The following is a 144179-nucleotide window of genomic DNA, read 5'->3' as shown; positions in this document are numbered from 1 at the left end:
AGGTATTCATTTAAAGATTAGACTTGGACATAAAAGTTGTAGTCTGGTAACCTTCTATAATCACAGATTTGAATATGCCTAAGAAAAATTGAAACAACGGAAAAATATTGGAAACATCTCCCTTTGGATTATATATCCATCCCACTTAAATTAACTACGAGACTCTGGATTATTTTCTGATCGTATCCTTGTTTGAAATTGATATGAAACTTATTTTAAAATACGGGCAGTACTTTTCTGGCTGAGTTAGATTTTCATCAAGACAAGACGAACTTACAAAGAACGTATCCAGTATTTGATCATCATTGCACCTCTTTTCTGTACGTTTCTTATTACCCGGCCCTGTCCACACTTTTTGGTTAAGGATGTTGATCAGAGGTTTATTGGTAAACCTTATAAACCGATCTTGACAGTCTTTAGGAACGACCGTTGCTTTCATGTTGCACAAATAACAATATAGGTTTCCAAACACCCATCCTCTATCCTCGTGGTAGTAGTAGGCTGATTCTAAAAGAAAAAAGTGTTTTATTTCAACCATTGCACCCAAATGCACGTAAATGTTCATTACAAGTGTACGGAAGCCTGTATGGGGCACCCTGATGATGGGATGATGTCGTCTCTTTCGAGATGCACATCACAACAAACCGTCGAAATTATGACAAAAAACTCTATACACCACGACATGTTGTCTTACAATATGTCAACATATCGAGTTATTAAATCCCGACAAAATAACATGTTATATATGTCGACATCAAGTAACATGCATGCCGACATACTTTATGTCGACATACAGTATACAACGCAACAGGTTGTCAAAAAGCATGACAACAAACCTATGTAGATATGTCAACTTGTCGTGCTATTAATGCAATTTTACAACATAATTATGCCGACAAAATAATATATTGTATATGTCGACTTTTAGTAACATTCCTGCCAACATACATCAAGTTCACATATACAACATATCATTTTGTCGGTATAATAACGTTGTAGAGTTGCTTAAATAACACGACAAGTTGACATATCTACAGAGGTTGCTTGTCATGCTTTTTGACAACTTGTTTCGTTGTATACCGTATGTCGGCATGAAGTATGTCGGCAGGCATGTTACTTCAAGTTGACATACATAAAATGTTATTTTGTCGGGATTTAAAAACTCGACACGTTGACATATCTTAAGACAACATGATGTGGTGTATAGAGGTTTTTCGGCACATTTATGACGACTTGTTGTGTTGTGCAACTCAACATAGACGACATCATCCCATCATCAGGGTGCCCCATACAGGCTTCCGTACAAGTGTGTGCCTTGCAGCTTCAGTTGACTTTACGTGCACTTTCAAATTTTCAAATAAGGATACCCAACCTGTTAACATCAACAACGTTTAATGTCTTTAATTGTAGGTACATACATTTTGCTTTATCGGAAACCCACCCAAAGCTGTTACAGACAAATTTTATGTATGAAAATATGTTGTTTTCTTACAATATCATTTACATTTCTTCGTGTATTTAAAAAACATTTTACTTTATTATTACATTTTGGGTATGCAGTCTAAAATGTTTAAAACCATACATTTTGAGGAAGAACGGAAGTGAGTGGATGGAATGTAGTTGTAGTTCCTAACTTACGGTTTTGTTCAGCGCGCAAACATGAGATATAAATGGCGACTACGTGCCGTCAAAAGCGATTAATCGCTGATTTTGATTTATAATGCCATCATATTCTTTACTTAAGGTATCATTTCGTGCAATGCGACTGTTGTTTACCTTCTGTGAACGAAGTACTGCCTTAAACCCTCGAGGTCTTAAAATCCGTGAAATACCAATAAAATGACCTCAAATAGAACATAAACTTTCGTGACTTACCAGGTGGATGGAGGCATAAGTTCTCAAGTTGATTGTCATACACTTCCCACATTCCTGTCTTGTTACATTCATTGATAACCTTAGATCCATCAAAGCATAGTACAGTCCACAAGACCACGTTATTCGGCTTTATGAACTCAATCGTGCAATGCGTGAGTAAATATTCTGCCGCAGAAGCCGCAGTCAAATTCTGTATTGTTGATAGTACTAAGCATTTCCTTGTACCTTTGGGAAGCGTAATAGTCCAAGGTACTGTATTTTCGTCACCATGGCAAAGTCCACAAAATTTGTTCTTATAAACTACGGTGCCATCTTCAGAAGAAACGAATATGATATCTTCCATCGATTCTGGTTTACGTCTTTCGCATTTGTCCTTGATGGCTAAATCTTTGAATTCACCAGGACAGCGAGTTCGCGTATAAAACGACTGGATGGCATTTCCTGGCGGGGGACGTTCTGGCATATATGCTGCAGGTATGCATTGTTGACTCATGACAACCTCAGTGTCATCTAGTCCTGTTTTGTCTCCACAACATGTTCCCTTTTCTTTGCAAATATCAGCACACTCACAGGGGCGGCAACAAGAGGAATTCTTCCGTTCAACTAACGTCCTGTTTCCCGTGCATGTTTGCTCAAATCCACAAAAATACGAGTCCAGTCTAACGGCATTAATAGACTGAGGATCAAGCATAAGTACAAACGCAATAAAGAACGTGTACATCTTTGCTAGTCACATCTTAAGAAAAGAAAAATGATATTCCAGGAGTCTATGAATTTATTCAATGTATATATGAAAGGCGTGTCTCATTAATACTTCTTGATTGGCAGAACGAGAACTCTATCGGAAATTATGATTTAGCGATAACCTGTCGTTATACACGGAATACAGCAGCTAACATGCCACTTTCTTTTTGCCAATATCTAAAACATTTCTGAAAGTATATGAAATGTCTCCTAATTTCTTTTTTTTAATGTTTTAGTATTTACTTAACTTAAGCATATGACCATAATATACATTTGAACTGAATCATTGTGTTGTAAGATTGAGTCTAAAATTGGGTTCGATATTTTGGAATTACAATCAAAACTGATCTTTTTGTGAAACTGTATGCAGCTATTGTTTTTCAAATTCCATATAATCTGTTGGTTCCTTACACTGACTATTTCAGAGGTCACACCGCTCGTTTGGTAATGCTTGTGTACAATTATATGAGACATGTGTAGTTTAAGGTAAGGGTGCGTTGTGATGCAACGTTAGAACGTTGGCTATTCCATCAAACGGTTTCGCCGTTTCAGAGACATAACTTCAAGATTATCACAAATGGATCCTGGTAAATGTTTCCTAATAGACACATTTCCTTATAACTTTCTTGAATACGGAAACTACACGCAAGCTCAGATATCAGCAATTAAACTGATAGATTGCATTGCAAAATTTGAGATACTAACATTTAAGGGAGTCGACTCACATTAAAAACATTGTAAGCAAAACTTGTATCTAAAATTAAAAACAAAATCGGTTGAGTTGTAGTCCAAGTAAATAATATGTTTATTCTTTGCCGTCGTCTTGTTTTTGACCCTTTTTATTTGTGAACCTGGCGGTGTTTATCAGTATGTATATTTATTCGGAAAGCTATGCTTCATCGTGATATCTGCTCTTTATAATAGTATATTTCTTCCGTTGTGTACAATTCAATTTCAATTCAATATTTTATTTTGCATAAAGAAATGAATAGCCATTGCCAATACAGTGACGTACAACACTATGTTTACAAAAGAGAAAAGTATGAAATAGAATTTTTAATGTATAGACACAATTGCATGAGCTAAGTATGTAGTTATTGCAATTTTACAACATATAGGGTATGCCTGTAAATAAAAATTGTATATTTTAGGGAAGTATTATACTCGAAGAATGCTTCATTTTCAGTCATATTATACATACACTCATTTATAGCATAGATGTGCAAGACATGTCTCTTATGACGTCAACACCAAGTTCTGTCCTCATCATTTATTTCCAGAACAAATTTCACAAAACTTCTAGATTCGTCGCAGACACAAGATACCGACTGTGATGGTACAAAACTTGAGCAAGAAATGATCGGTAAGATCAACTATTTATTTAAGAAAAGCGCCATGCCTTAGTTTATGTTTACAATAATACAACCTTACTCTATACTTACATTTTATTTTTTATTTTCTGATTAGGTGTGCTTATTGCATATTATTCGCCAGTCCTGTTTTAAGGGGAACAAACAAAACTTGTCAAACTCAGTCCATAGATAATAAATAGAAACGAAATGAATCATTTAAAGATGGTCAATCTGATTTTGAGTACATAATAATTTTATATAATAATTTAATGTCTAAACATTTTTACTTATTTATGTCCGCTAAGAACTTAATGATTGTTAGATTTTTACTGGAGGCACTTTTCAAATTTGAGTTTTCTATCCTTGTTGCCAAACCAAAGGCGTATAAATTTTATAAGGAATAATGCAAACATAAGAACTTTTAAATTTGTATAATATTCGTCAACACTTTGCATTAACAATTTTGTTTTCAGGTGAAATTCATTAAAAATGTAAGTTTGAAAAATTATTACTTCTTACCTGTTCATATAAATGAAGTCTGAAGCTACATGCAGTTTTTAAACATTCCTTTTAGTTCAGATTTTTATGTAAATTGATATTAAAATAATTTGAGCCGTGTCATGAGAAAACCAACATAGAGGGTTTGCGACCAGCATAGATCCGTGCAGTCTGGTCAGGATCCATGCTGTTCGCTAATGGTTTCTCTAATTACAATAGGCTTTAAAAGCGAACAGCATGGATCCTGACCAGACTGCGCGGATCAATTGTAAAAAGAGCAATATCATAAGCGAACTACAGCATATATATTGACAACAATTCAATATCTTTATCAGTAAGGTTTTAAAAATCAATTGACTCGCTTATATCATTGATAAATAAAATAAACAAAAGAGGAGAAAGCGGTTCTACTTTATTAAAACACCAAGTGACACATCAAAAACGTCAGAAATACTCATATTTCTGCAGTTTCGTACACAAGATTTTACATTCATATATATTACCTTCAAATAATAAATGGTATTGCCCAAATTGAATGATCGACCAGTCCATTTTAGAAATTTAGCAGGCTAAAGGTTGAAGTAAAATCAATTTATATCCATTTGGAACTGGTTTTGTTCGCATTCTCATTCGCACATTATTTTTTTTAAGTTTATATGACAGTGATTTGAATAGAACTAAAAAATAAAAAAGGAAAAAGTCCTAGCACCTAAAATCGAGGTCACCGTTTAATAAATTAAAGAATAAATACTTAAAACGAAAAAAATTATCATATCAATTTAATTTGCGGTCTAAAACGTGTAAATATTTTCTTCTTAAAAATTCAATCCACTTGTTTAAGATAATATCTACGTATGCAATGACTTCTGATAGAAGAAAAGGTATCACAAATGCTTGAAGAGCTTGCTCTGATGGTTTACACAACTTTACATACTTACATATCAAATGAATCTATCGAAAGTACGTGCCTGTATAAAAGACAGATTTATGCGCATCTTTTTTCATATTTTTTGAGAGTTTAAGATATGGGGTAACAACTTACGTGCTTTTTACTTGAACCATGTAGCAAAGTTCTTTACTTAGAAATACATATACATGATAATACATACAAAGTGATTTCAGATAAGCTATTTCGATTGATAATTGTGTTTTATTTTTAACAGAAAAAAACACAAAACAACAACAAAAACATAATGACTTAAAATGAGTGCCTGTGAGAGAAAATCACTCAGTTCTTGATATCCTCAAACTGGAGCAAAAGAAGGTGGTAGATATCAATAACTTGCCAGCAATACAAGGAGTAGTCCTGTACAAATGATGCAAATAGAGCCTGATATTTCTGTGAGCCATGAATTTACATTTAACACCATGTACTTAAGGATGTACGAGCGTTTTTTTTCAGGATATCCGCCATTTTGAAAAATGTTTGTCCGAATATTGCTTTCTAACAAAAGTTTTGCCAAAAAATTAATGATAGATAATTAAAATATGGCTAATAATGTACCATTTAAGCAATTAATTGTACTTTTTGCGAAAAAAATTTTTTTCACCCTTATTTTTGGCTGGTATTTGCCTAAAATTGACGTAAGATTAACAATGTGGTAGGGGTAGGTAATGTCAAATATCTATTAAAGTAGATTAGGTTTGGTTTTGAAATTTTCCTGACTGATACATATAATAATGAGCTATAATTGAAATAAAAGTTTTCAAGATAGCACATTATATTATCTAGAAAACATATATTAAAACAAAAAGAACAAAAAATATCAAAATTCACCAATTTTTAACAGTTTTTTCTTAATAAATCTCTTAGATGCACGGTGACCCAAACTATTTTTCTTTCCATTTTGAAGCATTTTTGTGGGTCATTAAAGCTGCAAAATATTTTGAAAATCTTAACATCAGAAATTCTTTTTTAGATCTAAATACGTTTTTTCCATTTGACAATAAAGTGGGTGGGGTAATTATGTCAATATGTGAAAATGAAAGAGAATTGTTAGTGACATTCATGCTTATATAATACTGGCATCACCTTGTATTCATATTAACCTGTAACACATGAAATCCCTATAACATTAAGTGGGATATTATATGTTTCATAAAGTATCACCATTTTTCTAATTTTACAAAATTTCAGAAATGCTTAAGCAGTGGGTGAAGAAAATGCCCTATAAAATGAAAACGAGTTCGGTGACCTATATTTTTTCTTCTCTTGTTTGTCTTGGAAACAAATGTTTTTCAAGCTCACAGAGTATGAAACAATTCTTTACGTTAGAAATCATAGCCTTGAGATGTCTGGTGGTTGCGGGTTTTGCTAGAATTATTTTCATTTAAAATGCAAATCTATAAATATACATGTATAAGAAACAAATACTAATGTGCCTCATATCTAAGATAAACTCTGCCTGACCTAACATGAACAGCTTGAAGTCAGAGATGTAACCGTGGGCTGGAATACCTAATCATTGACAGATCTTATATAATCTAAATGGCCAGTGTGAATGGATAGAGGATGAATAAGAACTACTTGATCATTGATAATTCATCCGCATTGTTCATGAATGGGACTACTTTGTGTAGCACATGAACATCCTTCCTTTGGATGTGATTTGGAATCAAATAAAGATACTACATGATTGTCAGAAATACACTTAACTTTGGCAGCGGGATAATTCCCGCAACCAAAAAATGCCCCTACATCCTTAAAGGGAATTCCGATAGTTTTTTTATGCGCATCTTTCTGAGCAGCCGACACTTTCTATGGAAAATTTAAGCGAAGTCAACATTTGTTGAAACATGTGACAGACAATGTTAAATATGAGGATTCTTGAATAAACTTTTTTAAAAATATTTTTTTTGCAGTAATCAAATGTTGATACTGGTTTATGTTGTATTGACATGAATCATGCCTGACATGTGTCTTGCCATTTTCGTGACTGTATTTTGACAGCGCATTTTAGTACAAAGACAGCGTTGTTTATATAATGTTAGACAATTATCTTTGTATTAATAAAAGAAAATCCCCTTTCAGATTATTTAGTATTCAATTATAGAAAGAATTAAGAATTTCTAAACTTTTTTTAACTTCCAGCAGATATACATGTAATCAATTTGGTCAGGTTCGCGCCATTTTTCGTCCGACCAGGTGCTGCATTCAAGCGGTCTTAACATAAAATTTAGCCCGGTGACCCATACCTTTTTTGCCATTTTTATTTTCACATTACAATTGTTTATTTACAATGAAAACAGGAAAAAATTTCTAGAAACAGTTTTTTTCAAAATTTAAAAACATGCTCTTTACTATGAGTATTTTCCATTGAAAAAAAGTTCACAAAAGTGAATATGAACCTAGGTTTTTAGCTCGACTATTCATAGAATAGTAGAGCTATTGGACTCGCCCATGCGTCGGCGTCGGCGTCGGCGTCCGCGTCGGCGTCCGCGTCCCGATTTGGTTAAGTTTTTGTATGTAAGCTGGTATCTCAGCAACCACTTGTGGGAATGGATTGAAACTTCACACACTTATTCACTGTGATAAACTGACTTACATTGCACAGGTTCCATAACTCTGTTTTGCTTTTTTACAAAATTATGCCCCTTTTTTGACTTAGAAATTTTTGGTTAAGGTTTTGTATGTAAGCTGGTATCTCAGTAACCACTTGTGGGAATGGATTGAAACTTCACACACTTATTTACTGTGATAAACTGACTTACATTGCACAGGTTCCATAACTCTATTTTGCTTTTTTACAAAATTATGCCCCTTTTTCGACTTAGAATTTTTTTGGTTAAGGTTTTGTATGTAAGCTGGTTTCTCAGTACTCACTAACGGGAATGGATTGAAACTTCACACACTTGTTCACTGTCATGATCTGACATGCACAAAGCAGGTCCCATAACTTTATTTTGCTTTTTTACAAAATTATGCCCCTTTTTCAACATAGAAATTTTTGGTTAAGTTTTTGTATGTAAGCTGGTATCTCAGTATCCACTAATGGGAAAGGATTGAAACTTCACACACTAGTTCACTGTCATGATATGACATGCAGTGCAAAGGGTCAATAACTCAACTTTGCATTTTACAGAATTATGCCCCTTTTTCAACTTAGGAGTTTTTGGGTTAAATTCTTATATGTAAGCTGGTATCTCAGTACCCACTAATGGGAATGGATTGAAACTTCATACACTTGTCCACTGTCATGAGCTTATAAGCACTATGCAGGTTCCATAACCCTATTTTACTTTTTTACTAAATTATGCCCCTTTTTCGACTTTCTTATTCATTCAAGCGACAAGGCTGTTAAATAGTCGAGCTTTGCTGTCCTCCGACAGCTCTTGTTTTTCTATTTGTACGCATAATTGTAATGATATTGTATTACAAATATGACTATGATATGAAATATGTATATAATAAAATCTGTAAAAAGAATAAACCTTATTGTGCTGTCTTTATGCATACTTTGGTTGGTATTTATAAAAAAAGCAAAAAATCATGAAAATGTTGAAATATCGCTATCAGTTTCAGCAACAGAGGGTGTTTTCAAAACCATTTTTCACAAAAACAAGCCTGGTGACCCATTGTTTTTATTTGTTCATTGTTTTTAGTACAAATTTTCCTAACATATATGTGAATTTGAAAAAAAATCTATCAAAGAAAAAAAACTTTAGGAATTCTCCTTAAATCAGACTGCTTAGTGGTGATAAGAATGATTAAATTCATTAACCCTTACCCTGCTGAATTTCTATAATGAACTTGTCCGCCTTCCAATTTGGACAGTATGATTAACTGTTAAAAGGGGTGCTTACAAAAAAGATACTGACTGAATGGCGAACAGTGAAGATCATGATCGGACTGCTCATGATCTACACTGGCCGCAAAGGCAGAATCAATCGTGTCCAGCGTGGTAAGGGTTAATGCTAGTAAATATCTACACTGTATATTTAATTCATATCCGATTACCAGATGTGTGTCAATTGTGTCAGATGTGTGGCAGTTTATTACAATTACATTTTAATTACCCCAGGTCTGACAATTACGCGTGTATATTTAAACAGACCTGTGTATTTCTGCTCTTGATATTGGCAGTCATTTAACTAAAATGATACGTATAAATACTGACGATGTAAGATATTTGTCCAGTATCAGATGGTTGAAGTCCATCAATGCCTATGCGGAAAGATATATTTCATGTTTGTTTGTTGTTGTCTTCCGAAAGCGGCGATCATTTTTATTACGAGACTTTGTGAAACTAAATTACTAATTGAGGTCAAACGTGAAAAAGTTTAAATCAGTAACAGATGACTTCAGATGCAGTAATAGATGTTTGGACATCTACATTCTTTTATAAATACTACTTTTTTCAGGTCGACGGTCATGATTATAATAGAACGACATAGACTTTTTTCACATTTGCTTTCTTATTCTGGTCTTTTAAACGTTATCTTTCTTCGCTATTCGAATTGTGATGTGAAACACAAAAGACACCAGAAAGACATTTTTCTTTTTTAAGAATGTAAATTTTGCCCTGACTGATAGTCATGAAAACGTGTCGTCGTTTGTTATGAAAGAATTCATATAACAATATTCTTGTAGAGGTATGCCCAGTTAAAATGTTTTCATGGAGACCGCAAAGAGGAATGCACTCATCGTCATTAACACGGAGACACTTTTTCCCACTCCTTTCGCACGTTGCTCGAAGATGTAGCGGTCACAGCAGACGAAAACTGATCCATTCTTGCCCTCGTTGTTGGAGCCAAACAGCAATCCTTTAGCATCAGGATGGTTTTCCAGTACGGTGTCGTGCTCCTCTTGGGTCAGTTTTACTTTAGGACAATTTGCTTAACGTTTAGGAGGTATGGTCCGACAGGCAGTGACTGAACCGACCTTTAAGAACCGTTCATACTGATCATCTCTAAACGATTTATATGTTTTGTTTTCCCAATGTACATCGAAACGAAATACTTTCTTGTTCACAATAGTTTGGATACGTGATGCTGACCTCTCCATCGATGTTAGCTTGGACCAAATGTGCTCTATCTTGCATCGCTTTGTCTCCCCAAAGGCAAAGTTGACATAAACGCCTGATAGATGGACCTCATTGAATGTATCTTTTTTCAGATACATAAAGACAAAGCACAGCTCACATCCGCCGAATCCAAGCTGCCTTTGAATATTAAGATACCGGGAACCAAATTCAGTCTTAACGTGTTCTGATACATTTATTCTGTCGAGCGGTAGAAGTCGAACAACCAGTTGATAATAAAGACCTAGGTCAATGAAAGGAACACATCGACCATGGCTGGGTAAGGAGAACATTGGACAGTGGAGTTTCCGACAAACATCCTGAAAGCATATAGATGGACGTTTATATGACAACACTTCGTCGCCGAAGAAACACATTACTTCAAAAAAGGAAACTTGTCAGAGGATATCGTGCATCTGTTTCCTCTAAAACGTCACCATAGAAACAAAATGTATTTGCTTCATGTTTATCATATTGTTAATAATATATGTGGAGCATATCTGGCATTCATTTCTAGAATGGACAAGGTCATTGAACACGGAATATTGATAAATTTCTATTATATCTTTAATTATGCAGAAAGAGACTCAGAGGGAATAATGGATTTAGATATTGAAAACATCTCTATTTGGAATATATATATTCCAAATAGAGATGTTGTCAATATCTAAATCCATATATATATATATATATATATATATATATATATATATATATATATATCTCATAATAATGTACCACGAAACCTTAACTTTTTCTTACTGTATTCTTGTTTCTACTTTTCTGGTTTATTTTAAATGTCCACTAAGACAAGAGAAACTTACAAAGAATGTATCCAGTATTTGGTCATCATCGCATCTCTTTTCTGTACGTGTCCGATCACCCGGCTGTGTCCACACGTTCTGGTTTATAAGGTTCATCACAGGTTTATTAGTAAACCTTCCAAAAAACCAATCTGGACAGTATTGTGGGGCTACGGTTGCTTCCATGTTGCACAAATAACAATATAGGTTGGCAAACACCCGTCTTCTGTTCAGGTTCAAGTAGAACACTGATTCTAAAGGGAGAAATTTTAATTTAGTTTTATTGCAACTAGACATTGCACACGCATGCGCAAAAATGTTTAATCACAAACATAAAACACTTTTTATGTGCGGTTTCAGTTGACTTTACGTGTTCTAACATGTATTATGATTATCAAATACGGATAGTGTGCCTACTTTTCCCTTTATCTCTCACCAAAGCAAAGTTAATGGGCATGGAGTTAGGCAAGGTGTTTAATAGGTGACGTCATATAAAATAAGTCATTAAGTTGTAGTGGTATGTATATAAGAGGGTTTTTAATAAATACGTAGATTAATTCTACAAATTTGTTCGCGTTATTTGCAATTTAATATAATCAGTACCTTTATAACATAAAATATTCAGACATTTTGGTAGGAGTTATAACCAGTATCATGTCCGCTAGAAACTGTTATTATCAAAATACAGTAATAACACACAGTACAAAAGTAGAGGCTATTTAATAACTATAGCAACGCGCTAGCGGCCCCGTCGACGTTTTGATATCTTTCATGTGTAAACATCAATAATTTCAAATAAAATTACATAAATTTCTGCAAAAGAAAACCACATCAAAATCATGTATACTTTTCTTTTAGATTTATAATATCTGATATTTTAAATAAATTTAAAGACAATCGATCATTAGAGTTTAAAAAACACTTTAAGTCAAACGTGGTCTTACAAAAAATGGCGCCATACTACATTCAGAAATATGAGCAAAATATTGAATAGAAGAAGAAGTTGGAAAACACCGAAAGAAAGTTTTGAATTACTGTTGTACACAAGAGTTTTAAAAATAGATCAATTATCAATTAACATTAATATTAATAACTCGATAAGACATAAGATAGTTTACAACTGAAATGAATGACAAAAGAAATCTCATTTTCTAAATGCTTGAGTTAAATGCATTTTTCTTCTTTAACAGGGAGCGATATCTTGTTAAAAATGAATTCTTATTCGACATATGATACACTGAGTTTTAATCCTATAAGTTGTTAAAAGCATTTTCAATAGATTAAAAAAATTAAGAAATGAATTTGTTTTTCAGTGTTTATGCGAAATGAACGACAGAATAGGATAGGCAAATCCATGAATCGCGCATGTTTAATTTGCCAGTTCTATTCTGGCGTTCATTTCGCATGAACTCCGAAAACAAAATTCATTTCTTATATTTACATTATATTTCCTTTCTATTTGTAAACAAGATGCTATTATAAATTGAACACATTTTGTTTTATTTAACATTAAAATCAGCTTCCCGGCCGTTCTGTCTATCAGACGGAACAATTTTTACGTCATCTAAGGAACGTTCTCCCAGGCTATAGACGGACGTCGTCAAAACAGCGGCTCGTTATCACTAAGCAGCGTTGACGTCATCTTAGTCTTTCCTTTTGATGTTCATACAAAATGAACGCCATAATTTTCAATGAAAAGGAACTGGCCGAATGTAAATTTAATTTAATTAATTGCGAAAAATTTTGAGAACAATGTTGAAGTTATGAAGACGTGGCTGACGTGGGCCGCACACCACGTCTCCGTGGTCTCCGTGGCACCCCTTACTTGAACAAATGAACACAGCACGAACATAATGTATAGAAACAATTTCAGATTCGGTACATACATAGCAGTGACACTATGATTCAAAACTATACAAACTTAAGACGTCTTATTGTTTAGTTTTGAAGTCATACGTCATCAGTCTACATATTTTTGAACGACCCACGCAATATCATTTTTAACAATATAATATAGATGTTTTCTTTATGTGTTTTTAAAATCATTACACTTGCGTTTATTGCATGAAAATTAAAATGTTTAAAATCATTCATTGTGACGGCAGGCTTGACAGAAAGGAAGAAAGTAAGATTGTGCGATTCGGACAAAAACGTAAGGATAAATAAACTAGGGGACTGCTGTTTTTTCTAACATACAATTCAAAAATATAGTGATACTCGAAATGGCTGTTATTGTGATGATACGCAGTAACGTTGTCCGTGACAGTAGATAAAAAGCATTGTGTCTGAAGTCATTTGTCTTCCAGCTCTGAATTATGGGGCATTTGACAGTTACTTGCGGAGAAACAGGCTAGTTCTGGTTCAGAATTTAGGATCACTGGTTAGATTAAATGCCCGCCGTTTTATAACTGAAATACTACATTGAAAATTGGAACTAAACCAAAAAACAAATAAACCAACGAAGTCAGTTGGTGAAATCAAATAGAAAGTGACCTCAAATAGAGCATAAACTTTAGTTACTTACCAGGTGGATGGAGGCATAAATTCTCAAGTCGGCTGTCATAAACTTCCCACATTCCTGTCTGGTTGCACTTTCCAATAACCATAGCTTCATCAAAGCACATAACAGTTCGTAAATCCAAGTTACTCGGCCTTACGAAATTTATCTTGCAATACGTGAGTACATGTTCTACCGCAGAGGCCGCCGTAATATTCTGCATTGTTGCTAGATCATAGCATTTCTGGGTTATACTTTCTGGAAACGTAATAGTCCAAGGTACTGTATTTTCGTCACCATGACAAAGTCCACAAAATTTGTTCTTAAAAACTACAGTGCCGTCTTCAGAAGAAACGAATATGATATCGTCCAATGATTCTGGTTTACCGCTTTCGCATTTGTCTTTGATGGCTAAATCTTTGAACACGCCAGGACAGCCAGTTCGAGTATAATAGGACTGGATTGCACTTCCTGGGGAGAGACGTTCTGGCATGTATGCTGCAGGTATGCATTGTTGACTCATCACAACCTCAGTATCATCTAGTCCTGTTTTGTCACTACAACAAGTACCTTTCTCTTTGCAAACATCAGCACATTCACAAGGGCGGCAACAAGAGGACATCTTCTGTTCAACGTCTGTTGTGTTTCCCGTGCATGTTTGTTCAAATCCACAAAAACGCGAGTCCATTCTCACAGCTGTTATGGACCGCGGACTAAGAATAAGAAGGGATGTAATAAAGAACTTATACATGTTTACTAGTCGCATCTTAGACGACTAATATTCCAGGAGAGCATCGTCTTACAATATAAACTGAATCAATGACATATGAAAGGCGTGTCCAAATATATCTTTATAATAACATTATGAAGAATGCAAACTGTTTCGATCATGCTTGTAATTTAGCACCATACTGTTGTTATAATCAAAATGTTTCCAATGTGACGAGACACCCAGTATTTTTTAATAATCACTGATTTGTTTGGTACATTTTTCATTTATCTCAAACTGCTTTCCCCTAAGACTTGCGCGTCATAAAACTCAAAATGTTGTCGCGCACACCAAGTTATTTTAACAGTTACAGATTGCTATTTTTCATTATTCTTGGACCTATTCACCAAGTGTCTCCACATGCGCGTTTATTTTACATTTACATTTTAACGCCTGTTCCAAAAATCATTTATTAAGACAAAAGGCAAGTTAGCAGGATTGGTATGATCATATGAACCTTATTAATTAATACTATTTAGTTTTGGTCGATTGTGAAGCATGTTCTACAATTTATATCAACCACTTTCGGGGAGCTACTGGTACTTTTTATTACTTTCTTTGTCTTTGGTAAGACAGCCAGGGATATAACCAATGATCTCCCGCACTAAAAGCGAACGCTCTTCTACTAGGCCTTGATGAACCTCATTCTCAGTCCTTAATGTGAGAATTTTCAATTTCATAAAAATGTTACTAGTACTTTTCGAGGAAATAATATAATTATTTATAATATTTTATTAATATATATTATCGTTCGCTCTGGTGAAACGAGTCGCAAAATATAATGAATAATATATAATAGAGAGTAATTAATTCATACGACTTCTGTATCAATCATAACATTTATTGAGCATTTAATTTGGGATCTAACAAGGTGCTCTATTACCTCCTTATCAGTTGATTTCTTTTGTTAAAGTGAGACTAACGATTACGGTTTATCAAACGTGCAGAACTACCCTAAATATAAAGTTGGATTGTCCATGGTTTATTTCTTGGGGTGCTTCATTCTTATAAATATATTTTTCTCGGGTTTATCATAATTATTTGTTTATTAGTTGGGTATTACACCGCTTTTCGACATTAATTCAGTTATGTTACAGCTGTCATTACGCTAAACAGTGTTCATGCTTTGTGTACTGCTTTGTTCAACGGAAGAAACAGACAGCTTCTTTACATGACTTACAGGTAGATTACAAATGACTAAGACGCAATGTCAAATTGTTAAAAAGAACATCACGTGTAATAGTCTTACTTATGCAGTTTGATAGACGAAAAAGTTAACTCTGTACTTTTTATTTGAGAAAAAACTATTTGGCAGTTATGACTGTTCTGAGTTCACTTGAAAATACAAGAATATTTTTTCGAATATATAAGTTTTGAATAAAAACTGCCATACTGATTTACAGGAGAAATATAACAAATACATGCTATGTATAAAGAGATAATGAAAAATTAGTTTGAAAAAGAAGTTGGATATTTTCGAAATAGGCATGGACAGTAGGAGTACAATATAATATTAGGACAAGATATATATTTCAAAGCACATTCACATCTGTAGAAAGTCTTTGATCATTGACTGAACAATTTGGTACATTTCTATAAAGAACAATAATTTGTGAAATGCAAAATTATCAAAAGAACGGAGGATAAGCAATTACTACCTAAACAATAAGACAAAGACATATAACAATTCAATGGTTGATTACCTTTGGTCATAATTAATTAAGTAAAATTTCATGAGTTATTTTATATCATAAATTTTATTAAGATGGAACGTGCAAGATTATAGGCTATTTTGGTAAGTAATTGATTGCAATACTTTTACATGTAATCAGATTTACAATGATTATAGATTACTTCTGATAACATGACAGGCTAATCTTGGTATTACTAAGTAATTGATTGCAATACATTTACATGTAATCAGATTTACAATTGTTACAGATTACTTCGGATTAAATGATAAATGTAATCGACCACACCTATTTGATATTACTTTAAGCAAAAAATAATAATTCTGTATATAAATCATTGAAAATGCCATCATATATCTTACTAACTTCACTTGAAGGTCAGTACGTACAAACCAATCATGAATACGCATGAAGGCTAATAAAATATATTATTATAGTTTTATTTAAGAAATGATATATCCCAGATAGTAATTTGTCGTAACATAAAAACATATTTTTTTGGAGTTCAGATGCAAAGGAATTATATCACGAGGGTGCATCTAAACGATACACATTGATTTTAACTAAAGAGCAAATCACGATTTGAGATATATTTTTTTGACTCCAACACGTTATCAAGGAGTATGTTGTGTATCCTTGACGACATCCACCAAATATTTGCCTGTGTTAAGTGGGTCTTTTCCAGCGCACCGCTACGACGTTTGACTCTATGACGTAATAACTGTGACGTTCAAACGGTGAATTATTGCAAAGCAATACACAACTTTCAGTCTTCTTTATTTAACAGGGAAAAAAAAGGATTGTATTAGAATGCAGCTTTAAAACATAATTATGATTACTACAAAATTACATTATAGAAAATATCTTCTGTTTTACTCATAAATGGTAAAATGCTAATGTTTATGGATAGAATTTGATATTAGCATGCGCACGCACCTTCGCACAATCACCATTAATTTTCTATACAATGAAAAAAGAGACATTGTTCTCTAAAATTTTTAACGAACATTTCCAATTTGAAAGTGCATGATAATAAAACTTTAACTTGAAGTATTTAAAAAAGTAATATCTATTAAAGAATCAACTTTTTTTCAAATTTTATACTTTCGAGTCAGGTAATAAATCGTGAATGCTACTCAAAAGGAATTACAAAACGGAACACACGACTTCGTACTGAATGAGATAACTTCATAGCAAAGGCCTATAATGACACTGAATCGTTTTACTTAGACCTTCCTTCTTATTTGTTTTCCAATATGTTAATAAATATTTTTTATCAACATAACGATTTTGTCGCTTCCGGTTTCGTTTAAAATAAAAACTATTATGTGAACGTTGTTCATTACTTGGAAGAATAAAGCCAAGACAGAGTTAAAACTTTCTGTATATGTGATGTCTTATACAAATGAGCAAATCATTCAATCTCGGAGTATGAATGAACAAGTGGTTTGAGTCAGGTGAAAGTGTTGTCGACAGAGTAACATATACATATTATGTTTAAAAGCTAAATTTTGCCAATATAATGATTGCGCTATTCACATTGTCTGAATTCAATGTGACTGTAAATTAATATCATTTTAACATCACACGTGAATCTGTCTGCATACCACCTATCAACTTAAAGACATAACGGACAGTTTTCCGGGTACCTATGGCTTTTAATATATATTTCCGTTTTAAACTTGACTCTCAGTCAGTACACAAAGTTTAAAGAAAGTCTGTCCGTAGGAAACTTTTTGCCTATATATAGAAAAACTGTCCGATATGCCTTTACGTCCATGAACAGGCTCAATCAAACCGAGCCTGCAACATTTTCGTTTTTGTTGTGTTGAGCGACCTGTGGAGTTTCCACTTTTTCTATTTAGTAAAATTAATTTGTATCCACTTGTAACTGATTTGTTTTACGCACTCTCATTCTCTCTTCATTCATTTAGTTTATATAGAAGTGCTTTGAACAGGTCTAAATATGAATAAAAGTCCAAACGACTAAAAACAAAGGCAGCGATGAACGTATAAAAAGAATAAAATACTTAAAAATCGGACAAACGAGACACGTAAGTGTGAATCTAAATAACTGTACTGCATGATGTTTAGGGTGGCCAAACTGGGGATATATCAAAGTAGAATCGTTCGTAAAAAAATGTGAAGAATCATTACAAGCATAGTGGCAATTTTATACAACTTTTTTTAATTCAATTTGCATTTGCGGTAAAAACATGCAAATATTTCATTCTTAAAGATTCAATCCACATGTTTAAGATATCTCTACATATGACACAACATTCAGTTAGAAAAATGGGTATCGCAAAAGCAGGAAGAAATTTTACTCATGAATGACCTTTAAAACTATAAAAAGTTAATATAAATTAAATAAATTCCAAAAGCACATGTTTATATAAAAGTCAGATTCGTGCGCATCTAATCTTTTTTTCTCAAACTTATTAAATTTATTTATTTTATTGGGTTTAACGTCGCACCGACACAATTATAGGTCATATGGCGACTTTTCAGCTTTGATGGTAGAGGAAGACCCCAGGTGCCCCTTCGGTCATTATTTCATCAGTAGTATTAGAAATGGGGTAGCGGGCCCGATTTTGACCCAAATTAATTTTAACCCTTGACCTAAACCGACCAATGCTGACCAATTTCAACAAATTTAAAACAAATTTTAACAAATTATTGTTAAAACCTATAGTAAAATATGATTAAACACTTCTGTCAAATTTTTGCCAAAATTCTGCCAAGTGGCAGCAATGTGGCAGTCGCTGCCAACTTGACAAACTTTTGGCAGAACGTTGGCAAACACAAATTCAACCAATCAAAAGCCTGCCATTTTTCTGCCAAGTGGCATCAATGTGACAATGTCTGCCAACTTGACAGAACTTTGGCAAAACTTTTGGCAGATTATTTTTATTGATAAAATGTAACTTATTTGATCTTATTTTCAATTAGTAAGTATATTATCAGGGTACACATAGTAATTAAAACTTTAATTAAAACTTTAATTAAGCTTTTAATTAACCCTTTAATCCAAAAGTCTGCTTCTACCAGAGGATATAGGTTCATCCGATATGTAGAATCTAATGTAACTACCTATCAAAAGCATAAATGTTAATTCTGTAGATGCTGAATCGTCATACGGGTGAATATCAAACATTGTTCCTTGTTTTAGATAAATTTTAATTTTTTCCTTATACATAAATATTAACTTATCAGTGTCCAAGTCCTCAGCTGCCTCAGCTGTTATATTTACATTATCAAATATATCAAATAAAACATTATCCTGAGGCCTATCATTCCGCCACCTAAATATAAAATGTGATATTGGGCTTTTAGTTGGTTTATACGGTTCACCCGGAGAGCTCGCACCCTTTAATAAAATCTTAATATCTATTATATAAGTAACGGTTTTTTCCGACTATAAACACACCACCAAAAGCATATCTAGTACATCTATTTTATATTGTTGGTTTATGCTTATAAAATCTTTATAATCTAAGATAATTCCAGGTCTTATTTCAAATATATTTAAATAGTTCAGATCGGCCATATTTTTTATATGTTGAATGTATCCAGGCACCACGACGGTCCAAAATACTTTTTCATTTGTATGTATCAAAAGTATGATTATAATAGTATTCAAAGAGAAACGCTTCATGTCTCACTTCCTCTACCCTTTTTTCTATTTTCCTGTCTTTCTTTTTAATTTAGAGATTATTTCAGCTAAATCATCAACTCGTTTGTTGTAGCAACTTCAGAAGCAGATAAATTGTCAACAACACCTTTTGTTCTAGCTAATTGTGTTTTTTGTTTTAAGAAAACATTTTTTACTTTTGTAATTTCTTCAGCATTAGTGGTAATTTCTTCAACATTAGCGGTTATTGCTTTAGTATTAGCAGTAATTACTTGGGTATTAGCAGTGATTGATTCTCCTTGTTTATCTGATATTTTAACTACAGAGTCCAATCATTTATTATTTTTTTAATTTGATCATTAATTATCTTAATTGCTTCTTCTTGTTTAGCTGATATTCAACTACAGAGTCCAAATCATTTATTATTTTTTAAATTTGATCATTAAATTCATTAATATCTTCTTGTAATTTTTTTGTAATATTACTTAATTCTGCATACTTTAAATTGTGACGGTTGTCAACAATACTAATCCAATTTCGAATGTTTTTTTAAAGTAATCTATTTTAGAATTAATTTCTTTTTTAAGGTTATCTATGCTGTATCATGATCATCACCTCTTTGTGAAGCTGCCTTTTCCAATTCAGATTTATATTCTGCAATTTATTTGAAAATGTATCGAGTAAATCTTGATTCCCTTTTGCCATTTCAGTATTTAGTTTATTTATTTCTGTTCTGATTTCTAACTGATACATATTTTGTAACTTTTTCTCAGCTTCAATAATCTTGTCTTTTAGTTCTTCATGTTTAATCATACTATCTTTTAATTCTTGAATTTGGGTGAATAAAATGTTTAAATTAACTCGAAATACTTCTTTTATGTTGTCATCTGTCAAATCAGATTTCTCTTCAAGTTCTTTAATAGAATCAACCATAGCTTTCATTTCTTCTTCAATTTTACCTTGTATTGATTAATTAATAATGAATTCTTTTAAAATCTTTTGTTAATTCTTTCAATATTCTTTACTTCTTCTTCTAGTGTTTGTTTTATACTTTTGATGTCTTCAAGTTTATAGTCATCTATTACACTTTGAATTTTTTTATACACAAACCGTCTTGGAACTGCATCGTTGGGTTTATCTGGATTTCCTAGATTGATTATTTCATTACCTCCCATATCTAATGCTCTATTCATTGTGTTATCAAGTTCCTTATTTCTGTGAAGATATGATTCCGTTTTCCTTTTAAGCTTTTTGAATTGCTTTTTAGTAGCATAATCACTTAAATCAATATCAATTTAACTTTACTTATACTGTCAGGTTGATTAATTTGTTTTACATCATTAAAAACTCCCATTATATAATTATTATATATTACCAGTAAATTTTTTTCTTAAAAACTTTCTTGGTTTGTCAATATATAAGAAATCATATTTTTGATTTGTTGCATTAGCAAAAGTATCACGATCTATATTTTGTTCATCGCAAATCTATTATTTTCCATTTTACCTGGACTTTCAAATAAAATATAATGTGAACAGTTAATTCGATATCTTTGGTGTTTTATAGTAAGACTGACTTAAATAAATAACACAACAGTTTTTGTGACGTCCTTGAATAAAGTATTTTGTTATTTCATTTTGAACTTTTTTATCTTCACATACAAAATCATCAAATATTACTACTTTTTGTTTTTCTGATTCAAGATTCTCACAAGGTTCAATTGGTCGGGATCAGCTGAATATTCAAGTATTCATTTGGATCTAATTTAATCTTTTTTGCAATTTGGTTTAAGTTGTTAATTAAATCTTGATATTTAGATTGTTCTAGGTTTTTAGCATATAAGTATAATTTATCATAATTATAAGAGGTTTCGAAGTATATGCATTAATGTATTTGTTTTTCCAGATCCAAGATCCACATATTAACATTCTAAAACATGAATCTGGCATAAAAGGATAAAATTGGTTTAAAGTTATTGGATTTATCATTTTTTGTATCATAATTTGGAATTTCCATTTATATAATATTACATTATTTTACAATATCTTACATTATCTTACATTATTTTACATTATTTTACATTATCTTACATTATTATATAAATGCAATCAAAACTTAATGAAATGATAATAAGAAAAAAATTAGTTGGGCAAAAGATGAGAAATCTTAGAGAAGAAATAATGAGAGAAAAAATAAGAAAAGCTACAAATCGGGATATGTATACTGAAATTTATAAGCCAATTACTGAAAAAATAGAAAGTCAAAAAGAACAATTATCAAGTCAGTAAAAGCATTACCTGGAATAAAACACAATTAGCGTTATTAGGTGATGAAATGAAGACATACAAACATACCAGGGTGTACCACAGCTATTCCAAGAACCACTATTACAACCATTACCACAAACCATTTCCGAGAACCAACACGATTATTACCGCCGGAAGATACTATGGTTGGAAGAACTATTCCGAGAACCAACACGATTACAACCATTAAAGAAGGTGAGTATGATACAACTGAAGAATCAGAAGAATTTCCTGAAATTGTTTGGACAAGGCCGAAAGCAAAGGAAATACCTATAGTAGATTTAGATGCTGATTTGGATAGTAATGTTTTAAAAGAATATAAATATTACAAACCGTCTAAAATATTTGACTTTTTTACTGCAGATGAATCTGATCCAGATAAAATAGATAAAGACAGTATTGAAGATACAATAGATAGTGTTAATACGAATATCAAAAAATTAAATGGTTCAATAACTAGCAAATCAAGATCAAAAGATCCATATAAACGAGAAATAGCAAAAGAATTAAAACATGATCGAGATGAACTCATAAAGTACAAAAAACGGTTGATATATACTTTTAAGTTAACTCCTACATTTAGACAAGATGGACAAGGAATAAGATATCATAACCCATATAAAGTTTTACCAAATGGACAATATGGTAATTTAATTATTAACTTAAATAAACTTTATGGTCAAAACAAATTAATTGCTAAGGATAAAATAACTGGAAAGGAAGTAATTAACACTAAAGTAGATGATGATTTAATTGATTTAATTAATAAAAGATATAACAATAAGAAAAAGCATTCAATTCATTCAATAAAAATATTCAAAGAATTAACAGAAAAGTCAGGATTACCTATCAATAAAAGATCTATGAAATTTAAAAAAGTAATTAGGGGACAAGGTTATGACGTTTGTCCGTGTAATCCAAAAGAATTGGTTAATGACTTGGAGTTAATTTGTGGTTCAATTAATGCTGGAAATAATAATGAAGAACTAAAAAATGAAGGTATTAGAATAATTGATGAACTATTAAAAATGAATTCTCTTTTACAAACAACATGAAATGTTATATAAAAAATTATTTTTCTTGAATTTAGATTTTAATTAAAAAGATATGTTTGATAATTATATAAATGGAACAAAAAATAGTATTAAGTTCTGAAACAGTTAAAGATAATAAAAATACTCCGAGTGATTTTACAATCAGATTTAGTCGTTCTTTAATTTTAGATAAAATAAAACTTATGTTGTTGGTTGGATAGTATTAACACTATGACCTACTCTTGGCCTAATATTAGTGATGAATATGACAATAAAAGAATTCGTTATCATAATGGTAAAGAATGGAAAGATATCATATTTACAAATGGTTCTTACAGTTACACAGATATTAATATTATATTAGGGAAACATTAATAAATAATGGCGATTATGAATTTGATAAAATCAGAAATTGCTCCAATAAGTTTGGAATTTGATTTAAGTAGTTTTAAGATTTTGATTCAATTACAGATAATTTTAAGTTGGATTTGGAAATATCAAATTTTCATACATTGCTTGGATTTGAGAAAAAAAAATTAGACAAAAATGAATGGGGAACTACAACACCAAATATAACTAACTCTGTGGATACAATTTACATTCATTGTGATCTTGTTGATAATTCACTTGTTGATGGTAATTTCAGTGATATTATTTATGCTTTAAGTACTGCAGATTTAACAAGAGCTTATCCATTTACAAAAGAACCACAAAGAGTTGGATATTCTGAAATTAATAAATATATTATAAATTCAATTAGAATATATATTACAGATGTATTTGGTAGAATAATTAATTTTAATGAGGTTGAAACAAGTTTTACACTAATTTTAAAAGAAATTTGAAATTATAAAATTTAGTTTTATATAATGTACAAGAAAGTTTATGACAAAAATAAAGGAATATTTATTTATGTTGATGCTCACACAGGAGAAGAAATCATACACGGAACAGGTATCTTTGACACTTTAACGAAATTGCTTTCAAGTTCAGCCGCATCTTCAATTAGCACAGCTGGAAAAAAAGCTTTGGAAACAGCAGGAAAAGCAGCACTTGAAAGTGGAACAAAAAAGGTTGGAACAGAAGTTGGAAATTTAGCTGCAGCTAAAATTGTTGAAAAACTTAAAAAGAAACCTGCTCCAGCAGTTGGTAATTTAATTGCTAAGGAATTACAAGAAAAGAATAATAGTAAAAATAGTAAGGAGGAGGAGGATATTCATATGAGAATAAATAGAATATTGTCAGGATCTGGGACTTTAGCTCGTGCTGGAACTTCAGCTCAACAAAAACGTATTAACAGATTAATTTATAAACAATAAAAACTAAAATAAAAAATAAAATAATATATAATATATACATGTTTAGAACAAAAGAATATTGCGAAAGATACGAACTAACTCCTATTCAATTAGATACAGCCTTAATATCTGTCTTGGGAAATAATGTTAAACAACAAAAAAACGGATATCACTTTACAATTAATGATAGAAGTTCATATTTTGATTGGTTTAATGGTTATTTTGAAGTAAGTTTTAAAGTAAATAAACTTGCTAATGGTAATAATTATGGTGCTGGTGGAGATGATAATCAAATTGCTTTAATTAATAATGCGGCTTCATTAATTGATCAGTTAGTGGTTAAACAAAATGGAAAAAATGTTTATGATTGTAATAATTTATACAAAGTAATAAATGTAAAGAGTTTGGTTGAACTATCTGAAGATTATGCAAAATCAACTGGAACAAATGAATATATTTATTTAGATACTACTGCTGTTGCTGAAAGTAGGAATGACCAAGCTGGATATAATAGTGGTTTCGCTATTAGAAAGAAATTAATCCAAGGTGGTGCTGAGGTAAACACTAAAATTCCATTAAATAATTATTCATTTTTCAGGGTTTAAGAACTAATATTTTACCTCCAAGTCAAATTCAAATAACACTACAGCTGACAGATGATGATGAATTAATTTTTAGAGCTAATGCTGTTGATGCTGGTAGAGTAATTGTAACAAAATTAATTCTATGGGTTCCACGTTTAATTTTCAATGAATTTGGGTTTGATCTAATTACTACTGAAAGATTTAAAAAAGCAAGATGGTCATACCTTAGGGAAATGGTGACACAATCAACTGATACACAACAAACTAATATAACCTTTAGAATAACGGCTGGTGTAATAAAACCACAACATGTATTTGTTTATTTACAACGACCTGATAAAAGTAATTCACAAGAACATAATCCACATTTATTAGATACATTTAAAATTAATGCAGCAAATGAAAATTGCATTTTGAGCTCTTGTCGTCTTGAAGTTGGTAATGGTGTTTTTTTTATCCAGAAACAGAATATACAAGTATATCAAGAATATATGATGATGTAATTAATTATTATTATAAACAAAATAATAAGACTACTGGAAGTCTTTTAAATAGATCAAATTTTTATGAATATTTTGGATTTATTCATTTTAACTTGGAATATAAAAAGGAAGTAACTACAGATGACCCTAAGCATATTACATTAACAGCTAAATTAAATATTCCACCAGCAGCCAATATTCGTGTTTATGCAATTGTACTGTATGAAGAAACAGTTGAAATAAATACTATTGGAAATGAACTTGTTATTGTTTAAATAAAATAAATATAAATTAAAATAAATATAAAGTATATAATGTCATCAAATTATATTGAATATAAAGTTAACCTTACAGATGGACAAAAGAAAAATTTAGCACAAGCTTATAATAATAAAATTCCACATACTTTTAGATTAAAACATGAACAATTACATGGAAACTTCCCTTTGCTTTTAACAAAAACACAAATTAATCAAATTAAAAAAGCTGTTGCAAATAATAAGGGATTAGAAATTACAATTTCAAGAAACAAATGTCCAGTCAAGGTCAAATGGTGGATTTTTAGAGCTTTGCTGGTTTGTTAGGAAAAACAATTCTTCCAATGGCAGCAAAAATAGCTCCAAAAATATTAGCCCCTCTAGGCATTGGTGCTTTATCTGGGCTAGCCAGTACTGGTGTTAGTAAAATACTTGGAAATGGTATGATTTCAGTAGCTAATGATAAGAGAAATATGATATCACCATATCTTACACCTAATCAAAGAAAGCAACTAGTAGGATCTGGAGTGATTAAATTAAACACAAAAACAAAAACAAGACGGTGGCTTTTTAGGTATGTTGGCTGCTAGTCTAGGAATACCTTTGATTACATCTTTGTTAAGTGGGAAAGGACTACAGATTGATTCTCAACGAGACCTTACAGACGAATTCCTATAGTAAAAAAAAATAAAATTTATAAACAAACCTATTTCTAACTTTGAAATTGAACAATGGTAAAACAATTAAAAATTAAAAACTTTAGGGTGTATAGTAGAAATAATTTATTAAAATTAAAAGAAAAGGTTGAATGTGGAATTATAAATTTGGACGACTCTGTTGGACCTGGAACACATTGGGTTTGTTTATGTAATAACATGTATTTCGACCCATTTGGACTTCCTCCACCAAAAGAAGTAATTCAGTATATACCAAATGTAAAAATACAACAATGTTCAATATCAAGACAAAACAAGTATGCTTTGTGGATATTATTGTTTATTTTTCATTAAAATGTTACAAGATAAAGTACCGTTGTATGATTTATTGTATAAAATACTAAAAATTAATAATCAAAGAGTAAATGAACAAACTATTATAAATTATTTTAATAAAAAAGGACATTTATTTAACTGGAATAATTAATATAATGGGAATATTCAATAATATAAATGAAAAAGTAAATAAAATAGAAAGGCAATTAATAAGAAAACCTCCATTGTTTCTAACAAGTTATACCCAAGATACCGATGGTGGATTATTTCAATGGAAAACTGTAAATGCTAGTCCTGGTTTAGTTCAGGGGGGTAATATTGTGGCAATTAAACAAAATTGCATCTTAATTATTCTTGTTGATGCAATTAAATTAGATAAAGGAGAAGCTAAATTACAAATAAAAAATAAAGAAAGTGTAATTCTTCAAAGTTATCATGTAAAAAATAATAGAAAAAATGAATCTATTTCTATTAATTATGCAAATGAATTTAAAATGGATGATGCTTTTTATATTAATTCTTTAAACGTTATGAATATTCAGTTAACAATTTATGGTTCTATAATTTAAGTTTTAATTTAAGAGCTAATTTAAGAATTAATTTAAGAATAAGCTAATGTATCAATACCATTATCAAGAATATATCTTTTATCATCATAACATGATAAAGATGTTTTATTTATAACATAACTGGAAAGATTATGCTTATCAGAACGAATAACTTTAAAAGTGTGATTACTTTGTGTTGAATTAAACAAAGTATCTTTGTAATTTTTATGAACTATTGTTTTCTTAACAACAAGTTTTTTAATTCCTTTACATTTTTTAATGTTAACTTCGTTTTCTAATAAATAAGAATACATTTTACTTCTTAATCCAACAAATTCAACAATTACTACACCAGCAGCTTCATCTTTAAATTTTCCAATTACTTTTTTATTATTATCGAAATAAAATTTTGAGTTGTTATCGTAATCACTATTATCAAATAAATCTTTGTCCTTATAAAAGTCTTTATATGCATCTTTGGTTTTTATTTCATAACAAAATGAATCAGTGTCAGTAAACAATAATTTACAATTACTCTCGTACTTTTCCTTAATATAATTATAATGAAAATCATACATTAAATATTTTGATAAATCTAGAATGCACATTCCAACATAACAAGGGTCTGTTTTAATAACAAACTTTCTTTTATTCTATGAATACCAAAAAGGTAGAGTTAAACATCGTTGAACTAACAATGAAGGTTTGGCTATGTATTTTAATAAAATATTTTCATCATGAGTTAATTTAATATTAACCCTCTTACGTAAATTCTCCATCGTCTTACCGAATACAGAGCTGTTCATTAACTTAAAAAAGTCCTTTTCAAATGAATTTTTTGCTTTAGATCTTTTTAGAGTATTAAAATCAATATACTTTTTTAACCAAGGACTTTCGTCAAAAGTTAATATTTTATGTATTTTTGTTACTTTTAACCCTAATTGTGTATATAGTTCAAGATTTTTATAATGAACTACATAATTTTGTTTTTTCATTAAAATTGGAAACTAATTTTTTATACATTACTTTTTCTATTTCAAATTCTGTTTTAATAGTTTTACTATAAATCAGAAAGCCATTGATCTGGTATTTTAATTTTTTCAGGAGCTAAAGGATAATCATTATGGGTTTTATGTAATTCTTTTGGATATCAAGATCAATTCAACTATAAAGTTAGTTTTACCTTTTGCAATTATTTCTTAAATTGTTTTTCGGATATAAATTTAAGTTTCCAGAGGGTAAAGGTTGACACATAGCCCAACCGTAAAGGTTATTGCGTCGAGGTACATAATGTATTTGCTTTCTTCTTTTGAATTATAATCCTCATATATTTATTGTTTGCTTTACTGTATCTGTTTGAAATATAACTTATTCCTCCTCTCAGTCCCTTTTCAATAAAAAGATACATATCAATATCAGTTATTAAATCTAACTTAATTCCAGTCATTTTTAACATTGCATCCCAAGCTAACCCAGGACTACTAAAATAATGACAAGGATCTAATTTTGTAGTACTCCAACATAGTTTTCTAAAATTTTCGAATAATCAGCTAAAGTAATACGTCAGTTTTTAATATAGATTATGATATTCTCCCATTGTTTTAATTTTAAATTTATTCCAAACATTTTAGCATGTTCATATTCGTTGTCAGATATATGTGTTTCATTTAAAATTGAATAAAACTCTTCTTTAGAAGGTAATTCTGTTTTCTTTGAATTTTTTAAATGAATCCATGTAATCATATGGATATAAACACCTTTTGTCTTTAATAAATTAATGCTTTCACAATCAAATTCTTGAGATAATATTTAAATTCTGGAATATTTTTTACTAGGTTATCCAATGATTGAGACATAAATTGGAATGAATCAATAAAGACTAAGTCAGAAATCATAAATGCCATATATCTTTCCATATTGTTAGGAATAACATTAATTTCTTTTTTGAATTTCCCTATTTGTTGCATAATAAAATGACCGTCATAACCTCTTAAATTATGAAAAATAACAGGAATTTTATGTGTTAGTTTAAGATTAATATTACATTCTGAGTGAGCACTTCCTCTGAATTTGCCTGTTATATGACAGTGATCACGTACTGGCACTTCACCTTCTATATATTCTTTTTCACAGATATGACAAAACTTTTGTTTTTTAAATTCGGTTGAATCATTTTTAGACATTCTTAGTTCTTTGTTGAATGTTCTTTAAATGTTTCTTTACAATATTCCTCTTCCTCAAGCATTTTTCAATAAACTTATAAACTGCATTAGGACCTCTATAAATCTGGGTTGGTTTAGTATAACTGTTATCATAACAACAAACAACTTTATAGCCGTAACCACAATCTATATGATTTTGATATGGTTCAGTAAATGAAGATTCAGTTGATGGTAAAGCAGTTAAAACTTTTTTAGTTATTGATTCAAAATCAGCATAAATTACAAAAGGTACTGCTAAACCTTTATGATAATTTTTAAATTGTACTTTACTTCCCTCTTTTGGCATTTTTACGCCTTGGATACCATTAATAGCTAAACAATTTGGTATGTGTTCATTTAATATTCTTTCATTTGTAAAATGTTGTAAACAGCTTTTACAGAAATATTTTTTTTCTTTATGTTTGGTTTTGTTAAACATTAATCTATTAAAGTCTTTTATCCAAACATAATGTTGGACTACAGTGGCTTTAGCCCTCTTACAGTCATCATCAGTTATTTTATCATTTATTTTATCATTTATTTTATCATTTATTTTATCATTAGTAATTAGCAACATGTCACAGTGTTCTTCGTATTGATACTTTGATATGTACAATGGATAAATACTATTTTCTTCATAACCAAATATATTAAATGATATTTCATTTAAAACTTCTATTTTAGGTATTTGATTTAATGTAACAGGAAATTTAATTCCAGTATAATCAAGATCGTTTATATGTTTTTTATATTTTGAAATATTTTGAGGATTTTTTTCAACAGGAAATTTGTAAGCTAAATGACACCATCTAAAACATTCGTTATCATCACTCTTTATATTTTAATCCTTTCAGAATTTTGTAATGGTTTTGGTAATTCTAAATACTTGAAGCAGCCAATGGACTATACTTATATCTATTTATATAATGAGCATCAACTGACTCTATTCTCCAGCCACTTCCTTCAGAAATCCAATTACCAATTCTATTTATTATTCATCAAAAGCTTGATGTAAAGTTTTTTTTATTTCATTTGTGTTAATAATTTCTAAAGCCTTTGATTGAAAATAAGCTGATTTATATATTGTATCAGTTTTATTCCATTTTGCAAAAGTTTTTTTTAAAACAACGTTTATTTTTTATACCTTTTAAAGTTTTAAGTTCAGATTTAAGTATTTCATAAGAGTCGTTTATAGTTAAATATATTGATTCTTTGGATCTTGTCTATATGTAATTTTAATTTCAAATTTCTTATAATATTGTTTTGTAGATCTCTCGATTTCCATCTATATATTTATATTTAGAAAAAAAAATCTTCAAGCAAAAAAGGATTAAAAAAATAATTAAAACCAATAATAAATAAATAAAGTATTTAAATTATCTTTAAGAAGAAATAAAATATTTAAATTTATATCTTTTTCCATTAACTTTTGATATTCCACATTTTACTCGGTTTGTCCCTTCACAACACATTTTTATTAATCCAGCATTAATACCAAATTCTTTAGATGCTTTGTAAGTGCTTCTATATATTTTTTCTTCATTAGTATCACAATCGGTTACAATAACATTTTTAGGATTGTTTCGATAATTATTTGGTCTGGGACAATCACATAATCTTTCATCATTTTCTTCTTCATTTAATAGACAACCACAGTCCCATTCAAATAAAGTTCTTTTACGAAGATAAGGATCTATAACATTTTGTAATTTATCAATGACATGATTTTTATATTCATCGCTAACTATTTGATCAAGTTTTGATTTAATAACATTTCTTCTTTTAAGAACTTTCTTATATGAATTTTTGTCTGGATTCATTATTTCTCCTAAAGTGCTAGATAATTTTGGTATAATCATTCTATCTACCTTTCTATTAACCATCTATATAATATACTTATAGAAAAAAATCTTTAAAAACGCATCTAATGAAATTATATTGATTTGAGAAATTTGTTTATATTATCTATATCTTTTGAATAAGATTTTAAAGTCATTTTTTCTAAATTGTTATCAACTGTTAAAATTTTAATACCTTCTTGAAACATTCTGTTTAAACCATTTTCGTGTAATTTGTGTAGTTTTTCTAAATAATCTAAACCAACTTTGTTTTCTTCCGTTCTGTTTCTTTTTTGAAGTCTTTTAAAACATATTTCTGGGTCGGTTTTAACATAAACAAATCCATCAATTGGGTTTTTTCCATATGGTTTTATAATATGATCAGTTAAGAAAAGATTGTATACTGCCCACTCGGGGTCATTTATAACACCATTGTCGTGATGTTGTTTTGTAGAAACGTTTACTGTTAGTTAAATAACAACGTTCAAGGACAGAAACACCATCAAACTGTTTAGCAGAAGATAACATTTTTATATGACTGTTTTTAAAATTGTTAGCTGAAAAGGAAATAAATATTTGGAAGGTTCTTGAGCAGCAAGTTCAAAAAGGTTATATGAATTATAATTTGCGAAGCTGGAACCTTCGGTTGCATGTGGATCCATAACATTTTGCCATTCGTGAATTGGTTTTGGAATTATATTAAAATTAGGATTATATTCTTTAATAATATCTAAAAACGTACTTTTTCCTGATGCAATATTACCTTCAACTGATATAATTTTTCTCATTTATATAAAATACTTATAGAAAAAATCTTTAATTAAAGTTAAAGTTAATACAACTCTTCTTCTTTTTTACTTTTATATCCGTTAAGTTTAAATTCCTTCATGTGCATTTCAAGAGGTGTTGAATAATTTTTTTCTTTCTGCATTTCTAATAGTATTGTAAAAATATCCTGAATAACTTTATTTGGATCTTTTTTATTTACTTTTCCGATCCGTGCTTTTGTTATAAGTTGTTTTATTTTGTGGTGATGTGATTTTAAAAAAAATTTCTTGTCGTCAAGTTTTAGTCTGTTAGTAAATATGGTAATTACTGATGGAACAGCGCCAGCAACTGCTACAAATATAGGAATAGTCGGAACAAGTGCTAATGCAGCTGAGCAACCAAAAACACCTGCTGTAATATATAACCCGGTACTTACTCTCCCACAAAATTTATAACTTTTTCTGTAAGCAGCAGCTAGTTTAGTTAAGTGAATAATTAATTGATCTATTGTTTCTATTCCATTATTATTAGAAATTAGATTTTTATTGCTCATTTATATAATTAAACTTTTTATTTCTAAATTAAATTTGTTCAAGATCGCTAAATGGTACCCAACTATTAAATTTTTCACTATAACCTTTCCATTTTACTAAAGCTTGTTTTTTCTTATAGTCTCGTCTAATAATTTTTTCTATTCTAAAAACTTCTTGTGTAGTAGGTAAAAGTTCTTGTTCATAAAATGAACCTTGAATTATTTCATTATTTAAATCTTTAATAGAGTATGTTCTGGGATTTGTATTATTAATTTTATAAATTATAAATATTTCCTCTGTCCAGTTTGGTGTATATCCTTTTTCAAAATGTCTTTTAAGTTTGCTTAAACGAACTCGATCACCAATTTTAAATTTTGCTTTGCTCTTTGATATCTTTAAATCACCATATAAATTAAAGTAAACAGTACCTTTATTTAAGTTTTTACTAGCTTCGGTTGGTGTCATTTTATACTAGATGTTTTGTTTGTTATATTATCAACCATATCCTGTAAATTATTTAAATAAGTATAATATTATTTGCTGTAAAATATTTCCACATTATTCTTTTTAACTTCTATTAAATCTTTCTATTAATACAGCCTTTCCTTCATTAAATGTATGATACATATTAATTTTATTTTTATTCAAAAATGATTCAAACTTTTTATTATAAAATTCTTTTCCTTCATCTACCCATAAATTTACTGGTAATCGTCCTTCAGAAATTATTTTTTCAAATGCTTCAGTAACAAATTCTCCGGTTTTATTCTTTAATGGAATAACCCAAGCATATTTACTAAATATATCAATAACAGTTAACAAGTACTTTACTCCTTTATTATATTTTGAAAAAGCTTGCATGTCAACTAAATCAGCTGACCAAGTATCATCAATATCATTAACTATCACTCTCCGTTTCCTAAATTTCCTTTTAATTGGTTTGTGTAATTCTTCTGCTAATTCATCACTCCAATTTATTTCGGGGGTATACTCTACCCCCTTTTCCCGTTTTTTGATTTTTGTTCCTGTCCCAGCCCAAGTGTGTATTTCGTTTTAATTATAGGTTTCACAACTAAATGTTTTGCAATCTTTTCTCCAAATGTTTTTGATTTAGTTTTATTTAAATTGGAAAGCATTTGTTTATCACATGTACCCTTTTTTACATCATGTCATAGCAAAATCATGGTCCATACATATGCATCCAGTTCATTGACAGGGGTCCATTATCTAGGGGATTTCCTGGCCACATAATTATATCTGGAGTGTTAAACCTTTCTTAGGTAATAAAGGTAACATTGCTTTGTGACATATCTAAATTACCCCCTGTACTTTTAACAACCTTTGATTTCATTTTTCCACAAGATGAACAAGTAGCCCTTATCATTTTCTCCCGTTTTTGTTGTACACATAATGAGGATTTATATTATCAGTAAATCTTCTTCTTTCAAACAATATATTTTATTTTGTAAACTCATCTATATCAAATGTATTTAAAATTATTTAAAGACTAATAATGTAGTTATTAATTCAAAATAAGATCAAATAAGTTACATTTTATCAATAAAAATAATCTGCCAAAAGTTTTGCCAAAGTTCTGTCAAGTTGGCAGACATTGTCACATTGCTGCCACTTGGCAGAAAAATGGCAGGCTTTTGATTGGTTGAATTTGTGTTTGCCAACGTTCTGCCAAAAGTTTGTCAAGTTGGCAGCGACTGCCACATTGCTGCCACTTGGCAGAATTTTGGCAAAAATTTGACAGAAGTGTTTAATCATATTTTACTATAGGTTTTAACAATAATTTGTTAAAATTTGTTTTAAATTTGTTGAAATTGGTCAGCATTGGTCGGTTTAGGTCAAGGGTTAAAATTAATTTGGGTCAAAATCGGGCCCGCTACCCCATTTCTAATACTACTTTCATCATGAGCGGGCACCTGGGTAGAACCACCGACCTTCCGTAAGCCAGCTGGAATGGCTTCCTCACATGAAGAATTCTACGCCCCGAGTGAAGCTCGAACCCACATCGATGAGGGGCAAGTGATTTGAAGTCTACGACCTTAACCTCCCGGCCACGGAGGCCCCCTCAAACTTATTAACCACAGCGCAAACATATCAAAAAACGAACTTTTTCCTTAGCTACGAAAATACAACGACGTATCACTTAGAGCATGATACAGATTTGCAATTAATATGAGCTATATACGCATGTATATTAAAATAGACATGTACATTTCTGCCCTTTATCTTGGCAAGACTTCTACTAAAATAATACATACTGACGATGTACATATGTACAATATTTAGTCAGAATCAGATTACTGAAGCACATGGATGCCTATTTGAAAAGATATACTTCATGTTAAACGGAAACTGTATTCCAAACTCATTATTGTCATGACACTTGTTAATAAAAAACCGTTTACTGATAACTTAATAAGTTAATACCAGGCCTGTTCAAAAATAACGTAATCTTTTTTCTCTAGTTTTTATATGCTTTAATGAAGCAAAACAAGAAATACACCATCATGATTCGTAAACTGAAACTTAAGTACAAGTTTGACGTGATTATGATCATACAGTTGGGGGTTACATCACCTCAAAAACAGTCACTTACACGAACCCGGTGCACGTTAATCCTACTTCAAAAAGGCTGTGACTAAATACACCTGTGATATATTACAGACTCCGGTATATACCGTATTAACTAAATTTGAAAGAAAATATCTTAAATGTATATAGTTTGTAACCATGGTGATACTAACCCTAACCTCTAGTCAGTATATTATGCATTTGATACACTAAATGCGTGCGGACATGCAAAAAATGAGTAATTTTGCCGTGCGTTCCAATGGATAATAATTCCGCGCCTGCGCAGAACGGCTGCACCAACTCTGCAATGAGAAACATTCCTTCGAAAACGTTTACGACGTCGTGATTTGTTCTATTAAATTTTATAAACAATACGTAAGTCATAATAAGTTGTTAGGTTATAATACTGAAACAGTATGAACATTTATGCCTAGCAGCTCAAACAGGGTGCGCACTGTGAGTCGTTGATCTTTATGCATGGCGTCATAGAGCGGCGTTAGGGTCGAATCATCACGGATTCTTTGTATTTTCTCCCGACCTTCGTTGTCTTTCAGCAATTCTGGATCATTTGTGGATCTTTTGTTTCACTTAAAGATCAAGACACAGATGACAGAACATTATTGTGACTCTGATTTATTAGTTAATAAATTTCAGCTGGTGTTTGCAAACATCTCCACATTACTTAACAACTGTCTAATTAGCTGTGCAAGCCGGTGACGATATTACATACTTTATAAACAGCAATACTCACTTAGTTTAAACGTTCTTACGTCTGAATGACACCAAAGTTTCGGTGCATCCCGCCTTGACGTGTTGCTATACTTTTTTGCATAGAAACTACTTTTTTACTTGATTCGCCCATGTATTAACGGAAGAAAAACAAGACAATTCACGTGTTGTTAATACATGTCTTTTATTTTTGAAATGCTTTGCCAGGGATGTATATATATATTTCTGCGCAGATTGACATCCGGTATCTGCGTCTTGATTCTTCCATAATATTCTCTTCATGTAGCATAAAATATGCAATCTAATCCATAGTATGTTTTGTTGTACATATCAGTTACCAAAACCAAACGCATTACCCCCAAAAATGTACGTACGCGCTCCACCCTTGTTTACACCCTCTTTTAGAAGCCGGAGCCGATTCATTTTTTGTTGATAACCGCGAAAGTATAAGAACTGCATGTAACTTGTGCAACTGTTTGTTTTTAGGAATCATTTTAATGTTTTTTGTAAGTATCAGTAGGATTGTTTTTATCTAATTTCGCGAAGAATTCGGATAAAACATTTGAAGGGTTGTCACTACGCTTGTACTCATCCGTACTTTAAAAAGTTATTACTTTTGAAATTGTGTTCCTGTTTACCATATTTTTAAGTGATATGTAAAAATATGGGTAATTTTAAAATTGTAATAATGACGGGATTAAAAAAATGGTTAAAACCTTCATTACATGCTTTTGGAATTGTTGTTGATTTCTGGGTCCTGGTTATGGATATTTAAAACATGTTTACCGTATCCAAGAACAACAGAATGGTAATAAAAAAGTACCGGAATCGTAGTCATCACATATGAAAACAATGCATTTAGTCGTCGTGAAATGTTTTTATGCAAGAATAGCGACAATACACGTTTGGTTTGTGTATTAACGTCTGCAGAAGCCCTTGGGATATGTTTGTGACCTCGACCTTCGGTCTCGGTCACAAACAATCCAGCGGACTTCTGCAGATGTTAATACACAAAAAACGTGTATTATCCCTACATTGATGTATTTTCAGGTAAACAAATGGACTATCAGTGCGAAGATTAGCAATCGAATTCAAATCCTGACAGATGAAAAAGCGACTGCGTCGGTTAAGCGTAGCTATGGTAATTAAAATGTTTATTCTACGCGCTTCGCCTATCAGCAAAAATGTTACACAAATATATTAACAAAATTACACAAAGATTTCGAATTACAATTGTTCCACACTGCACTATATACAAAAGGCGACTTTGAACAGCAAAAGTCTAAATGATTTGAACAGCCCTCGTAAACAAGTGATTTCAAATACAATAATGGATGTTTTGACTTCTACATCTCAATTATAAATACTAACTTATTTCAGGTTGACATAATATAATGTAGCAAGGTTGTTTCACAAGACTAGTGCTTTCTTATTTGGCCGTTGACAATGTATTCAGCAAATATGGTATTCAGCAAATATGGCCGTGCAAACAAATAATAAAGCCAATATCAATAACTTAATTAATGGCCATTTTGTAAATTAATATTTTACTATTTTTTTGTCGTCCTTCGTAATCAACTTATGACGTGAACCGCAAAAGATATCAGAGAGATATTGTTTTGATAATTCCAGAATGAAAACTGTGACCTTATTAAACTTATAAATATGTTTGGTGTCTGTCAAAGAACAGTTCATATAACAATGTTATTGAAGTAGTATACTTCGTCAAAATGTTGTCGTTGAGGCTGCAAAGAGGCTTGCACTCATTATCATTAACGCAGAGACATGCTTCCCTGTGTCTGTTGCACTCTGCTCCAAGATGTACCTGTCACAGCAGACGAACACTGATCCATTTTTGCCCTCCTTGTTGGAGCCAAACAGCAATCCTTTAGCATTAGGATGGTTTTCAAGCACGGCATCGTGCTCCTCTTGGGTCAGTCTTACTTTAGGACAATATGCTAAACGTTTTGGTGGTATGGCCCGACAAGCACTGACTGAACCGACTCTAAAGAACCTTTCATACTGATCTTCTATAAACGAAAAATATGTTTTGTTTTCCCAATGTACATCGAAACGAATTACTTTCTTGTTCACAATAGTCTGGATACGTAATACTGACCTCTCGATCGATGTTAATTTGGACCAAATTTGCTCTAACTTACATCGCTTTGTCTCCCCAAAGGCAAAGATGACATATACGCCAGATAGATGAACCTCATTCATAGTGTCCTTTTTCAGATACATGAAGACAAAGCACGTCTTACATCCTCCGAATCCAAACTGCCTTTGAATATCAAGATACTCGGACCCGAGTTCATTCTTTGCAGAGTCTGTAACATCTATGCTGTCGAGGGGAAGAAGCCGAACAACTAGTTGATAAAAAATACCTAGATCAATGAACGGAACACATCGGCCATTGCTGGATAAGGAGAACATTGGACAGTAGAGTTTCCGACATACATCCTGAAAGTATATGTAAGATGGACATTTATATGTAAACACAATAGTCACCGGACAAATACAGTAATATTTCAGCAGTGCATCAGCATCTTTGATAGAAAAAATGTGTCAAAGAAATATTCTAAAAATCGTGGATTATTTCTTAGAAATTTAGGAATTTTATTTAATGTATTTATTTGTGATGTAACAACTATGATCGCTTTACATGAATAGTAAACGCAAATGTGAGCAATTATGCTGAGATTCTTCAATGTCTTCGTATGGGTACATTCGATTCCCTTAAGTATGATATCTCCTGGATTTTATAGAAACTTTTTATTGATATTTTTTGTCTAGTAATTAACCAAACTTTGCAAAAATTGGAATTCATCTTCTTTGTATTAAGATTTTAATTAGAAAAGTTTATCAAAGGAAAAGGAACTTCATATTTTTATCCTAAAGCGTAAATTTGATTCTATATGCTAGAGCCAAGGTCTAAGAATCCATAAATTTTGAAATACTTAACTTTTGAAGATCTTATGATAGGACTGTACAACTAAGCAGCTGAGATACTGAGCTATAATGTTCAGTCATATGCATGTAGCTCAAACATTGCTGTATTGTGCGCACAATAACCAAGAACTAAGTTATATACTTATAGTATTTCAGATACCATAGGGCGGTAATAGTTTGGAATAAAGATATTTTTCCCTTTGTTGGTGTGCTTGGGTATTCACCATTTGTAAAAAAAATAACTTGCAATAATTTCAAAGCGTCTTGCTGTTGAAACACATGACATCTAGGGTGGTAGCATTTTTCTTATCTACTGATCTAACCGAGGTGGCATCTTATCGATGTTAACAAAAGTATACAAATAGTGAAGTTTGAATATTTTGGAGATTTTACGGTTTAAACGTATGTAAAATAACTGGATTTTGACACATAGATATAAAATGTATTAGTTTTTGTATATCAAAATGTTGACTTTCTTTGGGATCATGTTCAGATTGGACAGTGCCATTGAACACAGTAGTAAGATAACATTCTGTTTGAACTGCTATGCACAGGAAAAGAAAATAATGGATTAAGATATTGGAATTATTTCTAGTTTTAATTTCTATTTATCTGAGTTTAATGCACCACGAGACCTTGAACTATTGTATTCTTGTTCGGAATAAGCATAAAACGTATATTAAACTTTCTGGATTTAAATTTTCCTTAAGACAATGCGAACTTACAAAGAATGTGTCCAGTATTTGGCCATCATTGCATCTCTTTTCTGTACGTTTCTGATCACCCGGCCCTGTCCATACATCGTAGTTGATAATGCTCAGTAAAGATTTATTAGTAAACTTTAAAGACCAGTCTGGACAGTATTTCTGGACGACGGTTGCTTTCATGTTGCACAAATAACAATATAGATTGGCAAACACCTGTCTTTTGTACTTGTGCAAGTAGAACAATGAACCTAAAGAGAGAAAATATACATTGTATTTAAGTTTTATTGTAGCCAGACATTGCACACGCATGCGCATAAATGTTTAAATACAAGTATAAAACCCTTTTTATATGTGCCTCGCAGTTTTGCTTTACTACACGTGTAATTCAAATAATCAAATAAGGATAGCGTGCCCACTTTCCCCTTTATCAGCAAGCAACCTAAAGGTAACCTAGTTTCCTCCGACCGATTTTACATGGAACCGGATGTCGAATAGATGACGTCAAATGAACCACGTCATTATGATATAAAGAAGTCGCATACATGTACATGTATAAAATTACATGTTTCTGACAATATTATTCAGTTTTATTCATAATTTAGTATGTTGTTTTAAAACCATCATATTTTGTAATGTCATTTGCTGAATGCAGATTAAAATGTTTAGATATTCTTTTTTTGTGATTGAAGTTTGACGGGAAGGACTTTTAGGAATGTGCGATTGAAACATAGACTAGGAAACTGCTATTTTTCCTAAACAAATGCACCAGAAATACTGACAGATTTTACTAATATTCGATATGTTGGCCGTTATTATAATACTAGTACGCACAAATTTTGTACCTCTTCATACCATGCAGGAGCCTCCGTGGCCGAGTGGATAAGGTCGCCGACTTCAAATCACTTGCTCCTCATCGATGTGGGTTCGAGCCTCACTTGGGGCGTTGCATTCTTCATGTGAGGAAGCCACCCAGCTGGTTTACGGAAGGTCGGTGGTTCTACCCAGGTGCCCGCTCGTGATGAAATAATGCACAGAAGGGCACCTGGGGTCTTCCTCCACCATCAAAGCTGAAAAGTCGCCATAGCACATATAATTGTGTCGATGCGACGTTAAACCCAACAAAATAAATAAAATAAATCTTCATACCCTGCACTGTAGCAAACTATGAATTACATTTCATGACAAAATAAGCTGCATGATGTTTTTTTTTACTTCTGTACATTACATTACAGATACAATTGATTATTTAATTCAAAAATTAGCATGAAATATGTATATTTTTTAAGTTTCATTTCCGAAAAAAAGAACACTTTAATATAATACTTAAAATGTATTAGCCTTTTTATTAGAGATAAACCGGCTTTTTCGGGTTTTACTTGCAGACATATTTTCGATTAACTTGAATTGTACAATATTCAACTTCGTACTTCATCCAAAGGAGAACTGGTAAGTAATTGATCGGAGCTGCGCAAAAAGATGCGCAGTAATAACTCTCGTAAATATCCTTAAGCTAACATTTCTGAGCTAAAAAGTTTAGCTACAAAGAGCATGTTGGAGAAAAATATTCAATCTCTATAATGATTTGTAAGTGTTAATTGGTTTGTTTGACCTATTTGCTCTTAACTTTTTCCCTGCTAAATATCTAAAATGGACTGGTCTAGCATTCAATTTAAGCAGCATCACTTATTATTTAAAGGGGTGTTCACTGAATATTTACTGACCGAATAGCGAACAGTGCAGATCATGCACTGGTCGGAAAGGCAAAATCGCTAGCCGCCAGCAGGCTAAGGGTTAATATTGATTTCATTCCTAGTGATACAAGTGCAAAGTTACTTTAAAAAAATGTCGTTACTTACTAGATGTATGATGGCATAGATTCTCAAGTCGAGTGTCATAAACTTCCCACATTCCTGTCTTGTTACACTCGCCGATAACCTGGGATTCTTTAAAGCACAAAACAGTTCGTATGTCTACGTTATTCGGCCTTTCAAAATTCATCGTGCAATAGTCGAGTAAATATTCTTCCGCAGAGGTTGCCGTTACATTCTGCATTATTGTTAGTTCTTGGCATTTATCTGTTATATCTTTGGGAAGCGAAATAGCCCAAGGTTTTGTATTTTCGTCACCGTAGCAAAGTCCACAGAATTTGTTTTTATAAACCACGGTGCCATCTTCAGAAGAAACGACCATGATATCCTCCAACGATTCTGGTTTAGCCCTTTCGCATTTGTCCTTGATGGATAAATCTCTGAACTCACGAGGACAGCGATTTCGAGCATAATAGTACAGGACTTCAAATCCTGGCGGATCACGTTCTGGCATGTATGCTGCAGGTATGCATTGCTGACTTGTAACAACCTCAGTATCATCTAGTCCTGTTTTGTCACTACAACAAGTATCTTTTTCTCTGCAAACATCAGCACATTCACAAGGGCGGCAGCAAGAGGACATCTTCTGTTTAACGTATGTTGTGTTGCTCGTGCATTTTTGTTCAAATCCGCAAAAACGCGAATCCAATCTCACGGCTGTTATGGACCGTAAATTAAGCATAAGGAGGGATGTAATTAAGAACTTATACATGCTTATTAGCCACATCTTAAAAGGCAAATGTTCCAGGAATGCAGCGTTTGACTTTATAGATTTAACCACGTGAAAGGCGTGTCTCAATAACATCATCATAATATTAAGAATGCAACCTACTTCATGGTTAGAATTTAGCACCGACCGCACCTATAGCTGTGATAAGCCTAACATTTGAATCTCATTCTTGACTAACCATCCGATATGTGAGAATTTAGGGTTTCATAAATCAATTACCTTTTCGTGGAAATGATATTTAATATACGATTTCTTCGCCGTGGCCTTGTGAGTCACATGATATAATCAGCGAAATTTAACAGATGATAATTAATTAATACGATAACAGTGACGGCATTAACACAGTGGTGTAATTATCACGAATGCTATTTGACACATTGTTTTCTGTCATATCATCATTGAGAGAGGTGTCTATTTAGCATTCTTACTTACCAAATCGGAAATAGATACACCTGAATCTTATTTCATGATACAGCATTTTTGTTGCTTCAAGGTCTACGGAAAAACTTAATTAACTACTTAGTTATGTCTGTTATTTTAAAATGGTGCTATTGCTTATAACATTGATTTTTTTCCAAAACAATGTATTTATAGCTAAATTATACTGTAGTTAGAAGTATTTGTCTGCAGTACTTACTAAGTATTTCAGTTACGCAATAATTATATTTCTATTCAAGCACAATAGAACCAAGTTAAGTATTTGCTTAAGTATATTTTTTATTTCTATACTTCGTTTTCTGTAAACTCAGAATTGTTGTGTTTTGATCTATGAAATAGTCATACGGTTTTTGACAAAGATGAAAAAGTCAACATTGAGACGCATAAAGGGCAAAACAAGCCTTTGAAATAACAGACTTAGCTAAGTAATAACTTAAGTTATTTTCGTGAAATTGGGGCAAGAGTTTTAACAAGAAAACTCACTATGGTATTCTCTCCCTTGATTATAGATTGTATTATTCACTCTGATTAGATCGTCTCCCGTACGTAAGCTAATAATGCCGTATCATTTATGGCTAAATTACATTACTGAACAACATATTGAAATAAAGCTCGCATTTTATAATGTAGAATGCATCATAGCCTTCTGCATTTTGGTTTGTTGGAAAGTATTGTCTTCATTAATCACTTTGCTATATAGACTCATACTGAAATATTACTTTTTGAAAACATAAAACATTTAAGTAAAACTTAAAAACATAACGTAAGCTTATGATGCAACGGAATTCGTGTTTTCATGTAACAGAAAATGAAAACATTAAGATAAATTTGTTTCGTTTTGTTTTGAATTGTTTTAAATTCCGCCATTAAACGATGGCCGATTATTTTTTTATATGTACAGTAATTTGTCTCGAGAAAAACTAGACTTATATAAAGATACATGCATTTCTATTTTGTTTTGAATGCTCATATTCATATATAAATATTTTTTTGGCACTTCACATACCTAGAGGTTGGCTGTTAAAAAAAAGAGCATTTTGAAAAACTTAATACAACGTGCATATTAGCTAAATACGCACGGACACCTGACCGATTACAAATTTTAACTGGTCTTGAATCCTTCTACTGTCAGATACCTGTAAACTTCAAAGTTTTTCTTAAAAGTATTTGGTAATACACAGAGAAAGGAAGAAAACGTTTTCATTAATGTATCAAGTTTCTTGGTCGGTATATATATGTATCATATACCTTTAGAAAATGTCTTTAGTTTTTGAAAATAGTTCTGATTCATCCTGTCTACTTATTTGATAGTGTCAAAGTTTGGGAAAAAGCACGACTTTGTCGCAGAACTCGTCTAAACAGGTCTAAAATGTCATTGATATATATGTTTGTGATAATATTAAGTTAGATCCTTAAATAAAAGTCTCCTGTGTACACTAAAGCTTCCTTAGCTATAAAAATGAACATGATACTTGTTTTCCATAAACAAAACCGTGACAAAAATGCGGGTACTTAGGTCAAATTAATCATACAGTACACACTCGTGGAAAACCTGCTATTTTAATTTTTTGTTCAAATACTTGGTTTTCCTGGCTAGAATGTACTTTATCTTGCTCGTCCGTTAATTTTCCATGCTTTGCACAGCTCTGGAATTCGTGCATCTTTTATTTGATTAAATGTACCCACTCGCCTTCGCCTGTCACCGCCTTTCACTGTTCGCCGAAATTGCAAATAAGATAACACATTTTTTGTCAGAATTTGATCCTTATTTACTTTTTTCTCCTGTCATTCATTTTTTTCAATTGTTAAAAAATAATTAATTTCTATTTGGAAGTAATGTTGATTCAAATTGTTCTTGAAGCTCGTGTAATAGTTGCGCTTCCTTAACCTTTAGTATGCTGGTGTCAAGTGATTCTGCCTACTTTTTTCAAGCAGTACAATTCAATTTTAGCTTGCCAATCGCAAATAATATTCGAAAGGACGACAAATTTGGAAACAATTTCAAACTTAATGTGATAATGTTAACCAAAGTCACATGATTTCAAGTTTTTTTAAATACAGTACAACCTCTCCAGAGCGGCCCTCTTCCAAGTAAAAACCTCTCTTTAACAACATTATTAAAATTTCCAAAAGCTGAAATATACTATCAAATTTACCTCTCCAGAACAACAACCTCTACATAACAGTCACTATTTTCCGAAGAGTGTTGTTCTACAGAGGTTGCACTTGTATAATTGATCTCCTAATATATTTTGAAATGTTTTGGTATTAACAGGATCCCAAAATACGTTTAGTATACAATCCAAGTAAACTATAGTTTTCTATTACTTTGGGTCGATGTTTTCTTACAATTACGGTCCATCCGTGCAGTCTGATCATGGTCTGCACTGTTCGCTATTCAGTCAGTAAAATTTCATTGAACACCCCTTCAAATAATAAATGGTATTGCCCAAATTGAGTGATAAACCAATCCATTTTAGAAATTTAGGAGAGACTGAGCATTAAGCAGCTAAACCTTGTCCATTTGACGATTTTATTATTCTTATTGTATGATTTCAAACTGTCTGTAAAATAAATTAATGCTGTTTCGTCATAGTGTTACAGGTTTAGCTGCAGGTAATCCAGTATGTCAAAATTAACAAATATGCATATTAGGACAACTTAAAGTAAAATCATTACGTATCCAGTTGGAACCAACTTGTATGCATGTATTATTTTTTATTTAGTCTGTTATTATAACAATGCAATGAATAAATTTAAACATTAAAAAAAATCTAAGTACCACAAAATCGAGAAATATAATTATAAGGTTGTCAACCTCTACCTAAATCTAAAGAAATGTAGTTTCTAGGACCAATCTGCGGATGTGCAAAACTATTTTGAATTGTAGATAAACGTTTGTAAAAATTCTCTACAGAATCAATACAAGCGTGTGATCATTTCATAAAACCTTTCAAATTTGAATTTAATTTTCAGTCAAAAACATATAGATATTTTAATTAAAAACTCAATCAACTTGTTCAAGAAAATCAGTATGGAAATTCTGTACAAAGGACTTAAATTTAGTTAGATGAAAATGTATCGTAAAAACTGGAAGCAATCGTTCCGATGCTTTGTAAAACTATAAAAATGATAATAATAATGACAACCTTTTTTGTTTTTTGTTCGGTTAAACGTTACGTCACACCGACAAAGTTATAGGTCATATGGCGACTTTCCAGCTTTTGCTAGCAGAAGAAGACTGGTGCCCTTTTATATGTGCATTTTTTGCATCACGGGTGGGCACCTGGGTAAAACCACCGACCTTCCGTAAGCCAGCTTGATAGCTTCCTTACATAAGGAATTCAAAGCCCGGAGCAAGACTCGAACCCACATCGGTGAGGGGCAAATGGTTTAAAGTCAGCGACCTAAACAATCCGGCCATGGAGACCCTGCCTATTTAAACTATATTCTAGCATAAAACTGCTGTTATTGTCACTTCTCGGGCGTGTTTTAACAGGAGAGAAAACGTGTGTTAACAGAGAGATTCTCGCGCTCACGTGCTGTTATAGCACCCTTTTATATATGCTCGTTCCGTGGCTGAGCGTAAACGTATTACGGCCCCAAAACGGATAATTCAAAAGGAAATGACGTCAACCTGAAAACAACAACGTAGACTCTACCGCGCATTTCATGAAAATTTAATGACGTTGAGGGACAATACACTCATTCACTTGGTTTTACGCATTTTATGCTAGAATAGCGTTAGAGCATGTTCTTTTCGTGTTATAACATCTTCAGAATCCCTCGGGCTGGTAATTATACATGCTTTGCATGAAGAAAATGAGAAATAACAAGTATCTGGTTACAAATTGACAGTGACATATATAAGGCCAAGACAATGTGCTTAATGGCTATATATATATATAGTATTAAAGACCCACCAAGACCTAGTAACCTATTTTTTCTCCCACAAGAACTTCGTGAAAATCATTCTAATAATACTGAATTAATATGTTTTCACAATTTCATCTACAAACTTATTCAGTCGATCGCGTTTCAGTATAGGATTAAAACATTGATAAATAACTATCTTACCCTGTAGAAACAAAGATTGATCATAACTCAGCTTAATATATCAAATACTGTTCTTAATGCTACATTCATCCAATACAGTGTTTAGGCATTAAACACATTGTCTTAGCCTTATATATGTCACAGTATATTTGTTAGTAGATACTTCTATTTCTCACTTTTTTCATGCAAAACGTATATAATTACCATCATGGAAATACAAAAGAATACAGTTATTTTGTGGTGCGTCTTTAAATTAATATAGTAGTATGCACAGTACTTGATGTATTAAGGTGAGTTTAGACGACACTTTGTTTCTATAGTGTAAGATAGTTGTTATTCTAGGTTTATAAAACTATACTGAAAAGAGAATGACTGAATAAGATTGCAGATGAAGTTGTGAAAACACATTAATTCAGGGAGGGCCTGGATTGTCCACCTGTCATCTTGTAAAATAACTGTATTATACCAGTATTAACAGAAAGATTTGCACGAAGTTCATGTAGGAGGAAAACGTAGGTCACTATGTCGTGGTGGGTCTTTAAAGAACAAATGTTATTTAAAATCTGCGTACCAAAACCTTAAAATCTCTTCTGTCAGATAGGTACATGAAGTATTGGTTTACATGGCGTAATGGGGGTGATGCAAATTTCGGTATCTCACATGAATATACTCGATCAAACCAAGTCTGTTATTGGTGTTGCTTGGTTGCGTTCTATTCTTCCAAAAAATCTTTAAAAAACATTCTATTATATTGAAAGAGGAACAATATTGTAATTTTGTCAACATGAAAGTAATAATTCTAATAACAGAAGTACACAAAAGGGAACATAACAACAAATCATATAAAGTGTGTGAACTCTGCAAGACGAGTACGCTTGGTGATAAGACAAAAAGGGGAAAATGAAGAAGGAAAACAAAAATATGTTGTGACAGAATAGCTTAACGGATTATACACAACTTAATGAGCTAAAAGAGAATAATTCGAAAACACAGACACCAATTACAATTTGATGAGAAATAATCCAAAGAAAATGTGTAGAAAATAATGAAAACGTCCTCTTGAAATTATTCCGTAGGCGTATAACATTTTAGCATTGTTTTGATACGTTAAAACATGGTTCTGCTTTATATCATGTTTTGAATTAAAATAACAATATAGATAAGACTTTAAAAATTGAAAATACTGTATGTGAACAACTTTTAAATCAAAACGGGTACAACACTTAAAATGTTTTGATTGAAGAAACGTCTCAATCACAGTTTATTTCCAAGGTTTACTGTGAACAACCCTCCCATCTTCAGCTACGAACGTGCTTGATCTACTAGTACTCTTCGGTAAAATTTTGTCCTTTCCAAAATTACTTTGTGCCAGGTCAAGCATAATCGTTTGCTTATCAAGCGAGGCCGGATCAAATCGTTGATTCAATGGACCAAGCTCGCCATTTCCATTACTGAGAGATGATGTCGGCCTTGATGCAATGTTGATATTTGTAGGATCGACAAGTTTAGCTTGCTTTGATCTAAAAACATGAGACATTATAAACTATAAACAACAAATTCAACATGAGACATTATAAACTGTAAACAACAAATTCAACATGAAACATTATAATCTATAAACAACAAATTCAACATGAGACATTATAATCTATAAACAACAAATTCAACATGAAACATTATAAACTGTAAACAACAAATTAATAAAATAACTGTTCGTTTTATGGAGGACCTTAAGAATACACATGTTTTAACATCAAGCAATATTTAATTCAAGCCTCCAGTCAGTTGGTAATATACCTGTGATAAAGTATCTATTAGAAAACCAATGAAACCATTACCATTTTCCTCGTTTACCTTGCATCGCAGGGATATCAAAAGTTTTAATAATAGAATTTAAAATTGACAATAAAATTGTAGACAGATTAATGAAATGCTTGTAAATGTATGTATTTTGTTTACAGTAAAGTATATTTTAAGTACCGAATGATGTCTTAAATTGGGCAATGAATATGAAAGGCACGTACTTGTATCTTCTGTATACAAACATGACAGTAACTATGACAACGAGAGCACAAACACAACCAACGATGATACCAGTCACTGTAACAAAATTAAATCATTATTATCCAAATACCGAATAATTAGGAATAATTTAATATAATTATGGTCCTTTCAGGTGTGTCATATGATAACCTGCAAAAGTAAATTATAAAATTGATAGAAATGGTAGCCGATGTTAATATCATATTTTGCTGGTTCAGATATTATCTTTTTGCGTAGCTGAAAAATCACAACTGGTTCGTTATGTAAAGAATAAATAATTAAACAAAAATATATATGATTAAACCTCATTGGTCTTTTAGACCAGGCATTAAGCAACAATGCAATATCATAATTCAATACGGTCAATAGTCAGCATTAGCTATTATATAAAATTAGGAGATATTTACGTTAATATCTATAATTTATTAGAGGATAAGTTGTTTATTCTGTGCTAAACATATACTAATAGCGCATACATACATATGAAAGCAAACGATATTTAATAAAGAATTAAATACGTTCCCAATCATCAATTTTTAGATATGTGTTGTTACATCCCACTGTTGACAGTTGTTCTTATATTTGCTAAACATTGAAACGTTATCTTACCTTTAAGACCTTCTTCAATACTCACTAAAACATCCACTGAAAACAACACATCACAAAAATAAAGATGTCATAAAACAAAAGAAACGTTACGCAATACATTACTGACTGACAGATAACAATAAGCAAAAACATAATTGCATGAAAAATCAAGAGCGTCATAAATGTGGTCCGTTGCATTGAAACGATCAGGAAATCAAGGCTACTTTGATTTGAATGATTGCGACAAGTCAACAAAATGTCTTGAATTAGACAGGATTTTTGGACAAAATAGCTAGATATAGATCAGATATATTTATTTCAGAAACGGGAAAAACGATATAAACAATATAGAATAAAACAATTAAAAATACTGAATCCAATAGTATGTACAAGAAAGCCCTAGCATGCTCCCAATACCACGAATACCACAATAAATAGCAATATAGGAATCTTGTGAATTTTGAAACAACTACAACAACAACAACAAAAAACAGTCAGACAAAACACATGAAACAGCTAATCAGACTACGTATTAACAAGTACGATAAAACCTGAACAACCAACAAAATGACAATAAACAAGTGTGTGAAGTGCCAGTCTATTTCCACAAGTGGTAACTGAGATTTTTGAGCCGGCTAAACGCTGAAAGCGTTTGACGGGTCCTTGCTATCGCCCGAGTTCTCATTCTCATTAAATGGCCTCACAACAAGCGAATTGATGTAGTTCCATTAGATTGTCTCTAATTTCAAAGAGTTCATTGATCGGATGAAGTTCAGTTATGTCAATTCCATTTGCTATGACCAATATACGATGTAATCTGTCAAATGTATTAAGTGTAATTGTGCAATACTCGAAAAAAGCCACGTATTTTCTTCCGCGGTAACTCATTAAGCATAAACACGCATAACGATTCTGCGGGATTTGGAAATATATTCGCGCATATGATTATGGTGACTAATTTTATGCCCTTTTGTCACAAAATAGCAATTATGATGTTCACAAATTCAAATAAAAGCTGCATATTAACTTATTAGCCAAATTATCCATTTGTTACCCTGTCCGTTTCAAAAAATAATCTTTAAAATCATTGCGCAAACAACAAATTTATTGCGCTGTAACATCCAGCGAAAGACAAAATATAGTTCCAGAACATACTGCTAGTATTTTATTGAGTCGGGTACCTCTGAAAGCATTGGAATGTCTCTTATGAAAGAGTTTACCACATCGATGAAATTAAATTATAACAGCTTCATTTTAAATGGCCCGAATAAGATATGTGCAGTACGTTAATTCTTCCGCTAGACTCCGCGGATGATTCCTAATTACATTTTGGGCACTTGTCGGCGAACACACGTGACCTGTTTATAACAACGCTTCTACGACTTTGCGAATATACGGACTTCGGTTCACCGAAAAAATACTACAAAGATTGGCCAGATCAAAATGATGCAAAATCGCGAGTCGCGAAAATGAAAACGTCTACATACAACTTCGTTTTAAATCGTAACCCTTCTGGAATTTTGACTGGTTCGGATTATTTGATTACGATTCAGTTCGCAAAAACAATGAAACCGTCACCCATTCTGCGTTTCATGATGACACATGGGTTGAATTTTGCAGTCAGTAAGCGGATAAGTATCGGGAGAAGAAGCTCTTACTGGTTTGTTTAATTACTACTGATTTTATTTCTTTTTTTCTTCGAGAAATAAACAAATCGGCGAAACATTAAATTGTATTTTCTTGTAGTTTTTGAAATCGAAAGTAGATCGTCTATGTTAGACTGCTTTGACGAAACGAAACAATTTTTTTTATGAAATGATTTAAATAAGAGGTAATTTCACCGTAAACTTCAATGTCAGATACTGCCAATTGCTGCTAAACTGTCTTCGTATCATAACAATTTGTAAAACATATTTATTGAAACTGGAGATTTTGGCGGTATAAAGAAAAGTGTAATCGTATCCGGATATAATATTTTGGGTAAATATCGAGCTGTGTTATGAAATTTTAACATTCAAGTAACAGACATGATAGATATTATTGTAACAGAAATGATTCTAGAATTTATTTTACACATACATAGAATCTATATCAGACTTATATTCTAGTCCTGAGGCATGACCTGAAAGTAAAAATATGAAGTGACAGTCATTCATACTTTGGATATTGTAATACTAAAAAGAATCTAGGTAATATTTAGAAATAGAAACATAAAATTTTCAGTTAGAATTCGCACCAAAGGCTGTATCAAGGGTCTACATTTTCAAAATTTTCTTGTGGTGATACCCCTACCCTACTTGCAGGAAGGGGTATCCTCCCACACCCTTCCCCCATATTGCCACTTTAAAGTTTGATACTTTTGCCCTTTTACGACCTGCCACAATGCCCATTTTAAAATCTGACTGCAGTTTAAAGCGGGAAGGAACACCCCTCCCCACACCCACCCTGCTACCGACCACGTAAAAATGGCTCAAACATTTTTCAGCCCAGACTGGGCCTGTCTGTCTACATGAATCAAAATGGATAATTGAAAGTGCATGGACTTGGGGACTACTGACATGGTTTTGAAGGGGTTAACAGGTCTGAAATAGAACAAATGATGGTTTTAACTAAAAAAGAGCTGCATTTATTAATATCGGTTATCTTTTCCGAAATAAGTAGCTAGTCTGAGTAACCTCCCTTAGTTTCGAATGCGCAATTTTCCTGTCAGTGTAAACATTCATGACACTATATATAGACACTCAGCAACATTTACATATCTTTAAACGCAAAGTAAGTATACTTTAGCGTGTGACACGGTTATCTCCAGACCCGTTATCTGTAAAATATCTGAACAGTTCTTTCGTCCATCCGTTACAAATAGTATGTGGCAGTCTGCGCTATAAAATGTCAGTATATAAATTGTCATATTCAAATTTTATCATGTGCGAATATATACCAGCCGATAATTGCCTGTTTTGGTAATGCCGGACGCAAATGTTTACTGGAAAAATATTTATAATCATGGGCAGTATCTTAGTGTCAGCTGTCAAATTGTAGTTTATAATTTCAACATTTTTATTTTTGCGAACCACTCTTCAATTTTAGAGAAATATATTGGGTTTAAATACTTGTCAATCAAAGTTTTACTAGGCATCGATTGAATGTCCATTTCATCTATTGTAACAAAATCTCTGTTCAGTTGGGGAAAAAACAAACTAAAAACAAACTGAAACTGGTAGTAGACAATACTACCAGTACATCAAGCATTAGCCGACTCTCAGGCCCTTCAGGCCTTTGATTTTTTGTTGGATTTAACGTCGCACCGACACATGATAGGTCATATGGCGACTTTCCAGCTTTAATGGTGGAGGAAGACCCCAGGTGCCCCTACGTGCATTATTTCATCACGAGCGGGTTACTGAGATAACAGCTTACATGCTTAACCAACAGACGCCAAAAAAGGCCAAGTAAATTAGCTCTACCTATTCTTTGGAAAGTCATAAACGCTTTTAACAATATTTCTATCTGGGCTAAAACATGATACACATACTGCTTAGCTGGATTATTTCGGTAACACTTAACATATCAAATACGACCGGGCTTAAACAGTGTATTTATAACCCTAAAATGTTTAACTTATGGTTAACTAACTTACTCTGGGGAACCTTCATACGATCAAATCCTTTTTCTTACCAATGGCGTAAATAGAACACGATACAAACCAACGGTTTTCTAAGGGAAATGCTAACAGGTTTAGTGACAGCCTGACTGACAAAAGGAACAACATGTGGGCAACGAGAGTCATAGCCGGTAAGAGTAATGTTTAATACACCATCTGCTAGTTGGTAAATGAGCATAGCTATAAAACAAATGTTTAATGCACCGTCTACTGGTTGGCAAACGGGCACAACTATAACACTAATGTTTAATTCACTATATTTATTACTTTGAAAAGAAGCATATTTGTAAAGCAAATGTTTAATAAAGTATCTATCCGTGGTAAAGGAGCATAGTTATAAAACAAATATTTATTAGCCTATCTACTACTTGGTAAAGGGGCATAGCTATAAAACAATAACCATATTGTGATTTGTAAAGGAGCACAGCTATGAAACAGATGTTTGATACATCGCCTACTACTTGGTAAAGGAACACAGCTATAAATCAAAACGAATTTCGGTATTTCGAACGTTTCGATTTGAATGGAGTTTGTTAAAACTGAAAGCAAGTGAAAATATATATTGAATAGAGAATTGAAAAGTAAAAATATAAACAAAGGATGCATTATCAAATATTGAACACAATTTTAAGACAGCGTCCTCTCCCACTCTCCCAATCTGGGGATTTGTTCTTGGCTCGTATAGCAATAATTCATCTGTAACAGATATATCGCTAAAGGTTGCTTTTTGAATATAGAATTATTAAAGTATTTTACTGTAACTGTATCATTATATGATTGTCTGATTTTCTTTAGTATTAATCAGAAATATGTCCCAAAATTGTTTCTGAAAACAACTTACTGTCTATGTCACAAACTTCATCCGCTTTAACATAAAATAACTTACAAAGTTTAAAAATGATTGCGACTGATACGCGTTATTACCTTCTACTTACCGGTGCATTCACTAATACTTGTGGACCGTATTCCAACTGTACTTTTTCCTTTCGGACAGTCAGTACAGCTGGACTGACCCTCTGCTTCTTGAAAAGTGCCAACAGAACAAGGTTTACAATAGTCTGTATAAAGGTATGTTCCTTTTCCACATGGCACTAAAATAGTAAAGATTGAAAGATGAAATATTTCTACACTCTGAAACAATCGTATTCCTGCAAAGATCAACATAAAAAAATTATATCAGATTCCAGTATTATAAGTCTTGTTTACCTCTAATATTTATAGAACATGAAGCGTGAAGACACGTGAAGTGTTTATGCGACTGTTTGTATTAGGCTAAATCTAATTAATCTCCTTTAAGAGGACTGTGGAAATACAATTGACCGTAAAGAATTTATGTGTATTTTTTAAATGTGATTATGAATTAGTATCCTTAATGAATCAAACAAAATCATAGAGAAACAAAGTGAAATATTGACAACTAACCGCAATAAAATTTGACTTTCGTTTGTCCAGGTCCACACACGACTTCTCCATGTAATTCTGTAATGTTACCATTCAGTTCATAGTCGTCGTCAAGAATTTGTACAGTAAACTCACCATCATCAGCTGCACGTTGGATATTTTGGAATGCATTTTCCAGGTCAGCCAATGTCTTATTTTTATCATCTGAAACAAAGGTGTTTAAACTTATGTTTAAACTTTAAGTCAGGAACACTATATGAACACTATATACAAGTTTTTACTTTTCTCATAAACTAAAATCTTTACGTTGGTTAACAAAATAATATAAAACTGACATCCATATACCAAGAGGCGTTTTAGGAAAGCCAACAAAATGATTATCAACTTTTTAATGTAAAACGGTGTGTGTAAATATAAGGTACTGCATTCAGGGATTACATTAAATTTAATGCTACTTCCCCTAATTTCACATAAGCCGGTGCTAGGAAGAGGGGTGGGGTGGGGGGGGGGGCGTTAGGGGGTTGCACATTCCATTACCTCTCAGACTCAATAAAACCAATTCTGCTATTTTTCTTCTTGATTGCATTGTAAGCGTCCAAAAAATCTGCCTACAGATTTTAAATGCACAATGCAGTTACTATATAAAGAATCAAATGACACTTGTCCCACAAATATACACTGGAGTAGATAAATTGCTACGAAGATGTAAACAGTACATGTATTCCTCTCTGGATAAACTTCAGGACTGGAGCATTAATTTGTGTTATAAGTGACCGATGAGCATTTTCTCTTTGAATGATGTTGATTTTTTTCCAGTTGTTTAAACTACCTCGAGATATTACACGCAATAACACATTAACATAACATCTAATAAATGGAAACAAGTTACAAATATTTAGAAAACATCTGGGCATAGTTATGTTCTATTTAATTCTTACTGCGCATTCAAAACAACTGTAAAATCAAAACTTTATTGAGTTACCTTCAGTGGGGTTACTTCTAATCTGTAAACTAAACCCGGCTGTCTTCTCTGAACGTCGCCGACGACTTTTGCTGTCACAATCAATAACATTCACATACTTCAAAGAGCAACTCTTTTTCTGTAAACATGGAACATTTGATAGCATTATGTTGACTGTCATGTCTATTTGTTCACGTGCAAGATCTTCCAAGTCTTCATTTGCACAATACAGATCCTTGTAATGTGCCGAGTATACGACCTTCAACTCTTTCGGTAGTTTTATTGCTGAAAGGATAAAATAATGTTCTCAGCTCTTCGCAAGAGTTCTCCAGCGCCATCCTAGTATGACTTCTTGTAGACGTAGCTTAGTTATTTTCCATCGAAATGATATATGATTTGCTATTTATTTTGTATACGAAAGACATATGCATGTTTATAACCACATTTATAATATTTTAAGCAGTTTTGAAATACAACTCTCCCGTCAGTTTCTCTTTTTAAAATTGCAATTCCGTTTTACTCTCTCTCTCTCTCTCTCTCTCTCTCTCTCTCTATATATATATATATATACATATGTCAATTTCTTCTTTTTAGGTATATATATTCGTTTTAAGACAGGGTAAAACATACCTTTTACATAAGGCCTTGAATAAGTAACGCAAATTTAAAATCTTTATTTTATTATTCTTATTCAATAATAAACTTATAATGTTTCTATTCTATGTTTCTATTACCGACACACTCTGGTAACCGCCTCTCGGGATTTTCATCGGTCTGATAATTCCATTCTTGAAATGTATGAGGTCCACAGTAATATAATGGTAGAGGCTCTATGTCAAAGTCGAAGCCATCGTCACATGAAACTGTACAGTTGATAGACTCAGTATCATTTACACATTCCAGGGACCCATTCATAGGAGCAGATATTTGAGGGCACACTGTGAATAAAAATGTTATTTGAATAGGATCGGTACAAGAATAAGTACTTATTTAGTTATAAATTATATATATATATTAGATTTCACGTAAGTACCTGTGCCTGTATACAGAAATGGTATAATGATATTTTCCCTAGCGATCATTATAATAAATAGTATTACAACATAAAAGAAGTTGTAATGGGTGGTGACACTGAATTGCTTGCGCATTGTTCCTATATGTCGACGCCTAAAGAGTAATGACCTCATTCTTGTATGCTATACAGAAAAAGTGTACGAATCCAGAAGAACGTTGGATCTACCTTGGTACCTGTCCTTACACATAATATATCTGCAGGGGAAGCTATCGCCATATGACATTAACACACATAAATTTCAATGTAAAGAAACTATTCTCAGTCTTACCTGGACAATCAGAGTTGTTACAAGTCGTAAAATCAAACCCGTCACCAAAACACATTTGCCCTCCATTGTCAGGTGATGGACTATTACATAACCGCTTTCGTTTCTTCTCACCATCCCCACATGTAGTAGAACATTCGGACCAATTGCCCCATCCACTCCAACCACCATCCACTATAAATAAATGGACATAAACGACTCACATCTGTTTTCAAAACAACTTGTGTCATCACCATGAAAATGCAAATATGTTTTGAATGCGTATTAGTTCATTTGTATGAATCTCTTATTTCCCCTCTAAAGATGAATCTCTAATAAAAATATTATTTATTAAATATATTGCATATCACAACTAAAAGCAAACACTCACCCATTTCTATTTCACAATATTGTCCAGTGTAGTTGGCTGGACACTGACAAGAATAGTTAGCAACTCCATCCATACATGTGGCATTGTTCATACAAATATTTGCTTCACAATCATCTATGTTTATATCACACTGCGTGCCAAGATATCCTTGTTCACAAGTGCATGTAAATCCGTGCAAAGCGTCAGTGCACATACCGTGAAGGCATGGAGAGGATACACAGTTGTCAAAATCTGCATTTAAAAATCGTTTCAGCTTGAACATATAACTTTTCTAGTATGAAACATATATGATTTGATTGCTTAAAGCAAATGAAATATTCTTGAGTAGCATGACTGCTAATTAAAGTGTAGGCAGTTTGTTTATGAACCTTACTACTTATTATGAAGAGCAATAGCCTGTATACATTTGTAACAAATTATAATATTACAAAATGACAATCTGGTAAGGGTAGGTAACACAACATGAACCTGAACAAAACCTTCAAGCGGGCAATAAATGTTAGATTCAAGTAGTTAAAAGTAAAAAGACAAGACATATTGTCTTGTTAAGGTTCTGAGGCTATATCATATGTACCTTGCATAAATCTTACACGGTTATAAAGGATACAAACCATCACATTGGCTGGGTATGTGCATGTATGCTCCTACGATTTCAGCCTCCTCCATTGTCTTCCATGAAAGAATATCTCCTACCTCACTCGAAAAGCATCTGTGACGATTGTCAGCGGTATATTTACCACGCCATACATTTAGTTGTGAAATGCTTCCGCTCGTGTTTGTATCTGGTAATATATATTCCATTATAACTAAATCTAATGAATGATCTAATACATGGACCAGCTCCTTCACTTTAAAGCTTTACTGGTTTGAAATAAAGATAACGCCACAAGTACGTAAATGTGTCTTATATGATTAAATTATTTTGACATTTAAAATGCAATGTAAACTATCGAAGTTCGGACTTATTAAAAATGTTTAATATCAAATCTATCGAAACGTTATTTAAAAATCAGATTCAGGATAAATTTCCAGCAAATCAAATGTATTTATTAACAATGTTTAAAGTTTTGTTTGTTTGTTTTGGGTTTAGCGCCATTGTTTTCAACAGTATAATAGTTATATAACTCTGGCAGTTAACCTAATCAGTGTTCCTGAATTCTGTGCCAGTACAAACCTGTTCTCCGCACGTAGCTGCCAACTTCCCCACATGAATCAGCGGTTGAATACGAATGATTTCAAACACAATGTCATTTTAATACATCGCAACAGAGAACATACGCGTGGCCCGGAGATTGAACTCACGGCCCGTGATTCACGGATCTGCGCTCTCCCTATTGAGCTAACGGACGGACTGTACATGTTTAAAGATTAAGAATCTAGAATAATTACGTATTTATTTAGACGCCCCATCTACAGGGGAATAATTTAAACAAAGACTCGTAAACCTAAAATCTGACAACTTTGTTTGCTTCAGTAGAGATATCTTGTTTTTCTTTTCTTCTTTAAATTTTTTTGGGGGGCGAGTGGGGAGGGTAAATAACTGATCACCGAAATTGCTTTTTGTTTAAAGAAACATCTACATTCATCGCAAAAAATGACTTAAAATTACGTTTTGCAACGCAAATGAAACTTCACTAATGGTACCTTGCAACTATTTCATTTGCAGGGTAATACCAAACGTAATGCTGATTCTTTTTGTTGTATATATTTCAAGAATGTTGTAACTTTGATTTCTTCAAAAATGTTTACCTGCATGAATAGAAAATGTGTTGAAAGTCATATCTCTACAGCCGCTTGTGTAATCTGCGACAGGTAAAGGCATACCATCCACACTTACAGCAATTTTGCATAAAGGGCTATTGTGCAATGTGATGTAGTGCCAGCGCAAATCCGGAAATGCGAAGTTAACTTCAGTATCCTTGCTTTTAAAGACAATTAAGTTTCAGAATAGTTTTGCCAACACCTTTGCACACATATTGCAAACACACACTGAGACACATTTTTAAAAAGTTGAGATCAGATATGTATTTGAAAACTAAAACTGGTGCTCCCGTAAAATAACTCTATCAATAGTACACAAATTGAATGTGTTGCACCTAGATTTACTTTTTTAAATGTGTGAAGAGTCTCAGAAACACGATTTGATTTGCATGCGCTTTTTACAGAATATGCAGTGTTAAAAACATTTAAACGCATAACAATGTTATTCACGTAATACTAAACAGAGTCGATGATAATTTATATAAGTTTAGATCAATACAACTGGACAATAAATAAGAACATCTCAGTGCATTTGCATACATGTATGCTAAAAATTAAGAAACCAAAAGTCGTATCAAAGACTTCTTTATCTTCTGGTTGATACGTAGAACGGAAGTACAGAAAACTTTAAATGTCTAATCCCTATTATCATTCATTTTAATACTTAGTACTTAATGGAATTACTTGTTGTGTCTCTTCACTTTTTTCAGGCCTTCCCAGATCCAAAGCACCTCATTCCCCTTGTCAGAAAACTGGACGGTTGGAAAATCATCAGCGGAATGTTTAAACCAAAACGCGACAGTGAAGTCTTTTATGGTTACATTTTCCTGCAATGTTACATGTAGGTCAGTCTGCTCGTTAGTTACCATCTGGATGTCAAACTCTGCAAAATGAACGCTTATTTCAGCCTACTGTTCCGGAGAATAAATTATAGATAACACGAACAATGCAGTTACTTATATTAACATTTTTAATTTTATGAATATATTTATATAATTTTTTTCAATGCCACTCGTAACGAATCATCTTTGTATCAATGAATTTGGTAAACAAATATTGTAATTGAAAATTGAAAATAATTTCAAGTAACGTATATATTATGTACATTCTGCATCTGTCTTAGCAATTCTGTAGCTATAAAAGTTCCTATATTAACCTAAGTTAAACTTGCATATTATTATTTACCTTCGCAATTAGAGATAGACATCGAACTGAAGGTAATTGTCGATTTAGATCCTCGGCATGATCGACAAAATGTCTGTCCATAAGATGACTGATACTGTCCTTGCTCACAGGGAGAACAGGGCTTGAGACCATCTCTAGAGTATGTCCCTGGCTTGCATGCCTCTATCGTAAAGTAACTCTTTCGTAAACTATTCATATGACTAATTTCATTTGAATGAACACGCTTGATGAATTATTTTATTCGTTAATCAAATAAGCTAGATTGCTTGACAGACAAAAATACTATTCCTTTCATATATATAACTTGGAGAGATCATACATGTTACTTCTTCATTTAAAAGGAATATCACATCAAACCGCTTTGAACATTATGTATTTAGTTTATACTAATTTGTTTTAGCTCGATTGTGATGAAAGCTTCAAGCTTATTGGAACCACTCCCGAGTCCGCTTCCTGGAAAAACCAGTACTGGTGTCATATGAGAAGTCATGGTCGTGACCCCAGTGTGGCTCGAACCCACGAACGCTGGATTGAGCGGCCGACAACATATGTATTTGAATATGAAATACCTTCGCATTCCTTTACGGAACTAGCTCCAACACTATGTGTTGTAGTACCTACTGGACAACGTATACACCTCAGTTGGGCAGCTTTGTCTTGGTAAGTACCTTTCCGACAAGCCTCACATACGGCAGGACCAGGTCCACTTACAAAGTACGTGCCTTCCGGGCAATCAACTAAAACAATTAAAAAAATAAATTATTAAAAGGTATTTATAACGACTTGTCAAGCAAAATTAGCAATGAGGGCACATGTCACCAAATGACTTAAGCATACATATCAATTTTATAGTTTGCTTGATCCAGGAAAATTAATTTCATTACAATGTTATTATATATTTTATTTTTTTAAATTTTGTTTAAACCATCAGTTTTGCAATTATGTTGAAAGTATGAAATAATTATATATTCTATTTCAATTTGTTAGACCTACACCTAAGCTATAAGCATTTTTTCAGTTTTAAATTTTAACAATAATTGACACTCATACATCGATGAATTGGTCTTTCAGCATATTACAAATGAAGTTGTCTTTTGTAGTTTATCGGTGTATGTCTTCATACCAGAAAAAAACGGACTATAAAAGAACTTACTGCAGTCTAAGCTTTGCTCCGACTTGACAGATCCTATCGGGCACAGTATCTGTAATCCTGTAGTCATAAACTGCTTTTTAGAGACTGCAGTATCGCCAAAGATCCTATTTTCGTTGTCAGTAAGTACTTTCTGTGTGCTCTCAAGAAGTTCACTGTATCGTGTCTCAGCCGTATATAAACTTTCGTTACCATGTAATCTTACGGGTAAGTTTGCAGTTAGAACAAGAATGTTTCTAGAATGAGTGTCTCGTTTTTTCCTTCCTGTTGCCCCACAGCTTATCTATAGGTAAAATATTATTGTATCAATGTAATAAAACAATAATTTTGCCTATTTTACTTCCAGCTTTGCCCAGTGTATTGGACTATAAAGATACAACAAATATGTAATTGTACGTATGTTAGTTCAAATGCCCTCTGGACTGAAAATACAACACAAAGGTGCATGTACACGTGCTTGTTTAAATGGTCAGTTACTTGTCTCTTATATCAGCTATATGTTAGCTGATTCAATGAAGTGAGGTAACTAGACGGCAAGTGTCGGATTACAGTTACTATTTAAAAAGAGCGCTTATGTTCAAACATACCTCATTATAACATATCTATTATTTGATCGGAGTGATATTGAATGTTTAATACTGGTTTGCCTGGTACATGTTCATGTTCGTTTTCGTAAAGCTAATTAAATATGTTTGTCATCACAGTTTTTGCATGGGCCGAAACGTTCGAATCCTTATAAAATGTAAAGAGAACACTTGCAAGAAAATATTTTTCATATCTTGCCGAAAAGCATGGTCATTAATACGCTGCACTTGCCAAATTTAGACAATAGCTATGCGTGCACGTTATGTACATGTATGTAGATTATTCCCGAGTTCGTATGTGCAATTACTGACTGTTAAGTAATTACCTGAACGTTTCGTGAATTGCATTCAATAGAGTCCGGGCATGCTTCTAATTGATACAGACTGGCTTTAACAGCTGCAACAAAATTGCTTGCTATTTCTTGTTGAGTTGCTGGATCAGTACAGTCCCCATCAAAATAGTACGATGCTTCTATTCCAAGATAATGTGGCACACGATGACCATGTACCGCTTAAACGAAAAGAATTGTGGTAATTTTATAAACGTCTACATGTAGTTAACGATTGGCTGGAAGTGTAATCAGATAGCATTTAGGTATTTGGCGTCAGCATAAATTTACAGCCTCAGTTTAAAATCGTTTAAGCTTTCACAACTGTTAGGTCTGCATGAAAGACAATGTAAGAATATTATTTTTGCAATGTAAAGGTTGCTCTTAAACTTCTTTTTTAATCTTTTTTCTTTATACTTTAAAATAAGTTTCTTACAAATTGTATGGGACGTAACCTCTATTTTATACCTCTGCAAGTTTTCACTGTTGGTGTCTTTCTTGACCATTCGCCATGTCCTTGACATACGTATAATTTCTGTAAACTAACGCTTGACATTTGTGTTCCATTTTTACATTGAACTTGGCAATACTGCCCTCCTTCCCAGTTATCGCATACAACCGCGCCATTTTTAGGTGGAGGAATCGATACACAAGCCCTACCATCTAAGATAAAATATATGTATAAACATGTTGTCTATATAAAAACAGAACTCGTGTACTTTACCATGTTAAAATTCTGTTATTTTGTTACTTTTATAGATGACAAGACAAAGTGTATCACGCGAAAGAGAATAACAATACTTTATGATATGACTACACTTAGTAAGGACATATTAACACACATTCTTTCTTCACCACAGTAGCCCGGAAAACATAGTGTATCAAAGGCAGCATATGCTGGTTTGGTGGAACAAACGTTTTATAAAAAAACATATAGCGACATTTAATCTGGCTATTTTACAAATTTTGTCACAGCCACTATCCTCCCACAATGGTTGCTCTGGTTGTGACATGTTTTTGCTATTTTCAATACGGAGTCCATGAGATGTTTTCCTTTTGACACTAAACATAATGTAAATATTTAGAAATCAAGATATTAACTGAGAAACATTAAGAGCAGGTAATACGTTTGCAAGAATTTACAAAAATCTTGGGTTATTACTGATATATTTTAGAGACATGCATTTTAAGGCTTAGTCTAAACTTTAATGATGACGCGAACAGAAAAAGATGTAATTAAAAGCTATCTGAAGATCAGTAGGACTGCAGTATAATCTTGTAGCTGCGATAACGAAGAACATCAATGACTTGTATTGAAAGCCCGTACTTATTCTGAAAATCTGACACTTTGTTATATGATCATCTTTGTTGAATACAAGACAGAAACTTATCAAAGCGTAATGTCAGAATATGTTTGATGTTAGACTAACTTTAGGATGTGAACGAGGACAGTACCATGTTTACAAACTATTGACGACTATCAATGTAATATCCTAGTACAATGTAAATGCCAAGTTCCTTCCAGTAACTCATTCGGAAATATTTTCTTTTTCACGGAATTATTAATATTTTCTGTAATTATTGATGCTAAAATTTTAATTATATTTATCTGATAGAAACACACAAGTATTTTAGTATCAGTAACCAGCTCTTGCACATTATCTTCAAAACAGTATTTACTGGGACAGTCGAAGTATTTGGAGACTAATATAGATTTCGGATGAAATGGCAAAGACAGATCCGGCATTCACATGAACATTTTACCTTTCAATTTTAAAGAACGCATGGTCGGTATATTTTCCGTAAATAAAATGTACACTCAATATAGTTATATAAAAATAATAATAGGTAAGCTTTAAATAGTACTGCTTTTTTCTTTTCGGCAAATTACAACAGTTAATTTTTTCATTTTAGGTAATTTAAACGTTTTTGTCTACCGTATATGTACAGAGTCAATCAATTTGAAAAAGACTTAACCGCTTTTCAAAATACATGCATATCTAAATCATATATATGTTTAATTACGCTTATTTAAGTAAGCCAATGTGGACATATGAAATATGTTGTTATTTTTAACTCTTACTTTTACAAACTGTCTGCTGACCATCTTTCCAGTTCCAGGCTCCATATAAACCATCGGGACTCTTGTTGCATCCGACATCATTTGAACCTTGTAAAATCTTGCCAGGGTCGCACGAGATATCACAACGTGCGCCTGTTCGATAACCATGTGGACAATCAATATGAACAAATGGTGTCGGATAGAGTTTGAAACATCTGATTTCTGAAATAAATATATATCACAAACGTTAATTTTAGCAATATGCGTATCATGATAGCATTACTTACATTAAATATCAACAAGCTCTAAAGATTGATAATAAAGCTAAACACGTATGCATTACATTAATATAGCACAAACGGTAAAACTTATATGATATACTATAACTTGTGGTAATATATGTAGTAAATACAGTATGTCGATTAGTTGGTGACAGAATGACTTGTTTAATATCGTATACTAGTATATCACCAAGAGCGGTAACTTAGCTAATCGAGTGGAGTATATTTTCAAACAAAATTAAATGTGATGCCCTAATATTTAGTAAATTAACATCTTTTATTATATTGTTGAGGTTCTTCAGCAATATTAAATGTTATGCTATTTATAACTCTATTATAAATTTACATTATATAGCTATCGAGATATTCAAGAAATAATATATAGCCGAACCATGTTTTAACATATTGAAACAAAACGATGATGTTATGCATATGTCATTCCCCACTTTAGGTTCAACTTTATTGATTATTTATTGTTTATTGATTAGTCATTGTTTATTGACCTAGTTATGAGACATAATGTAAATATATTCTATGGTGTTCCAGAATGTTCTACCACAAAACTGAGAAGTAAATGTTTGATGCAGAGCATCAAGTCGCCGGAAAACTGTCGGATAATATTTTGAATATTGGATTGAAGAAATGCTTAAAAAGCTATGACTGCTATTGCGGTGCATTCCATGCCGTTGAAAGGCTGAGAAACTTCGCATCTTTGATGAAAGTTAACCAATAACCCTCTTACTATTTTAATATTTTTCATTATTTAGAAAACACCCGAGCGCCAGCATCCTCGCGAATAAGAAAGGAAATGAACGGAAATCAACAACGGCATATATTTTTTCACATTTTCAAACAATAAATACAAAACATTTCTTGTAACCGAAACATTTCAACAAATAATATGTGATAGGCCCAAAATTTGTCATTAAAGTAAAAAAAGTCACGAAATTTAATGATATTCATATATAGACTGTGTTACTTCCCTTGTCTTACAGAGAAGAGACAGTCACAGATTTTGCTCTTAGACTGTGTTACTTCCCTTGTCTTTCATGCGCTCATGTAGATCTTTTTTTTGTTTTTGTCTGCAATAGTATATTTTAAATATACGCAGCGTGACGCAGACACAGGTAAAGACTCAGCCAATCAGTGCTCGCTGGAAATCCCTAGCAGTCGTTAACTTACTCACGGCAGAATAGGAGTCTAATTCATGTAGAGATAAGCTCTTACTATAATTTCTCTATTTTCCTGGAAAAAAGCTATCTTTTGAAATAATAAAAACCTTATGATTTTCTCAGCTCACAATTCCTTTATGTAATCCTTTCATTAACTGCCTTATTTTTCTCTATTTACAATATCACTTTTTCATTGTCACGTTTTAATCACTTCTCCTACAATTAAGCTGTAGAATCCTAAAGCGTATCAAATATACATGTAGTCGCCGGTTTAAACTAATAAACAGGGTGTAACAATAATTGTTTTTAAAAGTCTGGATTGTTTTTGATTTTCTAGAATGTTCTTTTTTCTAAGTGTTACATGAAAGTTCTGAAACCTCCCATGATACATTAAATAGAGAGCTGTTTTAGGACAGAGCAAAACTTTTACCTGTATTTCTTGATAACAAAATATTACCAATTTGGATTCTTAATATCTAAAGGATTTACATTACTACTGTGGATTTAAAAGTGGAAATCTTTAAAGAGATGATTTATATTCTTTGGATATACTAAATTCAATTTTGAAATGTTGTGAAAAATTGTGGAATTTATACAGATTGGATTTAAAATTGACTTGGACAGGATTTGGACAATTTTTCCACATTAGACTGGATAGTACGGTTATTTGACTTTTTTGATGTATTTGAATTGTTATTTTTATGAATAAAATTTCGTTATTTTTAATAGTTGCTGCTTTGTTTTTCTGTTATTTTTACTTACTGTAACAAGTAGTTGTTACCCTTGATTATACGCCTGCGGAATAATGTCATGAGGGCGTACCTCGAGTACATTATACATGCAGCGTAAACCCAATTCGTATTGTTGAAGCGTGGTTAACCTTTATTTTATTTCGAAATGTAAAAGCGGTCTGTTAAAGAATTTCGATTCTGAAATGTCTTTTTTTTATAATTTAGTAGATCAAATGTGGTAGCACGCTTTTTCGGCGCCTTCACGGAGTCAAATGATATGTGGTCATTGCGTCGAATTTCCGTGTTTTAACGAAAACGTGCCAGCATTTTTCCTATTAGAATATCTAATAAATATAGGTTAATTTGGTCTTACCTCGTACAATAACTTGAAACGAACAATCATTAATAGCGATATTTCCTGCATCATCCCTCGCTCCATACTGAACTGAATATATTCCAGCAGTAAGCCTGGTACCAGGAGGATATCCATGTTTCAAATATCTACTCGTCTTATTGCTATTGTCGTTGACCTTTGGTTGTGTCCAGCTCACTTTAGTTGAGTTTAAACCTGTATCCGTTCCTGATATGACAATACTCGGACAGGTTCCCGGCTTGAATACCGGTGGCTCAACGTCTAAAAATGATTAAACAACCTGATATTTTGATCATGCAGTAAAACAGACTCTGCTATAACTTCAATAAAAATGACATATGTCAATACTCTACCTAAACTTTATAACAAACATTTTCTGATCGGGTTTAAGGTGCCTACTGTTAACATTAATGGCACTACCGACAAGAAGATTATACCTTCAAAAATTTGTTCATTGGTTATCTATCTATTCTCTAACTTTCAAATATGATATATGTTTTAACGATTGTAAATTGTAAGATATTCTACAAATAGGGAGATCAAACCTTACCTACACATTTCGGCTGACCATATTTTCGCCAGGACTTTGTTTTGTCGCACACTAAAGTTTTGCTAACTCTCGGTGGCATATCAAATCCTGAACCACAGTTATAAGAACATATGCTACGAAAATTCGTTCCATTTGTGCATTTTGGACGCCCTGCACCCTCTACGCTGCGAAGATCAGGACACTTCCAAGCTAAAAATCACATAACGCCTCATAATGTAAAGAAAGAGAATATGATTTATGAAATGAAAATGGAACAGTACTCATCTTAAAGTAAACTTTGCAAAGTTCCGTTCCACTGAAAGTTACCTAGGCCACATTATAAAGAAACAAACATCTTTAGAATGTCGGCATTAAGGTAGTGGACCTATTATGGCAATCGGCCCATTCCGCGCGATTACGTATCCTCTGTTTATGATTTCGGGATGCTTCGGCCATAATAGAAAATTATTTTTCATAACAACCGGAGAATGCCGAAATCCAATCCTCTACGGAGAATATGTAAACGAGCAGAAGTTGCCGATTACCATTACCGGTCCACTACCTTAAAGTAACATACCCATGCAAGTTTGATTCGTTACAGTTTCGAAAGACCAACGATGTACAACAATAAGAATTTATAAAGTAGAAACTACATGGGATCTACACTTAAGCTGCAATATAAGATACTTTATTCATACGTTTGCATGTTGGTTGTGGCCCTGACCATTTACCATTCTTCTGACAGTGTAGCACTTCTTGCCCCCCTTGTAAATCAAATCCCTCGTAGCAACCGAATCTGCAGCTGCCACCATTCAAAAATTCAGTCACAGGGTAGCATTGATAATAACCATTCTGAATGTCCTTTGGTGTGTCACATCGTACGACTAAAATGATTCACAATAACTCGCATCATAATAATGCCAATAAGACGTCAGAATCTGGACACTATGTCATTAGTATGTAATTTACATTGATCTACTGCCATGTACTATCAAACACTTTACATCTAATTATTTGTAAAATTCCAATTCCTGTATACAAAGTATACCCTTTACATAGCAGTGTTGGTAAATGTCTACAAATATCATACCCTTTCATTTCATTATTGGCAAACTGTCGCCTTCTTGTATATAAATATCATACCCTTTACATTTCATTATTGGCAACGGTCGCCTTCTTGTATATAAATATCATACCCATTACATTACATTATTGGCAACGGTCGCCTTCTTGTATATAAATATCATACCCTTTACATTTCATTATTGGCAACGGTCGCCTTCTTGTATAAAAATACCATACCCTTAACAATTCATTATTGGCAACAGACACCTTCTTGTATATAATATCATACCCTTTACATTAACATCTATATGGCATTCTGCTCGGTTTCCGCTTCTGTCTTTAGCTTCGTATGTAACTGATGTTGGTCCCTCAGGAAAATTGCTGCCTGGTGGATACCCACTTTTTCTCCGTGGTCTGAAATAATTTGAATTGAAAACCTAATATGTATATCATTAGTCTTGTGTCTTTGAAATCTCAACACAAATATGCACAAATATGGAAATAAGCTTCGGGATCTATATCTACTAAAGAGAAAGACATTAGTTTTGAAAATAAAATCCCAATTTCTGATACATAGTTTTTGTATTACCAAAGAATCTTTTCGTAGGAAAACACACTTCAAATGGTAAATGGTATCAAATTAGCTTATGACAGCTGTATAGCACTGTACCACTTAAATTTAGTATTAAAGTCTTGATGGTAAGATGTAAAAGTAATATCTGGAAAAGCAAGCACGAATTATATCAAATATAGATGTTGATTTAGATCAAAAACATTATTTGTGACCATTTGTTTACATTGCGACAAATACAAACATATTTTTGTTAAAGCAGAACATTTATAAACTTTTATTCTTACAGCTAGTTATTTAGGAATTTATATAGGTATAAAATAAAAAACCTTTATTGATGTAAACGAGAATATGATACGTACGTTATTGATCCGTCTGTTTCATCAGAAGCCATTGGTTCTTTCCAAGTTGCTTTAGCAACATACAAAAATGGTTCGGCCGTTACATATATTACTGGAGGCTCACAAGTCATACCAGGCGGCGTTCTATCTGTAACGACATAAAACAGCTACAACAAGGGAAAACGTGTTTTAGAGCATTGCACTTGATCTAGCGGGGCCTCCGTGGCCGAGTGGTTAAGGTCGCTGACTTCAAATCACTTGTCCTTCATCGATGTGGGTTCAAGCCTCACTCGGCGCGTTGGATTCTTCATGTGAGGAAGCCATCCAGCTGGCTTACGGAGGGTCGATTAATCTACCCAGGTGTCCGCTCGTGACGAAATAATACACGGAGGGGCATCTGGGGTCTTCCTCCACCATCAAAGCTGGAAAGTCGCCATATGACCTATAATTGTGTCGGTGCGACGTTTACCCAATAAAATTACTTAATCTAGCAAAACTGCTCATGGAGGAAGTCCATATTCAACTTTGGCTTTAAATATCGAATAACATAAAGAGAGCATTTAACGAAAAGAAGCACATATCAATACGCATGGGCTGGACAAAGGGAGCCCGATTTGGAGACTAGTTTAAAATTTTCAGCATCTGATTGTTTGATCTTTGAGAAAAACCGACATCTGCATTCAATTTTAATCTTGAAATCATGAGTCTGTCTTGAGTTACGTAAGGATAGGCAAAATACTGAGTCTAGATTCCTGGTACTATGAACCTGAGAACGATCGCATTCTTTTGCATGCGTGCTTTTAGATAATTCAATATCTTGAAAGACTTTTAACATTTGTCAAAATGTACGAAAGTTACGAGTAAAAATGTGGCTGTTTTTACATTTGCATTCAAACTGCAAATACCTTGCAATTTAAGAAGACGAACCGAGACATAAAAGTTTAATATCATACCAGATGGATGCCTGTCACCAAAAGTACAGCTGGTAAAAAAAGAGGCAACACAAATGACTCCTTGTGCGACTCCTCTGAAGACGTTCCCTACTGCTCTAATAGTTCTTCGGAACCAACCCCTTTTGCGACGGATATGCTTTTGGTTGTCTACGATATCTAACAAAATATACACATTACAAACACTTTGAAAATCAGATCAAACATTCGCATCTCATGAATTCGAAAACTTGCCTCGATCGAGACTTAAGTCAGATCAATTCCTCAAAGAAATATTTATCTTTAAAGCCAGACTTTATCTAAGAATTCATGGTATATAAATTTTACAAATGGAAAAGACATTATAACACTATTTTAACAGACTGCAAGTATATCTTATAGTAAGATACATTTTTCTGACTCCCTGACCTTTCTGTTCCGGGACATAAATTTTCCGTACACAGTCCTAAACAGAAAATAGCTGCAATCAATCTGAAAAAAAATACTATCGAATAAAAGCGTGTAGAATTAAGACAAGTAATTAGTATGTACCTTGTTTTATTATCCATTGTGAATGTTCACAATGAACATGCTGGACACCAAGTGGATTTTCAACAATGCAGATAGAGCCTGCTGCGGCTGAGTCATTTTTCGAAGCCTCAGTGTCAACCTCTTTGTCATCATAAACGCATCCCAAAATTGTGCCAGATAATTCAGAAAAATAGCAACACTAAAATGATCACAAGGTAAAACATGATGTAAAGAAATCTGAATACATCAAACCCAAGAAGCAAAGAAAGAAAGATTAAAAAGGCGAATCAGAAATAAAAGAAATGAAAAGTGTATTTCTACTTGTGAAATAAAATGAAAAAACAAATGTTTGTCTAAACGTTTGGATTCATCAATTATGATTGGACACAGGGTGTTTATTTAGTTAAAAGATTTAACACAAATTAAAGAAATATGAATAATAATATGATTACAAACAAAGCAATAAAATAAAATGTATACCTCTGATTGTGAAAGAAAATACAGATAAATAAACAAGGATATTTTCCAGAGTATCATTATTCTTCTTCAACGTTTAAGGTCATCACGAAAAACGGGCACCTGTTTTACATTTTAGTCGTTATCACGTTAAAGCCGAAACATAGATATTACACTAATTCTTACTGGCTATTTCAAAATCAATACTGTTTTCTATCTGTCTATCAAATAATGAGTGGCTTGCATTTGTGTTGTAAGCATACTTGGTCATTTTGAACAGTTTGAGTGAAAATCAATATCAGAGATTGTTTGGTAGAGGGAAAACACAGGAAAATCAAGCGCAGCGGCTATGTCTATTTACAGACGAAAACAATTCTGCCGTTTAGCGAAGGTCTTTCTGTATAATATATTAGAGGAGTGGTATTTTTTACTTATTTTCAACTTGTATGTTTATGTAAGGTGTATGCTGCTGATGTTAACCTCATCCTTTACAAGTTTTTATAATAGGTAATCACTACATATTTCTGCTACATACAGAGTCAATTTGTAGATGAACTTTTGGTTGCGTTTACTGAGCTCTATACTTCCATTGATTCTACTTACACTTTATTTTGGATATATATCTGTGTCAACATTAATTAAATGCAGAAGCAGCATGAAAAGTATTGTTGGAAATATACCATGTATACAAAAGTTCTATACATTGGTCAAAAGTACCTATGTGCGTCTTCTAAATCACAACATTCAATGGTAGTGCCTATAGTCAATTTGCATTTTACATTACATATTTATCAAACGAAAGAAAAGCAAATTCCCTAGGTCGCCCAACACTAAAAATGAAACTGTTTTAGGCTTTGTTAAACTGGGCCTGATTATTTGCATACTACCGGCCACGCCCTCTAACCCAAGAATGAGCAGAGCTCACCATTTGCACATGTAACAAGAAACAAAAATATATTTGAGGCATTCGCAGATATGTTCATATGGCATGTAGATGGAATCTTCAATGATACACTAAGGTGACATTCATTAAGCCGCAGAAGAGACAGTTATATCTCTGCCATGCTGGAATTTCAATCGATGCTTCAGACATTCGTTTATGAGTATACAATTTTAAGATGTTTTAAAGACTTTTACATTTTTAAGCATACATTTTTTTTCAGAGGTTTTAATGAACATGTTAAAGCAAAATTACAAATCATTTGATATCTTCCAGTTTCAATGCAATTATTTTAGACATTGATGTCATATGATAGCGACATGCTTTCACATCTAATATTAGATCATTATTTATGATATATGTTTAGTTACAACTTTAAAAATATTTCTGCTTTAGTATTACTACATAGAAACATGAGTATGAAGACAAAATGTTTCCAGATAACAGTTTCAGGGGGTTTTCTTTATGCGATCTTATTCAAACATTCCATATCTATTCAAGACGACTTTAAGCTGGTTTAAAGCTTTAATCAATCAGTTCCTGAAAGTTTATACAATGATGTATAGATAAGAATGAATAAATATCATTATTATATGTACCAACGCACTGCTTTTATGAGAAAATTACCTCTTATCAACATTTAAGCGGGGCTTCCTGGTTTATGTTTGATAAAATACCTTGTTTACAAATAGTTTCCAATGTATACAAGAAATTCAATCCTAACCTACTTCAAAAGCTTATATGGCCGATAATCTCTATCCAATCGAATGGGAATCCAGAAGTTTTCGTTGTCAACGTTTAAAACAACGCTTCCTGCTTCGCTCTTGAAAACATATATTGTTTCTCAGATCCTTGCCAACGCAAATAAAAACTTGAACATACACATTTAAACTAAAGGAATAGCAGTCTAGCTGGTTTTCTTAACATGATTGCATTTAATCAAGCGAGAATCATGAAGCATTTACAGAAGTTTTCAGAAGCCTAACAGGAAGTTATATAGTTTAATAAAGATTACTTTTTCAGTTCATTGTTAAAAGACAAATTGTAAGAATCTTATTACATCCTAATCCACTTTTGTTTTCTGACAAATCAAATAGTTGTTTGTGATAAATACTAGTTGTCAAGTCATATTGCCCTTTGCTAGTTAAAACATCACCAAACCGTTTCATTCAAATATGGAAACATTTATTCTGTGCTACTGGAAAAAGTATTTTCTTTATACATTTATTTGCAAACTTTCATTTCAATAAAGAACCTTATGTATTAAAATGGCTTTCTTGTCTTATATCGCTATATTTGCATCTGTGACATGAACAGCATGGAAAATAGGAACCTCCACGCGCTTCTATAACAGCATTTAACGTTACCACAACAAAGAAGAAAAATATTAAGTTCTTCAAATAATATCTTTATTAAAGAGTTTTGAATTATCTCAAAGAAGTGCTTCACGTGACTATAAATATTGCATGCTTGCACATTAAAACAATCATGAATTGTGCTTTGTAACAAGTAAACATTCCCCACCACTTTTATCAAGAGCACTTATAACATTATCTGATTATGAAATACTTCACCTTGAATGTTTTACATATGTCAATATAATTCAAGTATGTTTTTGCTTTTAAGTTTGTTATTGATAAGTTTTTTGTTTTTCTCTTGTTTGTTTGACTTGATTTATAAATTTTATAAATTCCAATGATATATATCAAAGGATCACTTTGAATACTTAAATTGTTGACAAGGAAGTTTGGAAATTTTCCAAATTTGGCCAAAGTTTCGTGTCTCTATTTTTTTAATACTTTCCATCAGATTTATTACATGCTTATTTCCTACGATGTTTATGCAAAGTGAGCGAAACTTCTCACTTACACAGTGTTATCTTATCTTACAGTGTAAAACTACAATTCATATGCTAATGGTCGGAGCAGATTCTCTTTCCAAAATATACGAGGGTTTCCTCGTCTCTTCCTTCACGAATGGACACTCTCTCTTAGATGATGATAATAAAGTTTGATTTGTGTCAGCCTTCTGCTTTTTTGTAATATACTCGAACAAACAAGTCATCACACACCTCTTTTTACTATTTAGACAACTAAATTACCCGGGAATTTGTTTACAGCACTACCGCAGAGGCTGTACTTATTATCACAACGGATGGTTGGATTCCGAGACTGATGTCTAAAAATGTATGTTGTGTACTTTTTGTAAAGGTTAAAATGAAGTTTCTGATGTTGTGGCTTTTCAGAGCACCGAAACTCTATTTTTGTTAACTTTGTTTGATTTTCTTTTTTCTCAAGTCATAGGTTGCAAAAGTCAACATTGTTTGTGCAAAAACATTTTTAGTGATATTAAATTTCCAAATCCAAATAAAATATCTTCCCACCTATTACAAAAATTCCTTACAAATAAAGTTAAAATGCATATTTTTCTACAAAACGACTGCCAACTAATTGATATATGCCTTGAATTTCGAAAAGAAAACCGTACAGGGACAGGATAGTACAACGCCTTAAAGTTTTCAAAGAACTCTTACATATGTCCATTTTGATACATTTGCAATAATTACCCAGTGCTGAAAGTTCACACAGTTAGCTTTTATTTCTTTATAAATGGCAATTATTTTAAGAAAGTACAATGTTTTTAGGATAACTTATCCAATAGTACGGAACAGAACGAGACAGTATGGTAAAAGATATACTGGACAAGTAAATTCTTTGTAAAAATGTTGTTTGTTTACCAAACACTCTGGGGATTTCAGTTTATGACTTATACTCCTTTTTTTGAGGAATCATGTCGACTTCATATAAATCATAATATTGTTCTTACAATAAATATTTCCCTTGAATTGTAAATGGCAATCTGTCAAAATTGCATATAGTGGACTAATAGAAAAAAATGATTAAATCAATGGAAATTCACTTATCTATCATTTTTGGGATCGCACATTTTTGCAAATATACATCTTAAATTCAAGAACGATATTTTTGTATTTAAAACAATGAATTATCCTCATGTATGACTCCTTCCTTGAGTCCTTTTCTGAATATTAAGGTATATGTCAGTAAGACAACAACTCTTTGATAGCATAATAAACATGTTCTATTTGCTGTTAAAGGACATCGGACATTATGCTAGGGATTTTGCCCTAAGTTCAATGCTATGTTTTGACTTCAGTAGCTGATAGTTTTATATAACAGCTTCAAATACTGATAAATAAGTTATATTCCTATCAAATTGTCACAAAAAATAGTTTTATTTCATATTCGTTTTCTTGAAATTCGAACAGTTTGTAACTAAGGGTCATAATTTTGAAAAATTTAAAATGTGTATTTTTAGTTAAAATAAGCATTGGTATTTAAGGTATGTCTACTATGAAATATTTTAACACAATAAATAAACTGATACCATGCAGATTATCAGTTTTATTGACATTTTTGAAAATAAACGAAACGGAAAAAATAAAAGTAGAACAAAACATTTGGTCCCTAACTGTACTTCAGTTATTTCCACCCGAGTGCCCATGATAACACTGATGCATTGATCATATCCTATTGTTTGTTTTCTATACATCTATTGCTATACTGTATTTATACACATGTACAATACTGACCGGGCATTATGTGGAGGATTATTATTGAATACATGCAGTGGTGTAGCTGGCCATACATTGGCGTAGTTGGCCTTTTTCAGTTGAGACGGAGGGGTGCAGGAGACTGCCTATTTCACTGCGGGTTCAGGGATGCCTTACTTTTAGCATTTTGTATCAGTGGAACAGAACTTCACTAGCTAGTATCAACATTTATATAGATATTCTTGGGGTGTCTGTGTTTGTTCTTTGAGGTCCTTACTAGTATTTCGGTTGGCTTCGAAATAAGTTTCAGACGTGTGAGCGAATTGATGTTAATTCTGGGAGTGTCAGTGTTAGTTATGGGCGAGTCAGTATTAGTTCTATGGGTGTCAGTGTAAGTTCTAGAAGCAACTAGGTTAGTTAATGAGATAGTGTCTGGTGTAGTTCTGTTAGGCTATAGTATGCTGGATCGAATAAAAGCAAATGTTGCTCTTAAAATGCATTCTAGGTTCGCTTCAACTGTGTTCTACAAAATGTAAAAAAAACTGCACCTAAGTGGCACTATTCCCATAGAAGTTCGTTTGTATTTCTTTGTTATGTTTAAGTTGAAGACACATATGTAATATGTCGAAGCCACTTGCTTGGTTCTTGACTTACGACTTTCTATGTCCGCTATTTATTTAGTTTAGTGTTTTCTGTGCTTGAAATATTTACAAAAATGAATAAAGCTGTATATCTGTAAGGTTTAGGAAACACATGCAATAAGTGTCAAATATTTATGTAAAAATTTATTTGCTGACACCCTGTACATAGCTTTTTTCAATTTAAACACTTTCCCACCTGTGACCAAGTGCCATTTTTGCAGCATACGTATATAATAATTATTTACAAAGGCATGTGAACTATTTTGTTGCGTCACTGGTGGGAAAGATGTTTAAAACGTAAAAATGATTTATGTTCATATTTTAATAGAAAAGAGAATGAGAAATATCTACAAAGTCTTCTTTTTTGTTCATAAACTTGTAAAATGAAGTCGCATTTATCAAGAAATGATTTTCAACTATCATAACTATGCAATTTCAGAAGTCTGTCCCTATGTCACTTTTTCCTTAATCGGATAGGCAATCTGAATAGGAAAATGTCCGAGGTCCTTTTCATATAAAACATCGCGTTTTTTCACAGACTTACCTTTAGCTGTCACAACCGTTACAAAGAGTACAAAACCGTGACAATCATCCAATACATCGGTACTTTACTTGTTATTCAACCAAATAAAGTCTCTGTGAGTACTGTAGAACAATCAATCGCTTGTTATATTACCATATACGGTTTGAATTCTGTAAAATGGCATAAAATAAATGGTACATCAGATTACACGTCTGATTAACGTAAGTTAAAATCAGTAAGCCAGTTATCTTAATTTCAGTGGCTAACCGGACCGGTGGAATGAGTTTGGGAATGATTCGTATCATTACATTATCCCATTTAGTAAATTACTAAATTTATAATTATATTTTACGGTAAAACTTCAGTGAGACAACAGAATCTGTAAGACAAATATAGAATCATGTTTGGGTGTGACAAGTGAAGAAGGAATGCCACACAATTTCACTATAAAAAATGAAAAGTCAAACAAATTACCCTACCTCTATGCCTCTAAACTGATGAAGTATTTGCGATAAATGTGTTTTTCGTTGGAAGCAATAATAAAATTTATTTTTGTGTGAAAGTTCTTGCCTCTATAGAACAATAAATCATGCTTCTTTACAGCAATCCTTCCATAAAATGTTTATTGATCGTTACAGTGCATTTACTGACTTTTCTACTGGCCTTTGGCCACGTTAGACAGGTTCACGCTATATAAAGTGTCATTGTATAGGGAATTCCAATGGTCGGACCTGAAGGTGACCATTCTTAACAATGATTTGAATGATTTGTTAAACAGAGGTGACCGCCTGTACCTTTTCAAAATAATAACAAAGAAGAGAATTTTTTTTTTTTTATAGAATTCATATAAATAATGGAATATTAACTTTTGGGTCTTCTTAAATTATCCCCGGGTTATATATTAGGGAGGAAATGAAGAAATGCCAAGAAAGACAGACAAAGTAACGCTTTATGCTAAGAAGTTTAACAAGGACTATATTGAAATAAAAACTATTTGAGATGTTGAAACAATATAAATGATATTTTGTTCATTTAATTAGAGCGAGGTTTAAACAGCAAACATTTTCTCATGTTCGGAAAGAAACAAACTATATAAATAAAGCACTACCATTGACAAAATATGTCTGACTAATAATAATTTCGGGAAATTTGTTCATTAACATACTGACCTTATAAACCAAGACAAATAAATGATGGTGTAATAAAGAGAAACCAGCTACATACTTATCTTTGGAACGATATCTTCAATACTTCTGTTATTCTTTAATCTCTTACACATTTTATTATCGTCGAATCGCCAGTACTGTGATATTCAATATCTATACGTATTGGAGTGCACACTGATAAAATAACAGATGACTGGTAAAATGGGAACTTTTTATTTATTTGTTGCTTTATCCTGTGCAAGTTTTGTATCCTTTATTTCATCAGACTCATGTGATACACGGTGCACATGGAACCCGTGGAGTTCTTGGTCCGACTGTAGCAGACTTTGTGCTGGAGGGACTCAGACACGGAGTAGAACTTTTTGTTGTAAGAGAGAACTGGCCGATAATACAAAGGCATGTATGGAAGACTGTAAAATGGATTACTACAAAGAGAGAAGTGGTTTTCATGATTCGAGAAGTTGTAATCAAAAATGCTATAACGGTGGAAACTTTGTTTTTTCCGGATATTGCCGATGTCCAGATAGGTTCCGAGGGACTTGCTGTAAAGATGGTAAATCTTTTATTTTAGTCTTACGTAACTATGTAACATTCGTTCTTTGATCTTAAACTTTACTTTCAGTCTTACTTTCCTTCCTTTTACATATTATCACGTGTTTTAGTTTACAGCCTCTTTGCCTCTGTCTCCATTTAAATGAAAGTTACAGGAAGTATAACAGGGATTTCAAAACGTGTAGTGCATGTCTAAACAAGGTTATATTGAAGTAGACTTATACGTAAATTATTTCATGTAAATCTATGCAAACAAACCACATGCATCTTATTTATTTATTTTTTTTTTGGTTTCCAGAGGAATTTGGAATTTTTTGCTTTACATTTCATTCCAATTGTATTTAATAAGCTGTTCTTTGAGAAATTTCTGTTTGCAGTTGTTACCTGTGGTCGACCTAGCACAGTAACTTATGGCAGTTTTTCCGGAAGCGATTTCACGTATGCCGGTACAGTACTGTACACTTGCGACACCAACTATAATATGACAAACCCATCGCAATCTACCCGAACGTGCACGAAATATGGACATTGGACCGGAAGTGCCCCGACATGCTTGTGTAAGTAATTAAAAGAATCCCATGAAAGAGAAAACGTTTGCCTTTTGTTAGTGTTTAATACTGTGCTTTGGAAAACAATTATGCTCATGTTCAATGAATCAAAACACACAAGTGAGGAATTCAATGATCAAGATGTAAGGTGTGAAAGTACACTGTAAGGTTATTTAAATTTGTCACTCTTAATTGAATGTGTACTTCTATATTATCTTGCCTCCTACAAGTTTCTTGCATTTCTATTGGTCAATAGACGTCACGTGGAGACAGGATATATTCCATATCCTGCTTGTACATTTCAGATATGAATTTTGATTAAAACAAAATACAAAATACTAGATTATAGCATGTGAGTAAAGGGTAGTCGGCAAGATAAAATCGTTACGCAGCTTGTTGGTGACAGGAAACGGGATATACGCTGTCTCGAAAATCCATATCAGGCTCGAGCTTCGCTCTCGCCTGATATGGATTTCCTCGACAGCGTATATCCCGTATCCAGTCACCAACAAGCAGTGTAACTAATATTACAAGCAATATTTTCGCAGTTATACATATGTTAAATGAAAGATATTACTTTTAGTATTATAATATGATTGTTTTTACCAGTTCAACTGCTGATCTTTTTTTATTTACATAAAGACAATATTTTACATATATCAAAATATTTGATTTAAACATTGACTATATTTGTCAAATATTTGATATTTTTATTTGCCCCATGTTTGTAACCAATGACGACTGGAAAAATTATTGTTTAAAAAACAGAAGTTCATTCATTTCTACTAGAAGGAAAATTGAGAAATGTGATTCTGTATTTTTTTCCTTTCTTAGACGCTACATCCTGCACCAGCAGTCCGTGCCAGAATGGTGCGACTTGTGTGAACTTGCTGGGGGACTACCGATGTGATTGCTTGTCCGGTTGGACTGGAAAGAACTGCGAAGTTGGTGTGTATGCCATTCGTTATGTTTAAACGTATATAAGGAAAGTGCAAAATAAGTGGTTTTGTTGTATGAACAAGCGGATATATACGAATATGTTCCTATAAAATTAATTGTTTCACATTATTGTCCTTTTGATGCCATATTAAAACACACGTTTATTTTATGGTCGCCATTTTTCTATTCAAAGATATACAACCACCAATTGTTGAAGGATGTCCAGTAGACAGAGACATAGTGACATCCAATCTGACAAGCAGTCAGACTTGGTCTGAACCCAAAATCACAGATCCCCACGGGACAAAAGTTCGCGTAACTAAGAATTACCAAACAAGCTCATTTGAATTTCCATGGGGAGAGTTCACTATCCAGTACAGTGCTGTAAAAATATCGAACGGTCTTAAAGCTGAATGCAAGTTTACCATCTCCGTTAAACGTAAGTATTTCAAAAAGAAAAATAATTCAAATAATTTTGGCATTGTCGCATGTTAAGTAGAAATACCTTTTAGAGAGATAAAACTTTATTTGTATTAGGTATTTTATTATACAGTCATATAACATTACTTTAACATCAGAAATTTTCGCACCATTTTTTTTTTCTAACTGTAATCAAAACTAATACAAAAATATCGCGAATATTCTACCACGCGCACCAAATTGAAAATTAAAAAAAATCTTACTTTTAGCCTTGCAAACAGATCTGATTTTACAGTATAGTATAGTAGTATTATATTACAATATATCTGTTCACATTTCTTCAAAGTATTCCTTGTAAAGAGAAGGACCGACGCGCATCAAATTGAAAATTAAAAAAAAAGCTTACTTTTAGCCTTGCAAACAGATCTGATTTTACAGTATCGCAGTGTTATATTACAATATATCTGTTCACATTTCTTCAAAGTATTCCTTGTAAGGAGAAGGACCCACGCGCATCAAATTGAAAATTAAAAAAGATCTTACTTTTAGCCTTGCAAACAGATCTGATTTTACAGTATAGTAGTATTATATTACAATATATATCTTCACATTTCTTCAAAGCATTTCCTTGTAAGGAGATGGACTCACCGATAAACGGTATCATCCTGTGTAATGGCTGGAGAAAAGAATATTCTCACATCTGCATATTTGCCTGCAAACAAAACCATACACTTCCACCCGGGTATAAAGCAGATGATGTTTATGTTTGTGGTGCCACAGGACACTGGCTTCCAGCAAACCCAGTACCACAATGTGTCTCTGAAAGTAAGAAAACACTACAGCACCGTTTCAGAAGTTAAAATGTAAATGTAAAGTTATTAACAATTTGTAATTGACGTCACAAAGTTAATATATTGAAAAAAAGTAAAATAATTCGTGGAGATTTTAAGGTTTCTTTTACAATTTAATACGTGTACCATGGAGTGCATATTTTTTTAAATGTTTTTAGCTATTTAATATATTTATGTATTTATTGATGTTTGGAAAGAATTTCGATTATCTTACGTGTAGTTAAATAACAGTGGAAATTATCAAGATGAAAATCTCACTGTTTGAAACAGGTAAAGTTACAAATATAATCTACCTTGATAGAAATAGAGTTTGGCTTAAACTTGAATGTGCTGTTCACTATTTAAATGGCAATCGTTTGTTTTCCAGAACTGTTTCCAGGGACCCAAGTACAAAGGTTTCCTTCATGCACAAAACCTACTGACAAAGCAGATCTGGCAGAGTTCTATATTGATTTCCTTAAAAAGTCAGCAGTGAATGCTCTTTGTGAGCAACATAGTGATGATTGCAAGCCGCAAAATGTTGACATTGAATGTTAGAGAAATAATCAAACAAAATCTGAACAGATATTGCTTGTTTGTTGCAAATATTTGACAAAATGTATTAAGAAGAGACAAAGAATAATTATTTGAATAAAATAGTATCGAAATTACGAGATTATTTGTTATGACATTTTCTGTTGCTACTGATGTTGCTAATGATGATGATGATGATGATGATGATGATGATCATGATCATGAGCATGATGATCCTGAAAATGTTCATAATTATAAAATTGAATATACAAGGACCTTTCAAAATATGAAACCATGGAGCCCCTTTCCAAAAATATATAAGAGATAGTGGGTTTAATTTTAGCCTTAAATGTTCTTTGTCTGATTGGACTGCGTTAAAATCAACAATGTATTCGTTGTCATAGATACATGGCGTCAAATATATACGCCAAAAGTGCAATAGACTCAATTTCGTGGAAGTGATTGTAAATTTAAATAAGGTTAAAATTTATATATAAATTCTGCTAACATCAATCAAACCGAGGCTACTATTAGTCTTCTTGGTTGCATTCTTTGCTTCCAAAGGATCATTTTTACAGATTTTATTACCACGTAACTTCTTTCTGTTGAATTGCTAGCTATGTAAAGAATGAAATTCTTGTATCATCAAAATGACAAATGTTGAAAATGGATATAACCTGATTTAATTTCAGTTGCTTAGTCACACTTGACCCAAATTTTAACTGAAGTCGTTAAGTTACTTATTTTCTAGAGAATGTGTCAAAGTGCGTGGCTACTATGTCTTTAGTTGTTTTTTACAGAAATTTCGTCAAGAAATAGATGCGCACTCACAAACACGAAACAAGAAATATCTATAAAAGAAATGTTACAGTCCCATTGACACATATTCATAATTATGCTAAAAACGATAGTAAGCTTTTTCAAGTGACGGCTTTCATTGAGTAATGATGATATTTGCTTGTTTCAAATACACAGAAAACCACATTTGATGCATACTATAGATTATTGTCAATTTTATGAACTAACTTAAGATTAATCTCTGTCACTTACCTTGTTTTACATTTTTTGTTTGTGTTTTACAATTTTGAGCGTTCTTGGGCACTCTGAAAGATTCCTGTTCCTGTTAAAAAAAACAAGGATAAATAGCCACGTTCCAAAAACGCAGCCTCTCCCAATTATTACTTGTACTTCATTTTCCGGGGACGGGCTGCAAATAAAAATTTCCTATTGTTTTAATACATTTACTCATAAGCACAAAAAAATATTTCGTTAGATGGCTCTGTATAAAGTCATTAGGCTATTTTCCAATTTATTACTCACCACTGTGAATGTAGTATGTTAAAGTCAAAGATTATAGTTTGCCACCATTGTTTGCATGCGTCTGGCCTCGTGCAACAAGCGTAGACAAAACCAGCGAAACGTTCGCTGTTGTGACATTTTGCATTTTCTCTACTGCTAAATAAAATCTATGAGAAAATGCTTTGAAAACTTAGAACACAACCAAGCAAAACATAGCATACTTGGTTTAATTGAGTCTCTTTATGAGAGGTGATGGAATGAGCAGCAAACCACAAGCACCTTATTATCGGCTTAAGCGAAATTCTATCATACTGGTATACAGAATGAACTCAAAGATTATAAAATGCAATAAATACTTAAAGCGCTGAATCCAAGTACATGAGATTTGTAACTATCACAGAAAAGTATTTAAGTTGTCCTAACATGTATCCCCTTACTTGTACTGAACGATATTATATTTGTTATTATTTCGTGATCATGCTACCCATTTTAAATTAATTATCTCTAAATCAAACTTCCATCAAAGCAGGTTCTTGGAGCGTGAGCAGTATTTATGTTTAATTACCTCTCATAAAAACACTCGCTAAATCCAAGTGCTTGGTTGCATTAAATGCTTCCAAATGTCTTCTTATAGTTTTAAATGATTGAGTCTGTTCATGAGAGGTAAGGAAACGCGCAACCTAACACCTGTCAATGGATATTAAGGTTCTTTCTTGAAAAGTAAATATGTAAACATGTGTGTTAACCTAAAGTTGCAATAACTCAAATATGATGACAAAGACAGAGTTACAGACAATGAAGCTAGGAAAACGATCACCTTTACCTTCCATGACCTTAATATAAAAGTTTCAAAGATGGATAGTGAACTCTTCATACTTCAGTGTAGTAACAAATCTTTCGGGAAAGTCACGATTAAATCGGAATAAAAGTTATCAAGACTAGTTCAAACAGGTAGGGCAAAATGCAAGAATCATCTGAACAAAGGATGACGCTCATCAAGCAATATATATTGCAGAGAAATAAATTTGCAAGTGTCATGGTACTGAAAAGAAAATATTTTTTAACATTTTGACCCTCTTTCGAGTAAAATAAAAAGATAATTCTGGAAACAAAGATTTGGTTCGGACAAGAAATACAATAATTCTGTCCTTTGGTAAAACAATGAAAATGTACAAGATCAAAGCTATATTATAAGAATAGTGATACAATTAAATGTTGTTGTTGAATAGCTGAAATTAAAACTCCATCAAAAGCGTTTATACAAAGGTACTGCGTTCTAAGCATTTTTGTTTTAGTCACAAACAGCACTGAATCAAATTCTTATTCATTGGAAATAGATGTTTTTATCATGTAACGTATTTAAAAAAGCATGGCACATTGTATCAAAGCTAGAGTAAAGAATAGCAATATGTACTCTGGAGTTCAGAAACGAACTCTGTAAAGCTACTTTTAGAATACACATTTAAACTGCAATCATAATCTTTTTTTCTGAAATGTATTAAAGAAGTGCATGCTTTCTTTGATATTTTATTTATACGTATAAAAAGTATGCTTAAGTACTCCTCTAGGCTGGTATCTTGACAAAACAAACACAACCAGGCATTCTCCCTGTCGAGTTTATTTATTGTATACTCGACAAAAAAAGTTCTGCAACAAAACATGTTTTATGCTGTAACTTATTTATTACTATACGTACAGGTATAATTCATATATCAAATAAAAGTACAAGTCAATCTTAACAAAATACTGAAAACAGAATGAAAATTGAATTACCGGTTTCGGCAAATTTCATGTTCAAAGTCACATAGGGTACCTGATCAAAAGTTGCAAAATTGCTGAGTGAATTTCAATAGTGCGTGTATCCACCATTTTGCGCATTGCATTCAAGCAGACGACTCCTCATTGAAAACACAAGCCGGCGGATTTTCCGTTGTGGAATGAGAGCCCACTCCTGTTGCAGAATGTTGGGCAGGTCGGCAAGTCTTGTCTGTCTTGTAATTCTTTTATTTACAGCACGCCCAAAAATGTCCCATAAGTGTTCAATGCATGCCAAATCTGGTGATATTGGTGGCCACTGCATCCGCTGAACTCCATGTTGGTTCAGAAAATTATCAACGATTCTGGCACGATGTGGTCTGGCATTGTCGTCCTGAAAAAAATATGCATTCGGACCAAAGCGAATTTTAAGTTGATACTAGTATCTTAATTTTCGATTGCGAAACTAGTTCTTACAACTTTAATTAATCGCTCTCAACACCCATTCCAGATGGGATCAACCTCGAGTTTAGATTTTTTTAGTTGTGTTGTAAAATTAAAACTGCAATAAATAGTTTAAAACAAACACAAACACATCACAAATTGCTGTACCTCGTAGAAAAATGATAGAATTTTGTGATTTTACAAGTTATTCTATTTTTCTGAGACTCTGGATGCCCAGGACAAACCTATATTATAATTATGCTCTAGTATACCTGAGTACACCTCACTAAAATGATTATATTTTTACTTTGAACATGCCGATTTTTATAATTTATATAGCATTGTGTTTCCAATAAATTGCGCTATAATGTGCCGAAAACCGCATCTAAAAATAACCAGCGGTTACGGAACTACATATGGAGTAACATTACATATTGAACCTCGTATTTTGAGGGAACAAGCCAAGTCGTTATCATTTTCTTCATAAGTCTACCCTTTTCTAGCGCTTTAATGAAACATTATGTGAGATTAACGGTATTGGTCAAAGCAATGCGATTTTGCAACTTTTGACAAGGTACCCTAGGTGACTTTGAACAATAAATATTCAAAAAGGTATGATTCGATTTTCATTCTGCATTCAATAATTTGATCACGTTGACATGTACTTTTATTTGATATATGAATTTTGTCCGTGCGTTTAGTAATAAAAAAAGTTACAACATAAAACATGTTTTGTTGCAAAACTTTTTTTGTCGAGTATATATTACTTAAATGTCTTCTTGTCTAGAGTCATATCCGTAAATTGTTGATTTATTCATATTAATACAGCTGTATTAAGTATGATTCTTCCTTGTCATTGTGTACACAGGTTTTCTAAAATTGACAGAAGTTTTAAACCAAAGAGATAAAACTGTAATTATGGCGTCAGTATATTGCGCTGATGGAGCGTGATATTTCATGAGTACAAACAACTAAAAAAATTATATTAGACAGACACTTACAGAAGTGGCGGAAAACACACATTCACACATAATCTAAACTAGTAAAGAACACTAAGTGAACATAATATGAATGTGTGAAATACATTTATTGTTATTGCAGTCTGCATGAAGTACATGACTGTACGAACACTGTTGATTTAAACATATGTTTCGAGACAGTCTGTTAATTGTATCTCATATACTCTCGTTTTATTTTACGATTGAAAATAAATCTTGCCTCCTGTATCATTTTATTGGAGTAATAATATTATACGCATTCAAGTATAATAAAGTATCTTATACAGCAGCCATTGTCTTCAAGAGCGCAGATCGACGGATCGCGGGGTCGTGAGTTTGATCCCCGGGCGGGGCGTATGTTCTCCGTGACGATTTGATAAAAGACATCGTGTCTGATATCATTCGTTCTCCACCTCTAATTCATGTGAGGAAGTTGGCAGTTAATTGCGGAGAACAGGTTTGTTCTGGTAAAGCACCCAGGAACACTGATTAGATTAACTATCCCAGTTATTATCAGAAATTGTTGGGGGAATACCCGTAACCCAAAACAAACAAACGAACAAACCAATCATTTTATTAACGAGGTAGGTGTCACCAGCTAAAGCTTATAACTTTTATCTTATTAATGCACCAATCACAATACTTGTTACAATCTCCATGGGTGTGTACAAGCCCAGATATTTTGTACTCAACGGTGTTTGATAAGACTTATTTACAAACGCGTTCAGGTCTTAAAATCTGATCTTTTAAATTTAGTTTATTCATTATGGCTGTTTTATGTTTTTGAATCCATACTTAGAACAAAATGGAAAGGGTGAGTATTAAAATTAAATCAACAGAATTTATATACATCAAATGATATCGGTTGAAAAACAGGTACATTATGATAAGTGAAACTGCATAAAGATGCCTTTTTGTCCTTAAAGAATTGAAAATAAAAGAAACAAATTCAGAAAGAATATCTTTTTCTGTTCGTGCGTAGTAACGTTTCAAAAACTTCTTTTCAATCCACATATTGTATGAGTAATTAAATAATTTGAAAAATAAATTCATGTTTCATTCTTTCATTTCAGTTTTGGTTCAAGAAGGAAATGTTCTTAGTCAAAAGTTTCATTTTCTGTATGTTTATGACTGTTGCGGATGGTGACAATGGGATGAATCTGGTATGTACTAAACTATGTCTAAGATTTATTCCAGCACGATTACATGTGCAATTTATTCGTTTCTGTCGTAAGTTTGGGTTATTTTTACGGGCGGCGCCTGGCTAGAACTGATCTTCGGCAAACCAGATGGCTTTCTTAAATATCGACCCGAGCGAGGTTCGAACCTATTGAAACGAATGACATGTGATTTAGGGCAACTTAACCACTAAACTTTACTTACTAAGGAACAGAGACCCATTACTTCTTAAACATATATATATCTTTATATTTCGACAAACAGCTCCTTGGGCAAATATCTCCTGAAAGCTGTGATATAGATCCTACGATGAATCCGAAAGACTGCAGAGACACTGACGGAACAACAGACTATATAGTTGGATCGTATGTGTTACCTCATAGTACATCCTGTATCCTACGGTATGGAGAGGACGAATGGTACAATGTGACTTGTCGTGACGGAATTCTTATCATTTCTTCTCCAGAAGGTAATCCTTTTTCTTTCTTTTTTTTTTGGATTTTTTACTTAAAATGTCACAACATATTACATCGTACATTTCTTTCCTTCTTTTTGATTTATGATTAAACTGATGTTATGCTTTCTTCTTATGATTATCCAGTCTAAATAGTTTTGAGGAAACAAGAACTTTATTTGCTCTATTAAATAATGCTCTGTAAAATATATTGCATTTGCAATGAAATTGTAGTACGAAAATATTGCCTTGCGCAAAAGCTCTTTTTGATAAATTACTGCTAATCTTAATTTAAAATGCAGACTTCATTTATTATAGACTTTGTAATTTGTCCGAAGACTATTGCATTGGCCAATTTAACGATCCGGGGCCAAATAATAAGACCAATATGAAACCACATAATCATTGACAATTTTAAATTAACATTTTCATTAAAAATTATCTTGCTTTATCATTAAAGAAAATACGATTTCATTTTTTATGACTCGTGAATGTAAGATTCGCCGTGATTTATAGTAATGATTACCGTCAAAGAAGAAAAGTCGATTGGACTACTTGTCATCTAAATAAGAAAATGTGATGAAAAACATTGCTGTCCACTTAGTCCAGAATTTCAAGGTGCAATGCAGAATCTCTTTCCCAACTAAATAAATGCCATGCTTGGTTAAATTTTACCGAGCAGGGTGTAACTTTATTTTGAAATGATCACCCGTCGAAAATCCGCCGTCCAGGGCAATGTAAAATTATTGTAAAGGCTGATCACAACCAAATCAAATGTAAGCCTCCGCAGGTCTCACAAGTAGTCCAAATATAAATAGTGCTAATCCTTTTTCCTTTCCTGGTGCCTTTTCTCAATAGCAACGTGTTTACTTTTACTCTACCGCGTTTCAGTATATATCACTTTGCATTCTATTGAAATTGGCATGTTCCTATCGCATGCTAGGTAAAAATGGCGGCGTAAGAATTTAATGTCTCGAAAAGAGAAATTGAAAGAAGCGAAAAGGAGTAAATTCAGCGGGTTGTACATTTTGTATTTAACGAACTGTAGTTTTCTGATATAAAAGTTAACACCCCCCTTTTCTTTTTGTTTTTCTAAAGTAGCGATATAGTTCTTTATGGGAATATAAGTCTCTGAAAATCTGATATGCTAGAAAATGTCGAAAACCCGTTATAAAGTAAGTGGATTTTATATGAAATAAAGAACAGCCGGATTTAGTGGTGTTCAGCCTAAAATCCAATTTTAAACAACGCCATCTGATATGCACTTCCGTCTTCCGTTATTTTAACATGTTGTGAAGATCACAAGTAAATGTAGGGCATAGCGCACTTAATAATTTATCCTTTGTATTCGTTATCAAATAATATCGCTAAGGTCATTTAGATATTGAAAAATAAAAGAAAACCAGGATGATATCTGTTTTTTTCTGACAAAAATGGATTCTGTTATTGCCGATTTCTGGTTGATTTGCTGTGTTTGCGTTTACTGTTGTAAATGCTTCCTCTCGGCCCCCTTCGGTTCCCCTATTTCTTTTTATTATTCTTATTAGAAAACTAAGCACAATATGTCTTCTAACATTGCAACATTTATTATTGTCAACGGCTACAGAGAAAAGTGTAATGAGAATAAAGCGCCAGGCAACACCTTCAGCCTATGATATTGCAAACTCTCAACAAGTCAGTGGTGTTGGTGGCTTCACAGCAGCTGGTGCAATGGTCGGATCAGCATTTGGACCTATAGGCACAGCTGTTGGTGCTGGAATAGGATTGATAGCGGATATCATTTGCATTTTTGCTTGCCGTAAGTAACATTTGCAACATTATTATTGCATTTTTAAGGTAAAGTATGCTTTGTTAATTTATCATTAATGAAATATGCTTTAATTGTTTTCTTTTACATTCTTTTATCTCAGACATGATGTTAGAACTGATTCTCGTAAATAGAGATCTGGTAGAGCATTGGAATGGTTTTCTTTTGTCTCGAGTTTCATTCTAATCACAAACACTTTGCCAATCAAACGTCTATTCTGTTTTTAATCATAACAGATCATGATGATCCGCCACCTCCAAACAAACCACCCTCAATCAGTAAACCTGCTGCATTGACCGGCGCATCACCTATAATGGCAGGGGAAGGGAAAACAACGGCAAAAGTTACTTGGGAGCCTCCGAGTATGACGGACCCTGAAGACGGAAACATAAAGTAAATATAACAGGCTATGTTTTGATACTTTGTTTTATCTATATTTAGAAATAAGAGATATTAAGCACATTAGTGATGGTCGTATATGTATAGGTAAAGGTATGGCGCAAGGTAAGTATCTAAGAAGCATAAAACAAAAGCCACATGAACAAAAGAGTTATTACCTCATTTTGCCTTTCTTGGTTGCGCACCAAGAGAAATTGGAAATAGATATTTTCGGAAGGTACACAGTCATAAAACCTTTGGTTCCTATTGTTGAAATATTCAAATATCTATCAAGTGTTCAGTTGCAAAAACATATAGAAATTAAATGAAATAAAAAGAAAAAGTTTGCATTTGAAAAACTTTCACATTAAAGGATGGTTATTACGAAATTTCATTAAAATTATAATACATTTCTAACAGGAATCTAACTCTTTTTTTATCCTAAATAAATCTCTAACGGACTAAACGAAAACTGAAAAAAATGTCATAAAAATTTGCTTAATTGAGACTGAACATTTTTATATCTATTACAGTGTCCAAAACAAGAAGTTCATTTTTCTTACAAAATGGGGCATAAACGTCAAGGTATACGCCTATTAAAAACAGCATTATTTTAGCATAAATGAAATGGTACGAACAATGAGGCTTTAATTAATCAGTCCCGCTACAAGTGTTTTTCTTGTAAAAATATCTGTAGAAACCTGTGATAAACTCCAGATATCTTAATCTTACTTTCGTCTATACTAACATGCCAGTCCCAATATTCCAACTTTTCAGTTAACAAAACTTTTATCTCTGAATGAAAGAGAATAAAATGAAAGTTTTTATAGTATTACGTAAAACGTCTGATTTTATCAAACACATTGGCAAATTATTTTGAGACTTTTGACAAATCGTTAAAAAAACGAATGTCTTCTTTGGAAAACAACAACAACAAAAAAAAACAACACTTGGCTGTTTTATGTTTTAAGTTGTTTGTGTGAAAATATGAAAACAATCGCAAAAGTTTAATATGATAGTCAAAAGGTAGCCTATAATCGGTTTGAAATTATACGAAGGATATTCGAAATGACACGCAATTTCCTTGAGGAAATTTACGGCTGAATATGTACACAATAGTATATTTGCGTATCCAATGAATAATGAGTCAGTAGATTTTTTCATCTTTTCAACTTAGGTAGTCATTGGCCAATTCTGGAAAATAAATATAATGATTGGAAAACGAATAATAAAATCTGAAGGAATTCTGCCTTACATAAGTGTCCGCTCAGTTGTCGAAAGAGATTTTTTTGCCGATTTTGCTCATGTTTATGGGTCTGAGGCCCGTTTCACAAAAAGTTCTTAAGTTTCATTCTTAGTTCTCTCTAAGTATGGACTATTAAAACATATTTATTTCATATAACTTGTATCTTTCTTTTTAGAAATATACCCTTTATTCAACTTAAGCTCAAATCTATCTTACTCTTGTTTGGTTTATATTCTAAGAATAGCCAAATAGTTCAAATGAATTTACATAAAACGATGTTCATGAAACACCTTACTCCCAAATTAAAATTTTGTCCTATGAAGGCTTCGTGAAACGGGTCCCTGGTAAGTTGTTTTATGTGCAAAGAAGGTATCTAAGTTGGTTTTTGATATTTGTGACATTTGCAAATTTCGGGTTCCGCTCAACCCGGAGTTAGAGAGCGTGGACGGTAGCATGAATAGGCTCAATAAAATTCATTTTCCACTAGTTCTAGTTTTGTACACCATATTCATCCTTAGTACCGACACTGGTAACAAACGGCATGACAATACTCCAGCGCATACGTCTAGTATATAAACAAAGTGTTTGAAGTCGGGAAAAGTTACAATGCTACAAGATCCTCCTTATTTCTCAGACCCAGCATAATGTCATTTCTATCTCTTTCCAAAATTGAAAAACTTCTTTCCTGATCGCGACAAGCCCTATATTCTGCTGTTCATCAGTACTTATTGATCACGACAAGCTCTATATTCAGCTGTTCATCAGTACATATCGATCGCGACATGCTCTATATTCTGTTGTTCATCAGTACATATCGATCGTGACAAGCTCTATATTCTGCTGTTCATCAGTACATATCAATTGCGACAAGCCCTATATTCTGCTGTTCATCAGTACATATCGATCGCGACAGGCTCTTTACTCTGCTGTTCATCAGTACTTAGCATACCAAAGTCAGTCTACCGTGGCGCTTTCCGGAAACAGGTCAGCAGACTAAAACTTTGCATTTCTGACCATGAGGGGTATTTTGAGAGTGCGAAACGGAAAATTGAAAATTTCGATCAGTTTTTAAGGTAACATACCACAATACATAAAATTGAAAATTTCGATCAGTTTTTAAGGTAACATACCACAATACATTTCGAACTTCCCTCTTGTGCTGCAAGCAGTTGTACGAATGGTCATGAATCTGTAAATGTGTAATCAGTATAGCAGTTCTTGATTTCAATATACCATTTGTAATCTAGTCCTAGTAAAATAAAAGAACATTATTATGCAAGTCATTAAAATACTACTAAAGATCCTAAGCGCTCTTTCCGGTCAAAACACACTAAGTTGTAAATTTGCAGAAAATATTTAAATTATTTGTAAAATGATGCAGAAAATGAAGTTTATAAGCATGAGTAAAACATTACAAACATTTATTCAGGTTGATGATATGCTCCCCCGCCTCTAGAAGCGTCGTTCTGTGTAATTGTTTAAATTTTCATGACAAATAAAGTGTCTGTTTTTAACATGGAATGTAATTAAAGATGGGAAATAAATAGTAAAACTTGCATTGTGATAGTTATCTGAAAAAAAAAAACATTTTAAAGATATTTTGGAAACATAGTACGATTATAACAGCAAATACGAATTTAGTATTAAAACATTAATTTTACCTTTTTCTAGAGTTGTGACATCGCCATCAAATTTTAAAAATGGCGGGGAATATTCTGAGGGAACTTACGTGGTTTACTTCGTTGGGACTGACAGTGGTGGTCTATCTGCGACAGCCTATCTTTCGTTTCAAGTTAAAGGTGAGAATATCAGCTCGGGTCTATTTCTACCCTAACTGGTTTGAATACAGGGGCTGCTTCCCAGATAAAATTTCTAACAAAAGTAAATGACTGTATAATAGAAAATTGCTTTGGAAAAGTAACTGTTCGTTGAATGTTTTCTGAATATGCAATTTATCCGTTACTGATTGGTGAGATAACATTGTCACGATTTTTTTGCTGATGTTGTTTGGCAATGCTTTACTCATCGGTGTTAATATTTAACGATTACTCACAATCTTAAGCTCGTCCCTTTTCCGGTGACACCACTTCAGTCATATTTAGAAAAAGGACATGATCTATTGAGATGCCCAAAAAGGGTTACATAAATTCGTCGCTATGCATCACGGGAGTAGTTAGCATTGGTGCCTGATTCTTTTTCGTAACCAAATCTTATTACAGGAAATATTGTATATGTTGATGAAAATTGTTTAATGTACATTTGAAATCTTTGAACCGACTGTAAAATGTCTAGTCTCCGTACTTGGACTTGTTATATTTTCTGTTCCAGTCTTTTAGGTTCATGGTGTTCATTAAATTTTACTAAAACAGAAATCCGCTTAAGCCGATGCAAAGGGGCCGTTAAGAGTGTTGAACATTTCATTACCTTTCATGAAAGACTCAATCCAACAACGGAGTCGGCTATAATTTTGCATGATAATCTTTCTATGCTTTCAAAGGATCTTTTTAATAGTTTGACTTTATTTATTCAATTATGTATTTACACGTAATGCCAGAGTAGCTATTGACATTCTAAAACTCGATCAGGTAACTGTGTTAAATGAAAATACAACAGTAAATCGTAATTAAAATCCATTGGTTTCATTTAAATTGTCCTTTACTTGTTTCTTACCGCTCTCTGTTGGATGACTACTTGTATAGTTGGATGCGCATATATTGTAGAAACAAGTGGGTGCCTTAGCAAGACAACAATTTGCGCATATGTACCGGAAGCGGAATCATCCGGTGATTTTGATAGCGATTTGTAAACAAAAATTTTAGGTCATTGTAAATACTGTAAATACTTACCAGTTTTGACAAGATTTTCACACAGACACTTGTGGTCAGGACACCCCACCCACCAACCCACTCTCCTCCGCCCCTGGTTAAGTTTAGCGAATATTTTGTAGCATTTTAACATATATTGAGCATAGGTGACGATCATAAAACGCATTTTGTAACAATTTCAACGTGTTTTAAAAATGCACTTTTTACCATCAATGCTCTGAAAATAAGATGAGTATCTGTAAAATTGACACTAGAAAACAATAGTCGGGTTCAAGCAGCAAGCAAGTGTTCCCAGTGTCAGTTTCACTGTTGCACGTCTTCTTATTTTAAGAGCATTGATGGTTAAAACACGCTGAAATTGTTACAAAATACGTTTTATGATCGTCACCTATGCTCAATACATATTAAAATGCTAAAAAAATATCCGCTAAACTTAACCAGTGGGGTGGGTGGGGAGTCCTGATCCCAAGTGTCTGTGGATTTTCAGTAGTTGTCGTCAATATACTTTGAGGAATGAAAAATTACGTTATATTCAATGATATGTCTACCCCCAACATGGCTGATGACAATAAGTCTGGCCACATAATTCATTGACAGTTGAAAATGTTAAATTTACCCGCATATACTCATTTGTTTGGAAATACCTAGGCGCATGTTCATTATTACTTTTGCTTCGTATAGAATTATAAAGATATTTTTTAATTTACTAAACTGCTTATCATGGTAAATATTATTTACTGACAAATTATAAAGATAGAATAGAATTTTTATAGATATTATAAGGACATTTGAAGGAACAAGATTAAATAGCCTGCACACTTGGTTAGCTCTGCAGCTGGAGCTCATGCAAAGAGGAAAATGCGCCTGAAGTCATCCGTTCTCTACATTTGATTCATCTGTGGAAGTTGTCATTTATTTGCAATGAAGTGTTGGTTTGAAATCAACAGCAAATGAGTTCTGTTTTAAAACCAATTTATGTGAAAGTGTCGCTAAATATCATGTAAGGGTATAAAATGATAAAAATGAAAGTTGACTTCTGGTCATGAAGGGCGGTGAGGTTGATTTTAATATATGTGCCTGTATTTTGACAGTGGATAGATGCGGGTTCCCTAGGTGGCCAGAAAATGGTTATATCGATTGTAATGGTAGTGACGTCATTCTTGGAACAACTTGTAGTGTCAGATGTAAGACTGGTTATACTCTAGATGAAAGTGACAAAAGTTCTCTCAAATGTGGGAGGAAAGGCGCATGGATGCCACCTGTACCACCTAACTGCAAACGTAAGTAAAACTATAGTACATAGTATTCGCAGCCATCAGCCACCGAGGTATATAGCCTAGTGTTATAGCTCCAGCATTGATTGCAGAAGGTCGTGGGACCGCTCTCTGGCCGCGTCATACTAAAGATGTGAAAATGATACCAATGACTCTCTTCCTTGTCCTTTAGCATGACAAAGGTGTTGAAAGCGAGTAATATTACTGGATAAACTTGTGTCACCATCTAAGCAGCTGTAACAGTTTTACGCATCATTAGAAAACTTTATAAGGTATATAATTTATTGAAAAATTTCGACTGAATTTTATTTTCTTACAAGCATGTGTAACAACTCGACAAATATTTCAAATAAATTGAACTTCTCTAAGGTTCATAGTTCGCCTTATCGTCATATGTCTTAAGATGAAGCTTTTTCATAGAAAACATCTGTATATTATTGTAATATCAGTTTACTTACTAATGCAGCAAAGGCCTGTGCCAAAGCACCTTCTATACCACACGGCGAGGTTCAATGTCTCAACAATAAAGTGGTGTACGATAATTTGTGTGAGGCAGTGTGTAATGACGGTTTTCAAGTGCATGGTATGCATATAATGGGATGTGATACGAATGGAAAATGGGGCACTACACCGGTTTGTAAAGGTGAAAATTCCTCATATTTTCAAATTAGCGTTAAGCACACTATTTCAACATATGGCAATAGTAATAAGACAAGTGCTTGCTCATTGTGTGGTGATAACATTTTCAGATATTGACATAGTTTGACAATCATGGATATTTTCATGACTATTTTTAAACATAGATAGTACTGTCAGTATAAAAAGACTTTGATTTTGGTACAGAAATCAAGGGTAAACTTATGATCCAACTGTAAAACATGTATTCGATATGCGTAATTGTCATAGAGAAGTAGCTTAAAGACATATATAGAATTACCCTTCCCAGCTGAAAGAATAAGAACTGATACTATTTTCACGACTTATAGATGTACTTCCACCACGATTTTTGTCGGGAGAATGTCCAAATGACATGCAAGTATATATCGATTCGACAAACAATACGGCCAAAGTGTCTTGGGAAGAACCAAAGGGCGAAGATAATTCAAAAGAGACAGTGACGATCACTGAAATACACGGTCATAAATCCGGGCAGAGATTTGAAGCCGGTTCCCATACCATTAAATACACAATTGAAGATAAAGAACACAACAGGGGTGACAGCTGTGTGTTCAACGTTCAGGTCTTAAGTAAGTAAAGTCGTAATATTGAGCTCTTAGTGAGGTGTTCTAACTTAATTCATGTGACATTGCAAAGTACGCAAAATAATACTCGCACAGGTAACATTTCAAAATGAATATTCAGCTGTGTATTATTTAAAATAAAAAGCTCGCTTTGTCATGACCATCTGATCGGGTTCGCATACCAATCCTATAAATATTTACTATTCAATTTGTGAAAACAAGTGTTTAATCGTATACTTATATTTTTATTTGACTGAATGGTAATAAAATCTGTTTTGCAAGTTCAAAGGTATAAGGCATGATTCCTAAGTCGGACAGTACCTTTAATGATTATCTTACTACTTTTGACATTGTTTTAAATCTGTCAACATTCTTTATTAAGCAATTAGCTGCTCTCCGCCCAATCTGCATGTGACTGGTGGGGACCATCTGAAATATGATTGTCACAACTCATACAGACTTGGTGCCGAATGTTCCTTGGCATGTAAATCAGGATACCCAATGGGTGGAGTAGACAGAATACAGTGTCTATCTGACAAGACAAGTTATCCACCAAAATTAAATTGGAAATGGGAGGTCGGAGGACTAGCGCCATTTTGTAAAGGTATCGTTTACAAATACGAGAGTTATTCAATAGATAATGCAACTGTATTTAAGATAAAAGAAACCCCAGACCAAATACAACAGTATAGAAATCGCAGACCAAATACAACTGTATATCACTTTGCAGGTTGTTTCATATGAGACTTGCGGAGTACTCCATTCATCAGCATACGAACATTAACACCTGGTCTCTGGACGCTGTTTACCTCTTGTTAATTGGATCTCAAGAACTAGCCATTTATAAATAATGTTTTGCATAACAGTTTTGGCTGGAACGTTATTTTTTTTTATATTTGTAAGATAGCTTCAATCCATCTCACTATACATCAGGCAAAAAAGCCTCAAAACCTTTGCGCTCAATTTAGCATTGCTAAACAACCTACTTATTCTAACAAATATCTTATACCTTCATTATTCTTCCATTGCAAGGTGACTGCTAATGAAAAACATCCACCATTAACAAAAACAATGTGTCCGCAGCAGAAATATGGCATAAAAGTTCATTAAATCATTTGAAGTTGTTTTGCAACTGAATGTTCTGAAATAAAAATTAATAACTGTGTTACATCTCAGGATATTTTTATGGCTTTCTTAAAGACATGTTCACATATTAAAGAAAAAGTTGATAGATTAAACCTAAACGTTTTATCAGTGGTAGATAAATCCAGTATAAATGTGTACTACCACTAGAAAAACAGGCTGTTGTTTTTAACAGTCAAATGTTACTGCAAAGACAAACCTATTTTTTATGAGGGCTAAATGAGACACAGCCTTGGAACGGTAAGTTACAGAAACACCAATAGGGATTTTAAACCGGTGTATGATACGCCGATACGCACCTAACTTTCATATATTATGGAATGACCCTCGTAAATCAAATTTATTTCATAGGCTTACACTAACACTGACGAATGTCCTAACTTCAAGGTAATAGCATAAAACAGAGTAGCAATAATTCAAATTACATATCAGACTTCTAAATATGCTCATATTGATAGAACCAAATTTGTTCTGAATCTGTAGTTCATATCACATTAGTTGTTAGCATAAATCAGTTCTTTCTTAGAGTCTACAAATTGCTGAAATAATTCACTAACCACATTTGTATAACCTAAAAATGATCAAACGAAATTTGTTAGTGCTAGTAATCAAAATAAAGCACTTTCGTTTATAATTGTATTTCAGTTTGAGTTTCTCATTTTATTCTTCAGTGTTAATCCATCACATAATAGGACTAAGTATTAAAAACATATATATCTACAAATATATTTTCTCCAGAAACGAACTGCTCTAGAGATGCACTGAATGAACCAATTAACGGCGCACTAGCTTGTAGCCAGTGGACACATGGTCAAATGTGCCAGATGCAATGCAACAATGGATATGACATACCGAATATTGGTGATGGATTGTACGTGTGCGGGCGTTCTACCGGTAAATGGAGGCCGTCTGGTAAAGTTCCAGACTGTGATAGTACGTATACCGTATTATAATATAATTAGCATCTGTACAGTATGTATCTATGTATGCTGTTTTGCATGTCTGTTTTACTACGCAAAACACCTGTCATTGAACTTACACACCTTATACAATGTGAAGAAATAAATGAATAATGTTATGTTTTTAGGGTGATATGGACAATGTAAAAGAATGCCTAATAGTACAATAACTGATTAATTGGACGTGAAACGCAATACCCTATTTTTTTACACATTTGAAACAAATAAAGTGAGAGAATACTTTATTTATTTTAGCAAAGATAGACGTAAACAATATGCACCTGCCGAATGAATTTTACTACTACACAGGAAACTGTAACAGTTCAACTCAGAATATGAACCAAATTAAAGAGAATTTTGTTCAGGCTCTAAACAGCTCCAAATTTCCAGAAGAATGTGTCGGAGTACCAGAATGCCAAGCTAAATTTGTTGATGTAACTTGCGGACCTATCACGTCTCGCCGTAAACGTGATTTGAATTCCAATGTTTACAGGCGGTCGGTTTCAAAGCTTGCATACACCCTGCGATTCGAATTTATTCTACCATATAAGCCAGTGGCTGGAAAATCCCCAGAGGATATATTTGCGGAAAACGAAGATCGTCTCTACAAAATGTCCGATGTAATACAGAAAGAAGTGGATGCCGGACATTTTGACCTTCACGTTGGTGACTTGCGCGTAGAGAGCGATTCGTACGGACCTGGAAATCCGTCCATGTTATGTCCTTCTGGGACTATTCCGAGAAAAGAATCAGCATCATGTGGTAAAACTCCTATCTTACACTTACTTTTCTCTGGTAACATGCTCACCTACATAATGTGTAAAACTAGGATTGTGAAATTAAAGGTTTAGATTTCAAAATCATATTGATGATTTGTCTTCCATAGCTGTCTTATTTAGGCAGCATTGCATGCTGCAAAAGTGAGTTGTAGAAGTGTTGTTAGGTTTGTTCTATTAACTGTGCAAATATATAGAGGATACTTGTTTGTTTCAGCGTAAGATTGAAATATCTTTCACGAATGAACACCAGATGCAATAATTTCACGAGTGGCATAGCCATCAGTGAAAATGTAAGATAAGGTGTTCACGAGTGAAAGGTATTTTTATCTTACATGTAAAACAAACACATTTTCTTTTTATTTCATGTTTTGTCTAAATTCACCTATTTTATAGTTTCTTACCAGTGAAAAATACGTTTCATATCTTTCACCAGATATATTTCTCTTTAATATTTCGATAATTCAATTTAAAACATGTAATCATAAAAGGTATTTTCAGTTGGATGTCCAAAAGGCAGTTATGCTACAAAGGCGGGTAGATGTGTAGAATGTCCTATAGGAACATACCAAAACTCTACAAACTCATTAAACTGCGAGCGTTGTCCACCAAATACAAATACAACTGAAGGTGGTGCTGAAAACATAACACAATGTTTAGGTACGTTTGGTATTTTTCTTTTTACTCCTTTTTATTCTGTATATTTATCAATAAAGAAAGCATGCTAAAAAGAAATATCATTTTTAAACTTGCATTCTTTTAGTTGGCCTTTACACTTGTACATGGATCTATCTCAATTCATTCCCTTCTTTGTATTAAGGTAGTTCTGCATGTTTGATAAACCGGAAGTGATGGCGTAACGTCATTTATCCGGATAACGTAGAATAAAGCCTGGATTCGGGGTACGGAAATTAAAATACATTTTATGAATTAATGGCAACCCGTGAGTAAATTTATTACAATGGCAACGTTACTGTCTTTCTAAAGTTAAAATATGATATTAAAACATGTAGTACGTTAAATAGTTCAAAATCATGGCTTGAAATGTGTGGATCACTCTAATTATGGGCACATATCTTAAAAACAAGCGCACGACCTATAAATTTTCTTTCACCACATTTTGGCCATATGCTTATTTACGACTGTGAGAAGTTACATTAAAGTCTACATTGTAGAAAAAATTGTAGACTCCCATTATGAAAATTTGCGTGAGGTCCAAATTTTTCAAATCAGTTCAGCAGAAAATCAAGCACACGACCCTATCTTTTTTTATTTGCTGAATCTGAGGTTTTGAAAAATCAGGGTTAAGTAAAATTCTACTTTGTATAATTTCTTTGATCAAAACGTGCAGAACTACCTTAAGAGACTCTATTGAATTATTCATGCAATTCATACGAAGCTGTCTCATTCACTGCATGTCACAACTGCATGAAACTTCCTACAAATCTTAACAATGATAAGTCCATGAGTATGAAATATGTCCCATTACTCTTTTTGAGATTTTTTTTTCAAGAAGGCCCCTTTGTTGTACACAGACATGTAAATCAAATGGAAAAGAAAACATATCTCCAATATTCTGGGACATATCTTGTACCTTGCTAGATTGGCTTATAAGTAATATGACGTATATACTTTAATGATATCTGTATAAACTATAATTATAGAATAACTTTATTCAGTGGAATAAAGGACAGATTAGGTATTAAAAGATATAACTATTTTCCAATTTGTATTCCTTCAATTTATTTCCTTCAGGGTATTGTGCAAAAGGTGAATTTTCGCCAAATATGCTTGCACCTTGCACAAAATGTCCTAGCAATTCCTACCAACCAAGCAAAAAATCTAAAAGCTGCATCAGATGCGATAGCAATACCAGAAGTCCTAGTGATGGAGCCACGTCAAAATCACAGTGTAAAGGTAGGTCTTTTGCAGTTTGAAATTACTGTTTTGGTCCATCTAAGAGGGCTTTTCGCGATTTGCCGCCTTATCTTGCAAAATTCAGATATAAACTATATATCATTTTACTGGCCTTTAATGGGTTTATCAGGGTCTTTTCAGTTTTTTCAAATTACCTTTAAGAATAACAATTTGAATACCAAAATTGTATCTTACTAAACTCGGGAGAAAAACAGGATATAGATTTTTTGGAAGTTTTACATGGATTGAAATGTTGTTTTTATGCTCAATATGATATTTTGAAAACTTTATAGCAATTAAAGCCATCAACAAATAAATGAAAAATATACAATCACCAAAATAGTTTTTTTTATAATTAATCGAAAAATCATAAAGGTATATAAAACTAAAACGGTCCAATTTCGACTTTCGGAGTCCTTGTAATCAACGGTACTATCTGATATTTAAAGAGAAATCAAGGAGGAAAATACCTTGTTACGGAAAATGTGGATCAACTTATGGTGACAATTCTGAATTATTGGTTCTCCATTCCTTTCCCCATTCTCTTGCCACTACGTTAATTCCGTGTTCATAATCAAAACCGATAAGTTACTATAACATAGTTTATTGTTTGATAGTTACAAGGTATTTAATCATATTACAGAATACGATGTTCAGCTGAATAAAATCAAAGCAAAAATGGAGAACAAGGTGACACATGATGTGATCTCTCTGTTCATGTGGATTTATATAAGCAATACCAAGACAGATGCTGCAGTTGAAATAGAAAATTCTGCGACACACTCGAAACTTTCGTTTACCTTTACTCCAACGATTACAATCAAACAATCGGGGCAAGTACCGTGTATCTTTTTAACCCTTTTGTACCCTCTGGACAACCTTTTTGAACGATCCAGGAAAATGTGTTATAGTAAATGCTTTAGTAAACAGTGGGGAAAAGTCAGAAAAAAATGTTAAATACTACATTGAGCATGAACTTAACAAATCTATTTATAGGATGTGCATGCGACGTAATCCATAGGGAAACAAATCAAATTCAATACGAGGTTTGGAATATATTCTCTCAAGAGAAATTTATGTATATAAAGACAATTAGTTTAGGACTTAGTCCCGTGTGATGACTCAATCTTAAATTTTCTTGTTCTTTGAGATCCGGAAGTCTGCTATTCTTTGGCTTGGTTGCGTTATATGCTTCCAAAGGATTTTCTAATAGATTTTGTTCAAGAGTTTTATTTATATTTCACACTTGAAACATTGCAAATTTGTTCAAATTTAATTAAAGTAATTCCTGTAGTGATACTGTAATTATAAAATACATTCACTCTCACAAACAGATCTAAAACAAGATAGCATAAAAGAAACCCAAAACAAACTAACAAATTTACATGCACATTGTATCATCTGAAAACAAGAGCTTTTACTTTTGAAAGGTGATGCAGACGTCCTTATAAGAAAGTCAGTCAGAACGGAACATTTAAAGAAATTACACGACAATGATTCTTTAGTAAAATGTGGCTATATTAATGCTATTTGTCCAAATTTTATTGTTGCAGGGAAGACGTCAACACTGGTCAAACGGTACAGTCAGCTGCCTGGACAAATATTGCTTTTAGCATTGATAAGCCATCAAACGAAGTCATACTGTACATCAATGGGAAAGCCCTTTATGAGAATGCATCTTTTGTTGTTTCGAAATCTCATATTTTAGAGCAAAACGATTTGATTGGATTATATGGAGGTATTGTTCTTTGTTTGAAAGACAACTGAACGTTATAATAGTGTTTAGTAGCTTACAGTAGTTTATTCAGTAGCTTACAGAAATGTTTACACTAAGTTATGGTATGACTAACAGACAAACAGCCTACAGAAATGTTAACTGTAGGTTCTAGTATGATAAACACACTGTTCCACTTGGTAATCATACAGTGTCTTGTCGTATGTTTCTTATATTTTCTGCTCTTGATCAAAGTATACTGCAGTGAAAATATTAAACACTTATACTTTTTTACATAAAAGATGTTTATAGATTTACAATACGTTTTTCACAGTAAAAACATTACATCATAACGTTGTGCAAATTTATATTTAAACCGCGGAAAAGAATGTATGTGCATGTGTATATGTACATTAATTTGATAATATCAGAATGTTTAGCAATATTTAAAAAGTAATTCCATACCTTTGTAGATATAAAAATCTCTGCGTTCAGTGTTTTGCCAAGGAAGGTTTCTCCTTCAGACGTTTCTACCTGGTCATCTACGTGTTCGCCTTCTATAGCCGGGACCATAATTTCCATGGATGACCTTGCCGAGGCAGATAGTGTCAACTTTGTTATTCCATCAGTCTGCGATGGTAAAGCATTTAGTTATTATTGAAATTTTGTCATGTTAATTTGTCCTTTAATAATATTGCAGTATTTTATTTTTGCTGTGATTCATATCAGTCCTCGGTTTACCGAGCCTGAGCCGAAAAAAGGGTTTACTTTCGTCTTGATTGTAAATCATGTTTTAACGCAGGCTTAATTTAATTTATGTCATAAAGAAACTCATTTTTAAAATGGTTTAAGGATGAGTAAGTTGAAAGGCCAGAAAATCTGTCAACATGAAATACCCGTTACAAATATATCGTCGGATTTAAGGTATATTGTTTCTTATATGAACGAAATAATAAAGGAAATGAGAAAGCAATTGAAGTGTTTCAAGATATTTTAACCGTATTATACATAACCGTTAAAAGATCAGTCTCTGTTGAAGCTGCGATACTTAAAGAATAAAGACGAATATTGTTTCAACACCATTTCAGCTGTAAATGAATGCACCAGCTCTCCATGTGGTACTCATAAATGCATCAATAAGCTTGGCAGTTATGAGTGTTTGTGTTCCGGAGGATTTACTGGAAGACAGTGTCAAATCCAACCAGATTATTGTGAGAATAATAACTGCAAGAACGGAGCTACATGTGTCAATGGAACAGGAAACTACACATGCCAGTGTCCATATGGGTATAGTGGCAGATTGTGTGAAATAAAAGCAGGTACTATTGTTCATTCTACGGGAATGGTATATATTAAAGCAAATTATATACTCCTGCCGGTCATCATGGCCGTTTATAATTTTAAATTTATAAATCTTTGCATCCAATATGTTGAATTCGAATACTCTTTTCGAGATTAGTTCCACATACATTTATGCAATTTGTCTAAAAATGTAACTAAATGTACAGAAATAAACAATCGAGAAGTCTACATGGGTTTTTGTTATGACTCCTGTTCCATTGAATATTTAAACGATCAACTTTATTTTGTAAAAGTCGACGGTGAATGGTCTGCCTGGACAAACTGGACAAGTTGTTCTATGTCATGCGGTGGTGGAATTGCAACTAGAACAAGAAGATGTGATAGTCCGCCACCAGACACTGAGGGTAAACAGTGTGTTGGAAACAGCAGCGAGACAATCTCTTGTAAAGAAGAAAAGTGTCCCGGTCAGTTTTAGTATTAGTCCATATCATTCAAGAATTATAGATGATATACATGTACCTAAAGCAGAATTAAAACAATGTTTCATATATTGTAGAATTCTGGTGTATGCTTTGTGAAAAGATAAATAGATTATTTCATACATTTCTACATTTGGTATCACATGCAACAATATTTTATTTATCTTATATAATTTCCACATTATTCGAAGCCATTAATTCATTAATGGTTACTTTGGCACTGATAATTAACAAGCCTTTTTTTATCCTGTAATTAATTTTTCGATTGGTTATTTACAGAGTGCACGAATTTAAGAAGAACCTATGGCTTAATCATCACATGCAATGAAACGTCGGAATTGCAGCAGTGTTCTATAACCTGCAGAGCTGGTCTGTATTTCACAAATCCACCATTGCCATATTATGAATGTGGTGTGGCTACCGGGTATAAATGGAATCATCAGAATGAGAAAAACCCTACTGGAAGACTACCGTCTTGTTCTGGTATGTATGTACGTCATAGGCAGAATCTTGATATGTACGTATGCATTGATATTTTGTACCTTATAACATACAGTATTTTTTCTTTCCCGTCCAAATATTAGACGCGATTTAAGAAACCATTATTTCGATCTTGTTCTTAGAGGCTTTCGCCAGTATACGTGATGTACACAAAGAGCAAGAACCAGCAGAAAATGGGTTTGCTAAAAGATTTTCCTTCCTAGTTATTTTTTAAACACAAATATCCAAAACTTAATAATTTGTTGCCGTTTGTTCAACCTGATTCAACTATTTTTGTTTCAGAACTCGAGCCGTCAGTTGAGATAGGTGTGAAATAATTTGTTGTAGTTTGTTTAAACCGATATCGATTCAACTGTGTTTGTTTCAGAACTCGAGCAACCAGTTGAGATAGGTGTGAAATAATTTGTTGCCGTTTGTTCAAAGCGATTCACCTATTTTTGTTTCAGAACTCGAGCCACCAGTTGAGATAGGTGTGAACTTTGAATGCAAATACGATTCTATTCCATGCACAGCCAACAACAAGGAAACGATTAAGGCCTCTATAGAAACTAAGTTGTCTGCCCTCGACTGCAGCAAGGCTGAAACTTGTGAAACGACGATACAAGAACCTGTATGTACAAAGTCAAAGAAAAAGAGGGCCACCAGAAGTTCGATGACTGTCACTATTGGACTGCATGCACCTGTAAATAGCAAGAAAGACAGTTTCAATGTAGCTGGATTACTTCAAAATAAATCAGGTAATGGAATGAATTAATTTAATCTTATCAGTAATATAAAGTGTGTGACACTAAACAAATTAAAGATAAGGATAGATTTCCCGGAAGCACAGAGCATCCCCAAACACAGCCAAAGAGCCATGCATCGCAAAGTAGGCCCAAAACAAAAAGAAACTGTAACGGAAAAATATAGCAGACGGATTGCTTCAAACATCCAACAACAAGTACATTTCAATCATATGCAAAATTCAAAAATGGGTAAGGGGTAGATAAAAGTATGGGGGTGTTGGGGAAAGTAGAAAAAACAAGTATGAATATTCAACAGGGAAATATATGTTTTTGAAGGCAGTTGACCCGTAATGACATTCGGCAATTTCAGCATGATTATGTACACACGTTAGGCAAATCGGCATTCCTCGGGCGTTAATATAGCTCAACCCGCTCACAGCTTTCCGTGAAAAAAATCCCCCAAAGAATGCTGAAATAGCATATGGAGAAAACGTGATTTGCCATTGTCATTATGGGCCAATTATCCTAAAAGTATGTATATAGATTAGTTTGATGTACATGCAGCCAGTCAAACGTTTAATATGATTCATCATTCTACCACTGCTCATAACAGAAGTGCGGTACTTGATTTTATCCATTTATTTTTATAGTTATATGTTATTAAATGGAAAATATGAAACGGAGAAAAAAAAGATGATCTTTCATTTTTTATTTTAAAAAAATCATGAATAATTGGGTTTATTTTCTTTTTGTTGGGTTTAACGCACCTTACACACGTACAGGTCGTATGGCGACTTTTCAACTTTTGATGGTGGAAAAAGACCCAAGGATACCCTTCCGTGTATTATTTCATCAAAGGCGGGTACCTGGGTAGAACCACCGACCTTCCGTAAGCCAGTTAGATGGCTTCTTCACATAAATAATTCAACATCCAGAGCGATGCTCGAACCAACATCGGTGAGGAGCAAGTGATTCAAAGTCAGCTACTTTAACCACCCAGTCCCATGATTGGGCTTAACTAGAGTATCCAAAAACAATTATTTCTACTTAATCAAAATTACCAAATGATTTTCACTTGGATATAATTGAAGTTATAATATCACCTTTCGAAATTTCAAAAGCTACGAAATATGATTAAATGATACTTGACACTTTGTATATCTTTATGCATTAGTAAAAAGCCATCTCTAAGTTTAGTCATACAAAACAGGTGCAGTAGCTTTTAATAGTTGTAATGTGAGTGGGTTCTATTATTGACCAAGCTTTGACAAATGTCTTATTTGATTTCTATCACATTATCTTATCATTATTTTGTTTTATTTTGTTTTATTTGGCAGAGCTATTTGCTATTGTCTCTGAAATTAAGAGGTAAAAAGCCCAGTCTGGTATGAACATTGTATATAGTCATATAATATGCTTTTTCTCTCAATGATTAGCGCCGTCAAAAGAGCTGGCTGATTTTGTACGAAAGACTCTTGAACTGGAGAAGTCGGCACAGACATTAATGAATCATTCAGTTGATTTCTTCCAAGTTACAATAGATGGGACCAAACATTCGCTCGCATCTGGCTCACCGCCAACATACAGGCCAGATACCAGATGCCCTAGCGGCACAGTGCGTATTGAAGTATTTTGTGGTGGGTGTTATTTTTTATTCTACGACTCCTGTTCTAAAAAATAAACAGTACCACAGGATGATTCTTTGGATGTCTAGAATGCAACCAATCAAAATAATAGAAATCTCGGTTTGATTTAGTCTGTTCTTTAGAGTGTAATTGAAAGAGGAACACCTCTCACGCTCCCAAGTATCTGCTAAAGCGAAAATCTAGAATAAATGAATAGTGAAAGAAATACATGATCCTAAAGGACCAAAATCTGAGTCAAGTACGTGGCCACTCTTTGCATTCGCCACACAACACTTAAACTGTTTTGATAATTAAATATGATTGTGAAAGAAAAACGTACTGGAGCATCCTTCTAATAAATGGTTAAATATTTTTGTGAATGTCGACTCTTATTTTCAGCTGTATGCCCTGTCGGGTCCTATTCGGACGGACAAACTGTTACCATGTGTCCAAGAGGTCAGTATCAGGATATGAAAGGGCAGTCCACTTGTAAACAATGCCCATTCGGTAAAACCACAGCGGGAATCGGCTCCATTCATGTTTCAGAATGTTCAGGTAAATTAGTGCCTTCCTCTCACTTAAAATGATTTTAGAGCAATATATTAGACAATCATGCTACATTGAGTCAAGAAAGCATTTATGGTTAATATTAAAATTGAATATTCATTCATATTATAAGTAAATATCTTATCTGAAATTACCATGCATTCTTTCTTTATTGTTGACACAACATGTTGATATTTGTTTATATTCACACTTCAAGACAATAAATTATAAGTTTTAGAAATAGAAATGACAATATATAGTATAGTGCATGAGACGATATTCTTCCATACACTTGTTTTCGGCATAACTGATGAATGAAACACATTTGATATAGCTTACATACGCTAAAACGAATTGTAGGATGGAAAAGATTATACATTTTTATTTTTTTTCTTCTTTTTTCTTTAATAAATGTCAATGTACTCTATGTACTCCATATGGCTGTCGTTTTCAAAATTGGTTTATTGTTATATCGGCAACCTGTGACATTAGTGGCCGATGGATAATTTCATCTTATGACAAATTTACTGTGCCGGTTCTAGTGTTCTAGTTCTAGTGTGTTTATTCTTCGGTATGTGTCTGCTGATGTGTTCCACAGCTAGGTTTCTTCCTCTCATATTAACATCGACAGCGTTCGTGTGTCTTAATGTGATATTCAAATTGTGTTTTGTTAAACTGGTATATACCAAACAGATTAAGCTTCTCTTTGTTGTTTTTGAATATGGTTCCATCGTAATTGTTTTAAAAATGTCCTTTATTTGGTGGCAGTAAACTAGTTTAAATTCCACAGTGGTGTCTTTGCCAGTAACCGATCCAAGGTGGTGCCCTACTATGATCCTTCATGTATGTCTGTGTCTGATTTGAAAGATTAAAAATTACCAAGACAGTACATTCTGTCTGACTACATTTTATATCATTATAATTGCATTCGTATGTGTTAGTGACTACATGTGCTCAGACACTGTGTACAAAGTTACATTTACAGGTGTTTTATATCCATTCTTTGAATGAGGCTTTTCCATTTGGACATTTGACGTTGTGTTGTTTTTCTTCTGGCCAGTTTGAAAAAGAATATTTAATAGCACAATAACACAGGAAGAAAGATTTTGTCAGAAAAATTTACTGAAGCACTGAACTGGTCAGCCTTGATAAAGTACATGCATCTTTTATCAAACTATTATTTGCGTACGTTTATTTGGTCGTATAGCCATATAACAGCAGAATATTTGGGTAAATGAAAAAGAAATATGAAAAACATCTGGGAAAATATTTGATAAATTTTAAACATGGACAATATGTTTCATTTTTATTTCTTTTTTGTTATTGTAACTGTAACTTTATGTTTGTGTTCAGTTATGGCCAAATCTCCTGCTGGTTCGTCGTCGGCAAACAAAGGTAAATATTCTTTGCTGATTAGTATCAATCTTGAAAATGGGTAAACATGATTTTGATTATTTTGCTAAATTAATGATGAAGTAAAATTAGATTTAAACCAATAATACATTGTTTTAGATATATCGTCATCACATTTTGCTTTTTTGTGTTTGGAATTGCACTCATATGGTAACTATCTGGCTTAAGGTTGTGGAGAAATATTCTAGGTGAATCTCTAGAGATTATGTCAGGCTTAGGCGAACACATGGGTAGAACAAAAGCCTTCCGTAAGTCATATGGATGACTTCCTCACAAAAAAATTCTACATCTGTAGTGAGTAGGCTTTGAACCCAGAGCAGTGAGCTGCCACATCTTACTTTAATATAGCTGTAGCTGCATTTGTACATCACAAATTATGTTAAAATATCATATTTATCATAAAAATATTCGCACATCATATAGACTGTCCTATCATAAGCGTTTGAATAAATGTAACATTCTACATTATTTTGAAATTATGTATTTTACAGATGATGTAAGCGATGCCGTCCAGATTGGAGTCGGCGTGTCTGTGTCAATAGCTCTAGTTATTTTGGCTACTGTTGGTGTTATACTAGCCTGTAAACACCTCAACAAAAAGTATGACATTTTTATCGGATGTATAAATTGAAACTTATAATATTTATATTATAATATATAACATGCTTTAATAGCCCAGCGTACATACAACTTGATAATTCAAGCTATAAAAAGGACAAACGATAGAAATAAAGTCCATATTGACAAGTTATATAGTGACAGAAGTTCTCAAAAATGTCCTTTAGATTACCTCCCTTGATAATTTTGTTTTTTCATGAGTTATCTCCCCTGGAAACTAGAAAAAAATGATTTTCTCTTTATCCCTACGGGGAATTTTAGATTTCTTTTTGACATTTGTATCAGAATCATATAATGCAGCTTTCTATCGCAAAATTTTCTCGAAACTCAAGTTCAGATTCTCATAATCAAAGAAATTATATAGTTCCCATAGGCATCAATGTTAACTTCAGTACCGATTATCTCCCCAAAATATGATAAAATTTGAAAAATCTCTTGGTGAGAAGTTTTTATTTTTAAATGTCTTTAAAGTGGCCAAATTTCCTTTGAATATTACCATCCAATTACAAGATATGAACATGTTATCCTTAACTTCGTAATGAAGTATTAAAGTTTGGGTGAATTTATCCAATATGTATATCTCCATTAAGTTTGGCATAGAGTGTATATATGACTCTGAAATAAACAGTGTGCGAAAATAAAAGTTAGATATTGGTAAATATGCAAGAAGGATGTAAATTTTCTGCATTATTTCAAAAGCGTTGCAATGGTTTACTACCTTCTGTACAATATCTTTGGTGATTTATAAGAATATCTTGCAAAAATCCTTTGTCAATAAGTTTTTACCACTGGTCACTATAAGAGTACTTACTTTTTATGATTTTTTAAAAGAAATTATTTTTTTGCCTAAAATGTGCGGGTTAGTCCTTTTTAACAAGACACTGAAATATTATCCTGTTAGATCAAAAGCATTGTATTTTTTAAGATGGTTAAAATACCAATATGCAACTTAACATCCAAGAAATATTGCAAATTTTATGTCTTGCACATTGCCAATACACATGTAGTAAAAATGTCATCATTTAATAACATTATTTCAATGAAATACAAAATTATATAGCACAGCGGAAATATCAAATGTGCACAAACGTGTGCTCTGTAAAGTTGGTTTTATAGATTAAACATGTAAATTCTTTACGACTTTCCTGATGACTGTAAAAACGAGTCATGGCTTTGTCGAATTTAGATCTTATATGATACAAATTAACACATTACCTGTGTCATTACCCAAGTGAAGTAAAAACAGCTTCTGTACTTTTATGATTGCAGGAAGAGCAGTGTTAATGACAGCCATCTTGATATACACACAACTGGATACTTCCACATGCCGAAAGTCAGTGTCTGAAAAACGACAGTTATAAACTTTTATGCAGAACTGATGCCTGTGATAATTTACAAATTTTGTTGTGATTGCACATTTTATCGTAATGACTATAAAGTTTGGTTGCATGTGTTTCGTTGTTTGTCATTTAATGCTGGTATATTGCGTACATGGACTGCAACGTCATGTATGCGTATGAAGAGCTGTTAAATTCTTTTTATAACGACCTATAAATAATGATCAATGTCTGACACAAATGAAAGTACCATTTCTGTTCATACTTGCATCCACGTATGTTCTTTTTAATTGATGTTCAGCGTTACCTTATTAGACTTTGCAATGCGATTAGTTTAGACACAGAAAAAGAAATGTTTACCTGAAGGGGTAATGACTGCTGAGAACCAGAAAAATATTATTGTCAATACTTTGCATAATACTAAAATTACATTTACGAATGTTTTTTAGAAATATGTTACTGATGAAATATAAAAAATTAAATCAATCAAATAATAATATTTTATCAGTTCATGTATTTTTCGGCCTCAACCCAATTTTTAATGTTCACAAAGATATACATAGATGTCTACAATTTACAAAAGAGCAAATCGTGACAAAAATAAAAGAACATAGTTCGAAACAAATTAAAAATTTTAATTGATGTTTGACCAGAGAAAATTCAGTTATCAACACCTCTGTGTCATTATAAATGATATTTGTCCATATGAATAAAAACAAAAACATTGCTCGGTATTTTTGTGGCCTTTTAAAAACGGACAAAAGATTTAAAGGGAATGAAATGATATTTTTTCATAATTTGATTCCTTGTAATTTTCCTATCTTCTTAACAACGTTTTCGTCTAAATTACAGAGAAATACTGTTTGTATAAATAAATATATTGCTAGGTATACTGAAAGGGTGTTAAATGATTTGATTAGTGTATGTGTGTTGTACATTATGAATACTTCAGCTATGCGTTTAGTCCTTCATTAAAGTAAATTTTAACAATGGCGTTAGATTCTAAATTACCCTTGACGTTTACCAAACATAACGCCATTCATGTTCCCCGTAAGCAATACAAAACCAAATGTTTAAATATGGAAGTGTTTAAGCCCGAAGGGATGCATTATGTGATGGCGAAGGTCTTCCGTCTGTTAGCAAATTTGGTTTGCACTCATTAACTTAAGACCAGCGTTTAGATCTATGGTCCTCAAACTTTATAGACTTTTGTACATGTGCATTGGATGATCTTTGTGGACTATAATGATCTTTGTGGACTATAATGATCTTTGTGGACTATAATGTCACTGGCTCAAACGTCAAGGTCTAAGTGAATGTTAGTACAAAAACCGTTCCGTTCAATATCTTGAGAAAGAATTTACCTATGATCCTTAAACTTGGCATTCACATTGCTCATGTGTAAATGTAGGCTATTCAAGATCACTAGGATAAAGGCCAAGACCACAGTAAACATTATTACAAAATAATAAAAAAAAGCGTTTCCGCTCAAGATCTTGAATTCTCCTTGACCTATGGTTTTCAAAATTCGCAGATAAGCTACTGAATGCCAGTTAATGACAATGTCAATGTCATAAAGCTTGTAATCGAAAAATCGTTTTCACTCAATGTATTGAAAACTCCTTCACGTAAGTTCCTCAAACACACTGTTCATTGGCAAAATATCATTATTGCTCTTGCAGTTAATGGGTCAAAGGTCAAGGTCACATTGACTTTAATTTAAAAACAATTTGTACTCAATATCTTGAGAACGCCTTGACCTGTTATCCTTAAACTCGGGCGTATATTGCTCTAAACAGTGGTTCTATTTTTTCCTTTCCGGACGTTTGAAATTATAATTGATTAGGATAGTCACTATTAGATAACCGATTTTTGCTCACATAACTATTTGCACAGTGTGACTTCTTAAGACATAATATCAATTAGATGGCTGTTAGTACACAAAACAACCTAAAAAGGAGTTAACCTAATTTTCCAATTGAATATCAGTCGCCTTTTGTGTATCATTTAATCACAAGTCTCTAGGAAAATTTATTGGTATATTGTCTTATTTTGTACTACAGACCTACCCATGCATTTTAGGATGATTTGTTTTGTTTATTTTTGTTGGGTTTAATGTGACACCGACGCAATTATAGGTCATCTTGCGACTTCCCATCTTTCAATGATAGAGGAAGATCCCAGGCACGAGTTGAACCTTGAGTTGTACCATCGACCATTGATAAACCAGCTGAGTGGCTTCCTCATAGACTTGTACACCCATCATGGGGTTTCAACCCCTCATTGAGATTTTTCGCAAAGTAGGCAAAATTCTGATTTTATAAGGTTATTCCCAACAACATCTCGGTTTCGCATCAGCGGCATCAGCTGAGGTAAGAATGAGAGATAATTTTTCGAGTAATTTTAGCTGCTTTTGCAAACGAATGATAGAAAATAGAAAGGTAAGGCCATATGATACTTATTCAATGAAAAGTTGGCAGTAATATTATATGCCTTTAACACGTTTTTTTTTTGCAGGTATGGACGGCCTATCTTAACAGGGCATAATTTCGACAGTAGCCATTCGTTCAATCTGAAAGTTGGCAAAATTGTTGAAAATTGACTTATGTAAATAAATGACTGCAACAGATTAATTTTGAAAACTTTGAAATTTATTATGAAGAAAGTAATTCGGCGGGTATGCCTCCGTAATCCACTCAAATGTAATCAATATCAATATATATTTCAATTTTCTCGCCTGGTACAGGCCATTTTTATGTCAGATATAAACTTTAGTGATGCTTGGTTGTAAATAGGAATGTCTGCTAAGCTACGTGATATGTTTCAAAAATTGAGTCGAGCCTGTTTTGTAAAATGAAAGTGAAAGTAGTTATTTCCTAATGTCTACATACGCAATATTAGCGTTTTCATCACGCGATTCAGTCACGTGACCATGGTTTTACTGCATTATTGTCAACCCGATATTATTTGGTATTTTTAGATTTGCTAAAGACAGACCTTCAAGAAAATAATAGTCTCGCAGGAAGTGAAAGGCCAGAAATGCTGACAAATACATATTATAAATTTTAATTTTAACATAGAAAATATTAGCGGAAGCATTTAATACTTTCTAACATATAATGTAATATTTGCGCTCCATAAAAGTTTCTTCAGCTGATTCAAAACTGGTACTCTCTGATCAGAATTTAGTATAAAAACACCATCATTTTTTATTTTTAAGGTGATTCCCAACATCTCGGTTTCGCATCAGCGACATCATTTCAGGAAAGAATGACAGAAATCGATTATTTTTCGAATAATTTCTGTTGTGTGTTGCAAATGAATGATAGAAATAAGAAAAGTAAGGCCGAATGAAACTTTATTCAATGAAAAGTTGGCATATTATATACCTCCGACATGTTTGTTTGCAGGTATGGGCGACCTATCTTTATGGGGCATAATTCCGACATTAGCCATTCATTCAAACTGGAAATTGTCAAATTATTGACAATTAACTTATGTAAATAATTGATTGCGACAGAATAATTTTGAAAACTTTGACATTTTTTATATTGAAAAAAAAAAACGCTTCTCACAAAAATTCCTTCAACCGATGAAAAACTGGTACTTTCTAATCGAAATTTAGTAATAAACACCATTTGAAGACCAAATTATTATATCATTTGCATATTTTGGCAAAGTTGAGATTTCTTCGGAAGTAGGCAAAATCCAGATTTTAAGGTAATTATCCACATCTTGGTTTCGCATCAGCGGCATCAGTGTAGGTAAGAATGAGAGAAATCGATTATTTCTCGAGTAATTTTAGCTGCGTGTTGCAAACGAATGATGGAGATAAGAAAAGTAAGGCCGAATGATACTTTATTCAATGAAAAGTTGGCATATTATATGCCTCTGACAGGTTTGATTGCAGGTATGGGCGACCTATCTTAATGGGGCATAATTCCGACAGTAGCCATTCGTTCAAACTGAAAGTTGGCAAAATTGTTGACAATTTACTTATGTAAATAAATGACTGCAACAGAATAATTTTGAAAACTTTAATATTTGTTATGAAGGTAGTAATTCGCCGGGTATGCCTCCGTGGTCCACTCAAATGTAATCAATATACAGTTTAATTTTCTCGCCTAGTAAAGGTCATTTTGCATGTCAGATATAAGCTTTATTGATGCTTGATTGTAAAGAGGAATGTCTGCGGATGATTTTAAGCTACGTGATATGCTTCAAAAATTGAGTCGAACCTGCTTTGTAAAATGAAAGTGAAAGTAGTTATTTCCTAATGTCTACTTACGTAATATAAGCGTTTTCATCACGTGGTTCAGTCACATGACCATGGTTTCACTGCATTATGGTCAATCCGATATTGTTTGGTATTTTTGGATTTCCTAAAGACAGACCTTCAAGACAATGATAGTCTCGCAGGAAGTGAAAAGCTAGAAATGATGACAAATATATGTTATAATTTTTTTTTCACATAGAAAATATTAGCGGAAGCATTTAATACCTTCGAACATATAATGTAATATTTGCACTCCAAAAAATTTCTTCAACTGATTTAAAACTTGTACTCTCTGATCAGAATTTAGTAAAAAAAACACCACCTTTAATTTTTAAGGTGATTCCCAACATCTCGGTTTCGCATCAGCGACATCATTTTAGGTAAGAATGACAGAAATCGATTATTTCTCGAGTATTTTTAGCTGCTCTTACAAACGAATGATAGAAATAAGAAAAGTAAGGTCATATGATACTTTATTCAATGAAAAGTTGGCATATTATACATTGTGTGCCTCTGACATGTTTGTTTGAATGTATGGGCGACCTATCTTAATGGGGCATAATTCCGACAGTAGCCATTCGTTCAAACTTAAAGTTGGCAAATTGTTGACAGTTGACTTATGTACAATAATTGACTGCGTCAGAATGATTTTGAAAACATTAACATTTCTTATATTGAAAAATTCTTACTTCGTGAAAATTGCTTCAACCGATGAAAAACTGGTATTTTCTAATCAAAATTTAGTAATTAACACCACTTTAAGACGAACTTGGTATATCATTTACATATTTTGGGCGAAATTGAGATTTTTTCGGAAAGTAGGCAAAATTCCGAATTTTAAAGGTGATACTCCACGTCTTGGTTTCGCATCAGCGGCATCATTTGAGATAAGAATGATAGAAATCGATAATTGTTTGAGTAAGTTTAGCTGTTTCTTGCAAACAAATGACAGAAATAAGAAAAATAAGGCCGTATGATACTTTATTCAATGAAAGGTTGGCATATTCTATGCCTCTGACTGGAATGGACGGCCTATCTTAAAGGGCATAGATCTGACAGTAGCCATTCGTTCAAACTGAAAGTGAGGAAAGCGGTGGTCTAGTGGATAAGGTGTCGACCGCTTTATCTAGGGTTCGTGGGTTCGGGCCCCACTGGGGTCACGACCATGACTTCTCAGATGACACCAGTACTGGTGTTTCAAGGAAGCGGACTCGAGAGTGGTTCGAATAAGCTTGAAGCTTTCAACACAATGAGCTAAAACAAATTAGTATAAACTAAACTGAAAGTCGGCAAAATTGTTGACAATTCACTTACGTGCAATAATTGACTGCGACAGAATGGTTTGGAAAACTTTGACAATTCTTATAACGAAAAATTTGTACTCATTGAAAATTGCTTCACTCGATGTAAAACTGGTACTTCCTCATCAGAACTGAATAATAGATACATTTATGTTCTCTTGTAGGGATAAATTGTGTTAGGTTTTGGTGATAAATGTGCACGCATTTCCATGTTGTAAGAAATTACTCGTCCGCTATTATTCAACATCAGTAGCTTTTCGTTTCCTTTGCTACATACCTCTAACAAATTTGGTATGATTATAAATCTAAGACCTGCTATATCTGGTAGCGCTTCCTGCTCCTTTAATAGCATATCAATACATATCAGTATGGATATTCTATTATGATTTTGCGTCGGCATTATTGTCGCGATCCATCCCTGACTAAATGCCCGTTGGTCGTTAAAAATGCAAAATATTTCTTTCCTGATTCTATTGTAAACTAACTAAAAGCAATAGTTGCAGAATGTCTTCGCGTCCAGTCTTTACTTGTAGTTCATATTATCTTACGGGATTGTGTTTGACAATTCCCCTCAATTTCTCATCAGTTGTAAATATCTGCATTTTGCCTGTTTCTTCATTGTCAGCCCATAACATGGGCTTCTGCTTCTTTGCGGTGCTTGTAAGTTGCCATGCAATTTAGCTAGTGATTTTCTATTCATATATATTTCTATAAATTTAAACATGCTACATGCCATAATATCGATGAAATAAAGTCGCTGCCATTTCTCATCTACCTTTGTGTTTGTTGTTTGTGAATACTAATGTAATAGTTTTAGAATACTTGTACTGACGTCGTGCAATGACTGTCATAGATATAGTGAACCTCCTAAAATGTTCGACCTTGGTCGTAACAGGTCATAAGGTGGTCCTTGTATCAAGATTTAGGCTGTCACCTGCCTTTGGCAACCGCATGGGTTTATTCCTTTGTGGGTTGCTTAACACAGGTGTGGCTGTATATTTTTGTAATTGAGAGGTTGCGACTTTGTACATGTGCGGATACGCATTCATGTAGGTTCAAAGAGCATCTCATGCGACAAACATCAAAAAGTAAAAATTCTCATGAAATTTATGTGTAATATTCAAGTTATGTATCAGGTAAAGCATATCTGATAGTCTTTGGCAAACGCTGAATATTACTATACTTGTAGAAATTTGATTCATATATTGCCTGCTGTTCTAATAAACACCATTTTAAGACAAAACATATAGCAATAGCATATTTTGGGCAAAATTGAGATTTTTCGGAAAGTACGCATAATTCTGATTCTTAGTCTCAGTTGTGAAAGTAATGTGAACATAGTAATGGTCTTCACTGTACTCGTCAGTTGTTGAAAGTACTACAGAACAAGTTTGAATGGAAAAGAGCGTAATTTGTGACCTGAAAGAATGCAAAAGGAATAGTAGTTAAACTTCGTATTTGGTTGCTAGTTATATCAACATGTGACGAAAAATTACCACTCTCTCCGGTGACCATGTGTTTTTGACAAATCAGAATACAGAACACGTTCAGCGTCTATGTACTCGGTCACTTAATGAAGATTTGTGTGAACTCATTTTGAATATGGGCAAAAATATTGTTTTAAAGAGTTCTCTCTTTTCACATACAAGTATAAATAAAAGTGAATACCCTCCCTCGCTTTTGGCCATGCGTTTAAAAATCCTAAGCAATAAGTAGAAGGTAACCAAAGAAACCTAATATTCTTAAAACGGACCAGTGGTTAAGGAGGAAATGTCATAGTTTTAACTCTTCGGCATACCTTAACCGAGTAAAACCATTTAAAAAGACAATTTTACATTATTTAAATTTTAAGGCAATATACTACTTCTTTTTTGTGATAAAACATCTTCTTTGCAAAATACAGAAATAGTATTTGCGTATAAACCAAAAAATAAGTTTCAAATTTATCTCAATTTATTTTTTCAACATTTTCCATACATATCAGGAACGTTTTCATATTATGTCGATACTGCTTTCTACTAAAAACCGACAGATATACAAAGACGCTTTTTATGAAAATGAAAGGAGCATTACTCGCGGAATGTCACTCACAAGTGAGGGTTCGAAACCACTAAGTTGGGTATATAAATCTCTGTGCGGAAGCCACACAGCTGGTTTATCGATGGTCGGTGGTCCCACCCAAGGTCCCGCTTGTGCCTGAAATAATGCCCGGTGGGGCACTTGATGTCTTCCTCTATCATTGAAAGGTGGCCAGATGACCTATAATTGCTTTGGTGTCACATTTAAAACCAACACAAACAAACAAAGTAAATCATCGTGGAATGCATGGGTAGCTCTGCCATTTCATGTAGACAGAATACAATAACATGACAATTGTCGACATAACAATCGAGTTTAAATGATGCCTAAAATAAGACTGATATTCAGCTGTTCCTCTTTACTAACAGTCATCTAATTGTTTTAAGCAATCACACTGTGCAAATAGTTATGTGACCAGAACTCCGTTATAACGATTATCCTAGTAAATTATAATTTCACCGGCCAGGAGTAGGTTATCTGCCAAGTTTGAAAATCATAGGCAAAGGGGATTTCAAGATACATGTATTGAGAGAAAACCTTTTGTTTTTATAATAATGTTTACACTGACCTTGGCCTTTATCCTAGTGGTCTTACAATCAATAGGCAACATTTGCTGCCACATTTAGCAAGTATTGTGTCCGCCAAGTTTGAGGATCATAGATAAAGGCTTTCTCAAGACATTGAGCGGAACAGTTCTTTTGTACTAATAGTCACTTTGACCTTGACCTTTAAACAATGACATTATAAACCACAAAGATCATTTAATGCACATGTGCAAAAGTCTATAAAGTTTGAGGACCAGGGATCAAAACGTTGGCCTTAAGTTACTGAGCACAAAATAAAATACCTTCGCCATCACATAATGCATCCCTTCGGGCTTAAATACTTTCATTTTTAAACATTTGGTTTTATATTGCGTTATTGGCGTTTATTTTTGGTAAATGTCAAGTGTAATTTAACATCATTGGCGTTTATTTTTGGTAAATGTTAAGGATAATTTAGAACCCAACACCATTTTTAAACTTTATTAACATTCACTTTTGCGCATAGATACACTACAGAACAAAAACAATTCATAATGTACACCACACAAACTCTGATCCAATCTTCTAACGCAGCCTTAGTATGTCTGGCAATATATGGGATAAAGCAAACTGAAAACTTACACACGTTTTTAAGAAGATAGGAAAATATAACAAAATCGAATTATGCTAAAATATCATTCACTTCCTTTAAAATACTATGCCTGTTTTATGTTACAGAAATACTGATGAATATTTATTTTAATCATTTGAGCAAATGTCATTTATGATGAAACAAAGGTGTTCATAACTAAATTCTCTCTTGTTAAATTTTAATTAAAATTTAAATTTGTTTCCAAAATATGTTCTTTTATCTTTTGTCATGAATTGCTCGTATGTAGATTGTAGTCATTTATGTATGTCTTTGTGAACGTTCAATATTGAGTTGAGGCCGTAAAATACATAAACTGATAAAAAAGCATTGTTTAATTTTATTGATTTTTTTTATATTTCATCAATAACATGTTTCATATTCTTAAGAACATTCGTAAATGCACTCTTAGTATTATGAAAGATATTGACAAAAATATCGAAGGGGCGCTAGCTGTTGCAGTAAGTATTCATTACCACTTCATGTAACAGCATCTTTCTCTATACTTAAACTAATCGCATCGCAACGGCTAATAAGGTAACGATGACAATCAATTAAAACGAACATACGTGGATGCAAGTATGAACAGAAATGGTTATTTCGTTCGTGTCAAACATTGCTCATTATTTATAAGTCGTTATAAAAAGAATTTAACAGTTCTTCATTCACATACATTACGTTGCAATCTATGTAGGCGATATACCAGCATGAAATGACAACAAAATACAGGCAATCAAACAATAAAATTTCTAATCACAGCAATTTTTTTAAAATATCACAGTCATGAGTTCTGCATACAAGTTTATAGCGGTTGTTTTTCAAACACTGGCTTACTCGGCATGTGAAAGTATCCCGTAGTGTGTAAATCAAGATGGCTGTCATTAACACTGCTCTTCCTGAAATCATAACAGTACAGAAGCGTCTTTCACATCGCTTTGCTAATGACACGGGTTATGTATTAACTTATTTGATATAAAGCGATGACAAGTTTTTACGCCCATCATGAAAGTCGTAAAGAGTTTACATGTTACTTCAATTAATCCAACTTTACAGAGCACACGTTTGAGTATATTTGATATTATTTCCACTGTGCATATATAATCTTGTATTTAACTGAAAAATGTTATCAAATAATGATTTTATAATAAAATTATCTTACAATGCATCGCTTATTGGCAGTGTGCCAGACATAAAATTTGTAAAGTTTTTTGGATGTCAAGTTTAATACTAGTATTTCAAGCATCTTAGTACACAGTTTAATATAATACCTTTTTATCTTACATGGTAATATTTCCATGTCTTGTATTACGAAATTAATGTTTATCAATTTGGGTTTCAATAAAAATATCATACTTTTTATTGAAGTGTTTACATGCTAGTATAACGCCAACAGTAGCCAAGGTGAGGAGTGCTATTGACACAGACACGCCGATTCCTATCTGGAGAGCATCGCTTACACCATCTGTAAAATATACGATTTCAAAATTATTTTGAATGTATTCAAAAAATGTTATAATAGGTACATCTGTAGCATGTGTGAAATTGTTCTATTATGATAAAATTTTAGTTTAAGATAATTAGAGGTGTGTAGTTGCAGCTGCAGCTACGTTATTTAGGTAACATGTGGCAGTTCACTGCTTTGGGTTCAAAACCTCACTTAAAATGTAGTAAACTTCATGAGTGCTGTCCGCCCATGCCTGTAATAATCCTAGAGGTGCTCCTTTGACCCTTTTCCACACCCTAAAGTTAGATAGTCACCTTATGACCTAATTTGTCTTGGTGTGACTCCAAACACAGGAACAGAGGGAAAGTAAAATGTGGTGACACTATATCTAAAAAAAAACTGCCTTATCAGTTTAAACCTTAACTAACTTCTGTCATTTAGCAAAATAATCAAAATCAGGTTTATTCATTTTCAAGCATGATGCATGTTCCAAGAAGTGTTAGAAGAGATTTATCAACAAATAATTTACCTTTGTTTGCCGACGACGAACCAGCAGGAGACTTGTCCATAACTGAACACAAACATAAAATTACAGTTACATTAACTTAGCAGAAATTTAATAAAATGAAATATATTGTTCATGTATAATGTATTACACGTTTTCCTAGGGACTCTTCATATTTATTTTCCATTTTTCACAAAAATGGCTATACGACCAAATAAACGCACGCAAACTGTAGATTAATGAAAAAAAGAGTATGTACTTTATCAAGGCTGGCCAGTTCAGTGCTTCAATAAATTTTCGTGACAAAATAAAACTTTCTCAATGCGTTATTATACTATTAAATGTTCTTTTTTCAAACTGGCCTGAAGAGATATAAGACAAGAACAAATATCCAGATCGAAAAGCCACATTCAAAGAATGGATATAGATATGTAACTTTGTACACACTGGCTGAGCATGTACCCATTAACACAAACGAATGCAATGACAATGACATAGAATTAACAAATCAGAAAAAAAATGTATTGTCTTGGTAATTTTTAATCCTTCAAATCAGACACAGACGTACATGGAGAAGGAGCACAGTAGGGCACCGCCTTGGAACGGTCAGTGGCAAAGACACCACTGGGGAATTTAAACTAGTTGAATGGCACCAAACGAAGGTCTTTTATAAAACATTTATGGTTAAAATATATTCAAAAGCAACCAAGAGAAAATTAATCTGTTTGGCATATACCAAATTAACAAAACAGAATTTGAACATCACATTAAGGCACACGAACGCTGTATTTGTTAATATGCGATGAAGATATCTAGCTGTAGAACACATTTGCAGACAAATACCGAAAACTAAACACAAAAGAACTGGCAAGGTAAATTTGTTCTAAAATGTCACAAGCTGCTGATATACCAAATCAATCAATTTTGAAAACGTCAATCACTAAGAATACATAGAGTACATTGACATTTAGAAAAAAGAAACATTATAAACGAAGAAAGATGTATAGTCCTTTTCATCCTACAATCCGTTTTAGCATCGAATGTGTTGCATACATCATTTATGTCGGAAACAAAAGTATCAGCAAGAATATCGTCTAATACACTATATTATATATTGTCAACAGAGTGTAATTTTCTATTTCTGAAACTTATAATTTGTTATCCTGACGTGTGGATATAACCAAAGATATCAATATGTTGTGTCGAAAGATATAGAAAGAATGGTAATAAAATATTTATTTATAAAAAAATGAATATCAAATATTCATAACCATATTATCTTTTCTTAACTTTAGCTCAAAGTAAAATTATTTAAATCATTTTCAACTATATGTCATAAAATCATTTTAAGTGAGAGAAAGACTAATTTACCTGAGCATTCTGAAACATGAATGGAGCCGATTCCTGCTGTGGTTTTACCGAAAGGGCATTGTTTGCAAGTTGACTGCCCTTTCGCATCTTGATATTGACCTCTTGGACACATGGTAACAGTTCGTCCGTCTGAATAGGACCCGACAGGGCATACAGCTGAAAATAAGAGTCGACGTTTACAAAAAATATTTGACCATTCATTAGAAAGATGTTTCAGTACGTTTTTCTTTCATCATCGTGTTCAACTATCACAACAGAAGTTTTTAAGTGTTGTGCGGCAGCTGTGAACAGTCACCCCGTACTTGGCCTCCGTGTTGTTAATATTTTCGATCATGTATTAAATACACTATTCATTTATTATAGATTTTTGCTTCAGCCGATACTTGAGAGTGTGAGAGCTGTTCCACTTTCAATTACACTCTTACAAACAGACTAAATCAAACCGTGATTTCTGTTATTTCGTTTGGTTGCATTCTAAATATCTAAAGGATCGTCCTGTGGTATTGTTTTTTTCTTTTGTTTATATTTTTTTGTGATAGAATTACAACTCCACTCACCACAAAATACTTCAATACGCACTGTGCCGCTAGGGCATCTGGTATCTGGCCTATATGTTGGCGGTAAGCCAGATGCGAGCGAATGTTTGGTCCCGTCTATTGTAACTTGGAAGAAATCAACTGAATGATTCATTAATGTCTGCGCCGACTTCTCCAGTTCAAGAGTCTTTCGTACAAAATCAGCAAGCTCTTTTGACGGCGCTAATCATTGAGAGAAAAATCATATTATATGACCATATACAATATGTTAAAAAGCGGGTATTTTTATAACAGACTTGGTTGTTTATCATTTACATTTAGAGACCAAAGCAAATAACTTTGATGAATAAACTAAAGCCAAAGAGCTATTATAAGAGATTGAAAGGAAAATTACTAAGTCATTTTCAAAGCTAGGTCAATGATTGGGCCCAAACACACTTAAAATGTTACAAGCCGCTATAAGGCTTCTTCCGTCTGACTCTATATTACAATACTTGAAAATCAGATGTAAATGTAATTCAAACAAATACATTTTTATTAGCATGTCACCATTCTTATAATGTCTAAGGCGACACAGCTTTTTACTAAAGATGCACAAATTGTTAAGTATTACTAAATCAACATGCCTAGATTTTGCAACTTTGATATGTTATGTTAAAACTTAAATTTTATCAAAGTCAAAATCAAGAACGTAAGACCGGTAGTTCATTTTCATTAATTTATGCATTTGAAACTAAACAAAATTTAAATATTGAATGATCTTTTTTTTCTGTATAATATGTGTTGTGTCCATCTTATGACATATAACTATAAAAAAAATATTAAATGGATTTCTCAAAATCATACACAACGGCCATTGCTTTTAATTTCTATTATGAGCAGTGGTAGAAGGAAATATCATTAAAAACAATTTACTAGCTACAGTGCATATGATCAAACGACCTATGCTATTAGGGTATTTGACCAGTAACGATAATGGCAGGAAAAGAATTCTTCATAGCGCTTTCGGCCTTCTTCGTTTACTTTTTGAACTATATTTACGTCCGAGGGATGCCGACTGATCTAACATGAGTTCATTTTTATACTGAAATTGCCAAGTTTCATTACGGGTCCACTGACTATGAAAACATATGATATTTAGTGTTATACAATTAAAATTATCAACAAGATTAATTAAATTCATATCCGTTACCTGATTTATTTTGAAGCAAACCAGCAACATTGAAAGTATCTTTCTTGCTGTTTATGGGCGCATGAAGTCCAATAGTCACGGTCATTGAACTTCCGGTGGCCCTCTTTTTCTTTGACTTTGTACATACAGGTTCATTTATTTTTGTTTCACATGAGCCAGCCTTGCTGCAGTCGAGGGCAGACAACTTAGTTTCTATAGAGTCCTTAATCGTTTTCTTGTTGTTGGCCGTGCATGGAATAGAATCGTAATTGCCTTCAAAGTTCACACCTATCTCAACTGGTGGCTCGAGTTCTGAAACAAAAAGAGTTGAACCACTTTGAATAATCGGCAACAAATAATTTCGCTCCTATTTCAACTTGTTGCTTGAGTTCTGAACCACAAAGCGTTGAACCACTTTAAATAATCGGCAACACATTATTTTACACCTATCGCAATTGGCGGGTCGAGTTCTGGAACAAAATAGTTGAATCGCAATCGCAACTGGTTGCTCGAATTCTAAAACAAAAACGATTGAATCGCTTTTAAACAAACGGCAACAAATTATTCCACACCTATGTCAGCTGGCGGCTCGAGTTCTGAAACAAAAAGGGTTAAATCAGATTGAACAAACGCCAACAAATTATTACGTTTTGGATACGTTTGTTTAAAAATTACTAGGAAGAGAAATCTTTTAACAAACCCATTTTCAGCTGGTTCTTTGTGTACTTTACGTATAATGACGAAAGCCTCCCAGAATAAGATCGAAATAAAGGTTCTTACATCGTGTCTAATATTTGAATGGGAATGAAAAATTACTGTTATGTTAGAAGGTATAAAATCAATACATACGTACATATCAAGATTCTGCCTATGACATACATACATACCAGAGCAAGACGGTAGTCTTCCAGTAGGGTTTTTCTCATTCTGATGATTCCATTTATACCCGGTAGCCACACCACATTCATAATATGGCAATGGGGGATGTGTAAAATACAGGCCTGTTCTGCAGGTTATAGAACAATGCCGCAGTTCCGATGTTTCATTGCATGTGATGATTAAGCCATAGGTTCTTCTTAAGTTCGTGCACTCTGTAAATGACCAGTCGAATAATTAATTACTTGGTAATTATAAGTGCCAAAGTATACAATAATGAATTAATGGCTTCGAATAATGTGGAAATTATATAAGATGAATAAAATACTGTTGCATGTGATACAATATGTAGCTAAAAATCTGTTTTTGATCTTATTTATAAAATAATCTATTTAACTTTTCATTGGGCATACATCAAAATTCTACAATATATGAAACCATTGTTTTAATTCTGCATTTTAGGTACATGTATATCAGCTACAGTTCTTGAATGATATGGACTAATGCTAAAACTGACCGGGACACTTTTCTTCTTTACAAGAGATTGTCTCGCTGCTATTTCCCACACACTGATTACCCTCAGTGTCTGGTGGCGGACTATCACATCTTCTTGTTCTGATTGCAATTCCACCACCACATGACATTGAACAACTTGTCCCGTTTGTCCAAGCAGACCATTCACCATCGACTTTTACAAAAGAAGTTGAGCGTTTAAATAGTCAACGGTATACGAGTCATAACAAGAACTCATGTTAATTGTTTCATTAGACTGCTAGATTTTTATTTCTGTACATTTAGCTGCATTTTTAGACAATTTGCATAAATCTATGTAAAAAAATAATCTCGAAAAGAGTATTCGAATTCAACATATTGGATGCAAAAATTTATAGATTTTTTTGAGAGTATTCGAATTCAACATATTGGATGCAAAAATTTATAAATTTAAATCTATAACGGCAATGATGACCGGTAAGAGTATGCAGTTTCCTTTGATATGTACCATCCATGTAGAATGAACAATAGTACCTGCTTTTATTTCACACAATCTGCCACTATATCCATATGGACACTGGCATGTGTAGTTTCCTGTTCCATTGGCACATGCAGCTCCGTTCTTACAGTTATTATTCTTACAATAATCTGGTGGGATTTGACACTGTCTTCCAGTAAATCCTCCAGAACACAAACACTCATAACTGCCAAGCTTATTGATGCATTTATGAGTACCACATGGAGAGCTGGTGCATTCATTTACAGCTGAAATGTTGATGAAACAATATTCGTCTTCTTTCTTTAAGTATAGCAGCTTCATCAATAGAGACTGATCTTTTAACGGTAATGTATAATACGGTTATTATTGCTCTTGAAACACTTCAATTGCTTTCTCATTTCCTTACCCAACATTTATTATTTCGTTCATATAAGAAACAATTTATGTTGAATCCAACTATATAATTGTAACGGGTATTTCATGTTGACAGATGGTCTGGCTTTTCAACTTACTCATCCTTAGACCATTTAAAAAGAACGAGTTTCTTTATGACATAAATCAAATTAAGCCTGCGGTAAGACATGATTTACAATCAAGGCGAAAGTAAACACTTTTTCCGGTTTAGTCTTGGTAAACCGAGGACTGATATGAATCAAAGCAAGAATAAAATGCTGCAATATTATTAAAGGACAAATTGACATTACAAGATTTCAATAATAACTAAATGCTTTACCATCGCAGACTGATGGGATGACAATGTTGACACTATCTGCCTCGGCAAGGTCATCCATGGAAATTATGGTCCCAGCAATAGAAGGCGAACAAGTAGTTGACCAGGTGGAAACGTCTGAAGGGGAAACCTTCCTTGGCAAAACACTGAACGCAGATATCTTTATATCTACAAAGGTATAGAATTAGTTTTGAAATATTGCTAAACATTCTGATTTTATCAAATTAATATAGATCTACATATACACATGTACATACATTATTTTCAGCTGTTAAAATATAAAATTGCACAAAGTTATGCTGGGAAAAACGTAATGAGAATTTATAAACATCTTTTATGTAAAAAAGTATGTTTTTAATATTTTCACTGCAGTATACTTTGACACTGTATGATTACCAAGTGGAACCGTGTGTTTATCATCCTACAACCTACAGTTAACACCTCTGTAGGCTGTTTGTTTATTAATCATACAATAACATGGTGGTAACATTTCTGTAAGCTACTGGATAAGCTACTGTAAGCTACTAAACACTATTATGATGTTCAGTTGTCTTTCAAACAAAGAACAATACCTCCATATAATCCAATCAAATCGTCTGGCTCTAAAATATGAGATTTCGAAACCACGAAAGATGCATTCTTAAAAAGGGCTTTCCCGTTGATGTACAATATGACTTCGTTTGATGGCTTATCAATGCTAAAAGCAATATTTGTCCAAGCGGCTGACTGTACCTTTTGTCTAGTGTTGACATCTTCCCTGCAACAATAGAAAATAATATACCTACGTTTTACTAAAGAATAATTGTCGTGTAATATCTTTCTGACTGACTTTCCTATAAGGACGTCTGCATCACCTTCCAAAAGTAAAAGCTCTTGTTTTCAGATGATACAATGTGCATGTAAATTTGTTAATCTATTTTGGGTTTCCTGTATGCCATCATGTTTTTTATCCATTAGTGAGAGTGAATATATTTTATTATTACAGTATCACCATAGGAATTACTTTGATTACCTTTGAACAAATTTGCAATGCTTCAAGTGTGAAATATAAATGCAACTCTTGAACAGAATCTATAAGAAAATCCTTTGGAAGCATAGAATGCAACCAACTTCCAGATCTCAAAGGACAAGACAATTTAGCAACACTGAGTCATCACACGGAACTTAGTCCTAAACTAAATGTCTTTATATACATAAACTTCATTTGACAGAATATATTCCAAACCTCGTATTGAACTTGATTTGTTCTTTATGGATTACGTCGCATGCACATCCTATAAACAACTTTGTTAAGTTCATACTCAATGTAGTATTTAACATTTTTTCAGACTTTCCCCACTGTATACTAAAGCATGAACTATAACACATTTTCCTGGATCGTTCCAAACGGTTGTTCTGAGGATACAAAAGTGATAAAAAGATACATGGTACTTGCCCCGATTGTTTGATTCTAATCGTTGGAGTAAAAGTTAACGAAAGTTTCGAGTTAGTCGCAGAATTTTCTATTTCAACTGCAGCATCTGTCTTTGTATCGCTGATATAAATCCACATGAACAGAGAGATCGCATCATGTGTCACCTTGTTCTCCATTTTTGCTTTGATTTTATTCAGCTGAACATCGTATTCTGTAAGAATAATTTAATACCTTGTAACTATCTAACAATAAACAATACTAGAATAACTTATTTGTTTGATTATGAACACGGGTTTAATGTAGTGGCATGACGATGGGGAAAGGAATGGAGTTCAGAATCGTCACCATAAGTTACTTTTTGATCCACATTTTCAGTAACATGTTTTTTTTCTCCTTGATTTATCTAGATATCAGATCGTACCGTAGACAGCAAGGACTCAGAAAGTCGAAATTGAACCGTTTAAGTTTGAAATATCTTTATGATGTTTTAGTTAATTATTAAAAAAATCTATTTTGGTGATTGTATATTTTTCATTTATTTGTTGATGGATTAAATTGTTAATTTTTTTTTCAAAAATATAATTTTGAGCATAAAAGCAACATCTCAATCCATGTAAAATTTCAAAAAATCTAAATCCCGTTTATCTCCTGAGTTTAGTAAAATACAATTTTTGTATTCAAATTGTTATTCTTAAAGGTAATTTGTAAAGACTGAAAAGATCTTATTAAACCCATTGAAGGCCAGAAAAATGATATATAGTTTATATCTGAATTTTACAAGATAAGGCGGCAAATCGTGAAAAGCCCTCTTACGGATTAGATGGACTAAAACAGTAATTTTAAACTGCAAAATACCTACCTTTACACTGTGATTTTGACGTGGCTCCATCACTAGGACTTCTGGTATTGCTATTGCATCTGATGCAGCTTTTAGATTTTTCGCTCGGTTGGTAGGAATTGCTAGGACATTTTGTGCAAGGTGCAAGCATATTTGGCGAAAATTCACCTTTTGCACAATACTCTGAAAGAAAGAAATTGAAAAAATACAAATTTGGACATAGATATATCTTTTTATATTTAATCTGTCCTTTATTCCACTGAATAAAATTATTCTATAATTATGGTTTATACAGATATCATTAAAGTATATACGTCATATTACTTATAAGCCAGTCTAGTAAGGTACAAAATATGTACTAGATATAAAAAAATATAAATGTCTGTGTACAACAAGGGGTCTTTTTGAAGAAAAGAAAAGAATCTCAAAAAGAGTGATGGTATATATTTCATACTCAGGAAATTATCATTGTTAAGATTTGTAGGAAGTTTCGTGCAATTGTGACATGTAGTGAATAAGACAGGTTCGTATGAATTGCATGAATACTTCAATAGAATCTCTTAAAGTAGTTCTGCATGTTTTGATAAAAGGAAATTCTACAATGTAGATTTTTTACTTAACCCTGATTTTTCAAAATCTCAGACTTTAATGAAACTTCTCACAGTCGTAATAAGCATATGGCCTATAATGTGGTGAATAATTTATAGGTCGTGTGCTTCATTTTTTTGCTAGAATGATTTGAACAATTAGGACCTTACGCAAATTTTCATAATGGGAGTCTTTAGGAAAATCACAATTTTAATAACATTTTCAAGAATACAATTTTTTTTTCTACAATGTAGATTGTAATGAAACTTCTCACATTCGTAAATAAGCATATGGCTTATAATATGGTAAAATAAATTTATAGGTCCGTGTGCTTGTTTTTGAGATATTTGCCCGTGAATAAAGTGATTAACACATTTCAAGCCATGATTCTGAACTATTTAACGTACTAAATGTTTTAATATCATATTTTTTAAGAAAGATAGTAACATTGTCATTGTTATAAATTTACTCACGGGTTGCAATTACTTCATAAAATGTATTTTCATTTCCGTAACCCGAATTCAGGATTTATTGTACGTTATCCGGATAAATGAAGTTACGCTATCACTTCCGTTTTATCAAACATGCAGAACTACCTTAAACGCATTGACCTCCAGATTTGGCTAAAATAAACTTTCTTTCAGATTGAAGTTTGGTCATATTATGAACATTAGAATATGATCTATTGTTTCTAAAGTATTTTAAAAATTGCAAATCAAGAAAAAGATGACCACGTTGGGAATCGAATCCCGGACCGCCGTGGCAGTAAAGACACTTTCCCATTGTCGTAACCGATAGCGCTAAAGCATAATTAATGAATTATGACTTCAAAACATAGATAATTATAATAGACACAGTTTACCCGGAGAGAGCGTTACAAACGCTTTCCGATTTTCATCGTAAAAAGTAGTAGAAACAACACATTCTCATGTGTTTCCGTAACATATAGTTTGTTAGTTATTATGTTTTAAAGCCTTCTTAAGAAATATAACTTTTATATCCAGATATCTAAAAAATATATTATTTTTTGTTTTTGTTTCTGTATCGATAAATATACTGAATAAAACGGAGTAAAAAGAAAAAATACCAAACGTACCTAAACATTGTGTTATGTTTTCAGCACCACCTTCAGTTGTATTTGTATTCGGTGGACAAGGCTCACATTTTAATGAGTTTGTAGAGTTTTGGTATGTTCCTATAGGACATTCTACACATCTTCCCGCCTTTGTAGCATAACTGCCTTTTGGACATCCAACTGAAACATACCACTTATTATTACATGTATCGAAATATTATAGTGAAATATATCTGGTATTTTCATAGTGAAAATTAAGAAATGTATTTTTCACTGCTAAGAAACTATAAAATAGGTGAATTTAAACAAAACATGAAATAAAAAGAAAATGTGTTTGTTTTACATATAAGATAAAAATATCTTTCACTCGTGATCTTACATATTCATTGATGGCTATGCCACTCGTGAAATTATTGCCTCTGGTGTTCATTCATGAAAGATATTTCAATCTTACACTAATACAAACAAGTATCCTTTATATATTTGCACATTTGATTAACCTTTAGCCTGCTGGAGGTAAAAGATTCTGTCTTAGCGACCAGTGCGGACTAAGATCAGCCTGGTCTGCACAGTCCGCTATTCAATCTACAAATTTTCAGTGAACAACCCTTAATAAGTGGAACTGCCCAAATTGAATGATGACCAGTCCATTTTAGAAATTTAGCAGGTTAAGTGTTAATGAGACACAAATGGAAAACAAATCATCAGTGTGATTTTAAAATCTACACCCTTAATGTTGCAATACTAGTTTTACATGAACATTTAATGATATTATGCAGGTGAGCATGTAACCGGAGAAAAGTAAGTGTAAGATGGGAGATTTACCACATGACGCCGATTCTTTTCTCGGAATAGTCCCAGAAGGACATAACATGGACGGATTTCCAGGTCCGTACGAATCGCTCTCTACCCGCAAGTCACTAACGTGAAGGTCAAAATGTCCGGCATTCACTTCTTTCTGTATTACATCGGACATTTTATAGAGACGATCTTCGTTTTCCGCAAATATATCGTCTGGAGCTTTTCCAGCCACTGACTTATATGGTAGAATAAATTCAAATCGCAGGGTGTATGCGAGCTTTGAAACCGACCGCCTGTAAACGTTGGAATTCAAATCACGTTTGCGGCGAGACGTGATAGGTCCGCAAGTTACGTCAACAAATTTAGCTTGGCACTCTGGCACTCCGACACATTCTTCTGGAAATTTGGAGCTGTTTAGAGCTTGAACAAAATTTTCTTTAATTTGGTTCATATTCTGAGTTGAACTGTTACATTTTCCTGTGTAGTAGTAAAATTCATTCGGCAGGTGCATGTTGTTTACGTCTATCTTCGCTAAAATAAATAAAGCATTCTCTCACTTTATTTGTTTCAAATGTGTAACAATAGGGTATTGCGTTTCACCTCTATGTTGTCAGTTATTATACTATAAGGCATTCTTTTACTTGTCCATATCACCTTAAAATATAATATTATTAAATTATTTCCTCACACTGTATAAGGTGTGTTGGTTCTATGACAGGTGTTTTGTGTAGTAAAATAGACAAAAAAAACAGTATACATGGATGCATACTACACACGTGTTAATTATAGTATATACAGTATACGTACTATCACAGTCTGGAACTTTACCAGACGGCCTCCATTTACCGGTAGAACGCCCACACACGTACAAGCCATCACCAATATTGGGTATGTCATATCCATTGTTACATTGCATCTGGCACATTTGACCATGTGTCCACTGGCTGCAAGCCAGTGCGCCGTTAATCGGTTCATTCAGCGCATCTCTAGAGCAGTTCGTTTCTGGAGAAACATATTTGTAGATATATATGCTTTTAATACTTAGATCTGTTACTAGGATATGATGGGTTATCACTGAAGAATAAAATGAGAACCTCAAGCTGAAATACAATTAGAAACGAAAGTGCATTCGTTTATTTTGATTAAAAGCACTAACAAATTTCATGTTTAGATTATACAAATGTTGTTAGTCAATTGTTTTATCAATTTGTAGACTCTAAGAAAGAACTGGTTTATGCTAACAACTAATGTGATATGAATTACAGTTTCAGAACAAATTTGGTCATATTTTGAACTCTGATGTAATTTGAATTATTGCTACTCTGTTTTATACCATTACCTTGAAGTAAGGACATTTGTCAGTATTAGTGTAAACCTATGAAATATATTTAATTTACGAGAGTCATTCCATAATATCTGAAAGTTAGGTGCGTATCGGCGTATCATACACCGGTTTTAAATCCCTACTGTTGTTTCTGTAACTTAACATTCCAAGGTTGTGTCTCACTTAGCCCTCAAAAATTAGGTTTATCCTTGCAGTAACAGTTGTTTGTTAAAAAACAGCCAGTTTTACCAGTGATAGTACACATTTATACTGGATTTATCTACCACTGATTAAACGTGTAGGTTTAATCAGTCAACTAAGTGTTTGTTTAATATGTGAACATGTCTTTAGGAAAGCCATGAAAATATCCTGAAATGTAACACAGTTATTAATTTTTATTTCAAAATATTCAGTTGCAAAACAACATCAAATAATTTAATAAACTTTTATGCCATATTTCTTCTGCGGACACATTTTCTTTGTCAATGGCGGATGTCTTTAATTAGCAACAAATTAGAACAATTTCACCTTGCAATGTTAGAATAAAGAAGGTATAAGATATTTGTTGGAATAAGTAGGTCGTGTAGCAATGCTAAAATGAGCGCAAAGAATTTGAGGATTTTTGTTTGATTTATGGTGAGATGGATTGAAGCTATCTGACGAATATAAACATATAATATTCCAGGCAAATCTGTTTTGCAAAACATTACTTATCTTGAGGTCCAATTTACAAGAGGTAAACAACGTCCAGAGACCTGTTGTTAATGTTCGTATGCTGATGAATGGAGTACTCCGCAAGTCTCATATGAGACAACCTGCAAAGTGATATACAGTTGTATTTGGTCTGGGGTTTGCTTTATCTTAAATACAGTTGCATTATCTGTTGAATGTCTCTCGTATTTGTAAACGATACCTTTACAAAATGGCGCTAGTCCTCCGACCTCCCAATTCCAATCTAATTTTGGTGGATAACTTGTCTTGTCAGATAAGCATTGTATTCTGTCTACTCCACCCATTGGATACCCTGATTTACATGCCAATGAACATTCGGCACCAAGTCTATATGAGTTTTGACAATCATATTTCAGATGGTCCCCACCAGTCACATGCAGATTGGGCGGAGAGCAGCTAATTGCTTAAAAAAGAATGTTGACAGTTTAAGAACAATGTCAAAAGTACTAGTAGTAAAATAATCGTTAAAGGTACTGTCCGACTTATGCATCATGCTTTAGGCCTTTAAACTTGCAAACTAAACCATTCAGTCAAATAAAAACCTATTTATTTTGAACACTAGCTTGTTTTAACAAATTGAATAGTAAATATTTATAAAATTGTTATACGAACCCTATCAGATAGTCATGACAAAGCTAGCTTTGTAATCTAATGATACACAGTTAAATATTCATTTTGAAATGTTACCCATGCTAGTATTAACTTTGCAATATCACATGAATTATATTAGAAAACCTTACTATTAGCTCACTATAATGTCTTTGCTTACTTAAAACCTGAACGTTAAACACACAACTGTCACCCCTGTTGTGTTCTTTATCTTCAATTGTGTATTTAATGGTATGAGAACCAGCTTCAAATCTCTGCCCAGGTTTATGACCGTGTATTTCAGTAATCGTCACTGTCTCTTTTGAATTATCTTCGCCATTTGGTTCTTCCCAGGACACTTTGGCCGTATTGTTTGTCGAATCGATATATACTTGCATGTCATTTGGACATTCTCCCGACAAAAATCGTGGTGGAAGTACATCTATAAGTCATGAAAATAGTATAAGTTCTTATTCTTTCAGCTGGGATGGGTTATTCTATATATGTCTCTAAGCTACTTCTCTATGGCAATTAAGCGTATCGAATACATGCTATACAGTTTGATCATAAGTTAACTATCTGTACCAAAATCAAAGTCTTTTTATACTGACAGTAATGTCTATGTTTCAAAAAAGTCGTGACAATTTCCAGGATTGTCAAACTATGTCAATATCTGAAAATGTTGTTGCCATACAATGAGCAAGAACTTGTCTTATTACAAGTGCAGTATGTTGAAATAGTGCGCTCAACGCTAATTTGAAAATATGAGGAATTTTTACCTTTACAAACCGGTGAAGTACCCCATTTTCCATTTGTATCACATCCCATTATATGCATACCATGCACTTGAAAACCATCATTACACACTGCCTCACACAAATTATCGTACACCATTTTATTGTTGAGACATTGAACCTCGCCGTGTGGTATAGAAGGTGCTTTGGCACAGGCCTTTGCTGTATTAGTAAATAAACGTCCACAAAAAATCCTTACCAGATACAAATATGTTAGAATACACCTAAAAACTAAAAGTACCATCCATGCTGTATCACAGAAAAGTGGTCTCGGTTTTTCCCTACGGCCAATGATAAAAATGTTACAAAATAAGCTATTTATAGTAACATAAAAAGGGAAAAATTCAAAATGAAAATATTGTAAATGAAAAAAAGGGATCTGCCAAATAAAAACAAGAGCACCGCAATGTAGAGCAATATACAAATGAACATAGTCATATGACATCTGACCCCTAAGTGTGACCTTGACCTTGAAGCGAGCCATCCAAAACATGCATTTTGCACGTCGTCTTGATGTGGTGAACATTTTTGCAAAGTTTCTTTCAAATCCTTCAAGCATTTCAATAGTTATTGCGCAGACACGAAACAAAGTCATATGACATTTGACCCCTAAATGTGACCTTGACCTTGAAGCGAGCCATCCAGAACATGCGCTCTACACGTCGTCCCGATGTGGTGAACATTTGTGTCAAGGATTTCAATAGTTACAGCGCGGACACGAAATTGCTAACGGACAGACGGACGGACGGACACCGTGGGTATAACATAATACGCCCTTTCGGGCGTATAAAAATCAAATTATTAAAAAGATCCCTTATAAGCTTAGAAAGATGATCAAGTAAAATAATGGCCTACTCCGTTGTTGGATTGAGTCTTCCACATGAAAGGTAATGAAATGTTCAACATTCTTAACGGCCACTTTGCATAGGCTTAAGCAGATTTCTGTTATAGTAAAATTGAATGAACACCATGAACCTGAAAGGCTGTACCAGAAATTTTAACAATGCTAAGTCAAAGTGACATTTTACAGCCGGTTCAAAGATTTTAAATGTACATTAAACAATTTTCATCAACATATACAATATATCCTGTAATAAGTTTCAAGATTTGGATACGAAAAAAAATCGAGCACTAATGCTAATTACTCCCACAGCGACGAATTTATTTAACCCTTCTTGGGTCTCTAAATAAATAATGTCTTTTTTCTAACTATGATTTAAATGGTATCCCCGAAAAAGGGACGAGCTTAAGTTTGTGAGTATTCGTTAACGTTAAGACTGGTGAGTAAAACATTGCCAAACAACAACAAAAACAATCGTAACAATGTTATCTCACCAATCAGTAAAGGATAAACTGCATATATTCAGATAACATTACCGTAATCTTTGATTAGAAAATAACCATTGGTGATTAAAATCAGATCTTATAAATATCCAGCTTTGTAACATATATTTTGATAGGCTGATTTGAATAAAAATGTAGCTCAAGCGAGCAATTCTTAAATTATTATTCCTTCTCTTGAGAAGGAATATCTTAATTCAATAAGTCACACTTGACTAAGCTACTGATTTCGAAAGCTGGTGTAATTACAAGTTTGCCAATTAGACTCCGTGACCTTAGAAATAACCTCTGACGTTAAACTATTCTTTCTCAATTGAGGCGACTCCATGGATTACACAATACTAAACCCGAGGATGATTAATTGATTCTTTTATTTCCTCCTGAACATAACATATGTACATTCACCAGATAGACATATATCAGCAAATTTAAATGTAAACAACCAAATATTATCGTTACCTTCAAATGCATGGTTAATATGTGAAAACAAACCCCATTGTGACCCTCTAATTATGTGCAATGAATTCACACATCGAATCATAATAGATTGACCAGGTCAATGTCTTATTGCCGTATTTACTCTACTGAAAGAGGTAACAGATTTAATTTATTGTTGGATTTAACAATTTATGTTAAATAACTAGTGTAAATACTTACCTGATATTTTTTGGCAGTATAAAACAGACATTGCAACCAAAAGTTTACAAGATGGTCATTTTATATTTATATAGATGTGCCCTAGAAGGAACTTTTGGTATGCTTTAACTTGTATTGTAACCGTTCAACTTTACACGCTATGCAGGTAAATATACACGGTAAGCGCATACTTTTATATACCTTTCGACTAAGCGCGTAAGTTTACACACCCAGCGTCCACATATACACGCTCAGCATGCATATTTACACGCTGAACGTATATTATAGTATGAACCAATTACTTTTCCAAAGCGTTTGTGTATTATACTGTCATTTACTTCTGTTAGAATTTTTATCTGGAAAGCATCCCCGTATTCAAACCAGTTAATGTTGAAACAGACTCGAGCTAATGTTCTCACCTTGGACTTGAAACGACAGATAGGCTGTCGCAGATAGACCGCCACTGTCAGTCCCAACGAAGTAAACCACGTAAGTTCCCTCAGAATATTCACCGCCATTTTTAAAATTTGATGGTGATGTCACAACTCTGGAAAAAGGTAAAATGAATGTTGTATTTATACTTATCTCATATTTGCTGTTATAACCGTACTACGTTTCCAAATTATCTTTAAAATGTGTTTAAGATTACTATCACAATACAAATTTTATTGTGTATTTTCCATGTTTATTTACATTCCATGTTAAGAACAGACAATGTATTTGTCATGAAAATTTAAACAATTCCACAGAACGACGCTTTTATGTTTGGGGGAACATATCATCAACCTGAATAAATGTTTGTAATGTTTTACTCATGCTAATAAACTTCATTTTACAAGTATTTGTTTTGATACTTTCTGCAAATTTACAACTTAGTGTTTTTGACCGGAAAGAGCGCATCGGATTTATAGTAGTATTTCAATGAATTGTATAATAATGTATTTTTATTTTGCTAGATTAGAAATTGAATATTGAAATCAAGAGGTGCTAGATCTATACTGGTCACACACGGATTCATGGCCATTCGCACAACTGCTTGTAGCACAAGTCGCGATCAGGAAAGATGTTTTTCAACTTTGTAAAGAGACAGAAGTGACATGATACCGAGTCTGAGAAATAAGGAGGATATGTTAGTTTTACAACTGTACACTTGATAAATATCGAGATATTTCAACAATATGAACCAAAAGTGTTATGACTGTACCTTCCGAAAATATTTATTTCTAATTTCTCTTGGTGCGCAACCAAGAAAGGCAAATTAAGTAAATAACTCTTTTGTTCATGTGGTTTTTGTTTTATGTTTTTTAGATTATTTTAGATACTTACCTCGAGTCTAACCTTTACCTTTACATATACGACCATCACTAATGTGCTTAATATCTATTATTTCTAAATATAGATAAAACAAAGTATCAAAATATAGCCTGGTATATTTACTTTATGTTTCCGTCTTCAGGATCCGTCATACTCGGAGGCTCCCAAGTAACTTTTGCCGTCGTGTTTCCTTCCCCTGCCATTATTGGTGTTGCGGTGGTCAATGCAGCGGATTTACTTATTGACGGTGGTTTGTTTGGAGGTGGCGGATCATCATGATCTGTTGTGATTAAAAACAAAATGGAAGTTTGATTGGCAAAGTGTCTGGGATTAGAATGAAACTCAGGACAAAAGAAAACCGTCTAATGCTCTACCAGACCTCTATTTACAAAAAATGGCTCTAACATCATGTCTGAGATAAAAGAATGTAAAAGAAAACAATTAAGTTATATTTCAATAATGATAAGTTAATAAAGTATGGTAGTTTACTTAAAATTGCAATATTAATGTTGCAAATGTTACTTACGGCAAACAAAAATGCAAATGAAATCCGCTATAAATCCTATTCCAGCACCAACAGCTGTGCCTTTAGGTCCAAATGCTGATCCGACCTTGGCACCAGCTGCTGTGAAGCCACCAACACGACTGACTTGTTGAGAGTTTGCAATATCATAGGCTGAAGGTGTTGCTGCCTGGCGCTTTATTCTCATTAAGCTTTTCTCTGTAGCCGTTGACAATAATAAAAGTTGCTACGTTAGAAGACATATTAAGCTTAGTCTTCTGCGACTTATAAATAAACCTTTGAAAAAATGAGGGGACCGAGAGAAAGCATTTGCAACAGTAAACACAAACAAAGCAAATCAACTCGGCTGAAAATAATGAAATTTCGGCAATAACAGAATCCATTCTTGTCAGAAAAAAAACAGACGTCATCTTGATTTTTTTTGATTTTTCATTATCTAAATAATCTTAGCGACATGCGACATTATTTGATTGCGAATACAAAGGATAAATCGTTAGGTGTGCTATGCCCTACATTTATTTGTGATCTTCACAAGATGTTAAAATAACGGAAAACGGAAGTGCACATCAGATTGTTTGAATTGGATTTTACAATAATTTTGATTAATGAAACGTTGTCCACTGCCCTGGACGGCAGAGTTAGTAAACGGGGGTTCATTTCAAAATATAGTTGCACTCTGCTGGGTAAATTTTAACCGACCGTGGCATTTATTTGTTTGGAGACGAAATCCTATATTGCAATTTTTGACAGAGTAGACAGTTATGATTTATATCATATTTAAATTTTAGATGACAATATCAACATCAATGTTAGTCCGATCGATTTTTCTTCCTTGAAGGCAATCATTAATCTAAATCAAGGTGTATATTGCATTCACGAGTCATAAAAAATGAAATCGTATTTCTCTTTTTCATAAAAAATTGATAATGAAGTCAATGATTTTTTTTATGAAATTTTTAATATTAATAAAAAAAGTCAATGATTATGTTATTTCATATTGATCTTATTATTTAGCCCCGGATCGTCAAATTGGCCATTACAGTAGTCTACGGACAAATTATAAAGTCCATAACAAATTGACTCATTCACAGTTCACAATGATAATGAGGTCTATATTTTAAATTAAGATCTGCAGTAATTTATGAAAGCAGATGTTTATCAAAGATATTTTTTTCGAAAGGCAATATTTTCTTACAACAGTTTTATAACAAATGCTATATATTATATAGAATATTATTTAAGAGAGCGAAACTTTTTAGACCAGATATTCATAAGAAGAAAGCATAATTTTAATAGTAATAGTTTGACAATAAAATGTAATTTGTTATTGTAACATTTTAAGTAAATAACAAAAAAAAAGATTACCTTCTGGAGAAGAAATGATAAGCATTCCGTCACGACAAGTCACATTGTACCACTCGTCCTCTCCATACCTTAGGACACAGGATGTACTATCAGGTAACGTATACGATCCAATTATATAGACTGTTGTTCCGTCAGTATCTCTGCAGTCTTTCGGATTCATCGTAGGATCTATATCACAGCTTTCAGGATATATTTGCCCAACGAGCTGTGTGTCGAAATATAAAGATATATATGTTTAAGGAGTAATGGGTCTCTGTTCCTGAGTAAGTACATGCCCCGAATTACAGGCCATTCGTGTCCGTAGGTTCGAACCTCGCTCGGGTCGTCATGTAAGGAAGCAGTCCGGCAGGTTTTTCGAAAATCAGTTCTACCCAGGTGCCCGTAAAATAATAAGAAATAAATTGCACATGAATTCGTGGTGGCATAAATCTTGGATATAGTTTAGTACATACCAGATTTATTCCATTGTCACCATCCGCAACAGTCATAAACATACAGATAATGAAACTTTTGATCAAAAACATTTCCGTCATGAACCAAAACTGAAAAAAGAATGCGACATTAATTCATTTTTCAAACTGTTTAGTTACTCGTACAATATGTGGATTGAATAGAAGTTAAACGTTACAGCTAACGAACAGAATTTTTGTTTTTATATTTTTAATTCTTCAAGTAAAAAATGCATCTTCATCCAGTTTCACTGTTCATAAAAATGAGCCTGCATTTCACCAATATCATTTGACGCATATCAGTTATGTTGATTTAATTTTAATACTCACCCTTTCCATTTAGTTCCAAGTATGGATTCAAATATTTAGAACAGCCATAATGAATCAGCTGATTATATTTAAAGATCAAATTTGAAGGCTTGAACGCGTTTGTAATTATAACTTATCAAACACCGTTTAAAATAGAATATCTGGGCTGGTATACTCCCAAAGAGATTGTAACAAGCAAAGTGATTGGTGCATTAAATAAGATAAAAGTTATAAGCTTTAGCCGGTGACACCTACCTCGTACAGGTATAAGTTGATAGAATGATTGGAGACAATCGATGCTGTATACGATATTTTATAGTACCTAATTTCGTATAATATTACTACTGCAATAAAATAATGCAGGAAGCACGATACTTTTGTTTGTTTGTTTTGGGTTAAACGCCGTTTCTCAACAGTATTTCAGTCATGTAACGACGGGCAGTTAACCTAACCGGTGATCCTGAATTCTGTACCAGTACAAACCTGTTCTCCACAAGTAACCGCTAACTTTTCCACATAAATCAGAGGTGGAGGACTAATAATGTCAGACACAATAACGTTTATCAAATAGCCACGGAGAACGATCGCCCAGCCCGAGGATCGAACTCACGACCCCGCGATTCGTAGACCAACGCTCAACCTATTGAGCTAAGCGGGCGGGCAACGATATTTTTAATCGTAAAATAAAATGACAGTAAATGAGGTACAATTAACAGACATAGGTTTGAAATGAGCGATTTTTCGGGGCTTGTACTGTCCTTTTATAGAATAGTAGCTGTACTTCATAAAGACTGCAATAACATTAGTTGTAGTTCATACGTTCATACTTCGAAGTAGTTAATGATTTTAATTATCTTGGTACTATTTTTAATTATACTGGAAAGTTTGTTTTAAATCAAGAACATTTAATTGGTAAAGCGTTAAAGGCAATGAATGTACTTTTGTGTAAATGTAAGGAATTTGATCTTAGTCCTAACACTTTATGCCAGTTATTCGATGCTTTTGTGTTATCTATATTGAACTATTCATGTGAAATCTGGGGTAACTCTAAATCTAAAGAAATTGAAAGAATACATTTAAAGTTATGTAAAAAGTTATTAAAAGTTAGGCCAAATACATGTAATGCTAGTGTCTATGGTGAACTTGGGCGATATCCTTTATATGTTCATAGGTATGTAAGAATAATTAAGTACTGGTTGAAAATTATTGATACTGAGAACATAATATTAAAAACAGTGTATAATCAAGCATTGGAAGATAGTATTAATGGCTGTACAAACTGGATTTCAGCTGTTAGAAAACTTTTAAATGACTATGGATTCTCATATATATTTGATCATCCTGAAGGTATAAATAAGCTTTTGTTTTTGAACGAATTTAAATGTCGCGTTACTGACAATGTTAAACAAGAATGGTATGCTAATATTGAAAACAGTTCTGAATTGTATATGTATAAAAACGTTAAAAATAGTTTTGAATATGAGGAGTATTTGGATATACTGCCAAGATGCTTTAGATTTTATTTTTGTAGACTAAGGATGAGTGGTCTTCCACTCAGAATACAGACTGGCAGATATAGTAGAAATCGAATTCCTCGTCAGGAAAAATATTGTTTATGTTGCAACAATTTAGACATTGAAGACGAATACCATTTTGTTTGTGTATGTAAATGTTACGCTAATATTAGAAAGAAATATTTAAAAGTAGAATATTGTAGACGTTCATCGGTGTATAAGTTCATACAGCTCCTTAATTCAAATAACAAAACCGAACTTATTCAATTATCTAGATATGTAAAAGAAGCTCTAACCA

The 144179-nt window shown here is 33.0% G+C and overlaps 4 protein-coding genes across 4 annotated transcripts; 2 read left to right on the top strand and 2 right to left on the bottom strand.

Moving 5' to 3' along the window:
* Positions 1-48051: 48051 nt before the first annotated feature.
* Positions 48052-70343, bottom strand: LOC123540029 (sushi, von Willebrand factor type A, EGF and pentraxin domain-containing protein 1-like). Its single transcript, XM_053525825.1, has 24 exons — positions 70242-70343; positions 69310-69436; positions 68666-68790; positions 68010-68195; positions 67333-67521; positions 66783-67043; positions 64247-64447; positions 62632-62826; positions 62161-62345; positions 61254-61533; positions 60670-60837; positions 60101-60262; positions 59600-59798; positions 58904-59076; positions 57766-57936; positions 57155-57385; positions 56788-56958; positions 56179-56382; positions 55466-55729; positions 54505-54687; positions 54018-54173; positions 49443-49478; positions 48815-48890; positions 48052-48310 (listed from the first exon to the last, which is right to left on the bottom strand). The coding sequence occupies exons 2-24, from the start codon at positions 69417-69419 to the stop codon at positions 48052-48054; spliced, it is 4185 nt and encodes a 1394-aa protein (XP_053381800.1). The 5' UTR covers positions 69420-69436; positions 70242-70343.
* A 9939-nt stretch (positions 70344-80282) lies between these two features.
* LOC123539802 (uncharacterized) lies at positions 80283-81986 on the top strand. The gene is made up of 3 exons (XM_053527526.1): positions 80283-80523; positions 81126-81329; positions 81723-81986. The coding sequence occupies exons 2-3, from the start codon at positions 81143-81145 to the stop codon at positions 81890-81892; spliced, it is 357 nt and encodes a 118-aa protein (XP_053383501.1). The 5' UTR covers positions 80283-80523; positions 81126-81142; the 3' UTR covers positions 81893-81986.
* A 7045-nt stretch (positions 81987-89031) lies between these two features.
* LOC123540032 (uncharacterized) lies at positions 89032-111937 on the top strand. The gene is made up of 23 exons (XM_053526479.1): positions 89032-89795; positions 90041-90197; positions 93100-93227; positions 95345-95533; positions 95994-96170; positions 96514-96774; positions 97151-97372; positions 98650-98844; positions 99126-99632; positions 100148-100306; positions 101402-101563; positions 102207-102396; positions 103117-103301; positions 103751-103915; positions 104366-104596; positions 104873-105043; positions 105338-105541; positions 106006-106296; positions 107721-107921; positions 108309-108464; positions 109809-109850; positions 110360-110468; positions 111756-111937. The coding sequence occupies exons 1-23, from the start codon at positions 89615-89617 to the stop codon at positions 111829-111831; spliced, it is 4359 nt and encodes a 1452-aa protein (XP_053382454.1). The 5' UTR covers positions 89032-89614; the 3' UTR covers positions 111832-111937.
* An 8553-nt stretch (positions 111938-120490) lies between these two features.
* LOC123539801 (sushi, von Willebrand factor type A, EGF and pentraxin domain-containing protein 1-like) lies at positions 120491-141808 on the bottom strand. The gene is made up of 23 exons (XM_053525824.1): positions 141610-141808; positions 140248-140442; positions 139845-140001; positions 138827-138954; positions 136416-136592; positions 135818-136078; positions 135230-135451; positions 133800-133994; positions 133017-133523; positions 132213-132371; positions 130550-130711; positions 129712-129901; positions 128849-129033; positions 128280-128444; positions 127582-127812; positions 127073-127243; positions 126567-126770; positions 125701-125991; positions 124530-124730; positions 123973-124128; positions 122626-122667; positions 122006-122114; positions 120491-121548 (listed from the first exon to the last, which is right to left on the bottom strand). The coding sequence occupies exons 1-23, from the start codon at positions 141767-141769 to the stop codon at positions 121455-121457; spliced, it is 4362 nt and encodes a 1453-aa protein (XP_053381799.1). The 5' UTR covers positions 141770-141808; the 3' UTR covers positions 120491-121454.
* Positions 141809-144179: the final 2371 nt, after the last annotated feature.

This window comes from Mercenaria mercenaria, chromosome 16 (assembly GCF_021730395.1).
Source record: "Mercenaria mercenaria strain notata chromosome 16, MADL_Memer_1, whole genome shotgun sequence".
Classification (NCBI taxonomy): Eukaryota; Metazoa; Mollusca; class Bivalvia; order Venerida; family Veneridae; genus Mercenaria; species Mercenaria mercenaria.
The sequence above is the reverse complement of the archived record's forward strand: the minus strand, read 5'-3'. Positions and strand labels throughout refer to the sequence as shown.

Excerpts from the sequence above, each read along its gene's own strand:
- LOC123540032 (XM_053526479.1), top strand. The coding sequence starts at position 89,615 with ATGAGAATAAAGCGCCAGGCAACACCTTCAGCCTATGATATTGCAAAC. Across the intron at positions 102,397-103,116 it reads ATTACAATCAAACAATCGGG|GGAAGACGTCAACACTGGTC; the intron begins GCAAGTACCGTG and ends TTATTGTTGCAG. Across the intron at positions 103,916-104,365 it reads TATTCCATCAGTCTGCGATG|CTGTAAATGAATGCACCAGC; the intron begins GTAAAGCATTTA and ends ACACCATTTCAG.
- LOC123540029 (XM_053525825.1), bottom strand. The coding sequence starts at position 69,419 with ATGACTTGTGAGCCTCCAGTAATATATGTAACGGCCGAACCATTTTTG. Across the intron at positions 56,383-56,787 it reads TAACAACTCTGATTGTCCAG|TGTGCCCTCAAATATCTGCT; the intron begins GTAAGACTGAGA and ends TTTTATTCACAG. Across the intron at positions 49,479-54,017 it reads AAGTATTAGTGAATGCACCG|TGGATGTTTTAGTGAGTATT; the intron begins GTAAGTAGAAGG and ends TGTTGTTTTCAG.
- LOC123539801 (XM_053525824.1), bottom strand. The coding sequence starts at position 141,769 with ATGAATCCGAAAGACTGCAGAGATACTGACGGAACAACAGTCTATATA. Across the intron at positions 129,902-130,549 it reads GTCAAAATCACAGTGTAAAG|AATACGATGTTCAGCTGAAT; the intron begins GTAGGTATTTTG and ends TTATTCTTACAG. Across the intron at positions 127,244-127,581 it reads ATTGTGTGAAATAAAAGCAG|TCGATGGTGAATGGTCTGCT; the intron begins GTACTATTGTTC and ends CTTTTGTAAAAG.
- LOC123539802 (XM_053527526.1), top strand. The coding sequence starts at position 81,143 with ATGGACTCACCGATAAACGGTATCATCCTGTGTAATGGCTGGAGAAAA. Across the intron at positions 81,330-81,722 it reads ACCACAATGTGTCTCTGAAA|AACTGTTTCCAGGGACCCAA; the intron begins GTAAGAAAACAC and ends TTTGTTTTCCAG.